We start from the raw sequence: 102,265 nt of genomic DNA on the forward strand, positions 1-102,265 counted from the left end.
CCTGTTCTCCTTTTGGATACCCCGCGTTCTATATCTACATTTGTTAACATTAAGCCCAAGGGCATCGTTTGTCCAACATAACGTGCATAATGCTCATCTGGACTTCGTTTGTTGCGTAATGGTGTTTTGTGCGGTCCGCCACATAGAGACCCAGCAAAACCTTTAAGGTCTATTGGTATTGCACAATTCAATATAGGTGGATAGGGTATGGTACTTTGATTATGGGGAAAGGGGTACGCATTATAGCAATTGTTACGTATCCTGCACCATTTAGCAGTGAGTGTGTGAAAAAAATAACATATAATGAAGAAAAATTCACACCCTTTTGTCCACAAACTTTGATAAAATGTACCGGAATATGAAGTCTGTATGTAGCGAAAATGATATGCTAAATAATCCATATAGTGGCATTGAGAACTGGATTGTTTCCTAGTATATTTTTTTGTTTGGTTTTCTTAAATATTTTTGATGTGGGTGTTTTTTGTTGGCACATACTGTTTGCAAATAAAGTGAACGACCTTTCATTTCAATGTTTAACAGAAAATTGCAATCGGAGAATTCGCTGCCAAATAAAGAAAAGACAATAGCAAAGAAGCGTTGCAATCCACAAAGAGGCACATATCAAAGAACAATAACAAAAAAGAAATAGACTTTAAAATAATCCATTGAATATATGTACAGTTACAAACTTGTAAAGGAAATTTGTTCTATGTACATAATTTTGACACATTTTCTCTCTCTCTCTCTCTCTCTCTCTCTCTCTCTCTCTCTCTCTCTATATATATATATATATATATATATATATATATATATATATATATGTATGTATGTATATATATATATATGTATGTATGTATGTATATATATATATGTATGTATGTATGTATATATATATATATATATATATATATATATATATATATATATATATATATATATATATATATATATATATATATATATATATATATATTCAATTTTGTTTATTTCTTCTGGTAGAAATAATTAAAATTACATGAAAATATATCAATTTCGCATGCTCTGCTACAAAATGAACTCTCACCCATAATAATAGTCCGATTTATACTTGAATCACTTTAAAATGGGGACTGGACGTCACAGCCCATAACGGAGTTGGCTCATAACAAAAGTACAGCACAGTACAATAAAATGCCGCCTAAACTTCCTTCATTATCGGAAGGAAAGTAATTTCTGATCTTCCCTCCCTGTCGGAAGTAAAAGGAATCACCAACTCACCAAATGGAACGAATACCGATTCTGATTTAAGGCAACGGATTTAATAGCTTAATTTAATCACGAAATGGAACGAATATGGACTTTCGATATAATATATTGCTTACAGAACTAGCATTTACGAAAATTCACAAAATGGAATACAAAAATGTTTGATTGCGAAATGGAACGATTACGGACCTTTGATTGAGGATAACACTTACAGAGCTTGAATTTATGGAAAATAAATAGAACTTATAACAAATTTACAATAACATATGATTACGAAATAGACATTCTTGATTACGGAATACACCACAAACAAGCAATTTACCAGTAAACGAAAGAACCACCAATTCACCAAGAGGAGCGAATACGGATTCTGATTTAAGACAACTGACTTAACACCTTACTTAATCACGAAATGGAACGAATACGTTCAGATTCAAGATAATACTTACCCTAAAATTAATGAAAAATTTACAATAACTGACTACAAAATCGTATAGTTACGAAATTGATTACATAATCGGTTGATTACGAAATGGCTACAATTTATGAACAACAAATGGATATTCTTGATTACGGAATACAAAACTACACCACGAACAGGCAATTTTCCAGAATTCTTACTATTTCTCTACTAACCACAAACATGCAAGAACCAAACAAACATACATAGTATTAGTTACATTATTTATTTATTTGTATTAAAGAATTTCTCTTAAAACTGCCCGAATCACATTAAACTTGTCTCGAAATTAATACTAAAATATACATTTTGTACTCTGATTTCACCAGATTTACTATTAATTAACATAAGTCAAATTTCCTGAACTAATACCTGCATATACTTAACCAGCAATATCGACAATAAATCTGCAGCAGGTGGACTAGCATGAACAATGCACACTATCTCATGCATAACGTAAGCGCTGCCATTGCTTTAACTAACTGACCCTAAGTTGAACCCATGCGCTAAGCAATTCCATTGCTTCTCATGGCGACCATAACTTGAACACGTGCGTCAAGCATTTTCTTTATTCCTATTTGCATTAAACAACTACATCTTCTTCCTTCTCTTTTACTTACATTAATTATTGTGCCGAGTTAGTAAAATTAAAACAAGTTCAAGACCTCAGGTGGAATGGGACAACAGATAATAAATACAAAGTTATAGATTTAACCATTTATCATTTGCTACTGAAAGAGATCTTCTCAGTATGACGATTTGTGTTCAACATAACTGTTCTTGTAAAGAAAATTACAAATGCAGAATCCTCAAAGTTAGAGACCATTTTTGAGTATACTTTCCTAAAACAATCCATGAATTATTTGCCAACTATTGATGCTTTCTGATAAGGTCACTAGAAAACAATCCTTTGCTCATTTTACCTGGAAGATGGGCAACCTGGCAGTTTATCCTATATGTGACCAAGAAAACTGCCCATGAAGACCTTCAGAAGTAAAGTCTGTTTTATCATCGGCAATGGCACGTACAAAGCAAACAGCACGAAAGTCTACAGGAGGAAAGGCTCCGAGAAAGCAATTGGCAACCAAGGCTGCTCGTAAGAGCACACAGTAACTTTATTTCAAGAGAGAAGCAAGAAATCGATGGAATATTATACGAAAATATAAAAATATACAAAGAAGATTTGCAAATGTACAGAAAAAGGAAACAGAGAGAGTGAATTCTACTCACGAGCAAGAAAAGCAAGAAAACATGGCGGTTGCCCACAATGCAGTAAGGAACTTGGAAACGTACTTCAAGACAAAGAAAGTTGAGACAGAAGAAGGGTCATTGTTTGAATGTTATCATCAGGAGGGTACCCAAGAATTGGACATGAGGAATATACAGAGAGAAAGAGTAACTGCTACATCAACTGTAATAATAGCCATGAAAACCAGAAACCCGGACAGGAAAGGATATGAGAGATACATAATAAGACCCAGAGGGAGCTTGCCGGTCCTACCGTATGGAGAATTAAACATTTCGGGAGAGACGGAAGTAACAACAAAAAATAAAACCGGTACCACTCCTAAAAAGAATCAAGAAGCAGACAGTAGAACTCCACTTATCCGACATTCCCATGGAGTACCTCTAGAAGACACGGTCGAACTATTCGAAAATAAATTTGGCGTGAAGGTGGAAAAATCAAGATTGGCGACCGTCCCAGGATTTTCAACGGGATTATAATGCTAGAAATTGAAATGACAAAACTTAGAGGAATTAAAAGGGCTTTCTACTTACATGGATTTCTGAAAAGGCTTTGTATAAGGGATGCATACATAACAGAAAGTGTAACAGATGTGGAGAGACGGGGCACACTCGACCTAAATGCCATAAAACAACCAGCTGAGACCCACACAAGGAGAAGGTAAAATGAACAAATTTACACTGCAACGCTGGAAATTGTCCTAACTGTTAGGCAACAGGAACAACAAAAAGAACCACCAGGACCAACACAACATCAACAAGAAAATCGTAAACGACAGGCAGTAAAACAGAAAAAGCAACACCTCGAGCAAAAACAAAATTTAGAACAAAGGCAACAGCAAAGCCTACAATATGAACAAAAGCAACTTTAACAACAACAAGAAAATCAGAAACAACAGATGGATTGACAAAACAACACAAAAACAAAAAAATCAAAGCTCAAAATACCAACAAGGAGAACAAAAACTCCAACAAATGCAAATCCATCAACAATAATAAAGGAAATGTCAGAAACAAGTAACAGGAATACAAAAATCAAAAGCAGACGAAATCCAAGTGAAACAAAGGATGGGAGAAAAAAAAAGGAAACACACAACAAGGGAAACATAAACAGATAGAACAAAATCTAGGCAAAAGAAGGAACAAGGAGAAAAACAGAGCAGCAAAGCGACAACAACAACAACCGCAACAGAAACAAAAACAAAAACAACTGGAGCAGTACAACCAGCACAGTCAGGTCTGACAGATGAACAGAGAAATGTACCTGGAAGACTATTATGAATGTCTAGAATACACGATAGAAGATCAGCCAACTACAATGATAACACCAAAAGAGACAGTAACAATAGAACCAAAGACTATTATGAATGTCTAGAATACACGATAGAAGATCAGCCAACTACAATGATAAAACCAAAAGAGACAGTAACAATAGAACCAAAGACTATTGTGAATGCCTAGAATACACGATAGAAGATCAGCCAACTACAATGATAACACCAAAAGAGACAGTAACATTAGAACCAAAGACTATTATGAATGCCTAGAATACACGATAGAAGATCAGCCAACTACAATGATAACACCAAAAGAGACAGTAACAATAGAACCAAAGACTATTATGAATGTCTAGAATACACGATAGAAGATCAGCCAACTACAATGATAAAACCAAAAGAGACAGTAACAATAGAACCAAAGACTATTGTGAATGCCTAGAATACACGATAGAAGATCAGCCAACTACAATGATAACACCAAAAGAGACAGTAACAATAGAACCAAAGACTATTATGAATGCCTAGAATACACGATAGAAAATCAGCCTACTACAATGATAACACCAAAAGAGACAGTAACAATAGAACCAAAGCAAACAACCTCTACAGAAGAAGAAATAAGCAGACACACGTAGATGGGCAATAAAGAGACGAAAAAGAGAACAAGAGAAAAAAATGAGTGAAACATACCTTCTGGACGATGATGAATGCCTTGAATTTTCATCTTATTTTCAATTTAAATAATACAATATATACACAAAAACAAATACTACCATATATATATATATATATATATATATATATATATATATATATATATATATATATATATATATATATATATATATATAGTATAAAATATCAAATTCATACCAAGATGAAAGATAAATAAAAATAAATGTAGCACATGTACAACCACAAGCAGGCCAGGTGGGCCTCCCTAAATGGTCTGAAAAGATCAAATAGGGATAGCCCCCTCCAAAACAATAACAAAAATGGAACAAGGCGCACTTAGAAAATATCAACGTATAAATTATAAATATAGATCCTGACAGAAAGTCTAGTTTGCATTCTGTTTGTGTTTATATTTTGTAACGGTTTCTTGAGATTCAATGAAATGAATTTAACTTCCACACAGTAATCAAAAGGAAATCTGCCAATAAACCACAAATATGGCCACTGATGATGTTATTCGGGATCTCTCTATTGAAAGACAATACATAGCTCAACTGTACCACCAATAATTTCCACCACGCCTCTCTTTAGTAAACACCAGACCAGTTATACAATATGGCAATATATCATGACCCTGGCATCACTGCACCATGATCAAAACATTTACTTTTCAGGGACATACTTGTACGTTGGTTTAAGATGGGTCATTAATAACAATATAACCATTTGCTTAGGCAACATGTATATATGTGTATTATCCTGACACCAGGCCGACTAGTCCTAACACTAACCTCTTAATGCTGAGCGCCTAGCGAGGTAGCTGCAAGTATCAATTTTATAAGTCTTTTCGATGACTCGTCCGGGGTTCGAACCAGCGACCTCCCGCATCCGAGGCGGACGCTCTAACCACTAGACTACAGACGCGGTGAATCATTTTTGTATTTATCTTGTTATATATTATTAATCATAAAATATATATTCTGTTCTGCAAAGTATTAAGCATGTATATGTATCTGTAATCGAAGTATTGATTTATTGTAAAGAAGATTTCGCTACCATCTTCATGCCCAGTAATAATTAGTTTAGAAATAAAATACCTTTGTAGCTACAGTGTGTGTGATTTGGATTTGTAAGGTAGCTTTAACATTTTTTTCAGTCATATTGCTGCGATGTCTGCCGTGTAACATTTTCTATGATGCCTAGCACTGGAGCATCATGCCGCAGACATGTAGCATGATGTCCCACCCAGTCACATTATCCTGACACCAGGCCGACCAGTCATAACACTAACCTCTTAATACTGAGCGCCAACCGAGGCAGCTGTTAGTATCATTTTTGTAAGTCTTTGGCATTACTCGACCGGGGATCGAACCCACTACATCCCGCATCCTAGGCGCACGCTTTAACCAATAGGCTTGAAGCTACATAACGAAATACATTTGTATTTAAAGTCAAACATTTAATGATTCGCAATTGCTACAAACAATTTTGGTGTCAGTCTGATATCTAAAATGTATTAATGTACAAGCCACATCTATGCTACTCAATAAGTACAACTCAGAAATTCAGCAATAAATGAATAAATAATAAACATTTAAGAAAAGAAAACTGACAGACATTATAAAAAAGAGAATGAATCATTACGCTTTCATGTATCGCAAATGCGATGCTGCCACTGCCCGCGTCTATTACAAGACAAAGAAAGCTGGCGAGGCATGACATACCTATTACATTTTACACAAGGATCAAACGCCATTGTGACAATTCACGCAGTTCAGTTGACATTATACCAAAATATATTCGATCGAAATGTCACAATATAAACTGTATTTACTCTAAATTAATTCAAACTTTACACACAATTATACAAAACACCTTTATTCAAGCTTGGGATAAAAATTGTTATTGAGTAAAAATTTTCGGCTCCTTTATACAAATTAAGAGTGTGGTATGTTTGATTTTATACCTTTTTCTTTTCATTTAAATTAGCGTGCATTAATTAACTTAATAAAAGTTACTTTAATTATGCTTAACTATTGTCATCTTTTTTGTGCGACTTAGCGGTTTGTTTTGATTATTTATTTACAGACATCAATGAATCACCGTGTGATTGGTGGGAATGACCATTAGCAATGTGTTAATTATTGTTTAAAAATCATTCAGCTCTTTTATACAAATTTACAGCGCTTGGTAAATTTCATTTCTTTTTAATCCAAATAGTTTGCATTCATTAACTTAATAAAAGTGACTTTAATTATAATTAAGTGTTGACATTTTAGCGGTGTGCTGGTATCTTTAATTGCAGACATCAATGAATAATCATGTGATTAGTGGGAATAACCATTAGCAATATGCTAATTATTGTTTTAGTGCATGAATTGGGATCGAATTCTCCCATGGTTGAAATGTATTTGGGTCTAAATGTCTTGGGAATTTCTTGATGTAAAAATGTCTAGCTCTGGACACGTGCAACCTTCAAAACAATTAATGATTAGCTAAGCGACTGGACAAGGGCTTTTTAAAAATCTTGGTTATACATTATACAAGTTAATTATTATGTGATTATGATTCTTTCCATGTATCGCTATAGCAAGTGCATGAACCTTGGAAGACGCGTACGAAGATATAAAAAAATGAATTGACCGTTGAACAAAAAGAACATTATGTCCACATTTATATTATATAAATCATGGTCCGAGTATATAATGGGTCGAGTACGTTATGGGCAATTTAGGTAGGAAGAATTGTTTTTGTCACGCGAAGTTCTTGAACTTATCCGTACTGGAGAGCTAGTTTCAACACGTCAACGTTTAACACTTGACTCCATCGATAGTTCAGTGGAAGTCCTTTGATTATCCATTTGGTATGAATTTTACCCCATCAGTTACGATATAGGTATCTGTAATGTTTGGAACCGCCGCTAGCAAAACTGACGACAGTGTCTTATGGGTACTCATCCGTCCATGCACCTGAACATCTCCTTTCAATTTTGAGGTCCTGGCTATGAAGGCAATGGATGTACATACAACAGTCAGTGTCAAAGTAGACTTGATATCCTAAAAGTGTTAAGGATTCCTACAGTTCTAAACGAGCATTTGCGTATCGCGTTCGCTGCAATGATTACATTTCCAAATGCATCGGAAGGTACAGATTCCATCACTTCTTCCTAATTGACCAATATCAACTCTTTTACGGACGAGTTCCACACGTTTTATTTGTTTTCTTTTGTCGTCTACCAGATGAAAGATCAAACTGGATCTGCCAAGTTACTTGTGTCAGCCTATCTAATTTGTGCCAAATGAGATTGCGTGCAATATGCATGTGTGCATGCGTGTGTCTTTTCCTTTTTGTGTATTATTTATTGTCCCTAGATTAATTGATAATCAGAATGGTTTTGATTGTAAGGTGACCTTATGATGGTTTTGCCCGATACGGATGTCATCCTATTGCGAGGATAATAAGGAATGCATAATAAAGAAACGAAATTTGGCTATGCGTCTAAATTCGGGATCAGTTTTGTAACGTTGATCGTACTCGTGTTCCGATAGTTCTATCTCATGGTACCCTTTGGCTTCTAACCTCAGGCATCGTTGGTATGTTTGTTTATTCGTATAATTCGTCCATTGAGAACTCTGAGGGAAACACGTGGGACATCATTGAAATGAGCAACCCTGTGATTCGTAGACAATCCTGGAGCGTTCTAAATCTCAGCCCTCACAGAAAGACTTCTAATTTTCTTTTCTCAACCGTTTCTAGCATGTTGGATCGAAGTGTCTTCACTTTCACACCAGTATTACAACCATGCAAAGCTTTGGCGGATAATCGACGATTGACGGAGATGTAAGTTTGAAAGTCAAACGAATTTGAAGTGTTTTTGGTACCAAGCGTAAACTGCCTCTATTTGTTTTGTATGCATGCCGTCGGGGTTGTAATATTGAACGTCAGGCAAATGCGAGAGTGCAACATGTTGATTAGTTTCGGTACTAACAAAATTTAGACAATAAACTTTGGCCCTTTTTGACCATTCCAAACGTTTCAGGCATTCCACTCAAAGGCGTGGTCAAATAATTTATGGAAGTGTTAAACTGTACATTCCCACTTTTATGTAGATGAGTTTGACTCTGTTCATGGCCACTGTGGGGAATTTGGTGCCAAGTTGTTCTGAATAATATTTGAGAAGACATTGTCCATCGTATCCCGGGAAATTGTGTCATTACTGTATCATGTATCATATCGACGGCTGTTCCCGTGATGTCCGATGTTCTCTTTGCTCCTGGTGTCGTAGGTAGGGTCTACGATCTATTTGGCAAAATCGAGAATAGTGCTGGGTCCCCGAAAGAGCTTTTCACGTCCTCCTGTAATGTTACCACAATTATAAGAATGCAAAATATAGGTTCTTGCATGCACTTCTTGCAAGCCTGATGAGCTGCTCAGAAACTAGAGACTTGAATGCCAGTCCCTTGCGAACATTCAAAGTCAAGAAAGATTAAACCCACTTGTTTCTTTTGTTCTTGGGTTTGGTTTTCCTTGGGATCGTCCTCCAGTTCATTCTCATATTTTTGAATGTAGCATTGATGCTCAAAGTCCACAATTTGGCATCCTGGACAAACGTATGCTCTTGAATCATTGGTTTGAATAACATGTCCACAAGTGGAACAAAATCTCGATAATTCACAAGCACTTTTCTGCTGTTCAGCCTGTTTAGTGCGATGTTGTTCGTAATACGTAGGATTGACGAATGTTCGCTTGCAAGAATAGCCATAAATTCGATCTTTTCCTTTGGGAATGCATGTTTTCCGTTGGTTCAGGCTCACACATTTCCTTTTCGAAATCACAAATATGTAATTGGGGTAACACTTCACCCAATGTATGGGGCGACACGCAAAGTCGCCGTTGCCGCCAATTGTGTTTGTCATCATATTCTTATTATGGTTTCTCCCTGCAGTAATGTGATCGTTTCATACTGATTCCAAACTTTAATTTGACAGAGATTTTCACACACTGGGTCCTCATGCATAGGACGAGGTTCCTACCCTAAGAGTAAATATTATCGATTCAGCTTTGAATCTGTGAAGATGACAGACTCAAAACAGATAAACGAAACTGCAATTTTGGTCAAGAGTAATGTCTTTTGGTTCCAGAATGCCTACAACGTCCAAGGAAATGAAAGACAGGAGAAAAGAGAGACAAAGGTAAAGATATCGGTTATCATTGTTAGCAAAACAACACTGGTCTTCATAGTGTCTTTAGAAAGAAGACAATAAACAGGAGAAGAAGCTGGGGGGGGGGGGGGTCTTCAGAAAGAGATGAACCCATCCCAGTCAAAAAATGCAAGAAAACAATACCACTGTAATAAACAGCAGAAGAGGATGAACCCATGCCAGTGACGAAATTCAAAAGAAAAAAAGACAGGCAGCGAAAGAAAGAAAGAAGATAATGGACTCTTGCGATTTGCTATAAAATTGTCATTGTGATTCAAAAAGGAGTGTGTACCAAAGATAAAGTAAGTGTCTATCTTGATTTTATTGATAAGTGATTTAAACACACATTCACACCATTCAGGCATGGAGGAAAAGGGACTGAAGTTTTACTTGATCTTGGTAATCATTGAGTAGTACCTCTTTTCTAAGAGATATGAGTGGCCCCGAAAGAACCGGTGGGTGCTTTTTTTCACGAACGCATGGACTTGACATCATTAGCTTTAACTGTCTCGAGCTCTTTCTAGGGTCAAGTCATATTCCTTCTCCTCCTTCAACAGTTGTTGCTTTGGTAGTAATAATAGTAACTGCTGTTGCTGCTGGCATCTCAGTGGCTGTGAGCATAAATGTAGTGACGAAAGGCTTGGTATGCTTGACACGTAAAGGCGTCTTTCTCTTATGTTAAGTTTTTAAAAAAAATTAAAAATATACATTTGTTTCAGATACATTAACTCTGCCATTTCGTCTTGTATCACGAAAATTTTGTTTTCACTGTCTTCCTTATGTCCTCCTTTACACTTCGAAGTTTTTATCTTCTCTTCTTCTTCTACTTTTCGTTTCTTCTTGCCTCTTCCTTCTTTTGTTGAATAAACAAACAATACTTGTTCTGCTTCGTTCTGCCCTTGTAAAAGAACTTTCCTATTCTTCATGTTGTCTCTTTCCAAAATCATCCACAAAAGGTAATGATGACGAGGGTAGTGAAGGTGGTACTACTGGCGCAGACATACGTTCTTGCAAAGACGAGATAAAATCAGCTAAATCGAAATTAAAGTCATCATCTTATGGACGCAATACAGTTGCATTTGCAGCTGAAGTACTGTCACACATCGTATCCACAGTATTAGCACCCCAATACATGATTTTTTTGGTTTCAGTCATACCGAAACTAGGTCACAATGATACACTGCATACAAACACTGTCCCGCCTATACCATGAATGTGATGTCACGCACCCGCTCCATTCTGAAAGAAAGTCTCCCCTCTCTGACTGAATTTTGTAAGGCGCATTTGGATTGTTGAAACATTTTAAACCGTGTCGATCTGGTCATAGGCTATATTTGCAAGCGATTAGTCACACTGTTTCACATCTTCGGAAATATCATCAACTTGCATCTCACGTTAGCTAGCGTAGAGGCATCAACACTCGTTTCAGGCTGCTATTTAACCCGGGCCATCATATTCATGTCAAATCACCATGCGCCATTACCAGAATCACAGACACGGCAATATGGAAGAAAAGAGTGCGTGGAGAGGCAAGTCTGTTTGAATAGAGCCTTGCGGTATGGATCAACTGTTAAACGAAGTTTGAGGAAGAGAAGAAGAGCGGTGATATACCTCTTATGTTAATTCAGCTTGGTTTAAACCTGGCCATTTTCAGGGCCACCCATACCTCTACTGCTCAGTCAATGTCATGTGTGATTGTCTATTTTGTATATATGTGTTTGTCTTTTTTGCTGACTACAGCAACACAAACTTAATTTTTTTTACCATTACCATTCCCGTTTGCCTCCATTAACACATTGGTCCCCATAAATACGTTCTTCCTATAAACACACTTTTGTTCCTATAATAGCATTTCTACGTTAAACCTATGGGCACCTTTCGGCCTAAATGATTCTAATTTGCCCCCTAATACCCACACCTAACTACTTCTGTATATGCTGGTAAGAGTATGTTAATGCCTTTTGTACTAATTCAAAGAGCACCGTCGGTCATTTTCAGTAGCTGAATTAATAATGAATAATCCATTGTACGTACATTATACTTAAAAGTATATTCTGTACAAGAGCAAATATAAATAGAAGCATATTAGCTTCACTGCAAACAATATTAGTGAGAGCAACCGACCATTGTACATTGGTACAAAGCCTCTTGATTAATACAGTTGTAATTAAACGTCATATCATCACCGTTTGTTTCATACTGTGATCCGTGCATCCTTAATTAATCGAAGTGAACACACAAATAATGGGATCATCGGACCAAGAACTGGCCAAATCCAGTTTGATAAACGCCGCTATAATTAAAGAACTATTCGGCACATTTATAAATATACTGAATTTAGTACAATTCTTGAAGGCAAAACATAATGTTGACTTGAAATAACTTTATGATGTTTGTTTACATAGAAGTGTTATTATATTATGTATGTATTACTTTAATAAAATATGTATTCAGAAAATAAATATAAAATCGATTTGATATATGATTTAGTCAAAATATTTTAAAATATTTAAAAGGTTACAATGAAAATAAGTTGGTTTACTGGCTCTAGATTTAACTCAAAAGATAAAAATTTAAAGATGACAGAAAAGTACAAAATTGTGTTGTATTATTCATATATAACAACATTTTTCGGGGTACATACGATACGAAGAAAGCACGATTTGTATGAGAAATCAATTATAACCATGCCTTACTGTTTGATAGTGTTAAAAATAGGCCATACTGTTTCAAAATGTTTTTAAGATATGCTAATACAAATAATAACTTTACATTTTCTTTAATTCTAAATACTGAAAAGTTATTTTTTTTAAATCTAAACTAGATAGCTCGTATATAGTTTGTTCTTATTTAGATTCGAAATTTGCTAATAACCATCTGATGTAAATATAAGAGTTGAAAATGACACACACACACACACAATGTGTGTGTGTATATATATATATATATATATATATATATATATATATATATATATATATATATATATATATATATATATATATATATATATATATATATATATATATATATATATATATATATATATATATATATATATATATATATTGCATACCTGATTTATTTTGGTAGTTATTAGTGTTTCCCCGGCATTTGGGCCGGACCAGCCCGTAGTTTGGGTTGAACTTTCCCTGGTCCAGACAGTATTCATTCACGCAAGCGCAATACGGGGCACTTGTTCTTTTCCGGTTAGAAAAAATGGTTAGTACTGGCAAGTATTTCTTTTTTCATCAGAACTATAGAATGTCACTGTGATATAGTATGCTTTTCCTGGAAGTAATCAACTATGGAGTAGATATTCTCACTGACCTATTTCTGTCGTGGAAATGTTTTGCATAAAGCAATAATAATTTTGTAAGATTGCGACCTATGTGGTCGCCACGTATGAAATATATTGACTTCCGGTTAATATGATTTGTAGAACAGAATTGCATTTACGTACAGTACGTTTTTAAATCAACTAAATTAAATCATACCATTTCGAAATAAGTGCTTTTACTTTCCGCTCGTTAAGTCCCTGCATTAGACTGACACGTTGTTCTCCGCCACATTAACTTCTGACAATGCCGGTCTAACCACTGGCTTAGTCCTACATGTAAGACATAGCACATGTTGATTTTGTTTAGGTGCTATGTCTTACTATCCAAATAAAGGCCTTGTATAGTGTGTTCCGATGTCGTTGACATCAGAATGAGTAATCAAAGTTTCAGGAATCTCTCACATCTGGCAGCATCCATCGACACTCTTCCACTAATTTATGTATAATTAATTTACTTACACTGCTGTCTTTATCCTGGCGGAATGAAAATATGACACTAGCAAATGGACGCCTTTTCATGTTCCATTGACATACATTTGAATTTGTTGCAATGTGACGGTAGTCGAGGTATGCCAAATTATGTTTAAGTAGGTTCATGTGGGGGATATGTGACTGCCACATAAAACATTGCTAATGATCAAAACCCAGGAATTTCTACAAACATAGTAATACGTGAGTAAACCTTCAATTAACTGGAAAACCTGACCTTTTCACAAACTTGACGGACTTTAAATCAAAGCGTTTCAAGCCTTACTGGTAAAGATATCGCTTGGTTGACCAAGGAGCTTTTGTTGGTTTTCTTTGTCTTGACATAGCTTTTCAGACTTTTCAAGCTCTTTGACTTCTGTTTCAGGCAAGCTCCATAGAATCGATGAACCGCTATGTGAGTCCAATAAATCCAGCCGTGTTCCCACACTTGACAGTGGTCCTATTGGGAATTGGAATCTTCTTTATGGCATGGTTCTTTGTGTATCCTTTGTCGTAACATGGCAGTTCTGTTATACATATATCCAGTCAGAAGTGATCAATGGCGTACAAATTATATGATAATCATGACATCATTAGCTGAAAATTGTCTTTGGTAACTGATTTTTCGATGGGGTAATGGGTAAAATTATTCATTTTTTATTTTAGAATATATATATATATATATATATATATATATATATATATATATATATATATATATATATATATATATACACACACACATACATACATACATACATGTGTATGTTCACCATTAGTTTCTGAACAGGTACCATGTACCAAAAAGCATTATTATTATTATTGTATTATCATGATTGTTATGAGTCAACAAAATCATAAAATAGGCTTGTTCTAATTTAAATTTGTTATTTGATTACTCTGTCCTGCTCAATTAAATCCATCCTAAAAATCAAGTCATCACTAACTTAAATTAATTGCTTAATTTTAATTGTTGTGTTTGCCTCACTCAACAAGATTAAAAGGCAGTCGTGTGATGAACAGGGAATCAGTAGAAGTAATATATAGCCATTTTTGTGACACAGTAACCCAAACTTCGCCAGCCTTTACTGACAGGATTAAATATTTTATAACCCTAGAAAATAACAAAAAGCTATACAAGTTGTATCTCTTCACAAAGATTAACTTTTTTCTTTAGATGTAGCTGTAATTTGAAGGCAAATTATAGATGAAGATATCTGTCACAGAATAGAAACCGAGGGGTTTTTGGACTAAATGAATCAGACAAACACAGTGTGAGAAAGTTGTGAAATTTATTAAATGAATTAATAAAGAAAAAAAGAAAAAATATGTGGTGTAAAAATATAAGGATTCTCTCATGCTTTCAACATACGACTGACTCAAATCACTCTACACAACATTCACACATTGAAAATAAACCATAAATATTAAATCAATATGAAGTACAGATCCAAGAAACCTCATGGACTGCAGATTCGCTTCAAACAGTATTTTACACTACAAGAGAGAGTCACATAATCTCGAATATGAACTCCTATTAAGATTCAAAATAATCTCGTGAACACAACTAAGATTCAAAATATCTTATGAACACAACGAAGATTCAGAATAATCTTATGAACACAACTAAGATTCAGAATAATCCTATGAACATAAAAATGCAATTGGAACAACAATTGAGCCAAACGTATGCTTCTAGACCCCTTGTACAGTTGCACGATTCCTTGGGTTGGCCCACACTCTTATTGGTCGCTCGCACCCTTTATGGATCCACATGAACAGTCATACGTATACACACGTACAGACAGCATACAGCACCCTTTTTAATTTGCTATGTCTACGTCCGTGGCACAGACATATATATATTCATACGTATCAACAGCACGCAGCCATAAATACTCTGGAAACTCCAGGCATCTCTAAACAAGTTAAGACAGCTTCAGACAGGTCTAGTCATATTCACAGTCACAATCACAGTGACAGTCACAATCAGCTACAATAAAACCAAATTGGTCATAATAATAGTTTCTGTATAATCTCGAGATGTATGATAATACTTTAACCTCTAATAGTGACTTATAATTCAAAGTTCAAATCTGCGTTGTAATAAATGCATTATTACGCGATAAGACCTTACAAACCGAATAAGCTTTGCATATCAAATGAAATGTAAATTTAACACTTACCCCTGTAGCTGGAGAACAATGGAGAGTGTACACTCCTTGACATGATCCAAAACGACACGTCTCGGTTTTAGAAATTAATCTTACTTAAATCCATAGGAGAGTGAGCAGAAGTCAGGGTAAAATACCTGTGCTTATCATGTTATTAATGTTCCTTCGTCACAAGTAATTTCTGGCGAGGTACATGTTAATACAGTCGCTTACCTGGACTAACACGTATTCACCCTAGATAACATTGTACGCATGTACAACGAGAAATAGTCAAATAGTTCTAAGGCAGAACCAAGTTATTTCTTTGCCTAATTCTGTGACTTTATCAAACTATACCCATCACAATGGTAAAGTAAGCAACTGCTGTGATAACATGACTACATTTCACACCATCCTGCAGACAAATTACTTTGACCCTCTCATTTAAGGATTTAATTTGCGTCACTTTTGAAGCTGGCATATTGGTACCTTTGCATTAGACTCTATGTCACTGAAGTACAGTGAGTACAAGCAGAGTATGAAATGTTGGCACATCAATTCACATGATATGCTTTTATCTTAAAATTATGTAATTGTGAGCTGTATGCATGGGTTCAAGTCTCGGGATCTGCTGATGTGGGTAGGGCTGTCAAAAATCACGAAAAACCAACCCAGGTACCCGTTGCGAAATTTAACGGGTACCCGTTAGCACATGAATGACATGTACAACCGTAGACCAACTAATTGTTATCCCCATTTCTTTAATATTTTGTATGGCGATAGAGGCTAACCGTGTAATGCACTACTCGGTCTGATGCGTCCGCACCAATGTAGCTGCGAATGATCTGACCGCACGCTATTAATTAATAAATTTATTTAGAATGACCATTGTACACAGATGGTAGGTATAATCCAACTTTTAATGATCACTGTGATCAGCCACGTTAAATCCTTTAGAACACTCACCTTTTTTTAAAGTATAAGTCCTTGTTAGAACAGACGACGTTTATTCATCGGCTTTTGACCGCAGATTTGAATTACCCACGCATGCGTGTAAAGCAGCTTTACCACATTATGCCCCAGTTACACCACGTGACCATGCAGTCGCAGAAGTGTTATTATTTTGGAATTATAATTCTTAAGATAGTTATGATAAAAACGTAGTATCAAAAGAAGAAATATCGGTATATGTATGATGGCTAACTTTCAAAATTAGCAGAGCTAGTCGACTAGAAAAACAACGAGCTGCTCCAAGATTACTTTGAGGCATTACGAAGATTTCAAGGGGTCTAGGTGATAATTGTTCATAATATAAATTGTGGGATTTCTTTGACGTGTGTTCGGAAATCAAAGGTATCCATCTGGATTTCATTAAAAGAGCACGCAATGTACCGATCATTTAGCACCCACAATCAATAGTTATCATCTACAAAGAGGTTTATTACCTGTAGAACAATGCTATGTTTTAACCTTGGTATATAATGCCTTGGGGATAACGGTTTGTCCTGTTGCACAATGCCAATGAATTTTATTAATCCAAACAGACTCTCTGATGTTTATTTATATTAAGCAGGGATCTGGTTTCTAATTAAAGCCATAGCTGTCACACCTGTTTGAAGTGGTTGGCGAGTGTGGCGATTTTTTTTTACGGGTACCCGCGTTTACGTTTCAATACCCGGGTTTTTCAATACGGTCGGGTACCCGAGTACCCGTTGACAGTCCTAGATGTGGGTATATGAGAAAGCTAGCCAGTAGCTTCCCATGGGTCATACTGAGGTTTTACTAGATTCTTCCTCCACCAGTGATACTGGCGACCATGTATAGCCTATCTTGAGCTGAAAAATGGCATTAAATCCATAGCAACAGCATCGTGACACAAAAGTTTGCATACTGAGAGTGGCCACTATTGGTACATTCCAGTGACCGTCTTAAGACAATGAATATGACTGTTTGTAAGGAAACTTTTGTCCGCTACCTGCAGAAGGCAAAAGGTCATTACACACAGGACATTTATATTAGAAATTTGCTGGGGGTAGGGAATTAGAAGAACTGTTGTGACCAGGAACCGCTATGTATAGGTTACCATTGGGACAAGTTTGAATGTACACTATATGAGGGAGGGATTAACCAAAAATAGATCACCTAATTTGATTTGATTTAGACATTATTTACTTGACAAAGTCATCATGGAAAGTACATAAAATTGAACATGCTTTATCAGTATTTTATTAAACAAAAGAAAATGTGGAATTTATATCTGATTGAAAGGGGGGACAATTTTTGAAAAACCATGGTTGTCCCATTGCGATTCTGTTGGAAAATCTGTTTGCCCAGCCGATTGTTATGGCTGCCCAGTAATTGTCTGCAGTTGTACTCAAAGAAAACTTTTTTAAAAATGTACTCTTGGGGTCCCTGGATGGCAGGTGGCCTAAAGCACTCTCCTTTGCCAATCACTGCCATCTCACCTCTGTTCACATGAATTCAAGTCTCAGGCTTAGCAAATGTGACCGTGTGAGAAAGCTTGTCAGTAGCTTCCCATGTGGCTGGGCTTTTCCGGGGTTCTTCCACAATTTATACTGGCTGCCTTGAATAGCCTATCTTATGCGAAGAGATGATGGTATACACAAAACAAAATATTTTTAAAAATACTCTTCATAATAGAAAACCTGGTACCAAATTCAGCTTCAATCCAGTTATTGTGTCAAACCAAAGATGAAAGAAGGCCATAGTGTTGTTGTTGTTCTGGGATTTAACGCCATTTTTCAGCACATGATAGGCTATGCATGGCAGCCAGTATTAATGGTGGAGGAAGAACCCGGGAAAACCCAGAGAAGAACCACAGACCCACGAGAAGCTACTGGCAAGCTTTCTCACATACCCACATTGGCCGAATCCTGGACTCGAACCCACGCAGACAGAGGTGAGATGGCAGTGATCCGGAGAGCGCTTTAGACCACTCGGCCACTCGGGGCCCCAAAAAGGCCATAGTGAACTTGGGATGCACATCAATCCACTCTTCTATATTTCTTACATATTACCTTTGTTTTATATAAGGCCAAAAAGAACAAATTTTTTCTTATTGCACAGGGTAGGGGTCAGATTTGGGGGTAGGGTTTAGACATTATATATATTTGATGTAAATTTTTTTACCATGGGGGGAATGTGCTTGGGTTGGCAAAGAGAAATATAGTCATACAACTGGCCTAAAAGGTAGCAAACTGGTGTGAAATACTGCAATAAGAACAATTTATATCTCTTGTAATTATGTAGGTAATATACAACACATATATGCATCTATTCCCTCAGTCTTGGTCAAAATAAATGAAAGAAATTCAGTTTTTACATGCTTTAGTTCGCATGTTCTGTTTGGTATAGTAGAGAAAGTTAATTTTGTTCTTAACAGTTGTACAGATATGAAGTTACTTCAAACAAATTCAACAGAGATATATTTAAGGAATTGCTTGTGGCACTTGTAGCTTCAATATTTATGGGATTTGGAGTTCTGTTCCTTCTGTTGTGGGTAGGAATCTTTGTATAGCACTTACAGGTGAGTCTCCAGTTTATATTTCTTTGGAACATTTTGTTTTTATCTGTTGCAGTGGCATGTGTTGACAATACATTTTTTCAGCTTTAGTAGAACACCTCTTATCTAAATATAAAGGTGTTTTGAAAATAAAAAGTAAAGAACAATTCAGGATATCTAGTAGCCCACAGTACTACTTTGTGTATATAATTTGTTACAATATTTTGTTATTTCTTTTCTGCTGGTGTGAGTAATACCTAGCAGCAGTTGTAACTAATTTTGTAAATTTAATGAAATATCACACCAGTATATAAATCTGAATTTATCCAGAATTCGCACAAATATGTTTGCCATCTTAAATTTATTAATTCGATTTAAATTGTGATCCAATAAACTAATAAAATACCTTTGGGATTTAAAGGTACATGTATATCAGGATTAAAGGTACATGTATATCAGGATTAAAGGTACATGTATATCAGTATTAAATTGAACTAATATCTTATTAGGATTATATATCACTCTACACTGGTAACCAATATCTTCACTCTACACTGACATCTAATATCTTTACTCTACACTGACATCTAATATCTTTACTCTACACTGACATCTAATATCTTCACTCTACAATGATAACTAATATCTTCACTCTACACTGACATCTAATATCTTCACTCTACACTGACATCTAATATCTTCACTCTACAATGATAACTAATATCTTCACTCTACACTGACATCTAATATCTTCACTCTACAATGATAACTAATATCTTCACTCCACACTGACATCTAATATCTTCACTCTACAATGATAACTAATATCTTCACTCTACACTGACATCTAATATCTTCACTCTACACTGACATCTAATATCTTCACTCTACAATGATAACTAATATCTTCACTCTACACTGACATCTAATATCTTCACTCTACACTGACATCTAATATCTTTACTCTACACTGACATCTAATATCTTCACTCTACAATGATAACTAATATCTTCACTCTACACTGACATCTAATATCTTCACTCTACACTGACATCTAATATCTTCACTCTACAATGATAACTAATATCTTCACTCTACACTGACATCTAATATCTTCACTCCACACTGACATCTAATATCTTCACTCCACACTGACATCTAATATCTTCACTCTACACTGACATCTAATATCTTCACTCCACACTGACATCTAATATCTTCACTCCACACTGACATCTAATATCTTCACTCTACACTGACATCTAATATCTTCACTCTACAATGATAACTAATATCTTCACTCTACACTGACATCTAATATCTTCACTCTACACTGACATCTAATATCTTCACTCTACAATGATAACTAATATCTTCACTCTACACTGACATCTAATATCTTCACTCTACACTGACATCTAATATCTTCACTCTACACTGACATCTAATATCTTCACTCTACAATGATAACTAATATCTTCACTCTACACTGACATCTAATATCTTCACTCTACACTGACATCTAATATCTTTACTCTACACTGACATCTAATATCTTCACTCTACAATGATAACTAATATCTTCACTCTACACTGACATCTAATATCTTCACTCCACACTGACATCTAATATCTTCACTCTACACTGACATCTAATATCTTTACTCTACACTGACATCTAATATCTTCACTCCACACTGACATCTAATATCTTCACTCCACACTGACATCTAATATCTTCACTCCACACTGACATCTAATATCTTCACTCTACACTGACATCTAATATCTTCACTCCACACTGACATCTAATATCTTCACTCCACACTGACATCTAATATCTTCACTCTACACTGACATCTAATATCTTCACTCTACACTGACATAGACATCTAATATCTTCACTCTACACTGAGAGAAAAAACGTTCAATGCTTTCTCTGTGTTCGTTACAAATAGACAGTCAGACCACAAGATCTATCACCTTATTGTCAAAGTTTTGAGAAATGGTGTGCTGTTACATATTTATGATAGCTAAGAACTAGCAATAATATCGGAATTAAAGCATAATTAATTGCCTTTCTTTTTTTTAACAGGTGATTTAGAACCTTTTATTTCTCCATCATCCAGTTGTGAGCTTGGATAACTGCTTTAAGGGAATGATGCTTGGAAGAAGAGGAGTGAAAGTGAGAGAGAAAATTTAATGTTTCCATGTCTGTTATTGTGGAAGAAAACTCATGCTGACTGACATCCCTATTAATACTATTAAATGTTGGTATTACCTATGAAAATGTTCTTCTTTCATTTCATAATAAAGTGTGGTTAGGACATGTGATATCACTTTTCTTGGATATGTAACTATAGGACCATAATACAAAGCAGACTAAGTGGTTAAAAATGTATATATTTTTATCAGGTTAACTTGAAACCAATAATAAAGTCAAAGAAGAAAAGGTGTTAACAAATATATGATGCAAAGTATTGAGGTATTGTCAAGCTATAGTAATTCTTGCTGGTTTGGTCATGGTTTGATTCTTTATGGCAGATCAACACAGGTTATTTAGTGCCAAGGCAGTTGGAATAAAGTGCCTTGCCCAAGAACACACCACGGTAGCTGACCATGCCTGGTCTGATGGTAGGATTTAAACCTGCACCTTTCAGTCTCCACTGGCTTTTGGCAATGCAGGTGTGGCATCGTTCATTTAAGTGATTGTGGATAATGGATTGTTATCTAAAACGACACAATCGTATTCATGTTATTGATGGTAATAATCAATTGAAAGATTTTGTTATGATTGTTAATACTCTGCTAACTGTATCGTAACAATATTTAATTGTGTTAATATTGCACGAGTCTGAAATAAGTTAGTTTTGTACAGTCCATAGCAGACTCTACTGGAATAAGTTACAGTTTCGTACAGTCCATAGCAGACTCTACTGGAATAAGTTACAATTTGTACAGTCCATTGCAGACTACTGATATAAGTTAGTTTTGTACAGTCCATAGCAGACTCTACTGGAATAAGTTAGTTTTGTACAGTCCATAGCAGACTCTACTGGAATAAGTTAGTTTTGTACAGTCCATAGCAGACTCTACTGGAATAAGTTACAGTTTTGTAAAGTCTGGTGCAGACTCTACTGGAATAAGTTACAGTTTTGTACAGTCCATAGCAGACTCTACTGGAATAAGTTACAGTTTTGTACAGTCCATAGCAGACTCGATTGTTAGACCACCAGATAAAAGGATAACAACAGTTTGTGTTTCAGTAGTGCAATAGTGTAAACCATTGCTTGTCTGCAACATCTAGACTAAGCATTATATTCTATCCCCTGCCATATCTGTCTTTATTTCAGTTTGTTCATATCCATCACAAATTTGATTATATTCAGTAACTTTTAGAAGACTTAATGAAATCAAATTTTGTACAAGGCTTTTCATTAAGTAGATCTAGATATTGGGTTAAATTTTGTTCATGGCATTATTTTGGCCCTTGTTTGACTTGGGACATTGCACCTCAGTTTCCCCGTAATAACTTGTGAAGAATTTCATAGGCTGAAACTTTATATGGTACTGTGTTTTATTTTCGGAAGAGCTAAGTCAAATTTGATTTTTAGCTTTAAAGGTCAAACAACAGAAGATCTTGTATGATGAGACTGCCCTGCATTGATTGGCAGTTATCATTTTTTCTCCTAATCCCTAATTTATTTGAAGAAAAGTCAAAGTTTGTAGTAGTTTATTCAGAGATCTAGTTGGTCCTAAATTAAAATTGTTTCTGCTCCTATAAAACATGGTTATTACACATGATCTAAAAATCTTGTTGTTATTGCTACTTCTTCAGAACAGGTGATTATGAAATTTCTCTATAAAATCCAGTTAATCCAAGATGAAAATGTTGCCTAACAACCAATATGACCACTGCAGCAGTGATCATCTTAAAAATTTTGCTATAGCTACTAATCCTGAACAAATGTCTGTATTTATACATTGGGTTTTCAATAAAATATTTCTTATGGTATCTAGTTGGTCCTCAATGATATTAGATAACCAAATAGGTTACTGAGCATCATATTCAAAATCTTGTTACTACCACTTTAGAAGTAATAGTTGTTTAAACATGAGGTTTTTGTTGACATATGTGTCTAGTTGGTACTAAATAAAAGTTGCAATGATCTGATTTCCAACATGGTGGCAATAATGAAAATCCTGTTGTGGCTGTCTCTTCGGAAAAGACTGCCATATCACTATATGAGTTTCCCTTAAAGACTTCCTAAGAGATGTACTTAATCCCAAATGATAATGGTGATGATTAGACCGCAATTTAACTGCCACTACAATTATCTTGAACATCTTCTTGCTGCTTTTCTTTAGTCGAGTCATAGCAACACAAAGTTTCCTCAGAAAGACATTTTATTTGGTGCTACATAAATTTGGTATTGGTCTGACTTCAATAATTCCACCATAATGAAAATCTTGAAAATCTTGTTATGGTTACTTCCCCTTTGCAGCTGGTGATATTTACCTGGGCTTTCACTATGAGATTTCTTGTGATATCTAGTTAGTCCTCATTGAAAATTATGACATCCCAAAATGTGAAATATCTTGTTATGCCACTTCTACTGAATGGATGACTATACTGAAAAGGGTTGTTTTGTTTTATAAACAGTAACAAATATTCGAAATATATATAGTTCCTACTTTAAATTGATGCAGATCCAATACAGCTGCCTAGACAGACGTCCAGACAATCTTTTTATTCCTACTTTTGAATGAATCATTGTATTGACATCCAATTTTAAACAAGACACAATAGCAATATTTAACTGGTTTTGTATGAAATGGTATTATGACCTCCAATGTGGCACCATTGTGGCCATCTCAAGTACTGCACCTCGAGTGAGCTGAGAGGGTCATTCTCCCACCACATTGCCAATTTGCATGAATTAAACAGATCCTCATATTTTTTTCGTATAGGGCAGCAGAGGTACATTAAATACCCCAATTACAGCTTGAGCAACGTGCAGTATGACAACTACAAAACTTGTTGCTGTTCTTGCACAAAAATGGTGGCATTGATGCGGGATTTTCACTAAACGATTGTAAAATGTAGTTCATTTTGATCATCAACATATCTGCACTTTTTGCAAACAGTTTTTAAAACCAGACCTATCTGCCACTGGGGTCAAAGGTCATTGCTTACATTGTTCTATTCACTCAGCTTATGAATACACTGATTTGTACATGTATAAAAAGAAAGATGCCAGACTTCATATTTAGTTCCAATAAAGGTCAAAGGTCTTTGCTCGGTCATTTACCTGTATTGGCTTGTCATCTCAGCATGATTGCACAAAATAGTGTGAATGGAATTTTATTAATCCCATGTTTAAAATGTATCAGAAGAATTCCTTGAATTAGTCTGTTATTAACTTGGGTGTTTGATTTTTTTATTTTTTAAATCCTACAGAGTTAAACAAACTTGGCATCTGCATATATCTTGACATTGTCTGAAACGGTAAAGTTCATAGATCTTCTGCATGTATCAGGATCAAGGTCAAAGGCCATGAAAACAAATTTTGTAATGCTCTTAAAGGATTTTATGTGAACATTTGAAAAGGTCAGAATATTTTTTTATTCTAAATTCGATATGTTGGAGTTCCTCAAGAATATCAGAGATGGTTTCAGTATTTAGCAAATGAAAGGATAGAAACAGATGACTTGTTGGGATACCTGATACATTCTGTTCATTCGGAGGTCACTTGCTATGCTTTCTGCAATGTCTGCAGAGTTATGGTCCTTGTTTGACTTGAAACTTTTCCCATAAATATATCATATTGGCAGAGGTAGTGTAAATTATACAAAACTCCTTTTACATTTTCTTATATTTCCTAAAAACTCGTTGATTTTTCCCGGAATAAATTATTATAAAGCTTATCATAATGCATTCTAGGTAAACAAAATCACTCCCACCCCTTTGACTTTGAAATATTTGAGTGAAGGTTTTCTTCAAACATTTTTCATTTCTATATTTCCTAAACCCCATGATGGATTTCCTTATATTTTTAAGAAAAATCGTATGAAACGAAGACAAATTTTGCAGCATGGTTCTTTCAGGGTTTGACGTTTGGGCTAAGGTCACTTTTTGTACAGCAATCCTTTTACCATAGGGTCAAGCCCTGGCCTTCTTGTTACCTCACCTGGCTGTATAATAATAATAACAATAATGAGAACTTTGTATAGCGCCTAATCTTTAAAAGCTGTCAGCGCTTTACAACATTAGACAACACCTATAAGATAAAAAACAATGATATGATTACAAAAACAAACACCATGAAATTAGAAAACATAAAAAGCATGCTGAGTATATTTAAGGTAGGAAACATTATTAGGTCTTTAAGTTTGTTCTTGCAGTCAAAATAAGTGAGTTTTGAGAGCACTCTTGAATGGGATCACTGTGTCTTTGTGCCTAAGTTCAGTGGGCAGTTCATTCCACGTTGCTGGGCCCTGGTATGCAAAAGAACGCTGTCCATATGACTTTGTTTTCATAGTGGGAATAATGAGTATACGATTGTCAGAAGAGGAGCGTACATATCTTGCTGGTGTGTACACATGGGTGAGGTCTGATAGGTATGTTGGACTAGAGTCCGACAGTGAAACTTCGCACAGAGAACAAATTTTGTGTTTGATTCTGGATCGAATGGATAGCCATTGTAGGGTACAGAGCAGGGAGAGGTGTACTCTAAACGTGGTACTCTAAGGATGATTCGAGCAGCTGTGTTTTGAAGTTTCTGGAGCAGATATTGACATGAACCAGACAGAATTGAGTTACAATAGTCCAGTCTTGAAAGTACTAATGAACACACAAGTGTTTTAGTGGCATCAGCTGAAAGATATTTGTGAACTGAGCTGATGCGTCTCAGCTCAAGATATACAGCCTTGCATATGTTCATGACATGTTGGTGCAGTGTGAGAGTACTGTCCAGAGTAACACCTAGGTTTCGTACTGATTGTGTAAATTTAATGTTGGTGTTGCTGATATTTATTGTTTGAGGTAAAGGATGTGAATGAGAAAGTCTTTGTGTTGTGATCAGAATGGCCTCAGTTTTATCATCCATGATTTCACATCAGAAATGCACCTCTCTACACCTTGGATGGTAGCATCAACTTCAGTTGGGTGGCTAGATTTGTATATTTGGGTGTCATCAGCGTACAATTGGTGAGACACTGGATGATCATCTATGACACTTGAGAGCAACTGAGTGTATAGAATGAAGAGAACAGGCCCAAGAACATAGAGCAACTGGGCTGGAGTGTATTCCATTTGCAGATACAATTTGTGTCCTGTTGACCAGGTAGGACTTGAACCACAGTAAGGCTGTATCATGAATACCAAATACATGCTGGAGACGGTGAAGTAATATATCATGGTCTATTGTATCAAATGCTGCAGACAAATCAAGGAGGGTAAGGACTGTAATCTTTCCACTATCCAATGCAGAGAGAATGTCATTAACTACTTTTAGAAGAGTAGTTTCAGTACTGTGGCAAGGGCGTTATGCAGATTGTACATTGTTTGAATTCAGATGAGATACAAGCTGGGATAGAACCTTTACTAAGATTTTTTATATGAATGAGAGATTAGAAACTGGGCTGTAGTTCTTTAAATCGTTATGGTCTAGTGTTGGTTTCTTCAGCAGAGGCTTTACAATGGCAGTTTTGAAAAATGACGGGAATTCCCCTGATGAGAGAGGTATTAAAAACATCAGTTAGTGAAGGCAGTACTGGATCTAAACACTCAAGCAGCAGTGATGTTGGAATTGGATCAAGTTAACATGACTTTGGTGCACTCTTCATCAGGATTGTACGTATGAAATCCATAGAGACAGGTTCAAATGCTGCTAATGGTTGCCACTCAGATTCTGTATCCCAACTGTATGGTGACAACAAGTCAATTGAAATTGTGGTGTCAAGCTTATCTCTAATGGTTTGTATTTTGTCATGGAAGAAATTTGCAAATATGTCTGGACGGTCGACTGGAGAGAAGGTAGTTGGAAGTGGTGTAGATTTGTTCCTTGACATTAGCTTGTTAGTAATCTCGAAGAGCTCTTTGCAGCTGGAACTTTCCATGATCTTAGGAGTGTAGTGGGCTGAAATCACTGCATGGACTATATTTGTGACATTCTTCTTAGCGGCTTCATAGATTTGCTTATAAATATTGAGTCTGGTGGAAAGCCAAAGCCTCTCAGCTTTATGGCAGTCTCTTCTAGCAGTGCGAAGCTGGTCCCTAACACTGCTATACCATGGAGAACACTTTTGAATTGATACTCTGCATTCTGCCATAAAATATGACTGCTGTTACAAATAATAGGAATGGCTGAGTGAGATTATAGTACAATCCTTCATATGGCATGTATATGCTTTTATCTTGTTTTCCAAAACTGCAGAACAGAACTTAACCAGATTTTTGACACTGGGCCTATATGTGTGAGCCTCCAGTTTTTATATATATATATATATATATATATATATATATATATATATATGCCAATTTTATGGGCAGCCATCACCGCCAGAATTACATTACTGAAATGATGTAGCATAAATCCAAATGATGAAATGCTTTAAAGAAGTGACAAAAAATTCAGATCTGCCATAAAATATGACTGCTGTTACTAAGAATAGGAACAGCTGAAACAATTTCTCAAAATCCATTCAATAGAACTGGATCGAAACTGAAAGCATACTATCATGAAAGACTTTAGGACTGGTAAAAATCGTGTCAATCTGCCGTCAAATAAATCCAATGTTACCAAAAAATAGAAAAAACTTAAAAATTAATTCTTAAAAAGTTATAAAAAGAATTGGACCAAATTTTAACAAAGCATTATGGTATACATGGCTTTCAAGTTTGTACAAATATCTACCATCAAATATGACTATAATTAACAACAACAAAAGTAAGCTCGTATGAATTGTATGGTCCTACATCAAGTTTGCTTCTTTGTTGAGCATAGTGCCATTTTAAAAAAATGTACCAGATGACCTCCAGGTATAAAGCTTGTAGATATGTTTACTGTGGCTGCCATTACTGAAATTAGGAAACCTTGAAATGTCTTCTCAAACACTGGTCCACAGAATTCAACAGAAAAAACAGCCTGGTATAAAGGATATTCAGATTTGTACAAAATCCCAAACTGCCATCAAGTTTTGGCCACCAGTACAGTCCTAATAATAGATATTCCTTCAAATGACTTTTTTTTTTAAACCTGTTTAACAGAATTTGACAAAATTTGACAAGATTTATAGGTACAATGGGGTTTAAAGTTGATATCCATAGCCGCCATCAAATATGGCCAGCATTATACAAAAAAGTGTTTTAAACCATGGAACCAAATTTAACAGCATCCTGACATGCAGGCCATTAAGATTTGTGCAATAGGAGCCAACCACCATGTAATATGACTAATTACAAAAAAATACGACCTGTAAGATACTTTTCATGAAAAACTGTTCATCAAAATTTGACCTACTTACTAGATGGAAAGCAATCTGGCATGATGAAGGGTTTTCAAGTTCATACAATCATGCCAACCCACTACTGGGTATGGCCACCATTACTAAAAAGTTAAACTATCAACTACTACCAGTTCTTCTAAAAAAGGAATCACTGAACCAAATTTTAAGGGACTGTTTCTGGGAATCTCTTGAACAATCCCCAAATGTTCTGCTTGCTCAGTATAAAAGATTGCATAAAATTGATCACAGTTCTGTATTTCCATGACATTCTTCACAACACTTGGGAAACAACAGTACTGCCAGGAAATCTTATTCTTTTTTTTCTCTGTGTCACCCAGCAAGGAAACACGAATCAATCAGTTGAGTGATAGAGATAGAAGGTGACAGAGGATAAGAAAGTCAGTTGAGTGATAGAGATAGAAGGTGACAGAGGATAAGAAAGTATGTAATGTGGTTCTAACAAGTCATGAAATGGTTATCATCAGACATAAACTGTATAAACTTTAATGTGTCACATTTAATTTTACTCCAAATTCAAGTACAGTACCAAGGATTTTCTAGGGTGATTGGAAAAGAGGCCCGTGCCCTTCACTCGAGAAACAATTTGACAAACAAGGAAATCTATTTACCAAAGTAACTTCTAACAGAGACAAACAAGGAAAAATATTTACCAAAGTAACTTCTTACAGTGAGAATTCTGTTGTAAATATTTCTAATTATGATATGGGCTAATTATCAGCCTAGGTAGCCCCATAAACTCTTTAAGTATTAGTCACTTTGTAGCATTTGTGCAGGAATTATTGGAACCATTTTATTAGATGACTAACAAAAAATTAAGTGTGAATTATGTTTCATCAAGTATTCCATTACCATGTATACTCACTTTTAAGTCAAATCCACTGTAAACAACATAGACCCGATCTCTGGTGCTGAGCAATATGCCAGCAGATCAATTATATTTTGTTTGTTTACTGATTACTCCTAACAAAGCACATAGAACTAGATCTGCCAGCGCAATCTGCAATGGCAGATTTGGGTCTAAGCAGTTTTCAACTAGGCTCAACTTGTGAGTACATACAGTATCATACTAAATCACAACCAACTGGCATTCATTGCCCAACACTGGGGGATCTGTAGGTTATATAATGATTAAAATACAAAAATCTTCAGTCTACTAACATTTATTGTTCTATAAATCTGATGTATAAATGCATGTAAAGTGAATCAAAACATATAAAATCTAGTGTAACACAACACTTGCAAATCTCTTGGACAGATATCACAGATTAAGTATCAGATTAAGTATGTAACAACAAAATTTCTTTTTCTTTAAGGTCATCAAAGTAACACCAAACGTTAAAGCAAAACCAACTATTAACACTTACCTAGATAAACACAACTGGATAAAGTATATAAAAATAAACTGTATGAAACACACGTGGATAAAGTAAATAATACTGAGCTAAAACCAAAACATAAAAATGACCAAATAATGTAATTGGAAAAACTAAAGTTCTAAAGTTATATAGATAAAAAAAATCTTTTCTCACAGATTTTCCTAAACACTGGCATCTGTGGATGACAGGTAAGACTCTTACAAGTGTATATAACTTGGTTCATTATCCAGTACTTCAATAATTCATAAGTATGGTGCCACAAAGTTGAAAGACCTACAAGTATCACTATCCACAGCTGCTTATGGAAAGTTTGATTGGTATATACTGTACATGCTTGATAATAAGGACTGATAAATACATTCCTATTTATATACCATATATGCTCACTGGTAAGTGGAGTCAAACTGCAATATACACAGACCCAGGTGTGTGGTCGCAGAGTGTGCCAGCGGATCTGTATCCCTGCAGTTTATTTGGAGTAGAAAAAATAACACTGGCCTTGATCTGCCAGTGCATTATGCAAATGGAAGGTCAGGGTCTATCTTTTTTACAGTTATACTCGACCTGTAAGTGATTGTGTATGGTATATGAACCTTAGAGTATCTGAAACAACAAACTGAGAAATGGTGACCTTTCTTCAAATATTTTCAAAAATGTCACAGTCTGATGCTGACGGATTAGAAATGTCACTTCAAACCCTTAAACTGCAAGCAAAGGAAAGGGATGAGTTTTGGTTGTTAAGGGATGGAAAATGTAATCTTAATAAGGCAGGCAGATAATTCAAATCTGGCTGGATCTGAGATACGGCTGTTGAGGATGGGAACTATTACTGAAGCTTAGTCTGTACAGTTGTACCAGGAATGAATGAAAACAATGCTGTCATTTTGACTTGAACCAAGGTCCTCTTCATAAACGAGAACATATCTATTAAATCTGCCAGTAGCAAGTGTATTTCAAAATCCATTTACTACCTTACTTCCACTTGTTACCAAAACTGTTAAATGGCAATAAATTTTGGATTGCGAAAAGGGTCCTATTGTTTCCACAGAGGAAACTTTGTTTTGTCGATCTTAAATTTGTGGTCTGTAGCAACTATGAAACAACAAAATTAGTACATTGCAAATTGACAGTATTCTTCTTTGTAAAATATTTTCTAGTTAGACATTGTATTAAGCAGAAAACAAATGAGCTCAAGTATATATGCACTTATATTGCAAATAACACAGACCATGACCTGCTAGTGCATAATGTGCTGGCTGATTAGGGATTATGTTGTTTGTTCTACTGATTACTCCTAGCAAATTGACCCAGATCTGCCATGTATTATGTGACTGATGATCTTGGTCTGTGCTCTTTGCAGTAGGATTCAGCTTGTAAGCAAGTATATTCAGTACCTCAATTCTAAAGCTGTTAACCCACCCACCGATTATAACCCAATTAACAAAATGAGTCACAAGGTACCCGTTTACCATAAACAAGTTTTCTACCTGTGCACATGGCCCCATAAGCCCTGGCTTGTAAAGGCAGCACTCACTTTGTTCTCAAGTTGACAATCCTTTTGAATGAGCCACAATTATCATGTACTTGTTCATTGCCAAGTAAGGTTCTGCTTCTTTCAGTAAATGTTTGACCTTAATCTCTTAGCTTGTTTTCCCATGTGACAACCCTTTGATTGAGCTGCAAGTGATACTTGCTCAGTGGCAAGTAACAGAGGGTGGTTATTTGATCTTGCCAAACAACACATGTTCATTTGCAAACTTTGAAAGATTTCACATACTGTATGATGAAACAGAGCCCAAGAGCAGTCTCTACACAAGCATTCACATGTGACAGTAATGTCATGGAATTGGAGTCAGATGATATTTACAATGACTAGACCATGACAATTTATTAGATGATGATGGAGGATTTCAGAACTTGATAAGACAATAAGGACGAATTCTTAACACCAGATGACATTAGGTAGTGATATTTATAGGATACTGTGAAAGTCTGTGAATTTAAACAAATGTGGGCTAAGCACTGAATGTTTATTTCATTATGTAATATGCGTGCAATTTACATATTGGAGAATATTGTGAACAGGATCATTCTGACCTTATTGTATACCACTATGTAACTGAATTTATGGATTTATTATATAAATCGATTTAAAACATCAAGCATTTTGGATTTATAGTGGATTTAATAGAACAGTGTTCAGCTGATAAAATATTTTTGACATATTGCACTCAATAACACAATGATATTTTACACAAATTTACTGTTATTTTCCTATCTTCCTATCTTTATGTTGATCCAGTTAACCTTATTTAGTTTTTCACAATATGCTTTTGTTTGCCATTCATGCCAGTATCAACCTACAACAAAGCAGTTCAGGTTTGTACACATTTCCTTTGATTGGGCAATTATCATAAGGATATATAATAGTAAGTGACTATTGTATCCCAATCATACAGTACTACTTTAATGATGGGGAAATTAATAATGAATTGACCAATTTTCCTCAAAGTCACTGGGAGAATATGGGCAGGCACTACTACACTAACAACTCAATCCTGGCTGGTAGAAATGTCTTTTTACTCAAAAACTTTTCATTGGTGCATACCACATGTAATCATGGATTCCTTACACCATATAATTAGCAAAGAAGAATCATGGAGATAAAGTGAGGCTGTCCTTATCATATTCGTGGACTGTTAAGTGTTACTCTTATAAAGCATTTTTCTAATTGAAGCATTCAGCAACCTACTGAGCTAACTAAATTCAACATAATATAGCACAAACCTGGCATCTTGATGGTCCCTGTGCTATAGGACTAAGATTTGTTAAAGCTTGACTTCTGCAATAGGTAATGAGACATGAAGATAACAAAATGTTGATTGATATATTCCAATTATCAACTGAAGTATAAACACGAGTCTTAACGTTGCAAGGTGTGTGTGTGTGCATACTTACAGATGCATGACAAAACTTGAACAAATCAAAAAGACATGAATACATGCATGAAATCTGCAACCTTAGATAAATATCAATGTTGGTAATTCGAAGTCAAACATAAACTAATATCACTAAAAATTAATATCGCTCAAAAACCATGTAAAGTCAACAAAACTTGTGTTACAAAATAAATGCAAATAAAACTGTAATCCCTTTGACTGATGAAAAAAATCTGGATGCGAAGAAAAATTACAAGAAAAAAAGTTGAGAGAAACTTAAAAATGAGTTATACTGTTGAAATTTACAATATAAAATTTAATGCAAAGTCTCAGAGAATGTACAATACATAAACGTGATGACTATGTCGTGGAGCTGCAAAATTTACAAATCTAAGATGACCACACCTATTAGCATAGCAATGCAAGATAATCAAGCTTATTAATTGGCACAGCCTTTTTCATGACATCAAAGTGTTTTTCTTTATAATATATAGCCACATTATATTGGATAATAATATATGGTGACACATTCTTGAAACCTGGACAGAAGATAGTGGTTTATTATAACATTTAAATGTTGTAGATGATGAAAATACTGTTAAAAAATCCAGATGCCTGTCCGTCAATGAGACCAAGCTGCCGCCGCGTTACACCAAAAAATCCAAATGTCTGACCGTCAATGAGACCAAGCCACCACTGAGTTACATCAGCTTATCACTGCAAGCTTAATTTTGTAATGTTTCAAAAATATTGTATATACTTGCTTATAAGTGTAGTCTAAAAACTAAAAACACCCTGATCAGCTATTGAATAATGTACCAGCAGATCAGGGTCTATGTTGTTTCTTCTACTGATTACTCATAATAAACTCCATAATTGTCATATGAGATTAGGTCTACATTTGGCAGCAAAATGTAGAGCTACATGGAAATAAGTTTCATTAAAACTAAAAGAATGAACATTATTCATGGGGAAAAGAACAGTAATTCCTTTTGATTTCTTTTGTCTAACTGAAGACTGAAACTTCATTGTGTGATTTGACAATTTTATCCCAGTATTAATATATAAAAATAAGAACTCTGCAAAAATTACGGACTGTGCCATGAAGAAAGTCATTCTATTTTACATAAAACTTAAAATCAGCTGTTTCTAATGAAATACTAAAATGAACAGAAGATATTTAAAAGGAAATATGCCCCTTCCGTTCATTTTGTAATTAGAAAATAAAAATGTGTCTATACAACATGGTTGCCCTGCCAGTGTACTAGTAACTGTAGAGGTACAAGTTAAACAAGGGCCATAACTGTTGTTTTTTTTAAAACTGAGTGAAAGCAAACCTGACTCATGCCTTTTTAATTTAATGCTGATGCAAATGACCAGATGGTTTAAAAACCTAGGAAATAAAAAATGTCAAATCTTAATATAAAGCCACATACCAAATTTAATTTCATTGCATGGTCTTTCAAAAGGTTTTGAAAATAAATGAAAATTTGGGACAGATAGACAAGGGTCACACTACTTAGATGGTGGAGGCACAAAAGAACTAGAAATTACGGTATGGCATTATTTCTTCTCAAAAGTAATGTGTGGAGAACAAACTTCTGACAAAGACAGTCATAGATAAAGTTGTGTATGCAATGAAGGAGAAAAATGTTCCCTACATAGTATATACACAAAAGAGTAGCATGTTTGAGCTTATTTTGTTAATGAAATTAAGACATATTCCTAAAAATGGGAAGATATCACAGGTATTTTTTTTTTAAAAATTAAAAACATACATATATCTACAAGTATAAACAACATTTCTATATATGAATCTGTCAGGTAATGAAATGTGAACATTTTTCTTCCACCTCAAATCAGCTGATATTGAGGGCACTTCGGACCTCAGGTGTCAAATAATCCTTAAGTACCTCCAGTGTACATTTCCACAGTTGGTCTTGTAGCTTTTTGTTTCTGAAAAGAAAAAAACTATTTATTATCAAGAATCCAAAGCATCTGGAATATCTAAGGTAAAAGGTACAGGGACATTTCTGAATATTTTTTAAATAAAATTTTATGTATACAGTCACAGCAGTAATAAACAACTATGTAATAAAAACACCCCATGTATTTAATTTTTCATATGCAAAAAATGTTTTTCAAAGTAAATAAAATTTTATACAAAAATCAGTTATCACTTTTAGATAGTGGAAATAAATGAAAAAACAGGGACCACACATAGACATACCTGTCAACTTCTCAAAAGCCAAGTAGGAAGAGTGAATAAAAAAATAAGGAGATTGGTATCTAAAATCGAGATGTTTTTCATGGCATTTTTTAAGCCTCATTTTCACTAAATATTGACTGATCTTCCAGGTCCAATATGGGTGAAATTTTCAAAGGACAAGCTGTTTCTCCCTGTGATGTGCCTTATCTTTCCCCAGGACATGCCCAATTTTCATATTCTGGTCAGCTGTGTACAAGCCACACAACAGCTAAAGGTTAGTCTTAAGTAAACAAGCAAGAAAGTCAGTATGACTAATTAACAGTTAATCCTTATTTGATGCAATTATCTTGCAAAAAGGACTGCCACTCCCCAACATAATTCAAATAAACCATGCTCTACAGTGCGTTATGTTTGCACCAGCGATTGATTAGCAAATAAATAATGCACTATTTTGTCGCAAATAAATGTGCCTAAATATGCAGTCTCACATTACAATACAAGCGGCCACTTTTCCCCCTTGTTTTATAACCCACCTTATTTCCTTATTCTCAATTTGTAAGGCATTTAGCATTGTTTTATTATAAAACATATTTATTCTGAACTAGTATTTTCAGGACACATGCTGCATGGTATGTACTTTCATTCCTCCTTTAAATTTAATAACAATTATTTACCTTCCTATATATGGTACAATAATACCAGGTGCTTACTCATGTAAGTTTCCTTGGTAAAAATGGAGCTACAACATTCACAGTGATCATTCTTGGGATTGAAATTAATTGCCGACAATTTTATTGCTGTGGTTTAGTTTTTGTTTTTGTTTATTTTCTGATTTTAGTATTATTGTAAACTCTGTACTTTGGACCAAAGCTCTTCGTGTCTGTGACCAGTAAAGCTAAAACTCAGGCATCATTAAGTCACAATCAGTACAATAGGGCTTAGAGACATTCATTCAAACTTAAAGCTGACTTATTAGAATGATGGTGACATATCAAGCACTTAAAAACAATCCAAGCACTGTGAAATACAAATATACATACTGAAATATAACATTTTTCAACTTTTTACTTGCCCTGATAAGTTTAAACAGCTAAGGAAATTATGTGTCTGATGAAGTGACTAAGCGCACATGTACCATCATGGAGCTTGAACGAAGTATTTCTTCAAAATAGACATATTTATTTTCAAATTAAATTATGGCACAGTAAAATTTATTTTATTGGTGAAATTTCAAAATCTACTGCATTTTAACTTTGCAACATTTTAGTTTACCATTGTTTCTTATAGATTTGTGAACATAATTATTTAACCTGAGAAATTATTTTTAGAAATTATTCTGCTTTCCTAACAATACAAGTCATTCTGCTGTATTGGCTTTAAAAATCTGAAGGGTGAGAAATTTCATGCATCAAACAAAATTAATATTCTGCAATTATTTACTATATGATTCTCTATCTGAGATGAAAGCTACATGCCTATTTCGGACCGAAATCCGAGCTGTGCTATATTCTTGTATTGGCTGAATTTGAGCTTATTATATTTTCCAATGATTTATACATGTACTCCATCATCTAAATGGATATTTGTAACATACCTTGCCCCTTGTGAGGGCCAGGTGGGTCCATCCATAGGGTTGAGGTAGTATCCCCGGCTAGTCCCCTTGAGAGTGGGACTCAGGGCAGTGTACACAGCTATTACTGCCCCTTCCTCAGTAGAATGCATTTTACCTGAAACAAAATATTAAATCCACATTATTGCCTGCAATAAAAATATCATTTTTGTCTAAGTGTTTCATACTTAATATAAATTGTATACATTGACTAACATAACTAAAGTGCATGTCGGATCTTTCAGGTCCTCGTACATAATTATCTCCCTTGTGTGACATCGCAAGGTGATGAAACAATTATGTTAAAGCTAAAACAAGAGTCTGTCTTAACAATTGATGCTCTACCAGCTGATTTTTTTTTCAAGAGTCCCAAAATAAGTCCATGTCATCCTTTCTTCTCCCAAACACTGAAACTGTCTCGGATATTCTTGAAAAACTACAATATCCCAAATCTGGTTACAACAATTTTTTTTATGTTTCAGGTAACACATTAACAAGATACAACATGTAAGTGTAGAACAAAACCCTTTACCATAGCCTTTGACATTGATCCTAACAACATGGACTGGAGATCAGTGAACTTGTGTCAGAAATATCTAGCTATAACTACATGCTATGCTTGGTTAAAGTATCGTTTTGGGGAAGCAGCATCAATCAAGGTGTTCTCCAAATATATCCACAAACTGGGTTAAATGAGAAAAATCCATTCATACTTGTTCGTGTTAGCATGTTCATATGCCAGTACAGCTATAATCCTGAGCAAAGACCTAGTTTTACATTAAAATCTATGTCTCAGTATAACTATCAACTTTTTCATTGGAATGCAACTAAATGCAAAGTTTGGTCAAAATTCACTTGTTAATATACATGTCACCATGTTCATAAGCTCCATGAAATACACAACTGTAAGCAATGACCTTTGACATGACTCTAATTGTAATTAGGTTTTGTTTTCAAAACTTCTTTAAAAAAAGTATGTACATGTTGGTGGTCAAATTTGCACCATTTTCATTCAAAACTAATTAAATATTGCAAGAAGTGTTTTTATGAAAACAAAAAAAATTAACATAAATATTTAACCTGCAATTACTTATATACTTCATAAGGTACATAAACCAAAGAGCGGCGTACATTTTTTTTATTTTAAATCTGGATGATTGCTTTTCTGTTACAATGCCAACCAAATAGGAGCAATCATTCCGATAAATGCACAGTATCTTATTCTTTACATTTTCTCATCTTTAAGTCACTGATGACCATCTCATTAAAGTATAAAGAATTTTTTTTTAATCTGAATTAATACCCCTGACTCTATAGGGTAAATTATTTCTTGATAACATATTACAGTGTCACCACTAGATAAAGTCCCTTAGCATACCAATGTCACCATTCCATAAATTCCACAACTATACTAATGTCACACTCCATAAAGTCCAGTTCCCACTTCATAAAGTCCCTTTATATACTAATAAAGTCACGACTCCATAAAGTCCCTTAGTATGCTAATATCCCCACTCCATAAAGTCCATAAGTACAGTAGTGTTCCTATAAAATAAAGTCCCTTAGTATATCAATGTCCAAACTCCATAAAGTCCCTAAGTATGTCAGTATCCCCACTCCATAAAACTCCTCATTATACCAATGTCCCCACTCCATAAATTCCCTAAATATCAATGTCCCCACCCCATAAATTCCCTAATTATCAATGTCCCAACTCCATAAATTCCCCAAGCATACAAATGTTTCCACTCCACAAAGTCCCTTAGTATACCAATGTCCCCTCTCCATAAAGTCCCTAAGAATTCCAATATTCACACTCAGTAAAGTCCCTTAGTATGCCAGTGTCCCAACTCCATAAATTCCCTAAATATCAATGTCCCCACTCCATAAATTCCCTAAATATCAATGTCCCAACTCCATAAATTCCCTAAGCATACAAATGTTTCCACTCCATAAAGTTCCTTAGTATACCAATGTCCCCTCTCCATAAAGTCCCTAAGAATTCCAATATTCACACTCAGTAAAGTCCCTTAGTATGCCAATGTCCCAACTCCATAAAATCCCTAAGTATACTAATGTTCCCACTCTAAAGTCCCTTAGTATGCCAGTGTTCTTCTTATAATGCTTATGTCAACAAGAATACTGTACTGTTAACATGATCAGATTTTCTTTTACCATTGCTACTTTTGTAAAGTACTACCCATTTATCTTGCACCCTTGGGCCTGAGGTAAAACTGTCAAAATAAGTGTATATCAAGATTAAGGAGAAATGGAAAAAAATAAAATTTTGCATACAAAAGTTGTCAATGAGTAGGATTTATAGTTTGCAAAAATAAACCATGAAAAATTTGATTAAATGATGACAAAACCAGTTTGAAATATACCTGTATATTGACGGCTTACATTTGTATTACCTCTGTGTAATACAATCCACTATGCTTTAAGTAACTGTACATGTATAAAGAAAAATTCATGAAATCGAGTATAGGTCACATATTAGAAAATACATTTATCAGTCATATCCAGTTAGAAAACACATAAAAAAGTACTTGTTTAAACTATATCCCGTTGTCAACCAACATGTTTTGCTGAACAATTCACTGTGATATTCACTGTCACCAGTAGCACATTACTGTATACAAGTAGTCCCTGAGAAACATAAGGGTTACGTTCCTGGGACCTCTACATATGTCGGTTTTACTAGGCTACATATGGGTAGTTTCATAAATGATATCATGGTGAAGGGTAAATAAAACAAAATACAACAGAAATTCTTAAGGTTATGAAAAAAGAAGTGAGAACTAAGTGAGAGAAGAAGTGGAACTAATATACTGCAGGTGGATTTCATTTAAAGATCGAAAAACAGTCTGTACACATGTTTACAGTTCATTTACATATCTGCAAGTTTAGGTATGTTGCAGTTTACGTATCTTAGGGAGTAAATGTGGTTGCTATTTACATGCTGCTGGACTAGATTCTGGTACGCATGAGGCAGCAAACATAATCTTACTAAGGCTACCAAGGGGAGCATGAGGCAACAAATATAATCTTACTAAGGCTACCAAGGGCAGCAACAAACATAATCTTACTGAGGCTACCAAGGGGAGCATGATGCAACAAATATAATCTTACTAAGGCTACCAAGGGGAGCATGAGGCAACAAATATAATCTTACTGAGGCTACCAAGGATCCCTTTATAGTACTCTCCCACAATAACACTTCAGTGAAGTCATACAAGTGGACTGCATTATAGTTAAGATCATCTTAATACTGAGGTATTTTATATATAATTTTACAAATAAATAATGAAACGGGATCCATTATCATACTGGTCTTATAAGAGAGACTGCCCTACACTGCCTTATAGTGAGGGAGTACTGTACCAGTTAATTAACTTTTGTTTTTAGTATTGTTACCTCATGTATTTTACTTAATTCTAGGTCTTGAACAAATATATGGAGGATATTTTCAGTTCTTATATATATATATATATATATATATATATACACACATACACAGTGTGACCCCACTATAACATGGTAGTTGGGAGCCATAGAACCTGACCGTGTTATAGACTGAACCGTGTTATAAGCAACCAGGTCAGTTAGCTGAAGAAAATTATGCATGTACCCGCCCAAGAAATGCATCAGGGTTAGGTAATAAATGCGGGCGGTAAAATATGTGCTTCATCTGCACAGTTACCATCTTAAATCGATGCATATTAAATGAGAAATACACCTGTAGTGAAAACAGAGAAGGCATATTTAGAGAACCATGAATTGGTACATATATGTGAATACTCTTTATATATGCATGTCTAACATATACCATGAATAGAGTATCAACACCATGTACTCACCCGCAAATCTCATCATATACATTGAAGCCACAAGTGATTCCATCGAATATATTCACACACACAGATTTAAAGTGTTCAATAATTTTGCAACAGGTCATTCTGGTCTGAATTCAGTGGAAAAACATACGACAATCATGTAACGAATGATGAAGTACATTTACTTTTCAGTACATTGCAAGTCGGTAAAGGTTAGTTTGCGTTTTAAGCCGCCAGTGGTAGTGTTTATAAGCATAAACTTTTTCCATGCAAAAAGGAAACTTTCACGGCACAGTTAAAGTGTTCCAGTCACGTTGGAAAATGCAAAAATCAATCAGATTCCATTACTTTTATTTAAGTTTGGTACTGGCTTCCTTTTGAAAAAACGTTCTTTGTTTTTATTGAAAACTGTAGTTGGCTTTCTTTGATGAAGGGTGCATACCCATTTCCTATTGTGGCAGCAACATCAAATAATTGTATTGCATGATTGAAACTGACTTTTTTTCTCCATTTGCTGAGTACATTTTCATAATAATTGGTGCTTCAAAGGTAATCTGCTTCCTTTGAAATTTCAGCCAACTATTTTATCTGGTTACATTTTTGAAATGGAATTGACCGTCGTTTGGACTATTCTAGTTAGTGTTCCTCCTTGCCTATTGAATAAACCAATAAGTAAGATGTGGTTTTTTTTTACATTTGTGGTAGCAGCATGATGCTGCCTTCCATGCATGCATCAGAAATTTAACAAAGAGTCAACAGACAATAGAGACTCTGGTGTTCTGGTCTGATGACAGGGATTATTACAGAAAATGTGAGTGTTCTGAAGAATTTAATTCTGAGTGAAAAGAAGAGGAATTTTACTTACCATCCACATATAAATGTCAGTCTATGTAAATATATTAATTACTAGCAAGTGGCCAAAAATCTGACGAAAGATAGATTATGAGTTATTGCCTCGTCCGGTTGATCTCCATTGCCAGAAATGTCAACAACAAAGAAGCTGATATCTCACAACATACAGTACTCATGCTAGATGTCAAGATAAGCGGATAATGATACAACAATGGACTGTCTAGATGGCTTGTCAATATGGATAAAGAATTTACGTAACAACAGATAAATTTCAGTGCATTTTATATCCAGTTTGCAGCTTCCTTTCACAGGACCTCTGAATTTCTCCACTCCAAACCAATGGCTGTATATACCAGTTTAAACAGCTAACAATGTCGCCAATTAAAAACAATCACCAGATGGTATATTTTGCCGCCAATAAGGAAAACAATCCAAGTTTGCTACATTGGCAAAGCCCTATGCAATCCCAGGATAAACTTTTTATATGTTATTTTTCGTACTTTTAAGAAGGAAAAACTACTTTTTCGTGTACGAGAAAAAAACATAAAGTTTCAGGAAAAATGCCATAATCGTCTTGCATTATTCATAAGCGATCTCTTTCCCACAATGATGATAAACTTTTTATGATTTTTTTTGTTCTTTTAAGAAAGAATGTTTTTTATGTGTACAAGAAAAATACATGTATATGAAATTTCAGGAGCCACACCATAACTGTTATATCAGAATTTGTGTTATAATGGAGCGTGCTACAGTGGGGTCACACTGTACGTGTATATATATATATATATATATATATATATATATATATATATATATATATATATATATATATATATATCAGGTGGATTAAAATAATAATATTTTCACAAACAGCAAAGCCGTAAGTTATAATCCCGGCTGTAGAATGTCTATCATATTCTATGAAAAACGCTGGAAAACGATGGAAAATTCTAGCATGGAAAACGCTGGAGTATTTGGACTAATATTCCAGCCTCTGTCCAGGGTAGGCTGGAAAACCCTGAACAATTCTTGCATGGAAAACACTGGACAATTCTAACATGGAAAACGCTGGAGTATTTGGTCTATTATTCCAGGCTATGTCCAGGGTAGGCTGGAAAACCCTGGACAATTCTAGCATGGAAAACGCTGGAAAATTCTAGCATGGAAAACGCTGGTGTATTTGGACTAATATTCCAGCCTATGTCCAGGGTAGGCTGGAAAACCCTGGACAATTCTAGCATGGAAAACGCTGGAGTATTTGGACTAATATTCCAGCCTACATCCAGGGTAGGCTGGAAAACCCTGGACAATTCTAGCATGGAAAACGCTGGAAAATTCTAGCATGGAAAACGCTGGAGTATTTGGACTAATATTCCAGCCTCTGTCCAGGGTAGGCTGGAAAACCCTGGACAATTCTTGCATGGAAAACGCTGGAAAATTCTAGCATGGAAAACGCTGGAGTATTTGGACTATATTCCAGGCTATGTCCAGGGTAGGCTGGAAAACCCTGGACAATTCTAGCATGGAAAACGATGGAAAACCCTGGACAATTCTAGCATGGAAAATGCTGGAGCATTTGGACTAATATTCCAGTCTTTATCCAGGGTAGGCTGGAAAACCCTGGACAACACTAAAATTTAGCTGAAAATTGTTGAAATATTTTATGAAAACGAGATTTTTAACAGTGATGCAACTTTTATTTGATGATAATTTCAAGAAGAACATGATCCAAATTACCCCAACCAACTCCTTGTATTGACCGTGATGTTTAGTAACTTTTAAACAAGGAAACAAAAATTAAAAACTATACTTGTCACTGGTAGCTTAATAGGTTGTGCACTAGTATTCAGTAGACAACATGGCTTAAGTTGTCATAAATATCGCTACACTTCTACTGGTGTGTCATAAAATCCAGATTACTGGCTCCTTAACATCATCCAAGTTTCTAAAAATAGGTTCTCTTACTCTAGTTATAGTTTGAATTTATTCTGAAGCAATCTTAACAACAAAATAACAGAAATTCACGTTAATTTCTATCTCAGTTTTAATTAAAAAAATTTAAAATATTTTTTTTTACATGTGTTGTTTCATAGTTCATTCACCACATTTCTTATTTTTCTGTTGTCACCACTGGAGTCTGTGGAAGTGATGGTACTCTTGATGGTTTAACCAAATCGCAAAGCTTCTATCTCACCATCACCTCCCCAATGTTATACTTCTCCTTCATGATTTCTGAAATACAAATCATTGTATATTAATGAATAGAATCAAGCAAGATTTCAAATTTATTTCAATCCCATATATATATATATAGAGAGAGAGAGAGAAAGTTGTTGTTGTTGTTGTGGGGTTTAACGCCATTTTTCAGCACACGATAGGCTATATATGGCGGCCAGTATTAATGGTGGAGGAAGAACCCGGGAAAACCCCGGAAAGAACCACCGACCCACGAGAAGCTACTGGCAAGCTTTCTCACATACCCATATTGGCTGAATCTTAGACTCGAACCGACGCAGGCAGAGGTGAGATGGCAGTGATCCGTAACGAAGAGCGCTTTAGACCACTCGGCCACTCGGGGCCCCAGAGAGAGAGAGAGAGAGAGAGGGGAGTGAGAGAATGAGAGTTATGCCTGAAACATTTCATGCAATTACAGTACTTTTACAATACCTGAGGTTGGTAATTGTAATGAGGCACTTGACTTGATGACTAACTTGATAGGCTTAAAAACCTGTGGTTTCCATCACAAATTAAACTGGCTACCTAACTGCTCCTGTGGCCCAAGTCTAAGTGGTTAGAGTGCCTGCTACGGGTGTGAGAGGTCACAGGTTTGAACCCTTAACCGAGTCATACCAAAGACTTATTAAAAAAATGGTAATATTAGCTGCCTTGCCTGGTGCTCAGCATTAACCCTTTACCTCATGCAAGCGTCTTTTGACGCCTCTACTCCATTCACGTGGAAGCGCCGTTTGACGCCTGCTGTAAACATCAGCCATTTTAAGCTGGTTTTCATAGCGCCACCTTCGGGGAAAACCCCCATTTAGATACTACATTCATTTCTGTGAATGACAATTACATCGGATCACGTGGTCACTGTTTATGCCCTGGTCGATATCTGCTATTTAAAGTAACTGGGTCATAATCTTCACTCTCCAAAATGGAGGTTGCGGATTTCATTCAGTACTTAGGAAGTTTTCACGATTAGAATCAGAACTACGAAAGATTCAATAACTTATGTAAAGGCTCTGATATTGATGCAGGCAGCAATTAGTTTTCATAAATTATCAAATTCAGATGACTTAGTGATGTAGATGCAGATGACAAATTGTAAATTTCAAGTATGAGAAATGGCAGCTACGATTGGTCACGCAGCCTCACTGACATGACGGTGAATGAGTCCTCTCAAGATTTTAAAGCACGTAAAAAATTCTTCAGTGAAAAATAATTACGCAGCTATAACAATCAGACTTTTAATCTTAAATTTTTCCACACACAATAGATGTGTACCAAAAATGTAAAATGGTTACAATTGCTGTTTAACATAAAATACACTACAATGCTTAACAGTTAACAGGCAGGCCTATGCGTATGGAGTCGTATAGGTAACAGGTGCTCTATTTATAGCATGCTGCACTTTGTAATTATGCTCTATAAGGTAAACGGTTAAAAGGTTAGTGTTAGGACTGGTCAACCTGGTGTCAAGATAATGTGAATGGGTGGGAGACATTATGCTACACATCTGTGGCATGATATCCCAGTGCTAGACATCACTATAAATTGCCACACTGCAGACATCGTAGCGATGTGACTAAACATTTGTTAAAGCTACGTTACTAAACATCTGAATCACACACACACAAACTGGCTACCATATACATGCAGTTGTGATTATACCATTTAAACTGAAAGTAGATTTACATTGTCCATTTGAATATTGCCTGTCTACACTATAATGTTTCAAGTAGTAGTTGTGGATACGTTTAAATTTCATAATAATGTTCCAGCCTTAGTTCATAAAAAAATTTTGTTACAATTTGGCATATATTTTGTCATAGGTTAACAAAGTTTAAAACGCATGGTTAATAAGTTAAAATATACCATAAATTATCTGAATTCTGGACTGGTCTTGGAGAGGTGGCCTTGTGTGTGCTTATTATTGGCTCTTGCCCCAGTTAGTGTCTTGCCAATATATTCAACAGAGCTGTACAGCATTCTGAATATTTATCTAGCAGCTTTGTTAAAATCCAAAATCTGACATATTTCTGCCTCATGCTGGGTGTGAAAAAAAATTTAATCCAAATTTTCACCATGATGATTCATATGCACTAAGTTTCTGATATATTTACTTATCTATATACACAACTCCAGGTTACAGCTAATGTTCTAGACATTTGAATTTGAAACAAATGTGGTATTACCTCTCGCTTGCTTAATTCAAAATTAAAAGATCGAAGAATTTCAATGAAGCTGTCGCCATCAAGTTGTTTACATAACTGTGCCTTGCCACTTTTTTCTGAAATTAAAGGACACAAACTAAACAAGTATTTTTGGTGAGGAAAATTGATAATCATTTCCAACAGTTTACAACTGTACATTCTTATTAATTATACAATAAGTTACTATTAAATATTACTGAAATGGCTGAATATAAATTGGATAGACAGAAACAAGCCATAATCTGAATTGAAGATTAATTGGAAAAGAGATCTACCGGTATATTTCCGAGTCACAGTCTAAAATTAATTAAAACAAATATAACTTATTGCTACAAATAGCACACTGTCTGGAAAATAATAACGAAAATGTAAAAAATACAAATACCAGTCAGATCATTAATAAGGGTGAATAAAATTTAAAGTGAAATTTACAATTTGGAAATATATATTCGCAAGGCCGGCACGTACCAACTTTTTTGAAAGAGAGACACGAGATGACTGGTCACTGTGCATTAGGATAAGTAAAAAATGTTGCCAATTATGTAAACAAAGCTTAAAACATAACACATACCTTTCAATATCCTTACAAGTTTGACGTTTAATTTATCAGTCTTCAAACAGCATAAAAAAAAGAAATTGTTCCATAGGATATATTTCGTAATAGCTTTCCGTAAATTTACGTCACGCGAAGTCTTTCGCAGCTAAGGTACTTGGCGGCCGTGCAAATAATTTTGCTACAACTGGACTGAGTAATGACTTACCTGCTATTTTCGCAATAATACACTCATGGTATCCCTTGAATCCACGACAAACCGCCATCACTTTCTCTCCCGTGCGATATTCCTTCATTTCTTTTCGTGGCGAGTGTACATCAGCCATACAGATTATGCCTCATTCACCCATATAACCAGTGATATTTCTGGTTCAGTGGTCATCTTAAAATCCTGCGATACTTTATATTTTACAATTTCAATGACACTCCAATCGAAAATTGCGCCCAAATTCTAGACTGGTTATCCACAGCGTTTTACGGTGCCAAATTTGGAACCAAACTTTACAGAAACGTTTTTTGTTTTTTGTTTTTGTTTTTTCTTTTTACAGAAAATTTGGTTCTAACGCACGAAATCGAAATATGCCGGCTTTTTCAATGTAGTAATTGGTTAAAAAAAATAAGTACATAATTTTATATCCCATCATAGTCAGCTTCATCAGCCATCATCATACGGAACAACCTCGGCTATTTCTGCGTGACAAAAACGTGACTCCGATACATGAAGGCGAATACTTGACAGAAAAATCAGACATTTTGTTCTCTTTTGATTATGATTTATCTAAAGAGTTAATATCTATACATCGGATACCAACGCCGTGATTTGGATATGTTGGGGAATGATTGGTTTACAGTAAAGTGGTTTTAGAAGACAAAGTTTACGACCAAGAGGCAATATCGTGTCGAGGTGTGGAACACAAATGGAAAGACAACACAAATTGGACACCCAAATATTATAGGTGAGTATGAAATAAACGGAGTCTCGACTTTATCTCGTTTGCCCAAGTATAAACTGACTATATGATTAACCGCCCAACACTATATATGTATGACTGATAATTAAATTGTAAGCAAGTATTTAAATAAATGTGAAAAGATATACAAGGTCAAAAACAAGTTTCCTTTTGCACCAGTTTTAAAATTAGAGTAGGTATTTTTGTTTTTCAATATATATGTATATATAACTTTCAAAGCAACCTAATTTGTGGAATTTTATTTTAACAGCCATAACCTTGTAATTGTCAGTCTTGGAAATGTTAACTCCAGTGATGTAACCCCAAACAGGGTTTGCTCTGGTATTATGATAAAAGTTGTGAATTTCTTGAGTATTTATAGATCTAGTCCAAAAAGGTCTTTAGGTTACTGCTAAATTTTCAGACTGCTACATATATAAGTAAAATCATAACTTAAGTAACTTAAGTCCTGGAAAAAGAAATTTTGAAAAATTTCACATTAATCTTAGCAAGATTAAAATGTACACAAGTTTTACCATGAAGATGATTTTTGAACGATATGTTAATGTTTTAATCAGTCTGACTGTACAGTCTGTAAACATTTTAATGCTGTTTGTGTATTACAGGTACTGGTGTTCAGGACAAAATATATAAGCAGTTTGAAGTTAATTCCACAAAGTCCACTCCTAAAAGCACCATGTACTGGAGGAAGAGAAAACAATGGTAATTCCAGGAGTAATAGAGAGTTTTTTTACATTTTAAACAATGTCTGCAGCTGTGTCCCACAACAATGTTTATTTGTGTGAAGGTAAGCATTATTCTTTATACATCTGTTCTTACCTAGTACATTCACAGCTTAACATGGCTCATATCTTAAACACAGTTTCATTACCATATCAATAATTTAAGGAATAAACAAATTTCACTGTACAACACTAAGTGGAATTTTCAGAGTTCAACAAATTCTGAGTATATGGTGAAATCATTCAGTATTTACAAACAGAATATTCAATGTATGTGTTTGAACAGAACATTAACTCTGTATGGGTTATCCAACACACCATACACAATATATGCACAATGTACACCATATTTAACCAAATCAGCCAATTACAGAAATTCCAGGAAATATCTGATCAGTATTGATTCTTGCAGAACAAGATATAATAATTTATTGTTATGCATTGTCATACTTCAGTTTTTAATTATTTAAAATGTTAAATATAATTTTTACTTTCATTTTTCTTATAATGCCCTAAAACGTTATGAAACTTGAGTTGTTTTTCAGAAAACATCACATACATTTATGAAGTGTATGTTGTATCACATGTACTTTGTATGATTGAGTATATTATTGTGTATCAAGTACTTGTCATCTACATGCATTCATTGTGTATCATGTTTGCATTACCCATGTTTAAATGATGCATGCATTAACATTGGATTTGTCAAACTAAACTACTGTAACAGTGTAATATTAACTGTACATATTCAATTCCCACAACAAAACAATAATGTTTGAATGTTAAGATTTTAATATGAATTATACATGTTCACTAAAATTTGTATTTCTCATTACAGTGTTGTTGATCTAGGTGAATCCAGTTCTGTTGGTCTTGGATATTATGAAATTGGTGACAGTACGTAATACTAATCTTCAGATGTAATGAGAATATCAACAGATGAACCAACTAGATATGGTGACAGTGACATGAGTTTTTCATCTGACTCAGAAGAAAGTATAGAGTTTTAATCAAGTTCAGACGATGAACAGTATCATCAGGTGAATGAAGCAACTCAGTCTTACCCATCCCATGTCACAGATCCCCCACTTTATGTCATAGCCCCATAACAAGATATATATTGTAGCGAAATCACAAAGTCTGAACATGTTATTGTCCTTGGGGCTTTGCCAACAAGACATAATTTGTCAGATGCTAAATATGTGACTTTTTGGACTTAATTCAGTTGCATCTTCCTTCAGCAAACACAGGATTGACAATTGTCAAAGATTTGAAGGAAAAATTTGAATTCAGTAAAGAGTATCTCAAATACAATTTTTATTGTGAGATCTGCAAAAAATTGTACTCCGATAAAGAAGAAATGTGTGAAACTGGGGGCTGTACAGGTGTACATAACTAATAATTATGAGCAAACATCTCTTTGGAATGAAGTTGGCTCTGACAAGAAAGAAGACTTCTTTCATCATCAAAAATAGGATCAAGTGTCTTCGAGAACCTATTATTGTTGTTGAAATTGGAAATGCCATTTATGGTACTGTTCTCCCCAATCATCATGAAAAGGACTAAAATGGCTCTCACCATTGCACAGCAGAATTTCATACTTATACACTGTAGTGTCAAGCTCAAGTGGTGAACAGATTTGGACATATTTATGATTTTATATGCACCAGATATTTTCTGGTCAGGATTTAACTAATTTTTCAGGATATCTTTTCATACATGTATAGTTTGTGTTACACCAACATTTTTGTATAGTGATGTTCTTTTGATAATGAACATTTAATTACATATGTGGTACATACAATAAATGATGTACTACTTCAACACTTGTAGTTTGTTTTTTTAAAGCAGGTGTCAAGTGTGTGTGTGTGTATGGTTTAGTTTGTTTATTTGACTTGTGTCCTCTATTTCTCAGTATATATTTATCATACATTTGAAATAATAGTTTAGTTTCAAGTTCAAAAATCTGTGTTACAGCGCAGTTTAGTCATGATTGCTCTTTCTTTAGGTAATTCAAAATAATTCTTTGTACTAATCTTGAAAATTGACTAAGTTCTTTTCCAGGGTTTTCCATGCTGAAATTTATCCCAAAAATTCTAAGTCCAAACTGTCCATCCTTTTCCAGGGTTTTCCATGCTGAAATTTATCCCAAAAAATTCTAAGTCTATACTGTCCATGCTTTTCCAGGGTTTTCCATGCTGAAAAAAATTCAGAGTCCAAAATGTCCATCATTTTCCAGGGTTTTCCATGCTGAAAAAAATCAAAGTCCAAAATGTCCATCGTTTTCCAGGGTTTTCCATGCTGAAAAATTTCAAAGTCCAAAATGTCCAGTATTTTCCAGGCATGTCCAGCATTTTCCATGCATAATGTCTAGGCTTTCCATGCAAAATTCTGCAGAATATTTCATTTTTCCATCGTTTTCCAGGGTTTTCCATGTTTTTCCATCATATTCCATCCTTTTCCAGAGTATACGATGGAAAAAGTACAGCCGGGATATGCTGGATTTTTTTGTAACTCCAGATGAAATCTATTCATTACTTAACATGCAGGAAGGAACAACTTTCTATACTGAACTTGTTTCTGAATCAGAGCTTAGAAGATAAAACTCACTTATCAGCATGCACTAAGGTTCACTTTAATCTTAATCATAGGTTGATCACAGCAAATATCAGCAACTGAGGAAAACAGTAAGTTCTGCATGATCCAGTCTGTTGCTATCAACTGCATTCTTGAGATTTTGTGCACTATTTTACCCATCTATATGACAACACACTAAGTCTCATTTGGTGATGCAGTGACTACGTAATGCTTGTGTACTTAACATTGCTCACAACAGAGTACAGGGGTCATAACTTTCTAAAGAAGCAAGTAGTGGCCAGTCAAATATCCTTAGAAAAAATAATTTCCATGCCAGAAAGTTAATGCCATCTCCATGCCTGAAAGTTAATTCCATTTCATTACCTTAAAGTTAATGCTATTTCTGTGCCTGAAAGGTAAAGTCATTTCCATTCCTGAAAGATAATGCGATTTCCAAACATGAAAGGCAATGTCATTTTTGTCAAAGCTCAGAAAAAGCTCATTGTTCTTGTGTGAAGTATAATTTATTTATGTCAGATGACATGATAGGAAATCTTGTATTTTCACATGTGTAAATACAAGGATATCTTTTCTGCATATGAAAATAAAGAATGAAAAAAAATGTAAAAAGAATAGAACACCAATAATTTTCTATGTTTCGCCTTTAAAGTATTTAATATAATATAGTTTTACTGCATTAAATATTTTTACAAGCACTATGACAGAACCTTAAAAAATGCCTTAGTAAAAGGTGGATCCACTTATAACATGCACCGCTTTGTGGCTCCCATGAACCACATTATCAAGAGACATCACTATACAAAGATGACAGCCTTGGAATGTACCTCAGTATACAGTGGATCCGCTTATAACACGGGTCACTTTTGTGGCTCACATGAACCACATTATCAAGAGGCGTCACTGTAATATGATGACGGCCAGAGAATATACTGAATGAGCATAAGGTGTAGATCATTTACAACATGGGCCACTTCTGTGGCTCCCATGAACCACATTTTTAAGAGGCATCATTACACATGGATTCATCCAAAGATTACAGGACAATACTATATGTCCGATTCATCTGAGAAGACTGTACTTACCACAGCAGGACAGGCAGCATATGCGACAGTTGAAGCCCCCATACTGAGGGTCATTTTCAAATATGTTGGCATCCAGTTTGCCAGGATGTACTGCCAGTATGTCCACTGTACGTGTTGTCTCCTCCAGTACATGATCCAAGCTGTGCATTTGCATTATCTGATGGAAAAATATACACGATCACTTATCCACAAAATCAAGCTTTGTCCCATTTTATATACATTTTGTTTAAAACTCCATATCTAAGAAACTGCCAATTTTAAATTAAAAATTCTGATGCCAATCCACAGTTTGACAAAAGCAAATGCCATGCTGCTTGGTTTTAAATTAATTCCAACAATAAAGTTTGCATGTTTGTTATAGACAGAGACTTTTACTTTCTCCAAAGGACCTTTTTAACTGTCTCCCATATGATCATTTGGATAAGAATTATAAGGCTGTAAAAATTTTTAAAAATGGCTATCTTGAGAAACCATCCATGCCACAAATAAACAAAGGTTCCTTGAACAGAGTGATCCTTTAATATCTACAGGGAATTTTCAGGAATTCAAAATCACAAGACCATTTCTTTTTTCAACTACAGGTGATGATCTCTATACTCCAATTCAGTGTACATGCTTTCATTATGACATCAATTATTACAAAGAAATAACACTTAATTTGCACCTCTGTACTCATTTTTATGCCATCACTGGCACCATGTGTATGCAGCCAATGTACATATTATATGTATTACTTTGTTCAAGGGGCCCCGAGTGGCCGAGTGGTCTAAAGCGCTCTTCGTTACGGATCACTGCCATCTCACCTCTGTCTGCGGCGGTTCGAGTCTAAGATTCAGCCAATGTGGGTATGTGAGAAAGCTTGCCAGCAGCTTCTCGTGGGTCGGTGGTTCTTTCCGGGGTTTTCTCTGGTTCTTCCTCCACCATTAATACTGGCCGCCATGTATAGCCTATCATGTGCTGCAAAATGGCGTTAAACCCCACAACAACAACAACAACAACTTTGTTCAAAATTATGGATAAATAATCATTACTTGGAAACTTAGAGGTAAAATTGTCAAAGAACCTCTTTAATTTACAAGTATCCTATGGGGAAAATTACTTTTAATTTACATCAATTTTTAATTATGAATGTAAGATCAACACCAATTTTATTTTGGCACAGTCAGAAGACTTTTGGCAAAACACCAATATACCGATATGAGCATCCATTCAATGCTTAAATATTTGTTGATGTTTTTAATCAATTTATTTACTTAAAATGCACATACAAACTGTTTGTCATGAAACAGTGTTTCCCAACCTGTGCACCATGTACCCTTGGGATCCGCAGAGTTATTCCAAGGAAGTCTAAAAGTACAACCATTAGCATGTGTGGGTGTGCCAAATCATTTGGGAAGTTAAGAAGGGGTCCTCATAATCAAAAAATTTGGAAACCACTGATCTAGAGCTCCACTGAAGAGCATCTGAAAAAACAATTCCTGCACATGCCTCATTCCCTTAATGATAACACAGAATGAAAATCCTATCTGACTAATGACACCTCATTCCCTTAATGACAACAAAGAATAAAAATCCTATCTGACTAATGACGTGTTGTGATGTGATTTGGATTTTTAACAATTTTTCAGTCATATCGCTACGATGTCTGCAATGTGGCAGTTTATAGTGATGTCTAGCACTTGGGCATCATGCCGCAGACATGTAGCATGATGTCCCACCCAGTCACATTATCCTGACACCGGGCCGACCAGTCCTAACACTAACCTCTTAATGCTGAGCGCCAAGCGAGGCAGCTGTTAGTACCGTTTTTGTAAGTCTTTGGTATGACTTGGCCGGGGATCGAACCCACGACCTCCCGCATCCGAGGCGGATGCTCTAACCACTAGGCCACCGGAGCGGTTAATGACACCTTTAAGTTTCTCTTCAACTAACTGATTGTATGGGAAGGCAACTCTCTAACCCTAATGACTGCATATAAAGTTGTCACTATTTACGATATTAATACTTCTTTGATTGTTGAGATAAAAGCACCAAAATTAACCATTTATTTCTTGTACAGCATTCAATAATCTTACCATCTTTTATTCAATTCCATCAAATAGTTTGCAAATGTTTCAGGCAGCACAAGACATGAACAATTAAAATTACCTCGTCAGTTATGGTGGATGGAGTAAGATAGGTAATCAACGGAGTCATTAGAGTACTGGATGGAGTCATTTGAGTACTGGATGTAGTAATTAGAGTAATGGAAGGAGTAATCAGAGTAATAGCTTGAGTAATAAGAGTACTGGATGGAGTAATCAGAGTAATGGAAGGAGTAATCAGCATAACAGATTGAGTAATTAGCGTAATAAGACTAATGGATGGAGTAATTAGAGTAATGGATGGAGTAATCAGAGTAATGGAAGGAGTAATTACAGTAATATAAGGAGTAATGGAAGGAGTAGTTAGAGTAATGGAAGGAGTAATCAGAGTAATAGATGGAATAAGATTAATAGATGGAGTCATTAGTTTTAGTTCATACCTGATAAAGTTTTGTATTTGCATAGCATTGAAATCCATCGTATTCCTTCATCTTTTTGCCTGCTGCCAGTTCTGCATCAAATTTGGCATCATGATGGACTTGGCTAGAGATAAGAACAATACGACAATCGTCCCCCGACTTTTCCATAATTGGCAGGAAGTGGGCGACTATCAGAAAATGACTTAGATAATTCACCTGAAAAGCAAAATAAAATGATGTTATTTTAATGATAAAGATACTGGGACTTGAAAATTGATCAAAGATATAATTTGTATTCATGTAGAAAACTGGCAAAAACAAAATTTTCATTACAGCCTCAATATCAAAACTCAAGGAAGCTGACAAAGATATGGAGACAAAATCTGTAGAGTCAAGCATTTAGTAAATTAATTTTAGCAGTTGTTATAATATATGACAATTTAAAATTAGATCCTAACGTAAACCAATCTACACACAGAATGCATGGATCTGAGACAACTCATCAAAGGAAGTCATGTCCAAATGACATCAATACTGTGTGTTTGTGTTTGTTTTTATTTTTAACATCACTTTACGAATTTTAGTCATATGGCTACGATGTATGCAGTGTGGCAGTTTATGGTGATGTCTAGCATGAAGGCATCATGCTAGACATGTGGCATCATGTCCCAGACAGTTATATTATCCTGACACCAGGCCAACCAGTCATAACACTAACCTCTTAATGCCGAGTGCCAAGCAAGCCAGCTGCTGTGCCAAGCAAGCCACCTGCTAGACTAAGTATGGCACCATTTTTATAAGCATTTGGTATCACTTGGCCAGGGTTGGAATCTGCAACCTCCCACATCCATGGCAGACACTATGACCACTTAGGCCAGCAGAGCGGTCGACCTCAATACTAATTTTCATTCACAGACTTTTGGTTTGTTTATTCAATATCTTTCTGATTGTTAAATTAGGTCAACTTAAACTGATTAAATTCACCGGCTAAATTTTGATTATTGTATCAAAAGGTTACTTGTACACAAACTACCAGACCCTTATAGCAGATATAGTGATAGGATCATGGCTTATTGTATGTTAGTCCATAAATTAGTGGTTTTTCCAAGAGGAATTTAATTTGAAAATTAACTCCTGGACCAGTGAAAAACAATACAATTTTTTTCACTGCAATCAACAGATATCAATATTAATATGATGGAGAAAATTTTATCTGCAATTTTGTCACTTGCTTTGTTGAGTTGGAAATATAGACACCTGTCATACAGGACTACCTAGTTCAAATCCCACAATGTACTTAGTTTTTTCAACTTTATTTACATGCATTTTTTTTATGCCTTGAATTAAGAATATTACTGATGCAAACAGACACAAAAATTACAGCAGAACATACATGTTAAACAGTGACATTATAACAGAATACTAAAGGAAATTTCTACTTCAATTTGTTTTCATATTGCTACTCAATACACTGAAGTATATCAAGAAAATTTGCTTATACTGAGTCAATAATGAAAATATTTCATTTCATGGGTTGTATTTCACACATTTAATGAAATACATGTATTATTCACTTCATACAAGTAAATATACTACATTTAATTGGAATTGAGAAGGATGACAAAGATATAAAGACCGCATTTTATTTCAGACAAAATACATGTACATAATTGTTAGGTTTTTTTCCATCACTATCTTTCAGACACAATGTCACAGATCAATTAAGGTAGTATAATACTTAAGAGCTAAGTATAAAGGCTATTACTTGAATCAAGACTTAATATCAAACAAACACAAGAGTCCCTAGAAGAGACTGCTGCTCAGCTATTAATTTTTTTTCTCCATGAATTGAAGACAAGACTATTTCTTCTTTTTAACTGCCAAGTGTTGATAACACCTCTAATGCTATGCTTCATAAAATTTTCATAACTTAACCTCTATGGTGGCCTTGATGGATGTAAGATTAACATAATTTTCACTGAGGATGAACAAGACAAAAATAGAAGACTGGTAAGAGCCCCATGCTGATATGACCATCCATTCAGAAGAATTTGTAACAAGATTTTGTATATGTTCATTATGGAAGCCATATTGGATGACTGCAGGACACCCCATGCTGTTATGACCATCCATTCAGAAGAATTTGAAACAAGATTTTGTATATGTTCCTTATGGAAGCCATATTGGATGACTGCAGGACGTCATTATCATTTAGGACCAACTAAATATTGTAAGAAATAAAATATAATGCAAGACTCCCATTAAAACACATATGTCTATCCCATTTTGAATTGTATAATGTATCACTGGTATATCCAAAAATATTTTCTTCTTTTATGCCAATATATCTACTAAAACGTCTGGGTCAGACAAAATCATTGCAAACTAAAGACCTTTGGTTTCTGACATCATTGTTTACTTCCAACAGGCCATACACAAGTCATGTGACCAACGAGGGTACATAAACCTGACACAGAGATCAGTTAAATCAATGTATCAACAAAAACATTGCCCTCCCAAAATGTTACAGGGACAATGAAACCATTAAAGGACTTCAGGTGACTTAACCACTCCAGCTGATGACAGGAAATGCTGCCACTTTCCTTCAAGCAGCATTTTCTTCTAAATATCAGATGATGTGTGTTGGTGGACACTATGTCTATATGATGTGTGTTGGTGGACACTCTATATCTATATGATGTGTGTTGGTGGACACTCTATGTCTATATGATGTGTGTTGGTGGACACTCCATGTCTATATGATGTGTGTTGGTGGACACTCCATGTCTTTATGATGTGTGTTGGTGGACACTCCATGTCTATATGATGTGTGTTAGTGGACACTCTATGTCTATATGATGTGTGTTGGTAGACACTATGTCTATATGATGTGTACTGGTGGACACTCTATGTCTATATGATGTGTGTTGGCGGACACTCTATGTCTATATGATGTGTTGGTGGATACTCTATGTCTATATGATGTGTGTTGGTGAACACTATGTCTATATGATGTGTGTTGGTGGACACTCCACGTCTATATGATGTGTGTTGGTGGACACTATGTCTATATATGTGTTGGTGGACACACTATGTCTATATGATGTGTGCTGGTGGACACTATGTCTATATGATGTGTTGGTGTACACTATGTCTATATGATGTGTGTTGGTGGATACTCTATGTCTATATGATGTGTGTTGGTGGACACTCTATGTCTTTATGATGTGTGTTGGTGGACACTATGTCTATATGATGTGTGTTGGTGGATACTCCATGTCTACATGATGTGTGTTGGTGGACACTATGTCTATATGATGTATGTTGGTGGACACTATGTCTATATGATGTATGTTGGTGGACACTCCATATCTATATGATGTGTGTTGGTGGACACTCTATGTCTATATGATGAGTGTTGGTGGATACTCTATGTCTATATGATGTATGTTGGTGGACACTCCATGTCTATATGATGTGTGTTGGTGGACACTCCATGTCTATATGATGTATGTTGGTGGATACTCTATGTCTACATGATGTGTGTTGGTGGATACTCTATGTCTATATGATGTATGTTGGTGGACACTCCATGTCTATATGATGTATGTTGGTGGATACTCTATGTCTGTATGATGTGTGTTGGTGGACACTCCATGTCTATATGATGTGTGTTGGTGGATACTCTATGTCTATATGATGTGTGTTGGTGGATACTCTATGTCTATATGATGTATGTTGGTGGACACTGTGTCTATATGATGTGTGTTGGTGGATACTCTATGTCTATATGATGTGTGTTGGTGGACACTGTGTCTATATGATGTGTGTTGGTGGATACTCTATGTCTATATGATGTGTGTTGGTGGACACTCCATGTATATATGATGTATGTTGGTGGATACTCTATGTCTGTATGATGTGTGTTTGTGGACACTCCATGTCTATACGATGTGTGTTGGTGGACACTCCATGTCTATATGATGTGTGTTGGTGGACACTCCATGTCTATATGATGTATGTTGGTGGACACTCTGTGTCTATATGATGTGTGTTGGTAGATACTCTATGTCTTTATGATGTGTGTTGGTGGATATTCTATGTCTATATGATGTATGTTGGTGGACACTCTGTGTCTATATGATGTGTGTTGGTGGATACTCTATGTCTATATGATGTGTGTTGGTGGACACTATGTCTATATGATGTGTGTTGGTGGATACTCCATGTCTACATGATGTGTGTTGGTTGATACTCTATGTCTATATGATGTATGTTGGTGGACACTATGTCTATATGATGGATGTTGGTGGACACTATGTCTATATGATGTGTGTTGGTGGATACTCTGTCTATATGATGTGTGTTGGTGGACACTCCATGCCTATATGATGTGTGTTGGTGGACACTATATCTATATGATGTGTGTTGGTGGACACTATGTCTATATGATGTGTGTTGGTGGATATTCTATGTCTATATGATGTGTGTTGGTGGACACTCTGTGTCTATATGATGTGTGTTGGTGGATACTCTATGTCCATATGATGTGTGTTGGTGGACACTATGTCTATATGATGTGTGTTGGTGGATACTCCATGTCTACATGATGTGTGTTGGTTGATACTCTATATGATGTATGTTAGTGGACACTATGTCTATATGATGGATGTTGGTGGACACTATGTCTATATGATGTGTGTTGGTGGATACTCTCTGTCTATATGATGTGTGTTGGTGGACACTCCATGTCTATATGATGTGTGTTGGTGGACACTATCTATATGATGTGTGTTGGTGGACACTATGTCTATATGATGTGTGTTGGTGGATATTCTATGTCTATATGATGTGTGTTGGTGGACACTCTGTGTCTATATGATGTGTGTTGGTGGATACTCTATGTCTATATGATGTGTGTTGGTGGACACTATGTCTATATGATGTGTGTTGGTGGATACTCCATGTCTACATGATGTTTGTTGGTTGATACTCTATGTCTATATGATGTATGTTGGTGGACACTATGTCTGTATGATGTGTGTTGGTGGATACTCTGTGTCTATATGATGTGTGTTGGTGGACACTCCATGTCTATATGATGTGTGTTGGTGGACACTATGTCTATATGATGTGTGTTGGTGGATATTCTATGTCTATATGATGTGTGTTGGTGGACACACTATGTCTATATGATCATCAATGGAGGAGTAGCAAAATTCAAGAATATATTGGACGTAAGATGAGCATCAGTTTTATTCACGACCAAAACTCCATGTCATTATGACTCCCTGTTTAGCAGGATTAACATTAACAAGATTTTCAAGATGGCTGCTATAGTAGCTGTATCTGAGATCAGATTAATACCAATTTTCATTTAAGACAAATGAGATATTACAAAAGTCTTCTGGCGAAAACCCAATATCGATATGACTTGCTATCTAGGAGGAGTAACAATAACAAGATTTACAATTTGGCCACTGTAGCAGCCATACTGTATATCACATCAGCACAATTTTCATTTCAGACCAACCAGACACCATAAGAATTCTTTGGGTGAAACCCCATGTTAGTATGACTTTATGTTCAGAAGGAGTAGCAGTAACAAGATTTTAAAGACTTCTATCCCATGATGCAAATGCATGTATAAAATAAGCTATTTGTTTTATTTAAAGTTGCAAGCAAAAAATGGTGATTCTGATTTACAGGCACATTACTGTGAAACGCTTTATTTTTGTGGGTTTCAAATTTTATGGTTTGGGTTTAAAAAATTACATATTTGTGGGGTACCTAATTTTGTTGATCTATCATTACAAAAATGCACAAAAGCAGTTACACTGACATTCATTTCCAAACATTTAAAAGCAAACAGGATTAATCCATACTGTAGTAATTACATCAATTAAGATATTAATTTGCAATACATGGTGTAATTAAGTTAATTGGCAATATATGGTGTAAATACTGAAATGCTAAAAAAACACCAACTTCCTTTTCCACACATGTTTGGGTTAATGCATTTAATACCAGTATTTTAATCTTAAGTAATTAGGTTCTCATGGACCACTCCAGTAGCTAAGTGAACTTAGAATGTTCATCTTGGATGCAGGAGGTCTTGGGTTGGAATCCCCAATGAATTGTACCAAAGACTTATTTTTAAAAAAGTACTAGAAGCTACCTCGCTGCTTGGTGCTCAGCATTAGGAGGTTACTGTCTGGACTGGTCATCCTGGTGTCAGGATAATATGACTGGGTGGGGCATGAAGCTATATGTCTGTGGCATGATGCCCCACTGCTAGATATCACTATAAAATGCCACACTGTAGACATCATAGCGATATGACTGAAAAAGTTTTAAAGCTACGTTAAAAATCCAAATCATACACACACACAGGTTCTCATGTGTTCTTAAAGACTGTTCTCACAGCATAACATTCTCAACAGTTTGGCATTAAGTGCATGAACAATGCCAATATCTGTAAACCTAAAAAAAAAATAATTTCAAAATAATCTTTGAAACTCACAGAAGCAATGAGGATTCCATGTTTCAATTTGTTCACCGAATTCTGATACTCTATTTGAACTTAAAGAAAAAACACAATTATACTAATGTTTGTTGCAGCCAGATGTATGGATAAGTTGCAAACCCCTAGTCTTAACTGTTAACAACTTTTATGATGGGGAACTCAAATCACAATTTCATGTGTGGTATTCAATACAGGTGAGCAATCAGTTAAGTGAACTGGAGGACAGTCACTAGTGACCTTAAAACATCTTCCATTATTCCAATTCATGCAAACTGAGTTATCTACATACATGACAAAGTAGCGCCTCAGACAGACCTGACTGAATTGGCTAATTAGAAAATGGGACTAATCTGCTGATTGTTTACTTAGCAGTCAGTTGATATGTGCAAAATTTATCTACAAGCAGGAATAATATGTACTTTTGAAAATAAATAAGGACACAGACAGTGATTACATCTGCCTTTATTACTATACATCAGGTAGAACCATTACAATCCTACACAAGTTTTCATGCTCATGAAATTTTGCATTTAAATTAAACTGTAATAAGTCAGCGTCAGTGTTCCTCACCATTCGTGTACATATCCAAATGTATATTTCACATTCTAAGCACTGTAACTGATAATTGTGGTATTAAAACAAAGAAGGATTTAGGTTATGGTTTCCATTCCATATTTTGGGGGGGGGGGCATATGAATGTCAATTTGGTTGGTATTTCATTGTGACTTTAAATGCGTGGTCTAAGAAAAATGGAACCCCACATTTGAAGTGATTCACTGTATGTGATTGCAGTACTGGGTCTTTTCTGCTCTCAGTTGGATGCAGTGCAGACTGATTTACAATTACATTATGTGATAGCAAAACTTGGTCTATCCTACTCTCAGTTGGACACAGAGCATACATGCCAACATGGAGAGGGGTAAAGCAAAGTTATCATTAACATAAGTGGCAAAAGCAAAATAAAAAGTGTAATATATATATTAAATGCCATAATTACAGTATACTGTATGAAAAAATGCACATTCATATTTGCATATTAACCTGAATCTACATCTATTCAAAAATTCTTGTCACAAATGGGCAAAAATTACCAACGAGGCTTAGAACCAGAATACAAACACAAACAATACTGACAAATTATTTATATTCAATGCTCACTTTAACTAGTCTACATAATATGTAACTTTTGCTGAATAATCGTGAAGGTCACAAATTCTCCAATGAGCATGGTGATTTCTCAATCAAAGTGCTATTGCGTTACTCTCATATTCTCCTTTCCAAATTTGTAAAGCGGTGTTGATTTGTCATTTTTCTGATCTTACATGCTTAGAAGTTTCAAAAGATCCATCTGCTCAAACAATTTTCAACATACACAAGGTACATTGTTACATCCTGTTTTGCTTTATATCTGGTGCCATTTTCTTTAAAATTACAGACTGGTTGGCTACCTAACTATATTATCAATAAAATGAATCTGTGAGACAAAGTTTCAAACTGAAGAAACCAGTCTGTTTTCTGTGCAACGTGTCATCATATACAGTTGTTATAAATGGAAAATAAGGAAAGCAAATGTAAACTAGGATGGATAGTGTACTCTTAAGAAATTTTTACATTTTAAAATATTTTCAAATGTATACAATGAGTGGGATAAAAAAATAATAAAAAAGTGACAAACATGACATTTTATTGCTTTAAAAAAAATACTTTTAAGTGTAGCAGAAAAGCATAATCCACCTATAGGCCAGTATAAAATGTAATTAGATGAAAAAAAGCTTAATGATTACTTAGAAGCATAATGGTTTGGCATGTATGCATGGAGTACAGTCTGATTTAAAAGCACATGTGGTAGCAGAAATGAATCTATTCTGTTCTCATTTGGACACAATGCAAAACTTCAATTCAAGGCAGATCTGGGTCTATTCTGTTCTCAACTGTGTGCAGTGCACACCATACACAAACAAAAATGTTCAGTCATACCATACCTGATATACTGCATCATGATTGTCTTCTGTCATTCCTGAAAAAGACAATGGATGTATACATTTATCATCACTGGAAAAGTCAAATGATATATCCATTTATCATCACAGGAAATGACAATGGATATATACATTTCTCATTACTGGCAAAATAAATGGATATACACATTTATTATTACAGGAAAAGACAATGAATATATGTATATGAATGAAAAAAGGCAATGGATAAATCACTTGTCAAGTTGATGAAAATATTTTCCCTTAGACCTTTAACAAGAACAAGAATTTGTCTTACATACATGTACAACTTAATATGTCCTCCATATACATGTATCTGGAGTTTACAGGAACAACGGACAAACATATATCTTTTCACTTGCATACTCTGCAAAAACACTGCATTTTGCCAGTGTACAGTGCTATCATGTTGGTATGTAACTTTTAAATATTCTAAGATACAAATTCAGGCAAGAATGTTAATGTTCATGCCCTTATTTGGCATTTAGCAAATATATCAGTCATTAGATACAGATACATGGCATCTTCCAATATTATTTAATATTTCTTCTCTCTCTCTCTCTTTCCGCCATATAAACAGATCATAAACAAATGTGTTTATACTGTACATTTATGAGTGTATTATGAAGCAATCAACAGCAAGTAGAAAATTGCCTACAATGAACCTCCAAACCAAAACAAGTGTAGCAGCACCAATTTATAATGCACTAGCTTGAGTCCATAACTACACTCACATTATGCACCAAACTGCTAAATAACACAAAAGAATTTGTAAATGAAAATGTGCATGAGTTGTAGGGGTGGGGTTTGATTGGGGGGGGGGGGATACAGAAAATGCCAACCCCCAAAACAACATTATTTATGTACACAATATAGATGTCTTTTTATAGTAATCTTGTTTTTCCAGCTCATCAAATAGTTAAATTTTGGGAAATAAAACTATCCTTAAAAAACTTATTATAATCCACTTCATTTCATTGGACAGGCCATAGTTAATGACTTATCATGAACAAGAAATGGGTCACATGGTTTTCATACATAACTTTGTTCATTTCAAGCCAACTTATGACACAAGACAGCAAAAATTCTAATTCGTTGATATTCACTGAGAAAAGATTGCTATTTCCATCACATTCCTTCTTTCAGAAATGATGATCACACCATGGAGTACATGCATGAGAAATGATGATCATACCATGGAGTATATGCATGAGAAATGATGATCACACCATGGAGTATATGCATGAGAAATGATGATCACACCATGGAGTACATGCATGAGAAATGATGATCACACCATGGAGTACATGCATGAGAAATGATGATCACACCATGGAGTATATGCATGAGAAATGATGATCACACCATGGAGTACATGCATGAGAAATGATGATCACACCATGGAGTACATGCATGAGAAATGATGATCACACCATGGAGTACATGCATGAGAAATGATGATCACACCATGGAGTACATGCATGAGAAATGATGATCACACCATGGAGTACATGCATGAGAAATGATGATCACACCATGGAGTATATGCATGAGAAATGATGATCACACCATGGAGTACATGCATGAGAAATGATGATCACACCATGGAGTATATGCATGAGAAATGATGATCACACCATGGAGTACATGCATGAGAACTACCAGCTATACTTGCTTATAAGCTGGGTTCAACTGCAAACAACATAGACCCTGATCCACCATCACATAATGTACCTGAAGATCAAAGTCTATGTTGTCTATGTCATGAACTCCCCTATACTAAGTCAAATACTTAAGATAGGGGACAATGAATGTTTGGGACAGGCAATAATCAAAGAACAAACACAAAAAGCTGAATATATGCAAATATTATTATATGCTCATTTCTTTCCCCATTAACTTTACATTGTCAGAATCATTCAATATTCCCCGATACTGAACGTGTGTGACAATACACATATAGCATTCACGTGAATAAAGGAACTACTTTCTATTGTAAACAAACTTTGATGCAGACGCCAGCACTTTTGATTTGTAAACAAATCATAGACACTCGCGTAAGAGGCTCTTTACGTTGTGGTTGTTTAAATTTGTTTCTGAATGAACTAAAACATGTTTCGTGGACTGCAAAAGAAACCAGCTGTTTGGCACATTCCGCGTTGATACAATGTTACGGATTTAGGCTAGCTACATTATATAAAAGACGGAAGATTAGGTCCTTACAAATAGCATACAAGTGACAAGGCATATACAGTCTTCTTTATCTGGTGATAAGAATGCAAAAATAAAATATACTTACAGTTTTACATCCTGAATTTCCTCAAAATGTTTTTTCTTAATTCTGCAAATCCAAATTACATGAGCCAAGTCATAGGTTTTCAATCTGGATTACACATTTTGAAATTCTGCTGTAATTTCAATGATAAGTGCAACTGCATCCTCCTTACTGCACTCAAAATGAAATAAGCATTAAATTCCATACAGTCTTTTTGATAATTGCAATTTAAAGACTTCATATTTTTCCCACGTTATTATTTCAAACATTCAATGACAGAAACAGAAACACATCTGCACACGTAAACACGCTTCTCCCGCGCCACTTCAGTCCAATGTATTTCACGTATAATTTGCACAGATGAATCCAGTCTAAAATCACAAACTTTCGTTGAATCGAAACAAAATACCAAATATATTCATTCCAGATCAAATGGAAAAGTTGTTGCAATGCGCATTCATTCACAATATGACTGCAAATTTCAATTTTGACTAGACACGCCATTTTCTTTCAAAAGTTATGTCAAGCACGCGACTAAGTTCAAATTTATCTGGGCGCAGTTATGTGTGCATTAATAATGATGTCATTGTGTAATGACAAATCTGCGCTTGTATATTTAGTTTGGAATATGGCATTCATTCATTTACGTTGTTTCTTGTAGTGTATTTTGTTTATATAATTAAACCTTAGGTAGAATTAAAAAAATGAGCATATAATAAAAAGGTTACTGCATTTGTATGGGAAAATATGAACTCATTTTGTCGGAAGGATATACTGCACTCACAAGTTCATGCAGTATTCCATCCCAAAACTCGTTCATATTTTCCCTACCAAATGCAGTAACCTATAAATATTACACTTATTGATATATAATGCATATAATACCCACAGTCACGCATTCTCAATAACACTACCTCTTGTGATGATAATAGAAATAATAATAAGATTAATATATAGCTCTCTTTAATTGTACAGTTCTGTCATTGCACTATACAGTGTGACACCGCTATAGCACACTCTGTTATAACACAGATTTGAATATTACACAGTTGTGGTGTGGCTACCGAAATTTATATACACTTATTTTTCTCACACACACAAAAAAAATTATTTCTTAAATGTACACAAAAAATGTTAAAAATTTATTTTCATTTCGGGGAAGAGATCATACATGAATAATACAGACGATCTTGGTGTGGCTCCTGAAATTTTATGTATTTTTCTCATACACGAAAAAATAGTTTTTTCTTCTTAAAAAGTAGGCAAAATAAAGTGTAAAACATTATCAATAGGGCTTCGCCAATGTTGCAAACTGCGATTTTATTTTCCTTATTGGCGGCAAAATATACATCTGCCAAGTGTTTTATTGGCGACATTGTTAGCTGTTTAAACTTGTATATACAACCATTGTTTTGGAGTGGAGAAATTCAGAGGCCCCTTGAAAGGAAGCCACAAACTTGATATAAAATGCACTGAAATTTATCTATTGTTACATAAACAATTTCTTTGTCCACATTGACAAACCATCTTAACAGTGCATTGTTTTATCATAATCAACTTATCTTGACATCAAACATGAGTACTATATGTTGTGAGATATCCATTTCTTTTGTTGTTGACATTTCTGGTAGCGGAGACTAACCGGACGAGGCATTATCTCATAATCTATCTTTCGTCAGATTTTTGGCTGCTTACTATAAAGTAATATATTTATATAGACTGACATTTGTGTGTAGATGGTAAGTAAAATTACTCTTCTTTCCACTCAGAATTAATTCCTTCAGAACACCCACATTTTCTGTATTAATCCTTGTTATCAGACCAGAACACCTGCTTCTTTATCGTCTGTTGACCCTTTGCTAAATTTCTGACACATGAGTAGAAGGCAGCATCACTCCGCTACCACAAATGTAAAAAAAAAAAAATCCCTGGTCTTACTTGTTGGTCTATTAAATAGGCAGGGAGCAACTGTAGCTACAATCGACCAAACAACAACCAATTCCTTTTTTTAAAAGTACCCAGATAAAATAGTTTGCTGAAATTACAAAGAAAACATTACCTTTGAAGACCGACTGTTATGAAAACATAAAAAGCAAATGAAGAACAAAAAAAATCAGTCTCAATCATGCAATACAATCATTTGATGTTGCCACCACTATAACAAATGGGCATTTGTTTGGTCCTCCAAAGCTGACCTTTAGCAGTGACTTCAATAACACAGTTACCTTTCATCAAAGAAAGCCAGTTACAATCTTCAATAAAAACAAAGATTTATTCTTCACAGAAGTAAATACTAAACTTAAAAAAAAGCAATGCAATCTGATGGGGTTTTTTTTCATTTTCCAATGGGATTGGAACACATTTACTGTGCCGTGAAAGTTTCTTTTCTGCAGGGGAAAACGTTTGTGTTTACGAATGCTACCAACAGCAGCTTAAAATGCAAACTAACTTTTACCGACTTGGGACATACTGAAAAGTAAATGTGCTTCATCATTCGTTACGTGATTGTGCTATGTTTATCCACTGAATTCAGACCATTATGATCTGTGACAAAATTATTGAATATTTTAAATCTTTGTGTGTGCATTTTTTTGATGGAATTACTTGTATTGTGGATTCAATGTATATGATGAGGTTTGCGGTGAGTATATGGTGTTGATAGTATTCATGCTAAATATAACATGTATGTACAAACAGTATACATGTATATCGTTCTCTAAAAAGTGTAAACCATTATATATGCCTTCTGTGTTTTCACTAAAGGTGTATTTCCCATTTAATATGCATCAATTTAAGATGGTAACTGTGCCAATGAAGCACATATTTTACTGCCCTCATTTAATACACAAACCTCCCACAATTTTTGGGGGGTACATATAGTGTACATATAATCTGTAATGCATATGTCCTACGTTCAGCAGGAATGCTGACCTGAGCTGACCTTATCAATAACATTACTATTAATAGCATAAAGGTAGAAGCAGAGATTGCACTAAATTATACTTATGAAGGTTGTATACAAGCAACCCACATGTTCACTTCAAAATGTCATAGCATTTAGCTGATGTGTACCATATATACTCATGTATAAGTCAGTCCCAACTGGAAAGAACACAGACCCTGATCTGCTGTCAAAAATGGTACTAACAGCTGCCTCGCTAGGCACTCAGCATTAAGAGGTTAGTCTTAGGACTGGTCAGCCTGGTGTCCGGATAATGTGACTGGGTGAGACATAATGCTACATGTCTGCGGCATGATGCCCCAGTGCTAGACATCACTATAAAATGCCACTCTGCAGACATCATAGCGATATGGCTGAAAAATTGTTAAAGCTATGTTAAAAATCCTAATCACACACACACACCATATATACTCGTGTATAAGTCAATCCCAACTAGAAAGAACATAGACCCTGATCTGCTGTCAAATAATTCACCATCAGATCAATTGTCTGATTTATTTTTTCTACTAATTACTCCAAACAAGCAGCCTGTATTTGAAGGTCATACTCACTTGTCTTAACAGAACTAATTATGTATTACCTCACCAACTGCAAACAACATAGTTCCTGATCTGCCAGTGCATAAAAAGCCTATAGATCTTGGTCTATGTGTTTGTTCCACTGATTACTCCAAATAAACTGCATAGACTCAGATCTTCCAGTTCCATGATTCTATGGCAGATCATGATTTACGTACTGGGTAGTTTGAAACTGATTCCAACTTACAAGCAAGTATATATGGCACATCCAATAAAAGGCAGGATCAATTACTGCAAACTTATAAATACTGGTGTAATAGGTATGGTATAGATGAAGAGCTCAAATGGCAAACCTAGCACTGGCTTTGTCAAGATAGCTATTTCAGATGTTCAACAGCCACTTAGCAAACACAATAGCTGACAATCACAGAATACAGTAATGGCTTCATAGAAATGAATGCTGATGCTCAACATGAATAAGTAGTTAATGAAATCTGTACGCTGATGAAAATTGGAGATTATTTTGATTAATTTTTAATTAAAAAATAGTAATAAGAGCCTAAAGATTACTGTGGTATGTGATATGTGAACATCTTTTTTGGCCTTGGCTGTGTCTTATATTACCAACATTAGCCTGTCAGACCTTTAATATTTCTTAATTGTTTCTATAAATCAAATACAATGTACTGTTTAATCCTTCAAACATCTGAAAAGAATTGTATAAGTGCAGTGATGCATGTGATAGTCAATCATTTCTTCGACAGTGAAAGACTGGTTTTACAACATTACCTGAAATCAGCAAACTTACCAACCAGTATGCTAAGCATCGGTCTAAGCTTTAACTTTGTCAAACATTGGTCTTTACTTAGCCTGTCAAAATTAAGTATCTACTCTAAATTAAGTATCTACTCTAAATTAGATATCTATTCTAAATTAAGTATCTACTCTAAATTAGGTATCTACTCTAAATTAGGTATTTACTCTAAATTAAGTATCTACTCTAAATTAAGTATCTACTCTAAATAATTATTATATACTCTATGGTCTTACTAAATGTTTTAGATGAATTTAAGTACTAACTTCAGTACAGGTTAATTATTCTTCCACAACAACTAGAGCAGAACCCATTTTACTGCATGATGGGAAACACTCAGGTCTGAAAAAAATGCTGAACTTATTTCCTACCTGTTCAATGGATATTACAAATGTTAGGAATATCTAGTGTAAGGCTACTCACTTGATGTAAAACATTTTTTGCTGTGACAGTTCAGAGTTCATTATAAAATATGAAAGCCAAAATTAGATGCTAAGCAGATTTCTGAAATCATGACTCAATATCAAACAAAAATTCTCAACTGATGATTATCATGATGATTGTTTTATTTGTTTGCTATTAAATGTTGTTTTTGTTTAGCTGTTATATGGTATCAGTAGCTATGCTATTTTTCCTGTTTCCTGTTGTCATTATAAATGTCTCTCTTATCATGGTGCAAAGTATTTTCTCCCTCTAAATTATTGTCTTGACTGACTTAACAATATATAATTATACTTTAATATAAAAACACATTCTTTGTTGTGCAATAAAGTTCAAATTGTGTTGTTGTTGTTGTTGTTGTTGTTGTGGGATTTAACACCATTTTTCAGCACATGATAGGCTATGTATGGCGGCCAGTATTAATGGTGGAGGAAGAACCCAGGAAAACCCCACAAAGAACCACCGACCCACGAGAAGCTACTGGAAGCTTTCTCACATACCCACATTGGCCAAATCCTAGACTTGAACCAAAGCAGACTGAGGTGAGATGGCAGTGATCCATAACGGAGAGCACATTAAACCACTCGGCCACTCAGGGCCCCTTCAAATTGTGAGATATCCTCAGTCATATTTAGTACAAAATACTGGCATATTCTATAAATATTGTGTCATTTTCAATTTTATTATTTTGTATCACTTATAGATGTTCAATTTGTTTTTGTTTTCTTTTTAGTGATAGGTTTTTTAAAAAAATATAATTATGAAAAATTATTTATCTGGGTGAAAAAGATTTAACAAACCGACAAAAACATGAATGCTGAAATAGCAAAGTAACAACATTTACCTCCCTTCTGTATAATGTTTTAAACATTTATGACTCCCCTTAAAACTGTAAAAGTGGGAGGTCAATGTACTAACCCAGGAATCTAAAGTTTCACTTTTACAAGCTTCCTAGCAATAAAAATTCAGCACACAATTACTAACATCAACACTGTCAGAAAACCTGCTTTCTGTTCTCTCAACTAATGTATTTTCTATCATAATTTATTCTGATTCAAAGAAATTATTTCAAGTGTCATGGATCTGATACAATCAACAGTAAAATGCAGAAGTAGCCCTCAGTTATGTCCAACAATGACGTCATTTAAAATGACAGTTGCATTCTTACCTTCATGAATAGCATAGGTGCTGGCATTGCATATAAGAACGTGTAACTCTCGTTTGGAGGCCTTGAACTTTTCGATGAAGGTCATAACAGATTTTAGAGAGGCAAGATTACATATCATGTACTCAACATCAAGCTTCTCTACCGCAGGCAGCATATCACCCTTTTTCTTCCTTGCTTTTGCCTCCTGAAACTCCTGTTCCATCTGCTTTATCGCCTATAATAATAATAATAATAATAATAATAATAATATTATTAATAATAATGTGTGTGGGCATTTTTAGATTTTTAATATAGCTTTAACAATTTGAGTGATATTGATACGATGTCTGCAGTTTATAGTTATAGTGCGGTCTAGCACTTAGGAATCATGCCACAGACTCATGGCATAAGTCCCCCCAGTCACATTATCCTGGTACCAGGCTGACCAGTCCTAACATTAACCTCTTACTGCTGAGTGCCTAGCAAGGCAACTGCTAGTACCATTTTTATATGTCTTTGGTATCACTTGGCCAGAGTTCAAAGCAATAACAATAATAATAATAATAATAATAATGACAACAACTGTACTTGCAGATCGAAGGAAAATTTTGCCTATACTTTTCTTGGTACATATTAATTTACCCACTTCACCATTGCCAGGGATCACTACATCTCAACTCCACTCTAGGGGTGGGTATGTAGAATTTCTGAGTACTTAGCTCATCTACAAACGAAAGTTTAGGAACCCAGTCTGTGATAAAATAAAAATGAAACAAAAGTCTGGGGGCCCCAAAACACTTAGTGGTCCAAAGCGCTCGCCGTTATGGATTACTGCCATCTCACCTGACTGCCTGGGTTTGAGTCTCGGATTCTGCCAATGTGGGTATGTGAGATATTAAAAGCTTGCCAGCAGCTTCTCATGGGTCAGTGGTTCTTTCCGGGGTTTTCCCAGGTTCTTCTTCCATCATTTATACTGGCAGCCATGAATAGTCTATCGTGTGCTGAAAAATGGCGTTAAACCCTACAACAACAATACCAAAGGTGTAAATACAATTTGTATCCCAATATACACCTTGCACTCATTTTATGTGAATCACTTATAATGGATCTGACTTTCTTGTCACAATTTAATTCTATCTCAGCATTTACACACTGACTCACTAACTTTTCAAAACAGTCTTAGCCAATAATAAGATAAAGTCTGGAAATAAATTTAAAAAGTAAACCTGTGTGCAAATCTAATAACTTCATTTACTTGCAGGTGTAAATACTTTTTAAAAAAAATTACAAATCTTATTAAATGTAGTTCTAAAGAGCAAATTTATCACAATATGGGAGCAGCAATACCAACTACCATATATACTAACTTGTAAGTCAAGTTTAAATGCAAACTACATAGAACCTGATCTTCCATTAAAAAAACACAGGCAGTTTGGGGTTTATGTTTGTTCTACTAATTACTACTAAAAAACTAAAAAGACCCATATCTCTTGGCGCATTATGCGATGGCATATCTGGATCTCTTCAGTTTTGCAGCTGGAGTTAACTTAAAAGTAAGTATACACAGTACTGCATAGCTATACAAATATCAATATTCACAATAAATATGAGTATATACGGTACTGCATAGCTATACAAACATCAATATTCACAATAAATATGAGTATATACGGTACTGCATAGCTATGCAAACATCAATATTCACAATAAACATGAGTATATACGGTACTGCATAGCTATGCAAACATCAACATTCACAATAAATATGAGTATATACGGTACTGCATAGCTATACAAACATCAATATCCACAATAAACATGAGTATATACGGTATTGCATAGCTATACAAACATCAATATTCACAATCAACATGAGTATATACGTACTGCATAGCTATACAAACATCAATATTCACAATAAACATGATATCTGTACAGCTCTACTACAATCACGATCAGTTATATCCCAAACACTGAAGTCTCTGTCTCAAATGTTGTACTTGGACTTATGTAGAAGTTATCCTTTTAAGGGGGTAATGGTACAAGCTTCATAAAACAGTTGATGGATTCCATTTTCATTGTATAATCAATAACAGTTTCATGGAATGCCATGTTGTACCTGTTGAATTTTTATCCATCGGTGTTGTTCATGATCACTGCTTCAGTTATCTGTTGTCAAGCAGTGTGTATGAAGATGACCAGTGAGGCCAATCAAAGTCTCTCCCACATGTGGAGCACACAAGGGTTCTTGTAAGAGTAGAGGTGATGGCAGCGCTGGCCTGCTGTCTGCTAACAATATTACAATACCATAGCTTTATGCTAACACAAGTGAGACAGGTGTCCTAGAGTCCAAGAACAGCAGGATCCAAACAATAAGTACATGTATATGAGAAAAGGTGAAACTGCTATGGCACTGGTTTCTATATAGCAGGCACAGGTATGCAAGGGTCAGATACAACAAACCCCATATCTGAACATACAGCTGTTGCAAAGTGCACATTCACCTACATACATGCATCAAGGTTGCCTGCTCTTCAAGGTCAGTTTCTCTTGGACCATGGGTGACCTTTTATACAGTTTTGGCTGTAACATTATACCAAAATTTCAGTTGCATAAAGTCACTGATGAACTGTATATAACCAGGTAAAGGTCCAACTGCAAGCAACACAGACCCTGATCTGCCATCACATAATGCACCAGCACTTTGGGTCTGTTTTGTTTGTTCTACTGATTACTCCTAACAAACTACAAAGGCACATTATGCAACAATGTATCTGGATCAATGCTGTCTGCAGTTGGACTTGAACTATAATCGACTATATAAAGATGTTATCTGACTTTCACAAAATGTAATGGTTGTCAGCAATGATGCCACAGCTGTCACTGCCAGGGTTTTCTCTAATTTTCTAAACAGGTGGAAGTGCAGCAAAAAAAGAGTTTACAAGGGCAGTCCAGGGCCATGATCCCCCAAGAAAATTCTGAAATCAAAGATGTAGAAATGGTGCAGTTGTATGTGCTCCTGTAGCCCGAGTTTCTTCTGACCCTTGTCACCCCATTTTTGATATTTGGATATTTATGTTGGGGTCATAAATGTCCAAATATCAAAAATGGGGTGGCAAGAGTCAAAGAAAACTCAGACTAGTGTTCCTGGAGCATTTTTTTTAAACATACATTCTTAACATGAAACAGTGACAGAACACTGTCCCTGAAAGGGACTGACACTCAACTGGGCAGAAGATGTTCCAGGGATTCAAGATGAGACCATTTCTTCCTTTTAAGTGTCAAGTGTTAAAACTATCTAGTATGACATTCTTCAGCAATACATGGATTTTGAAATTAGCTTGACTGTGATACACATACTGCATGCCAGCTGGGCACCATTTTCATTTATGACAAAGCGAACATTATTAGAGTGAGTGTGATTTAGATTTTTAATGTAGCTTTAAAAAAATGCCAGTCATATCAGTACAATGTCTGCAGTGTGGCAGTTTAAAGTGATGTCTAGCACTGGGGCATCATGCCACAGACATGTAGCATGATGTCCCACCAAGTCACATTATCCTGACACCAGGCCCACCAGTCATAACACTACCTCTTAATGCTGAGCGCTTAGCGAGGCAGCTGTTAGTACCATTTTCAGAAGTCTTTTGTATGACTCTTCGAACCCACGACCTCCTGCATCAGGGGTGGACGCTCTAACCACTAGACCACCGGAGCGGTCCTGACATTATTAGAAGTGTTTTGGTGAAAACCACTTGCCATAATAATCATCCATTCAGGGGGACATAGTGGCAACAAGAGTTTTAAAACAGTTGGCATAACAGCCATATTGGATATATGACTCGCCGCATTTTCATTTAGGACCTGGTGATCAGCGCTATTTTCTATACAACTTTATGTTCAAGTAGAGTTGTGATAACAAGATTTATAGGACTGTTTCCATGCTTGATGTCAAATTAGCACCATTCTCATTTGGTACCAACTAGACATCATAGAAGTCTTTTAGCAAAATTCAATAATAATTGATTAGAACATTTTCACAATGACTATTGTGGCAGCCATACTGTAGGTCTGAGCAGCACCATTTTCATATGGATTAACTAGTTTATACGATGAATTTGTTCATAATGTTTGTAGGTAAGGAGTAGTAGTAATAACTTGTGCAAATTTATGGATGACAGATGATGGATGACTTACAACAGACCATAATATAAGCTAGCAATGTCAATACTGTGGGAAATTTTCCACATATCCAGTCTTTTGGAATTCCTTGGATACACCAAAGAGGAATTATACTGGATGTCATATCAGCATCATTATTATTTAACACCAGCTAGACATCATAAAAAGTCTTTCGGTAAAACCCCATGACCATTCAGGAGACTATAGTAGTAACAACAAGATTCTCAAGATGGCTGCCATGATGGCCATGCAGGACAACTAGACCATGAGAAGAAAGTATGTAAAGTTTCAAGGCAATTCTTCTGGTAGTTTGGGTTGATTAGCAATAACAAACTTGCGCTAATGGAACAATGGACACTGGACAATGGACAATATACCATCCGATAAGCAAGTGACCAGTAGAGCTAACAATAGGTGGTAAAATTTGCCACCAGTACCAGCTGCTTAAGGGAAGGCCCTGCATGGCTAAAAAGTGACACCTATGTCATGCAATAATTCACAGGTGATACAATCAAGCTAAACAATTACAGACTGCTCAAAATTTACCTCACTTCCTCGTTCATCTGACCGAGTAACAATGATGACGTTCAGCCCCATCATTGCCATTCTCTTTGAAGTCTCATAACCAATCCCTAAAAAAAAAAAAAATGTTACCTTTTATGCTCACATATAAGTTAAGTCCAACTATAAAGTCCAATGAACTGGCAGATCTGTATATATGCAGTTTGTTAGAAGTAATCAGAACAAACAACATAGACCCTGATCAGGTTGTATGTTGCTTGCTGTTCGATTTGGCTTATATGCAAATATATATGGTAAACAACACACTCACTATGAAATATTTTTGTTTGTTATACAGCATTCATAAATATAACTGAAACAATTCTAAACACATCTGGCTACTACAGTTATCTCTTTATAATAATATTCTCAGTAGGCGTGAGTTTTGCGTTAAAAAGAACAAAGTACAGATAAATTGCAACATACATGAAAGTAGTACAATATATATATATATATATATATTGTTCCTAAGCAGATTATTTTGAAAATCTATATCACACCAACTATCAATTTAATCTGATGAGCTTGTAGCCTTTACTAGAATAAAAATAACATCTTCTACCCACTGTGTTTTTCATTTTAAAAATAAATTACAAAGAAAGACTCTGTGTATGGTGAGGTAAGAGAAGTGCAACAATCTTCCAAACCCGTGATGTGTGTCCTGTGAGACTGTGAACTTTTTTCAACTGGGTTCCTTGCTCAAAAACGAATATATCTGTTAGTACATACTGTGTGGATTGTGTATGGGGTCTAATAATTTCTTGTACAAATAGGCAATTGGTTCACTGTGTCTTTATCTGCTTAATTCATGACAACCATGAATACTGGTGTAAAAGTTAATTGGGTGGGTGGATGTTGGTGACATGGGATTTGATACACATAGAGAACATTACTTTAGGCTTGTCAAGTTATGAGATACTTTGGGCTTGTCAAGTCATGAGAGATACTTTGGGCTTGTCAAGTTATGAGATATACTTTAGGCTTGTCAAGTCATAAGAGATACTTTAGGCTTGTCAAGTCATGAGAGATACTTTAGGCCTGTCAAGTTACAAGAGATGCTTTAGGTCTGTCAAGTTATGAGAGTTATGAGAGATACTTTAGGCCTGTCAAGTTAGAGATACTCTGGGCTTGTCAAGTCTTGAGAAATACTTTAGGCCTGTCGAAAAGTTATGAGAGATACTTTAGGCCTGTCAAGTTATAGATACTATGGGCTTGTCAAGTCATGAGAGATAAGTTAATTGGGTTGGGCAGATGTTGGTGACATGGGGTTTGATACAGATGGAGAACATTACTTTGGGCTTATCAAGTTATGAGAGATAATTTGGGCTTGTCAAGTCATGAGATATACTTTGGGCATGTCAAGCTATGAGAGATACCTTGGGCTTCTCAAGTCTTGAGACATACTTTAGGCCTGTCAAGTTATGTGCGATCCCTTAGGCCGGTCAAGTTATGAGAGATACTTTAGGCCTGTCAAGTTAGAGATACTCTGGGCTTGTCAAGTCATGAGAAATACTTTAGGCCTGTCAAGTTATGACAGATACTTTAGGTCTGTCAAGTTATGGGAGATACTTTAGGCCTGTAAAGTTACAGATACTTTGGGCTTGTCAAGTCATGAGAGATAAGTTAATTGGATGGGTGGATGTTGGTGACATGGGATTTGATACAGATGGATATCATTACTTTGGGCTTGTCAAGTTACGAGAGATACTCTGGGCTTGTCAAGTCATGAGATATACTTTGGGCTTGTCAAGTCATGAGAGCTTGTCAAGTCATGAGAGATACTTTAGGTCTGTCAAGTTATGAGAGATACTTTAGGCCTGTCAAGTTAAAGATACTCTGGGCTTGTCAAGTCATGAGAAATACTTTAGGCCTGTCAAGTTATTATATACATTTTAGGCCTGTCAAGTTATGAAAGATACTTTAGGCCTGTCAAGCTATAGATACTTTGAACTTGTCATGTCATGAGAGAAAAGTTAATTGGGTGGGTGGATGTTGGTGACATGGGATTTGATACAGATGGAGAACATTACTTTGGGCTTGTCAAGTTACGAGAGATACTTTGGGCTTGTCAAGTTATGAGAGATACTTTGGACTTGTCAAGTTATGAGAGATACTATGGCTTGTCAAGTCATGAGAGATACTTTAGGCCTCTCAAGTCATGATATATACTTTAGGTCTGTCAAGTTATGAGAGATACTTTAGGCCTGTCAAGTTAAAGATACTCTAGGCTTGTCAAGTAATGAGAAATACTTTAGGCCTGTCAAGTCATGATAAATACTTTAGGCCTGTCAAGTTATGAGAGATACTTTAGGCCTGTCAAGTTATAGATATGTTAGGCTTGTCAAGTCATGAGAGATAAGTTAATTGGGTGGGTGGATGTTGGTGACATGGGATTTGATACAGATGGAGAACATTACTTCGGGCTTGTCAAGTTACGAGAGATAATTTGGGCTTGTCAAGTTATGAGAGATACTTTGGACTTGTCACGTTATGAGAGATACTATGGTTTTTCAAGTCATGAGAGATACTTTAGGCCTGTCAAGTTATGAGAGATATTTTAGGCCTGTCAAGTTATGAGAGATACTTTAGGCCTGTCAAGTTATAGATACTTTAGGCTTGTCAAGTCATGAGAGATACTTTGAGCTTGTCAAGTTATGAGAGATACTTTGGGCTTGTCAAGTCATGAGAGATACTTTAGGCCTGTCAAGTTAGAGATACTTGGAGCTTGTCAAGTTATGACAGATACTTTGAGCTGTCAAGGTATGAGACATACTTTTGGCTTGTGAAGTTAAGAGATGCTTTGAGCTTGTCAAGTTTTGAGAGATACTTTGCATATAAGTTATATCCAACTTATACAAAAACATGCAATATAGTATATACAGTTTATATGCTGTGCTAAAAACTATTTGCTCATGAGCTAAATGCAAAAAGTAACCTGAGCAAGTAAAATGTGAAATTTTATTCATTGTAACATTCCTCATGGCAACAGCGTGGTATTTGCAAAGGTGATTCTAGGACAGATGAAGCTTGAGAAATAAACATAAAAACAACATTTTACTAAGTCAGCGAAGCATGAAATATAGGTCACAGTGACCTATTTCTGTGAAAGGCCTATAGTTTTACCAGCATGTATCTTCATACCAACATTCAGGAATCAAGGTACAACAAATAGTACATATGCTCAAACTTATATATCATGAGCTAAACATAAAACCTTAAGCCAGTAAAATGTTAATGTAGGTCACAGTGATGTTCTTTTGTGGTAAGAATATGTTATTAATAGAGATACAATTATTGACTTTGATGACCAGGTATAAACATAGCATGTGGAATGAACTTCAAACACAATGATGGACCAAAGCAAATGAAGCATGAAATAGAGGTCACAGCAACCTACATTTGTGATGATTATGTAGTGCATGCATGATGCTAAAACCTACTTATTTATGATCAAAATGCAAAAATATAATCTACACCAGTAAAAATTTAAATTTTGGATACAGTGACCATTGTTTGTGGTAAATTTGTGGTACTAATACAGATACATACATTTCAATGATCCTATCATGAACAGAGCTTATAAAATAACAAAATTAAGTCAGTGAAGTGTGAAATGTAGGTATGAATGACCTGCATTTGTGATTAGGGTGTAGTACTTGTTGAGATTCATCCCTTCTGCCAAGCTTCATATTCCAGATATACAGTATTTGTACAATGTGCAAAACACCCGAGTTAAATGCAGAACCTTAACCAAGAATGTATAGCTATTATATAAGTTCGTGCCCATCTAGCCCATTCAACCCCATCACCTGCAGTAGGTGCTATGAACCCTACTCCAAACTGTTTCCCATTACATAGGAGTAAAGAATGGTTGACATTCAAAGAGGGCAGCATGCACATATGTACCGTATATGCTCGCTGATAAGCCGAGCCGTACTCAAACTGCACAGACCCAGATCTGTCATCACATAATGTGCTGGCAGATCTTGTTCTGTGCAGTAATTGAGGACTAATCAGTACAAGACACAGCATAGACCCTGATCTGCAGGTGCATTATGGTATGGCAGATCAGGATCTATGGTGTTTGCAGTTGGACTTGACTGACATGCGAGTATAGATGGTAAATGCTGTTGTTTGTGTGGATGCTGATGATGGGGTAGAATAATAGCCCACCTTTACATCATAGAGGTGACCAACAAAAACTACTCTCCGTGCTGGAAATCACCTAGATGAGTGCTGATGCTGAAAGTATACTGCAATATTAAAAGCATATATGCTGTATTTGACCAGCATGAGTGAAATGTGATTGCACTGGCAACACACATTTCTGAAAGATGAAAGAAGTGTATTAACTATAAAACACCTATTATCTTCCTATGAACTGGGCTAAAATGAACATAAATGAAAATACTAAATACTACAGTGGACTAAACTGAACATGATTGAAAATACAAAATATTACAGTGGGCTAGACTGAACATGAATGAAAATACAAAATACTACAGTGGGCAAAAATGAACATGAATGAAAATACAAAATACTACAGTGGACTAAACTGAACCTGAATGAAAATACAAAATACTACAGTGGGCTAAAATGAACATGAATGAAAATACAAAATACTACAGGGGCTAAAATGAACATTAATGAAAATACAAAATACTACAGGGGCTCAAATGAACATGAATGAAAATACAAAATATTACAGTGGGCTAGACTCAACATGAATGAAAATACAAAATGCTACAGGGGCTAAAATGAACATGAATGAAAATACAAAATACTACAGGGGCTAAAATGAACATGAATGAAAATACAAAATATTACAGGGGCTAAAATGAACATGAATGAAAATACAAAATACAACAGTGGGCTAAAATGAACATGAATGAAAATACAAAATATTACAGTGGGCTAAAATGAACATGAATGAAAATACAAAATATTACAGGGGCTAAAATGATCGTGAATGAAAATACAAAATACTACAGTGGGCTAAAATGAACATGAATGAAAATACAAAATATTACAGTGGGCTAAAATGAACATGAATGAAAATACAAAATATTACAATGGGCTAAACTGAACATGAATGAAAATACAAAATACTACAGTGGGCTAAACTGAACATGAATGAAAATACAAAATACTACAGGGGCTAAAATGAACATGAATGAAAATACAAAAAAATATAGTAGGCTAAAATAAACATGAATGAAAATACAAAATACTACAGTGGGCAAAAATGAACATGAATGAAAATACAAAATACTACAGTGGGCTAAAATGAACATGAACGAAAATACAAAATACTATATTGGCTAAAATGAACATGAATGAAAATACAAAATACTACAGTGGGCTAAAATGAACATGAATGAAAATACAAAATACTACAGTGGGCTAAAATGAACATGAATGAAAATACAAAATATTACAATGGGCTAAAATGAACATGAATGAAAATACAAAATATTACAGGGGCTAAAATGATCATGTATGAAAATACAAAATACTACAGTGGGCTAAAATGAACATGAATGAAAATACAAAATATTACAGTGGGCTAAAATGAACATGAATGAAAATACAAAATACTACAGTGGGCTAAACTGAAAATGAATGAAAATACAAAATACTACAGGGGCTAAAATGAACATGAATGAAAATACAAAATACTACAGTGGGCTAAAATGAACATGAATGAAAATACAAAATACTATATTGGCTAAAATGAACATGAATGAAAATGCAAAATACTACAGTGGGCTAAAATGAACATGAATGAAAATACAAAATACTACAGTGGGCTAAAATGAACATGAATGAAAACACAAAATATTACAGTGTGCTAAAATGAACATGAATGAAAATACAAAATATTACAGGGGCTAAAATGATCATGAATGAAAATACAAAATACTACAGTGGGCTAAAATGAACATGAATGAAAATACAAAATATTACAGTGGGCTAAAATGAACATGAATGAAAATACAAAATATTACAATGGGCTAAAATGAACATGAATGAAAATACAAAATACTACAGTGGGCTAAACTGAACATGAATGAAAATACAAAATACTACAGGGGCTAAAATGAACATGAATGAAAATACAAAATACTACAGGGGCTAAAATGAACATGAATGAAAATACAAAAAAATATAGTAGGCTAAAATGAACATGAATGAAAATACAAAATACTACAGTGGGCAAAAATGAACATGAATGAAAATACAAAATACTACAGTGGGCTAAAATGAACATGAACGAAAATACAAAATACTATATTGGCTAAAATGAACATGAATGAAAATACAAAATACTACAGTGGGCTAAAATGAACATGAATGAAAATACAAAATACTACAGTGGGCTAAAATGAACATGAATGAAAATACAAAATATCACAATGGGCTAAAATGAACATGAATGAAAATACAAAATATTACAGGGGCTAAAATGATCATGAATGAAAATACAAAATACTACAGTGGGCTAAAATGAACATGAATGAAAATACAAAATATTACAGTGGGCTAAAATGATCATGAATGAAAATACAAAATACTACAGTGGGCTAAAATGAACATGAATGAAAATACAAAATACTACAGTGGGCTAAACTGAACATGAATGAAAATACAAAATACTACAGGGGCTAAAATGAACATGAATGAAAATACAAAATACTACAGGGGCTAAAATGAACATGAATGAAAATTCAAAAAAATATAGTAGGCTAAAATGAACATGAATGAAAATACAAAATACTACAGTGGGCTAAAATGAACATGAATGAAAATACAAAATACTATATTGGCTAAAATGAACATGAATGAAAATACAAAATACTACAGTGGGCTAAAATGAACATGAATGAAAATACAAAATATTACAATGGGCTAAAATGAACATGAATGAAAATACAAAATATTACAGGGGCTAAAATGATCATGAATGAAAATACAAAATACTACAGTGGCTAAAATGAACATGAATGAAAATACAAAATATTACAGTGGGCTAAAATGATCATGAATGAAAATACAAAATACTACAGTGGACTTAACTGAACCTGAATGAAAATACAAAATACTACAGTGGGCTAAAATGAACATGAATGAAAATACAAAATACTACAGGGGCTAAAATGAACATTAATGAAAATACAAAATACTACAGGGGCTAAAATGAACATGAATGAAAATACAAAATATTACAGTGGGCTAGACTCAACATGAATGAAAATACAAAATGCTACAGGGGCTAAAATGATCATGAATGAAAATACAAAATACTACAGGGGCTAAAATGAACATGAATGAAAATACAAAATATTACAGGGGCTAAAATGAACATGAATGAAAATACAAAATACAACAGGGGGCTAAAATGAACATGAATGAAAATACAAAATATTACAGTGGGCTAAAATGAACATGAATGAAAATACAAAATATTACAGGGGCTAAAATGATCATGAATGAAAATACAAAATACTACAGTGGGCTAAAATGAACATGAATGAAAATACAAAATATTACAGTGGGCTAAAATGAACATGAATGAAAATACAAAATATTACAATGGGCTAAAATGAACATGAATGAAAATACAAAATACTACAGTGGGCTAAACTGAACATGAATGAAAATACAAAATACTACAGGGGCTAAAATGAACATGAATGAAAATACAAAATACTACAGGGGCTAAAATGAACATGAATGAAAATACAAAAAAATATAGTAGGCTAAAATGAACATGAATGAAAATACAAAATACTACAGTGGGCAAAAATGAACATGAATGAAAATACAAAATACTACAGTGGGCTAAAATGAACATGAACGAAAATACAAAATACTATATTGGCTAAATGAACATGAATGAAAATACAAAATACTACAGTGGGCTAAAATGAACATGAATGAAAATACAAAATACTACAGTGGGCTAAAATGAACATGAATGAAAATACAAAATATTACAATGGGCTAAAATGAACATGAATGAAAATACAAAATATTACAGGGGCTAAAATGATCATGAATGAAAATACAAAATACTACAGTGGGTTAAAATGAACATGAATGAAAATACAAAATATTACAGTGGGCTAAAATGAACATGAATGAAAATACAAAATATTACAATGGGCTAAAATGAACATGAATGAAAATACAAAATGCTACAGTGGGCTAAACTGAACATGAATGAAAATACAAAATACTACAGGGGCTAAAATGAACATGAATGAAAATACAAAATACTACAGGGGCTAAAATGAACATGAATGAAAATTCAAAAAAATATAGTAGGCTAAAATGAACATGAATGAAAATACAAAATACTACAGTGGGCTAAAATGAACATGAATGAAAATACAAAGTACTATATTGGCTAAAATGAACATGAATGAAAATACAAAATACTATAGTGGGCTAAAATGAACATGAATGAAAATACAAAATACTACAGTGGGCTAAAATGAACATGAATGAAAATACAAAATATTACAATGGGCTAAAATGAACATGAATGAAAATACAAAATATTACAGGGGCTAAAATGATCATGAATGAAAATACAAAATACTACAGTGGGCTAAAATGAACATGAATGAAAATACAAAATATTAGAGTGGGCTAAAATGAACATGAATGAAAATACAAAATATTACAATGGGCTAAACTGAACATGAATGAAAATACAAAATACTACAGTGGGCTAAACTGAACATGAATGAAAATACAAAATACTATATTGGCTAAAATGAACATGAATGAAAATACAAAATACTACAGTGGGCTAAAATGAACATGAATGAAAATACAAAATACTACAGTGGGCTAAAATGAACATGAATGAAAATACAAAATACTACAGGGGCTAAAATGAACATGAATGAAAATACAAAATACTACAGAGGCAAAAATGAACATGAATGAAAATACAAAATACTACAGTGGGCTAAAATGAACATGAATGAAAATACAAAATACTACAGTGGGCTAAAATGAACATGAATGAAATTACAAAATACTAGTGGGTTAAATTGAACATGTATGAAAATACAAAATACTACTGGGCTAAAATGAACATGTATGAAAACACAAAATACTACTGGGGCTAAAATGAACATGAATGAAAATACAAAATACAGTGGGCTAAAATGAACATGAATGAAAATACAAAATATTACAGTGGGCTAAAATGAACATGAATGAAAATACAAAATATTACAATGGGCTAAAATGAACATGAATGAAAATACAAAATACTACCGTGGGCTAAAATGAACATGAATGAAATTACAAAATACTAGTGGGCTAAATTGAACATGTATGAAAATACAAAATACTAGTGGGCTAAAATGAACATGTATGAAAACACAAAATACTACAGGGGCTAAAATGAACATGAATGAAAATACAAAATACAACAGTGGGCTAAAATGAACATGAATGAAAATACAAAATATTACAGTGGGCTCAAATGAACATGAATGAAAATACAAAATATTATAGTGGGCTCAAATGAACATGAATGAAAATACAAAATATTACAGTGGGCTAAAATGAACATGAATGAAAATACAAAATATTACAGAGGCTAAAATGATCATGAATGAAACTACAAAATATTACAGTGGGCTAAAATGAACATGAATGAAAATACAAAATATTACAGTGGGCTAAAATGAACATGAATGAAAATACAAAATATTACAATGGGCTAAAATGAACATGAATGAAAATACAAAATACTACAGTGGGCTAAACTGAACATGAATGAAAATACAAAATACTACTGGGGCTAAAATGAACATGAATGAAAATACAAAATACTAGTGGGCTAAAATGAACATGAATGAAAATACAAAAAAATATAGTAGGCTAAAATGAACATGAATGAAAATACAAAATACTACAGTGGGCAAAAATGAACATGAATGAAAATACAAAATACTACAGTGGGCTAAAATGAACATGACTGAAAATACAAAATACTATATTGGCTAAAATGAACATGACTGAAAATACAAAATACTACAGTGGGCTAAAATGAACATGAATGAAAATACAAAATACTACAGTGGGCTAAAATGAACATGAATGAAAATACAAAATACTACAGGGGCTAAAATGAACATGAATGAAAATACAAAATACTACAGGGGCAAAAATGAACATGAATGAAAATACAAAATACTACAGTGGGCTAAAATGAACACGAATGAAAATACAAAATACTACCGTGGGCTAAAATGAACATGAATGAAATTACAAAATACTAGTGGGCTAAATTGAACATGAATGAAATTACAAAATACTAGTGGGCTAAAATGAACATGTATGAAAATACAAAATACTAGTGGGCTAAAAATGAACATGTATGAAAACAAAATAATACAGGTTTACAATACATTACTGCATTTGTATAACAAAATGTTCATAGACATGTATGATAACATTTTTCTTATAATTGCAAGATTCATAATTGTATAGGGCTTTTGTACTATCATTTTTATCATGAACTGTGTTCACCCATATAAATGAACAATAGATCAAAGGCTGCTGTTGTTTTTATTGAAAACTGCAAACAACTAAATAAAAACTAAATGTTATAGGGGGGTCAAAAATTCATAAAATCAATTCTGTACACTGGCTATGTACCAGTTTTTAAAAAAGTGTTATAAACAAGTCTCTCAACAGTCTGGGCTTACAATCACCTTGGACACCTTTGTGACCAAGATCTGATCAATACTTTCTGACTGATAACCACATAAGGCAATGAAAAATAAGTGCTGAACAATGAGATATTTCCATGAGACAGGTGTTGAATTTTTAAATACATCTCAAAGATCTGAATGCATATCTATACCTTGATGGATTTTCAAAATCATTATACCAGGTATATACATTCTTACTATTTATACTCACTTATAAGTCGAGTCCAATTGCAAACTGCACACACTCAGATCTGTCACTGCATGTGGTAACAAATCCTGATCTGTAGGAATAATCAGCTGAAGAAATGACATAGACCCTGACCTGTTGATACATCTAGTGATGGCAAATCAGGTACTTGCTGTTTGCCATTATCTCATCTTATAAGTAGGTATTTAAGGTAAAAAAGCCTGCATTACACAAATGGATGCCATTTTATCTTTATCATTTAGATAAAGTTTGCAAAAAGATCCAGCATAAAATCAGCATTGATCTCGATCTGTTCATATCTGTGAGGGGTGACTAGGTATGATGCAGTTCCGTGATATAGCCAATAATGTGTTAAATGTAGTTAAAGCCAAACACAAAAAAGTCATACTGTATCTATGCATGTGGCTGCTGATACCAGGGCTATAAAACACAAAAAAATCATACATAGCTCTTCTTAATACATAACAGTCATGAAGTTAAAAAAATGGTGAATGAGCAATTAAATGAATTGAAATCACACTTTATTTGTCAAAACCTGATAAATCTTAAAATCTGACAGATCATCCTGACCAATATCAACAAACACATTGTACAATGCCTGGCAATATGAATCAGTCTTTATGCTTGACCACATTGCAATTAATATTGATCTTTGATAACTAGGTATCATTACAAAATTATTAACTACTTTGTACACTTTTGTATATGATTGCCTTCCCTATGTATAGCTGTGGTTATCATCATAAGTGACCTTTGATCTATGATGCTATCTTTAATAGTAACTACTCGCATGCATCAACACACTGCAAATGTAGTTGGCCATTCTAATGGTAGTACTGTACAAATGAATTTACTTAACAATCAAGCCAACTACAAACTAGACAGAGACCAGTTATGCCCATTGCACAATATGCCAGAAGGTCTGGGTCTCTGCAATTTGTTAGCAATAATCTGAAGAACAACATGATGATCTGCTGGCACATTACGCAACAGCAGATCTGGGTCCACTTTCTCTGCAATTGGTCTCAATTTGTAAGCAAGTACACACACACACGCACACACACATACCACCTGTCCACAGCAACCATTTGATACAAATTGAGTCAACTGCCATATAACATTATTTAACAGGGCCCGAGTGGCCGAGTGGTCTAACGCGCTCTCTGTTACGGATCACTGCCATCTCACCTCTGTCTGCGTGGGTTCGAGTCTCAGATTCAGCCAATGTGGGTATGTGAGAAAGCTTGCCAGTAGCTTCTCGTGGGTCAGTGGTTCTTTCCAGGGTTTTCTCGGGTTCTTCCTCCACCAATAATAATGGCCGCCATATATAGACTATCATGTGCTGAAAAATGGCATTAAACCCTACAACAACAACAACAACAACAACATTATTTAACTTACTGTATCACCTTTTTTCTGGAGAAAAATATTAAACATTACTAAGCAATGCAGATTCTGGCAGTACAGACATTAAAACAATGCTACGTTTTTGTGCAAGCTAGTGTTAGTTTGTGTAAACCCATACCATTTCTGTCTCTGATCAATTACTCTACTGTACATTACTAAAGAATAAAATGATCAAGTGCATTATTATTTTCACATAAATATTACTTTGGACTAATTTATTTACTCTTATATTTAGTGATACACTACCATCTCTGAAACAGATCTCCCTTACAATAATGCCCTTTTTATTCTGGGAATAACACAGTACCAATATGGACCCAATGACCGAAATGAATCGTCATACATACTTAAACTGTTTTACTACATGTATGACAACATGGGTTGAAACAACATACAGTTTAGTTTTATATCTTTACTTCGTTTCTAAAACATTTTGATTTGAAAAAAATAAATAAATAGATACCATGAAGCTAAAAAATATTTTTTATTTATATAAAACTATTTCTATATGATTGACTGGCACTTTGTTTATAACTCCACATAAATGCATACACACATTCATTGAATTGTCAATCCTTCTTGCTATACCATGGTTCAGTATACAATGTAGCTGGTAGTCATTGACCCCAACTACCATATTATATTATGAGTGATTGCTGAATTACCCATATAGTAAAGATCAATAATGACCAATGCCATAATTATTGAACTTATAATAATAGTCAATATTTGCTATACAGGAAGCCAAAGAGCAAACCTCTTATCAGGCAGATCTAAGTGATTTTATCAGGCAAATCTAAGTGATTTTATCAGGCAAATCTAAGTCATTTTTCACTGTACTTTAATTCTTGCAGGCATCTGCAGAATGTGCCGTGAAAAAAACATTATTACTAACCAAGCAATATGAGGGATTTTTTTAAAAATATCTCAATCTGCAGATGATGATGTGAGATTTTGAGTGAAACATGGACCAGGAAGCAAGGCAAATTTTGCAAAACAAGTGACTTCACATTAAATGAAATAGTCTGAACAGTACATGTATTTATAACTCAGGTGTTTTCCACTGTCATTTGTATGGGGTCTGGGTCTATCATCTGTGAAGAAATCAGGTCTACTTTAGTAAATTTCAAAAGAATACTAATTCCCTAATAACAATACCATGGCATCCAACAAATTAATTTTAATTAAGTTTGGAGATCTCCTCCAGAAATCAGGTGAAGTTATGTTGAATAAATATCTTACATTATTACAGCATTCTTAAAGATGTTATTTTACTTAATGACATTATAGACGTAACTTGGGCTAATTCATCATACTGCATAGTCATGACATTTCACCTCTGACCTTCATGTTATGGTTTATTTTTATGACCCCATGCAATTAAAATGGCATTTTCATTAATCTGGAAAAAGCTCATGTTTAAAGGTTTTGCACCAAATCATGTCATGAAATAAATGTATTTTTTTGGTGAATATAAAGTTTTACCAACCAGCCAACCCATCATATGGACCTCCAGACTGCATCCATCTATTTTATTTATCTTGCCAACATAATATGAGCAGCTATTTATATATAACTGATAGTCCAATAAAATGGCCCTCACAAAACCTGTGTTGATACTGAAAAGGTAGATGATTTGTGGGTCTTATGTTACATATTCATAAAATTAAAGAATTGTTTGCAGACAGATCTGTCCACAAAATATCCATAATTATACATATCAAAAACTCACTGGTATTTCTCATGTCTGTTGAGTTACTGTTGGTTAAAGGGCCCTTCTTTCAATATGTACAGAATATTTACAGATTAAATCCTATCTGATGACTTGTAAATAAATATGGAATAAACGTGTGTCCTGTGTCTATTTTGAATTTTGTAGAGTACATTTTGCTGTTAACAAATACTGGCAAGTGTCCAAAATGGTCACTGATGTATTCTGGACAAATCAGTATTAAGCATAATTGCACATTTTAATTAACAGTTGACATCAAACATACAAACCATCCAGGGTCTCAGAGACTGGAGTGGGGGGGGGGGCTGATTTATCAGATTATAATAGTGGGTGATATGGTTATTTTATTAATTCCAACACTGGCTGCTGAGTAAGAAACATCATGGGAGAAGTTTGATATAAAACACCAGTAGGTTGCCTGCATGAGCTAGCTCAAGTAACCAATGAATATTGTCATACTTTGGCTGTTTTCACAAATTTCATGGTGATGGCCAGGATCATGTTAGCACAGGGATATTCTGGTTATTGTCAAAGGTTTCTTTTAGGGAGTCAAACTTGCCTGGATATGGCAAGTATCACAGTATCTCCAGGTTGGTACCCTTAGGTTTTGGTGTGCAAGTGTGTGCTAGGCAAAGAGCAGATGACACGAATCAGTTTAATAATCCTCCAGTCATTTATGCTGGTCCAGACAACATCACTAGGAACAACGTGCTTTACAAATCCTGCAAAATGGTTGCATGGTATGTTCAAAGATTCAAGACATTTTGGCCATGTCAAAAATTGCATTAATTAAACAGTGCTGATTGTTTTAGCCATTTAATTGTTCAAAGCAGATGAGCTGACTGATTGTTGCGCTACATTTATTTGTTTGATCATCCAGGCAGGTGAGCTGCTATATATATATATTGGAAGTTGACCCCTTAAAGCTCCGAGTAACCCGGTTAATGAATATGAATAAAGACAGTCTTAACACAATGGCATTTTTAAATACATTCATTATATTTACTTATGGAATAATATTATTATTGCCCTTCTGCCATAAAGGTTCCTTTTAAGGAATTTCTTATCAAATCATCTGAGGCAGATTTACTCCTCTTTGGTACTCTCCCTAAAAATGAGAGTAAACTTGATTACTTAAATAACAGAATGCTGTCAAAATTTGTTTTATTGCTGTGTGTTATTTTTTCTCATTTTATTGACCATTGAATCCATCTCACTCTGTTGTAAAGATTTTCTCGGTCTATTTAAATTAAGCTCAGTGTGAGAAACATGGGTAAACACATATGCCATTAATGAAGATTTTTTCACATGCATAGCAATAGTTACATAACTGCATAAAGGGAATACCAGATCTGCACAGCTGTCAAGATAAACACATCAGGTTTGTGATCAACTTCAACAGACTTTACTTTTGTAACACCTTTTCTAACTAGCTGATATTACATGATAAATCTCGAACTCTGGCACTGAAGTTCAGGAGATTTATGATTATTTTCGGGCTTGACCAAAAATCTGACAGGAATCACATGACTGACTCATGGCAATAAACTGTGCAAAGCTGATCAAAACGCACATGTCCATTTAAGCTGTTATTTTATTATTTACACCCCCACCCCCACCCAAAAAGTGATCTGTCACATAACAACTTTTGGGTACAGCCAATATGTACAATATGAGATTCAACTGTTGAAAATATTCAATTCTTGAGATGAGACTTTTCATATCAAAGAAAGTCATTTGTTTTATGTACTTTCATTTCGCTTAATCAGAATAAGTGTGTGTGTGTGTGTGTGTGTGTGTGTGTGTGTGTGTGTGTGTGTGATTTGGATTTTTAACATTGCTTTAACAATTTTTCAGTCATATCACTATGATGTCTGCAGTGTGGCAATTTATAGTGATGTCTAGCACTGGGGCATCAAGCTGCAGACATGTAGCATGATGTCCCACCCAGTCACATTATCCTGACACCAGCCTGACCTTTACTAACACTAACCTCTTAATGCTGAGTGCCAAGTGAGGCAGCTGTAAGTACCATTTTTGTAAGTCTTTGGTATGACTCAGCCGGGGATCAAACCCATGACCTTCTGCATCTGAGGTGGACACTCTAACCACTAGGCAGTCCTTCTTCAGAATATGAAAAACATGATTGAGAAATTTGACATGACTGTCAGAGATGTAGTACCATATATATACTTCATGAAACAGCCCTCCAATCAGACTGCAATGGGAACTAAAAGGACCCGCGACTGAAGGCTATAATTACCCCTGTACCATGTACACACAAACACCTGGGGGATGAAGTTCTTTTTCCTTTCCACAGGATAAATTATCAGGTTGCTGTGCGACCATTAACAGTGGTACATGCACAATGTGCGCATACCACTATAATTCAACTAATCAATCAATATACTTCATAAGTTGTATCCAACAACAAGCAAAACTGGCCACTGATCTGCAGTGACACAATGTACCAGCAGCTCAGGGTCTCTATTGTTTGATCTACTGATTACTCCAAATAATCTGCATAAACCCAGATCTGCCAGTGCCTTAAGTGATGACAGTCCCATAATGCATTCATGTCAATTCTTAAAATGAAACTATTCTTGATTATAGTGTACTTATTTGGGAACACTGTTTAATGGAACAACGCAATACAATGATGTAAAAGCAGGCACCGAGAATAGTATTACATTAATCCACTAGTAATAGTAGTATGACAGCTATACTAAAGGCCACAAGGATCACGAATGTGTTCAGTACCGACTATTTCAGGAACGGGTGTCGTTTATTTTATAATTATATTACAAATACCTGGCAATTATTCACTTTATTTTTATTTTGATCCTCATACATCCGTGTTCCTTTGGAAGATTATTATTTACATGTCCCGACAAAAAAACTCCATGTTAAAGTACGTCATTTTTGGACAAGATGATGAGATTAATCTAAAGCAGTGATACCGGTTGATGTCTTGCCACAAGTTTATCAAGTTGAAACTTCGTTCATAGTATCATGTATTGATGTGTCTATTCGACCACCTGTGCACTTTTCTTGACCAAGTTTAGTACCTGGCCACCACTGTAAAAGTCCAAAGTGATTAAAAAAAAAAAAAAATCGTTGGAAGTTTCTTGATGACAGTTTAAGTACAGAGCATTTAATAATCATTACTGAATAGACTCTGATTAAACCAAAAGCATGCGCTATACACGAGAGAGAGAGAGAGAGAGAGAGAGAGAGAGAGAGAGAGAGAGAGAGATTCATTTCAGTTCATAATTGTAGTATATATATATATATATATATATATATATATATATATATATATATATATATATATATATATATATATATTTGTGCATACCTTTGCTTCCTCCTGTTACCATGACAGTTCTCTTCTCAGGGAGGGGTGATACTTGGAGACTCTGGCTAACTCCCATTTTCGACTGTTGACATTCATAAGAACGTTTTGTTGTTCCAAGCTTAAACTATAACCAGAATGAGAAGGCACGCTCTTGTTCCTCGAAACTGTAAACGAAAGCCATCCCCAAAACTTCAGGATCAATATAACTCAATATATAAAAGCTGAATAGGCCTACACAATGATACGCATATATTTTCATGTCAACATTAGCCGTACTATTGTAAACAGCGCACCCTGTCATGTCATGAACAACGGTTTACCGCATACTGTAAGTTACTTTAACTCTGCTATTGGTCCTGTAAATTGTTTGCTCCCACTGCTTGTCGAGCCCGCCTAGCTCAGTCGGTAGAGCATCAGACTTTTAATCTGAGGGTCGTGGGTTCAAGTCCCACGGTGGGCGAAACTTTTTTTTTTCGATTTTTACATTAAAATCATCGCAATGTCTTTTGAATTCAAATTATTCCTACTGCTGTCAATTTATATAATGATATAAAACAATTTAAAGCAAATTTAAACGATCAGCCGCAATTTCAAAGTCCTACTTCCAGACTCACTGTTGGGAAAGCAAACGGAATTCATCTTCTTAGTAGTAGTAATATTGGACAGTTGAGGACACGAATAGAGAAATTCAGTTACATAGTAAGGGTGAGTCTCAATACAGCACAAAGTTAGTCACGATTGCATACAATATGTTCATTGATGTAAGTTTGCAATCATTTGTTGAATTTATTAATTTTAAATTCAAATTCAATTTTCCTTGAGTTCAGAAGTTAATCACAAGCCTTTGTCTAAACTATTGTATGACTCATGTATTATCCGACTGTGTACAGATTTAGTGGTTTGTGTGCAATAGAAATCATGAAGTGAAACGATCTCATGCGTTTCTTCTTATACGAATTGTAAGAAGTAAATTATCTGTCTTAAATGATTTGTTTCTAATTAGCAAAGTAAAGTAGTTGAGGCAATTAGTGAAGTCAGTTAATTCCATTGTGTAATTAAGTTTTATAAATTCTTTTCAATCGAGAACCGATGGTGTTAGCATTAAGAACATAGCTAGTGACAGCGGGGTTTATCTGAGAGATCTAATTGTGTCAAGTTCTCAACTAGGAATGCGAGTATCCGTTAAAGACATTAATCTACGATGGTCGGGAGTGCGTATTTGGATGTGAACTGACCATAGCTTAGTTCTGTTGAATTACGGTAAGTCAATATATGCCGTAACAAGGGTGGCGCTATACAGTTTCGCATTTTGCATAGGGTTAGGAATTTAAAGAAAAAGAATGTCCCCGGCTTTCCTCACTGGTTATACTGGCTATTTAAAAAAGACCTTGTATATCTTAGGTATAATGCAAAGAACCTTTAATTCCCTTTATTTTGGTGTATGATTGATGGGTGTACTATGGGTTATAGAGTATACAGCTTGGCCTTACTTCAAATGTGCACCTTTCAAAAAAGTGCTAGCTCTACTTGGTCATTTTCACTTCCTGAACTTCAGAGGTCAGTTGTATAAAAAAGAGCCGATAACTTTTTTTACATTTTATATATTTGGTAATTCATTCATTGCACTTTCAGAAGCTGGTATTGTCTAGTCTGGCAAAATTCATTTTCCCTATTTTAATAGCTGCTATGTATAGTGTACTTTAGACTAATTCAGACTGATTTTTTAACACAAGGGAGCAGTCATTTTAGTTAGCAGTGTGCTTAAATCATGTAAAATTTCCAAAAGTACAATATCCAAAAGAAATATCATCCACATTACATTAATGTAGCATAGAGGTATGCAAACATTCTCTCCACTGTGCATGTTTTAAATGCGAACTACTTCACCTTACATACGTCAGTCTCTCAAAAGCACATATTATCTGGTGAGCGCCACCAAGAGTGAGACTACTGTTTGACCACAGAAGGAAACAAATCTGACGCGTTATGTAGATTGGTTATTATATCTATTTTAAGGAAAAGCACCATACCTATATTGCACAGTGGAAAAAAACACAGTCTACAACCAAGACGGCTGATAATCCGAAGAGGCGTGCAATCGAGCGAGCCAGCCAGCTAGCCACCCAGCCAGCGAGAAATACGGCAACGCCAACCTCCTATCACCAACAGTGATTTGGAAAAGATCGGTAGTAACCAGGTGATGCTGAAATGCCGGCAATTTGAGTTCGATCAGTCATTCGATTATATGATGAAATTTGTTATATTGGTATAACAGAATTGAATTTCGCATAAATTTTGAAACTCTATTTAAAAGAGAAAGTGACTCATTTAAATGTCATGTTCAATTTCATTTCGTTTGGGTAATTAACTAAATTGTTATATTTTACATAAGTGGCTCGTAATGTTCCTTTTTTTTATCTCTGTTCACATCACTGTTATTCCATCCATTAATTTCATAGTTTACTCGATCTGGGCAATACCACAGTGGTCGAACATCTCCTAGATAACGATAACCAAAGCAACAGAAGGAGAGGGATCACACATCACATCTCCCACCTCGTGACCATATTATTATGTAGGCATGACGGTAAATGTACATTCCAAGGTTGAAATACTGTGGCAACATGCATTATATTATAATAATAATAATAATAATAATAATAATAATAATAATAATAATAATAATAATAATAATAATATTAATATTAATAATGAGGACTTTGTATAGTGCATAATCTTTAGAAGCTCTAAGCGCTTTACAACATTAGACAACACCTATAAGATAAAAAAAAAACAAACATATAATGATATGATTACAAACACGAACACCATGAAATTAGAAAACATAAAAAAAAACATGCTGAGAACATTTAAGGTAGGAAACATTACTAGGTCTTTAAGTTTGTTCTTGCAGTCGAAATAAGTGAGTTTTGAGAGCCCTCTTGAATGTGATGACAGTGTCTTTGTGTCTAAGTTCAATGGGCAATTCATTCCACGTAGCTAGGCCCTCGTATGCAAAAGAACGCTGTCCATATGACTTTGTTTTCATAGTGGCAATAATGAGTATATGATTGTCAGAAGAGGAGCGTAAGTATCTTGCTGGTGTGTACACATGGGTGAGGTCGGATAGGTATGTTGGACTAGAGTCCGACAGTGAAACGTAGCACAGAGAACAAATTTTGTATTTGATTCTGGATCGAATGGATAGCCAGTGTAGGGTACAGAGCAGCGGGGAGGTGTGCTCTCATCGTGGTACTCTAAGTATGATCCGAGCAGCTGTGTTTTGAACTTTTTAAAGTTTCTGGAGCAGATATTGAGATGAACCAGACATAACTGAGTTACAATAGTCCAGTCTTGGAAGTACTAATGAACACTCAAGTGTTTTAGTGGCATCAGCTGAAAGATATTTGCGAATGGAGCTGATGCGTCTCAGCTCAAGATATGCAGCCTTGCATATGTTCATGGCATGTTGGTGCAATGTGAAAGTACTGTACAGAGTAACACCTAGGTTTCGTACTGATTGTGTGAATTTAATGTTGGTGTTGCTGATATTTATTGTTTGAGGTAAAGGATGTGAATGAGAAAGTCTTTGTGTTGTGATCAGAATGGCATCAGTTTTATCATCATTGATCTGCAGCTTGTTACATGTCATCCATGATTTCAAATCAGAAATGCACCTCTCTACACCTTGGATGCCAGCATTAACTTCAGCTGGGTGGCTAGATTTGTATATTTGGGTGTCATCAGCGTACAATTATAGTTATGTATATTTGATTCAATTTAATTGCTTGCTTGTTAGTTTTAATTATTTTTGTAGTCCATTGCGTGTTAGAGCAATATAATTTTGTTTACTGGAATTTAACATTTTCCAGAATTAGTTTGACCTGACTCTTTTTCGTAAACATCTAATAAAGAATTTACTCAGTTCGGTGGTTTTTTTAAACATTTCAACGTCAAGACGTATATTCTGTTGTGACAAGTTTGGTTTGAAATTCTATTTTATGGAATTATTAATTATTTTCCCTTGGAATATTTAAGTGCTCATACAGTATTCTTGGACAAAGACATTTATTGAAATTTTACTCAAATTCCAAACTGGAATATTATTTCTTGTGATTCAACAAAGAACTGTAGACACACCAATACTATACTGGCTACAGTATACGTCATCGCCCTCCATTATAGATTTTCGTCAGGACTCGAAGTCAAATTCATTAGATCATTTTATTACTAGGACTTCTAATTTTTAATTCTTGGATAATTCTTGGATTGTGGTTGGATTTGATTCTTAAAACCCTAAGTTTTTTACCTCATTTTTACTTTGTTTTTCTAGGGTAAAAAATTGTTTGTTAAACTTTACAAAGCTTGTTGTCTTCACTTTTTTCTTGTTACTGTTTATGAGAACAATAGAAATAGCTCCGCATGTCAATGGCAACTTTAATGTTTACATAAATTTTTTCACAATAAAAATTATACTAACATGTGACTAATTTAATTTCAATAAATTTGGATCCTTTGATTTGAGGTGACTCCGCCCGCATGCGAGAAAGCCATTCAGTGAATTTATTTCGCGTAAAGAAATGAATCGTATGCTTATTAGGCTGAGTGCAAATGTGACATGGTTAGCTGATAGGTTTACATAATAACTCATTATGAGCACTTCAGGACAATGCTTTAGTCAGTGTATTCGGAACATCAAGTGTTGTGTTGGCTGTCTGCTTATGTTACTTTTCATGGCGAGAATCAAACAAAATTAATGCCCGATATCAAACGATACACCAACGACACAACAAACGATGTTATTTGTGTAATCTGACCAGAAACTGTTTATCCTATGATGACGACTATGAAATCGAAGATGGAGAAACTTGAAAAAAGATTTCATCAGAGGTTCGATGTGGTCCAACAGCAAATCTATGAGGTACCGGATAGGGTCAGTGTTCTGTCCAGCAGCAAATCCATGAGGTACCGGATACGGTCAGTGTTCTGTCAAGCAGCAAATCTATGAGGTACCGGATACGGTCAGTTTTCTGTCCAGCAGCAAATCCATGAGGTATCGGATACGATCAGTGTTCTGTTAAGCAGCAAATCTATGAGGTACCGGATACGGTCAGTGTTCTGTCAAGAAATATTAAGGAGCTTGACGAGAAAAATGGCACACTAAAGGCCAGAACAAATATTATATAAAATAAAGATGACGGCCTAGAGAACCAGTCCAAACAAAAGCAAAGTTCTTAGTGTTCTTTGGAATTAAGATAGTAAAGGAAAAGTAGACATGGGTTCAGTGTTGAACAGAGGGTCCGCGTAGTTATTAGGAACAATCTTAATGTTAAGGAAACATGTTTATACTGAGCATATGGAATGTATTTTTATCTTACTGAACAAACTAGTATTTTAGGTTCAGCGTGGTTGATTACTAGGTTGCATCTATATACCTCCGTCATATTCACCTGTTTGATGACAGGTCCTCTACTTGTAATGATGCATTAGAAATCAATATGACGATATTTTAAAGAACACTGAAACTGAAATATGCTTGTGATTTAAATTCTACAACTGCTTATATAGGAATAACTAGATGTTTACGTAAGACCTATTTTATGAAAATTTACAAGCTGAAAATCAACCTTTTGAATCATCTTACTGTGTAAGCGCAAACAGGAAAATCTACTATAATGAAACCGATATGTGCGTTCCATTGTTTTTCTTTATTATATAATACTTCATGGTCCATTTCGTGGCATTTGGTAAGCTGTCGTGAAGCGTAGAGGAAAACCTGTCAAAAATGTTGGCCAAAAGGTAACGTATCAATCTAAATAGGCATCGATATAACGTAATCAAATGAGACAACCAGGGATAAATTACAGTTCACACACAATTATATTACCACGGTTATATTACCACGGTTATATTACCACAATTGTATTACCACAATTGTATTACCACTCATGAACGTATGCTATGCAGCAGATTTTAGACTTTAGCTAGCAATTTTCTTTGCAAGCTCACTCCACCCCACTCCCATCCAACCCCACCCCCGTCATTAGGCAGGTACAACCTGACTTCTATTTGCACAATAAACAACAATCCTTACCACAAATTTTCTCTCACAGCACACTATCTCTGTATGTACAGCGAAATTAATATGTAATAAAATATGAAAATCGTGTTTGAACATTCACATAGGTATCTCACAACTTTCTCTTCGTTCGAAATGGTGGCCATAATATTATCTCTCAGTAATCAATACCACTGATCTGGTATACATACATATTTTTTGGCACGCGTGAATTTATTACCAACATATGACACAATGAAACACAAACATTATATTATATGTGTAATATGACTTTTGCTTTGTAAAGTTGTCAGTATATTTTGTATTGACTTTCTGACTAGCTGAATCAGTCACAAAAACGCAAGTTCTTCTGCGGACGTAGCTATACTATCTAGACTTCACTGTAAGCTTGTTTTGCTTTAATTCTGGCAATTTCATCGTCTCTATATCTATATAAAAGGTTCTACTTGTAAAGATATTCGGAACGAGCACGGTTGGTAAAGCCACTGACACTTGAACTTTCCAGGGAGATGGAAGCAAATTCTTTAGCCACCAGCCTCTGGTCTAGTGTATATATTTTTGTTCATTCCTTAGGTGACTGATCCATTGAATCGGCAGATGTCTTTAGTTTCAGAACTGCGTCTGTGTCCCAGTTTCTCTTGGAAGGAGGATAAAATGTAGTGATTCCTATTCCAAGGGCAACCTTTGGCAGCATCCTGATGTGGTTTCATCTTAACAGGGCTTCTCTGCTTTGGTTTCGTAAGATCCAGTAAATTTTTCTTCCCAGCCTTTTCCTACTTTTGATCCGTAAGATTCGGCGGGGATACAACGTTTGTCATTCACAATTTGTTCAGATGCATCTTGGGGGCTAACATCTGATGATGATGTCACCCTAAAAGACAGAGTTGGAGATGTTGAAGTTTCCTCGGCCTGGACGTAGTATCTAACTCCGTCAGGCACAGCAGAATAAAACGAAGGGTATCTTTTCTTGAAAAGTAGCACATAGAGCGTGAACACCATGACTGTGACAACTTGGCTGAAACAATCAGACTGAGATAAGAAAAGCAGGCTTAGCAAATCAGTAAGAGTTTTCTGTAGCATAGGTGAGAAAACTAGGCCTTGCACCTCTCCGTGGCACAGGAGTTCTGAGCTTCACTGAACCTCCGATTGATCAGTATAATCTGTTGCTTTTTATCCATTTTGCTAATAAACAAAAGAAAATCCTCCCACCCCCAGTATTTTATCCGGAGTAAAATCGCACACAATTTATGTGTTTTGTTGTTAGAAATGTCAGTGAAGGTGAAATATACATTTGTAAATTTATAGCTTTGATGAACAGACTGCCAGCTCTTAAAATGTTCCAAATTTCCAACACAGCTTAGGTTTGAACCTTAGGTCTTATCTTATGAAACGCGATTTTGAGATATGTGTAGGAATAATTCCAGTGTCTGCCCTATCAATGCATTGATATATAAACTTTTGTCTCATATTCCCTTGATCTCGTAAGCTTGTTCTATTCTTGGAGGAATCTGCTCCAAACACTCTTCATTTTTCAACATACCAAGTTTCAATCGTCAGGTTCCGGTCTACAGAACTTAGAGGATTGTTTCTTTGCTGCTGTTGTCGCTCGTGAGCGCTCTAATGGGAGTAAATTGTTCCTTTTTGCCAGTTTCATTAAATGATATTTGCAACATTTGATTCCACGGGCATCTTCAAATAAAAATATCACGAGACTAAAATATGAAACGTGTTTCTTTTATTTTTTATTTTTTGTGGTCTACCATTATTAGATTGAATTTGACTATTTTTCTCCACTCTTTCTTGAGATCTTTAAATTTCTAATTAGTTTTGTACGGGCAGGTCTTCTCTAATCTCGACATGTTAATTGATTTCACTTGAAGCAACACTTGTAACGTAGATTTGTTATTTTCCTATTTTTCACCAGACATTTTTTCCTATTTCCCATCAATTTCAACAGCCTCAACTAACATTTGACAATCCCGATTAATGTTGCTATGGCTAATTTATAGTGAAACGATCTTGTATAGCTGCTATAGAGCAAAGATGTTCCAGGAGTTGTACTAGTGTTTAAGATGATTTCGATGCCATTTGTTTCAGGTCATCCGCAATGGCAACAATCGATTATCAATGCTATGGCAACAATCGATTATCAATGCTATGGCAACAATCGATTATCAATGCTATTTTGTTACAATCTATAGTACAAGTCACATGGGTCATGTATGCGCATCTACTCGTTTTTAATTAAATATAAATTGTCCTTTTAAAATTAAATACTAATTTTCTTTAACCAAAGTCTATTCAATCCTTGTTATTGAATGCTTTGCACCGTAACTGTCACCAAATAACTTCCAGACAAAACTTATCTATTGTTATGGACATTTACAATGGTGGCCATGTACTAAACTTATGTCAAAATAAGAGCGTGTCGAGTGGAATCGTCACAATCGAGGGTAGTACGAATTTGTTTATCAATATTCGTAGCTTTCATTGTGACATCACAGCACGTGA

At 34.9% G+C, this 102,265-nt stretch overlaps 1 protein-coding gene, 2 long non-coding RNA genes and 1 other non-coding gene across 5 annotated transcripts; 2 read left to right on the plus strand and 2 right to left on the minus strand.

Moving 5' to 3' along the window:
* Window positions 1-30,266: 30,266 nt before the first annotated feature.
* On the minus strand, window positions 30,267-93,962 carry LOC149801120 (polyprenol dehydrogenase-like). 2 transcript variants are annotated; one of them, XM_089955145.1, is made up of 8 exons: window positions 93,676-93,962; window positions 76,214-76,299; window positions 71,507-71,720; window positions 63,314-63,348; window positions 54,827-55,021; window positions 52,303-52,459; window positions 37,241-37,373; window positions 30,267-35,393 (listed from the first exon to the last, which is right to left on the minus strand). In XM_089955145.1, exons 1-8 carry the CDS (start codon window positions 93,749-93,751, stop codon window positions 35,297-35,299), a joined length of 993 nt encoding a protein of 330 aa, XP_089811271.1. In that variant the 5' UTR covers window positions 93,752-93,962; the 3' UTR covers window positions 30,267-35,296. The 2 variants fall into 2 exon arrangements, with proteins under 2 accessions (XP_089811271.1, XP_089811272.1); XM_089955146.1 differs by lacking the exon at window positions 93,676-93,962 and adding an exon at window positions 80,402-80,467.
* On the minus strand, window positions 43,967-47,319 carry LOC149801121 (uncharacterized). Its single transcript, XR_016420581.1, has 3 exons — window positions 47,138-47,319; window positions 46,359-46,453; window positions 43,967-44,175 (listed from the first exon to the last, which is right to left on the minus strand). It is a non-coding gene; the product is annotated as an uncharacterized LOC149801121 (long non-coding RNA).
* Window positions 47,501-50,446, plus strand: LOC149801122 (uncharacterized). Its single transcript, XR_016420582.1, has 3 exons — window positions 47,501-47,885; window positions 48,506-48,687; window positions 49,461-50,446. It is a non-coding gene; the product is annotated as an uncharacterized LOC149801122 (long non-coding RNA).
* Window positions 93,963-94,062: 100 nt separating the features above from the next.
* Window positions 94,063-94,135, plus strand: Trnak-uuu (transfer RNA lysine (anticodon UUU)). Its single transcript has one exon. It is a non-coding gene; the product is annotated as a tRNA-Lys (tRNA).
* Window positions 94,136-102,265: the final 8,130 nt, after the last annotated feature.

The sequence above is a fragment of the Sinohyriopsis cumingii genome, chromosome 4 (genome assembly GCF_028554795.1).
Source record: "Sinohyriopsis cumingii isolate HCF-2022 chromosome 4, ASM2855479v2, whole genome shotgun sequence".
Taxonomy (NCBI): Eukaryota; Metazoa; Mollusca; class Bivalvia; order Unionida; family Unionidae; genus Sinohyriopsis; species Sinohyriopsis cumingii.

Coding starts and splice junctions, on each gene's coding strand:
- LOC149801120 (XM_089955145.1), bottom strand. CDS start 93,751: ATGGGAGTTAGCCAGAGTCTCCAAGTATCACCCCTCCCTGAGAAGAGA. Junction 76,300..93,675: donor GGTAACAGGAGGAAGCAAAG/GTATGCACAAAT, acceptor TTTTTTTTTTAG/GGATTGGTTATGAGACTTCA. Junction 35,394..37,240: donor TGGCCCTCACAAGGGGCAAG/GTATGTTACAAA, acceptor TTTTCTTTTCAG/AAACAAAAAGCTACAAGACC.